At 42.9% G+C, this 142478-nt stretch overlaps 5 protein-coding genes and 1 long non-coding RNA gene across 16 annotated transcripts in view; 3 read left to right on the forward strand and 3 right to left on the reverse strand.

The window, feature by feature from the left end:
• Positions 1-7371: 7371 nt before the first annotated feature.
• On the forward strand, positions 7372-43613 carry ECI2 (enoyl-CoA delta isomerase 2). Of its 5 annotated transcripts, none has more exons than XM_083449569.1 (10): positions 7372-7522; positions 26085-26250; positions 28219-28317; positions 29254-29436; positions 30925-30994; positions 32614-32716; positions 34711-34831; positions 37373-37462; positions 39644-39787; positions 42869-43613. In XM_083449569.1, exons 2-10 carry the CDS (start codon positions 26143-26145, stop codon positions 43019-43021), a joined length of 1071 nt encoding a protein of 356 aa, XP_083305695.1. In that variant the 5' UTR covers positions 7372-7522; positions 26085-26142; the 3' UTR covers positions 43022-43613. The 5 variants fall into 5 exon arrangements, with proteins under 5 accessions (XP_083305695.1, XP_083305696.1, XP_083305694.1 ...); XM_083449570.1 differs by having other exon boundaries at positions 7376-7522; positions 26088-26250; XM_083449568.1 differs by having other exon boundaries at positions 7519-7653; positions 26088-26250.
• Positions 21523-51606, reverse strand: LOC310681610 (testis expressed protein 56-like). 3 transcript variants are annotated; one of them, XM_083449668.1, is made up of 4 exons: positions 51178-51606; positions 47541-47724; positions 41876-41929; positions 21523-21755 (listed from the first exon to the last, which is right to left on the reverse strand). In XM_083449668.1, the coding sequence occupies exons 1-4, from the start codon at positions 51440-51442 to the stop codon at positions 21608-21610; spliced, it is 651 nt and encodes a 216-aa protein (XP_083305794.1). In that variant the 5' UTR covers positions 51443-51606; the 3' UTR covers positions 21523-21607. The 3 variants fall into 3 exon arrangements, with proteins under 3 accessions (XP_083305794.1, XP_083305795.1, XP_083305793.1); XM_083449669.1 differs by lacking the exon at positions 21523-21755 and adding an exon at positions 40560-40584 and having other exon boundaries at positions 51178-51590; XM_083449667.1 differs by lacking the exons at positions 21523-21755; positions 41876-41929 and adding an exon at positions 42830-43447 and having other exon boundaries at positions 51178-51565.
• A 7262-nt stretch (positions 51607-58868) lies between these two features.
• FAM217A (family with sequence similarity 217 member A) lies at positions 58869-72060 on the forward strand. 4 transcript variants are annotated; one of them, XM_083449481.1, is made up of 8 exons: positions 58869-59015; positions 59304-59571; positions 63891-63987; positions 66696-66777; positions 66860-66885; positions 69026-69094; positions 69213-69292; positions 70506-72060. In XM_083449481.1, exons 1-8 carry the CDS (start codon positions 58946-58948, stop codon positions 71683-71685), a joined length of 1872 nt encoding a protein of 623 aa, XP_083305607.1. In that variant the 5' UTR covers positions 58869-58945; the 3' UTR covers positions 71686-72060. The 4 variants fall into 4 exon arrangements, with proteins under 4 accessions (XP_083305607.1, XP_083305608.1, XP_083305609.1 ...); XM_083449483.1 differs by lacking the exons at positions 58869-59015; positions 59304-59571 and adding an exon at positions 60294-60772; XM_083449482.1 differs by lacking the exons at positions 66696-66777; positions 66860-66885.
• A 3506-nt stretch (positions 72061-75566) lies between these two features.
• Positions 75567-102567, reverse strand: PRP4K (pre-mRNA processing factor kinase PRP4K). The gene is made up of 19 exons (XM_083449322.1): positions 102348-102567; positions 95852-97045; positions 94858-95029; positions 94115-94266; positions 92765-92846; positions 91439-91649; positions 90129-90202; positions 89401-89491; positions 87730-87877; positions 86514-86651; positions 84688-84841; positions 83035-83149; positions 82093-82244; positions 81250-81336; positions 79919-80144; positions 79330-79464; positions 78161-78797; positions 77337-77382; positions 75567-76453 (listed from the first exon to the last, which is right to left on the reverse strand). Exons 1-15 carry the CDS (start codon positions 102461-102463, stop codon positions 79941-79943), a joined length of 3090 nt encoding a protein of 1029 aa, XP_083305448.1. The 5' UTR covers positions 102464-102567; the 3' UTR covers positions 75567-76453; positions 77337-77382; positions 78161-78797; positions 79330-79464; positions 79919-79940.
• Positions 102568-104016: 1449 nt separating this feature from the next.
• LOC310681578 (uncharacterized protein) lies at positions 104017-112716 on the forward strand. 2 transcript variants are annotated; one of them, XM_083449574.1, is made up of 5 exons: positions 104017-104307; positions 106080-106157; positions 106988-107555; positions 109377-109457; positions 110111-112716. In XM_083449574.1, the coding sequence occupies exons 2-5, from the start codon at positions 106101-106103 to the stop codon at positions 110554-110556; spliced, it is 1152 nt and encodes a 383-aa protein (XP_083305700.1). In that variant the 5' UTR covers positions 104017-104307; positions 106080-106100; the 3' UTR covers positions 110557-112716. The 2 variants fall into 2 exon arrangements, with proteins under 2 accessions (XP_083305700.1, XP_083305701.1); XM_083449575.1 differs by lacking the exon at positions 106080-106157 and having other exon boundaries at positions 104044-104307; positions 110111-112004.
• A 19949-nt stretch (positions 112717-132665) lies between these two features.
• Positions 132666-142478, reverse strand: part of LOC310681747 — a 15302-nt gene continuing 5489 nt past the window's right edge. Inside the window, exons 3-4 of the long non-coding RNA XR_014513578.1 lie at positions 136446-136511; positions 132666-132881 (exon numbers count right to left, since the gene is read on the reverse strand). This is a non-coding gene — a long non-coding RNA (uncharacterized lncRNA). The remainder of the gene's footprint in view (positions 132882-136445; positions 136512-142478) is intronic.

The following is a 142478-nucleotide window of genomic DNA, read 5'->3' on the forward strand; positions in this document are numbered from 1 at the left end:
CTATGTTAATTAACACCTGTGGTGGAAGAGAAAGCCTTGGTTTCTCTCAACAAATAGGATGAAAACTTGCCAATAAATTCTAGTTCAGCAATTTCACACTGGAGCCTTTTTTGCTGAAGAACTGCAGCTTTCAGATCAATAGCAGAATTTTCTGGTAGATGGAAATGTTATCTCATTGGCGCTCTTTTCTTTAAGGTTCCACAAGATTCTTGATTTTGATGCTACCTCCTGGAGCAGAAGTGTTCAGACTGTGGACCCATGAGCTCCACACAACTGGCATAATAGAAGCCAACTTCTAGGGGCTGAGGGATCTTTGCCCCCCAATAAAATATTTGAGGGGGCCCCCCTCCAAGTTGATAGGCATTGTCACTCAAATGGTGTATGTGCGCTACATCATGTGATTATGTGGGGAGGGGCTTACCCCCATATTTTGTTCAAGTTGGCACCCAATGGCATACCCTCCAACATTTCTCCAATAAAAATAGGAATGTCCTATTCTATAATAATAATAATAATAATAATAATAATAATAATAATAATAATGCCACTATTTCTACCTCACCCATCTGACTCGGTTGCCCCCCAACCACTCTGGGCATTTTCAAATGTATATAAAAACATAATAAAACATTAAACATTGAAAAACTTCCAATTTCTCCAATGAAAATAGGGACGTCCAAACGAAAAGCAGAGCATTCCAGGATCAAATCAGAAACTGGGATGGCTTCTGTAAATCCAGGACTGTCCCTAGTAGGAACACTTGGAGGAGCTGCAAGTGGTATGTGGAAAGGTTGCAGAAGAGTTGAGAACAGCTGTACTTAGCACTTTATTTGGGTTTTTTTCCTAATGAGGGAGATTGAGGCCACTTTGACCAGGACTGGATTACTGAACAGGTTAACAAGACCTTGACCCAAGGTTCCATGATATGGCACTGGTTTTGCTTATGGTGTCAATCCCGAAGATTTTTATTTTTTTTAAAAAAACTAAAATAGGACTTAATTACAAGGACAAGTTTGGTTTGATTAAGTTGTGCACAGAGACTCCTCAGCAATTTTCAAGTGGGGAGAGAATTGTACTGGGTGTGACCAGCATCTTGTACTGGTTCTATCTGTTCCAACAGGGCTTGCTTGGGGTAATATCCCAGTTGAATTTATAGTGGGTTGTTTGCCCTTATGTGACAAGAGCCCCCAAATGTGCAGATAACAATAAGGCATCCTTCATTTTGAGCAACTAATTGTTGTCTATTTCATCCCCACCCCAGTCTCTAGGCCCTCTCCCAGCAGTTAATAAGAAGTGTGGAAAAGGAAAAACTGCATGCAGTCAATTCACGAGAGTGTGACCAGCTTGTGGAAAGATGCTTTTCAGACAAGTGCATGAATGCTGTAACAAGCTTCTTCCAGAAGAAGTCAAAATTATAATCTTGACCGGGAGGAAAAGGGATTTTTATTGCCCCTGTGGAATTTGCCTTTGCGTTTATGTTCTGTATGTATTTTTAGTCTCTCTGACACCAGCGCTAAGTAAGGGATGATGTATCATACGGTGTAATGCATGTGACAGGATGACCCGGTGATGCATTTTCCTCCAAGCAGCCTCGTTGGGCTGGTCCCCGGTCCCCTAGTGCCAATCAAGATCCTTCTGCAATGCTGAATCCCTGTAAGAGACAAGTGCTATTCCTCATGAATACAGCCTGACAGTGTATATATTATGTATTAGCTACACTGAGTTCATGCGTGTCAGGCTTAAAATTGATTGCCATACTGCATCAGCTCCTTGCTGGCTTGTTTCTTGGCTGCTTTAAGATCAGAATATTTCTGTTTCTGGATATGTTAAATGTACATATGTGTACAGAGGCATACCCAGGGTCCCTTGTGACCTTGGCAAGGAGCTGCCTGCATTCGATCTCACCACGACGGTGCTGCTTCATTGCCACACAATATATGGCATACATCCCATAGTCTGATAGGTGATTCTTGTGCCCTGGGCGGGTGTGTGTGTGTGTGTGTGTGTGTGTTTCACCAACCTCTATGTATGTGTACACAATTGCCTGTAAATGCACACATTTGTACTGATGCCTGACATAAAGTAATAATAAGGTAATTTGGAGATGCACCAGTGAAGGAAAATTAATGACAGTCTTATCCTTGTCCAGCTAGCATAATTCAAGGATGGGACTGCCTTGTTAGTGAGCATATAAGCATGATCTTGTCAGTGTTCACTGGTAAACATTTCCTGTAAAAAACAACAACAACAACAACAAACAAAAGTACTGGGAAAGCAACATCATGCAGAATAATGAAAATGTACTTTGAATGTGTGCAATGACTCCCCGTTGTGAAAACCCAACTATTCTTGCTGTGCTCCTTAGGATGCAATTGTAAAGTGCACAGTATACCACTGACTTATTCTTTTTAGACTATTGAAGCTTTGTAATAAATATATATATAGGCAACCATTTTGTGCAAGAACAAAATAAATGACAGGTCTAAAGGAAGATCTTAACAAAGGTTGCGTGTTTTCCTTTTCATACTTCCACAGAATTGCAGTGCAAGCACATCATACGTTTAAAGCACTCTCATTCCATGGTTTCCTCCCCCAAAGGATCCCAAAGAGATTTTCCTTGTTTGCACTCTGGCAACAGAATGAAAGTTACTTTATTACAAAGTCTATGCAGTGGAAGAAATTTCTGTGCAACTCATCGTTTTATAAAGGCTCAATTAATGTGATTTTATATTTTCAAACATCCCGTAGAACAGAGGTCATGCTACTGTTTTCCTGTGAAATTCTGCCCTTTGCAGTGTGCTTAACAACATCATCAGCGTTGCACTGAATTTTTGTGGTGTATGTTTTAGATTCCTTTCTCTTACCACCCTGAAATTTGTGGAGATATCAAGAGTTTGCCAAAAACGAAAGAACAAAAATCACAAACAGGGGGGGGGGGGGGGAGAACTCAACCACATCTTCAGCAATTGATCCAGCTAATTCCAATTACCTGGCTCCCTATAGTTTAGTTTTAAACTGTACACCTTAAATCGAATGCATGCCTACTCATAAATAAGTCCCATTAAGTTCAATGAAGTCACTTCTGGATAAGTGACTTCAGTTTCAGCCACCTAGTAATCTGTGCCAGAAATCATAACCCCCAAATGAATTGTTCACCTTTCTTAACTTTGGAGCAAGGCAAAGCAGGTAAATGTGGCTACAGATTTTTCAACACCATAAACTGGGGTGACTAAGTAGGATCTGTAGCTCCTGCAACAAAAAAGAATTTTGGTACCTGAGAAGGTCCTGGGAGGCAACAGAGAGGTGGAACAATGGGATGGGGAAGACCAAAGACTTTCATTGAGACTGGGGTAGAACCCACCAGTTTTTGAAGGTGTGTAGATGCAGCACAGCATAAGTGTGTGTGGTTTTTTTCCTTTTAATGATGGGAGTTGTAGTCCATTGACGAACTACAGATCACAACAGCCCTGACTCCTGATGTGATCACCTGCACTCCACAAATGAAAATTATGGAGTTTTTGCAGTATATAAAAGATGCCAAGGGAAAACAGAGGAAGGCACAACTGGATGACAACATTGTGTGGATATGCTCCAAAAAGTAGTGAAAGGAGCACAGGTATTCCATACTAAAAGTGCAAGCACCCTTATCCCACAGTGTTCAGTGGGGTTTCTTCCCTTGATAGTACATTTACAATTGCGCAATAAGCTAGTTCTACATACTAAGGGAAAGAGCTGGTGTTCTCTTTTTATGGAGCCATCTGTTAAAAGCTGAAAGTGGGATACAAATTAAATAAAGAAATAAAACAGGATAAAAGACCCAATGCCATTTGTAAATGCACAACTGGCAAGTAAAATTCTAGACGTGAAATCTGATGGTGTCTTTGAATTCTGCAATATGCTGTTACAGGAGAAATAACAGAAAATGCATTTTGCAGTTGTAGTACATATGAAGTGCTACTCTCAACATGCAGACAATTCAAGCAAGTGAGGCTAGGATTTTAATCTATGTAAAGTGCTGTTTTTTCCTCTAGGGATACAGAGCTCCCCCTCCCCACCTCTGTTGTTGTTAATAAGTAGGTCATTCCTATATTTTTAGACAGGAGAGTAAACTAACTGTTTGAACTCTTCCATCTGAGGGTGAAAAACATTGATTATTACACTTCTATGCAGCACAAAAGCACCTGTAGTGTTTACTCTGACCCATCAAATATTTATCATTGTTCCTGAGAGGCTATTTCAATTGCGAAGAAGGCAATGCTCTTTTTAAAAAAACAACACAAAACTTGTTATCTCTATGGGAAGTGGAGAGATATGGAGCACACAACTCTAAAAGCTTAGAAGAACAAATCATACTGGCCAGCTAATGTAGCTATAGAATTCTGATTCAGATATTCAAAAGGGAAAACCATAGGAGGAGCAAGTTAGCTGTTTAAGAAGCAGACCAAGGACAGCTCTATGAATACTATGCAACTAGCTAGGTGTTGCATATAGAAAGTATTATTCTGATGGACAGTGGCTGGGGAGGGATTTTTACTGCCTTACTTTTGTGTTGCAGCAGAGGCTGAACTGCCTAAGGTCAGGTGTACCTTTTCCTTAAAACACAACAACTCTACTGCTTTGAGAATAGCACTGAATTTCCCCTCACTGACGGAATGGAAGCCATTAGTGTCTGCATAACCCAGGGGTAGGCAACCTAAGGCCCGGGGGCCGGATGCAGCCCAATCGCCTTCTCCCATGGACGGTCCGGGAATCAGCATGTTTTTACATGAGTAGAATGTGTGCTTTTATTTAAAATGCATCTCTGGGATATTTGTGGGGCATAGGAATTCATTCATTCCCACCCCAAAAATATAGTCCAGCCACCCCTCATTGTCTGAGGGACGGTGGAGCGGCCCATGGCTGAAAAAGGTTGCTGACCCCTGGCTTAACCTATTTTGTAATTTAGTTAAATAATAAAATGCTAGATAAAAGAAAAGGAGAATTCCATGGGTGCCCCTAGAATAGATCCAAGTTTGGGGCAAGTACTCTTTGGAGAGAGTACCCTAAGCAGAGATTTAAAATCACAAAACATGTTTTACTTTGCTTTGTTTTACTTTGCTTTGTTAGACCTTGCTTTTCTACATCGCTTCTAAAGTTCCCCACTCTTCCCTTAGCATAGAAATAGACCACATATTTGTTAAGTTAAAAATGGTTTGCTTACAAACTCTTCAAAGGTCAGCAAGAAAAGACAGGCGGCATAACTTAGGTTCCAAAAATGGCCAATGTTTCTAAATTATTTGTACAGAAACACAAAAGAATGGCATGTTAAAGCCCAGCGGTCTAAGCTTGGAGCGTCCAGTGGAAGAACGAAACAGTGCAAACTCCACAGACGTAGATGTCCTTCAGTGCTACTTTCCAGCTTTTTCATGGTGGTGTAGTTTTGATAACTACAATGAGATTCTTGTGGGGGGGGGGGAGGTAGACACAAACATAGGACGCCGCCTTTTACTGAGTCAGACCATTGGTCCATCGCGCTCAGCATTGTCTACAGTACACTGACTGGCAGCAGCTCTCCAAGGTTTCAGACGAGGTCCTTTGCCAGCCCTACCAGCAGATGCTGAGTACTGAAACTGGGACCATCTGCAGGTAAAGCAGAAGCTCTACAAATGAACTGCAGCCTTTCTCCAATATGGATTTTGGAACTTTTCACAACCAATTCCCTGCCCTGCAGAACACCCTCCCATCAGATGTCAATGAAATAAACAACTATCTGACTTTTAGAAGACATCTGAAGGCAACCCTGTATGGGGAAAATTTTAATGTCTAATGTTTTACAATTTTTTTATGTGCTGTAAGCCTCCAGGAGTGGCTGGGGAAATCCAGCCAGATTGGCAGGGAATAATAATAATAATAATAATAATAATAATAATAATATTTTTAAAAAACAGTGTTTCTGTGCGCTCTGGTTTCCATTACAGTGTTCCGTTTTGCCACAAGCAGTTTAGTCATGCTGGACACGACCTGTGGACAAACGCTGGCTCCCTCAGCCTGAAAAGCGAGATGAGCGCCACAACCCCAGTCGCCTTTGACTGGACTTCACCGTCCAGGGGTCCTTTCCTTTTTACCTATCAGTGCTTTCGCCCCCTAAAAAATTGTGTTTAGGGGTACTTTCATTTTCCTACTCATATTGAAATACTGCCCCTCGATGGGGACAAATTTAGATTCACAAAATGTTTAGGGGTATGCATACCCCTGCTTCCCCCAAGAAAAAAAGCACTAATTATTATTGTTGGGGGGCAGGCAAATCCTGCCCTGTATAATTGGCCACATGATGTGGCACACACTCACTATTTGAAAGGTGATGCCAAGCAGCCTTTTTGGGGGGGGGGGTGAGGGGGTGGGAAGCACCCCTGAAATATTTTATTGAGGAGGAGGGCAAAGGAAAGGAGTTGGCTCCTCCTATGACTGTTTGGGATCAGGGCCGGAGTTAGGTTTGATGAGGCCCCAAGCTACTGAAGGTAATGTGACCAGCTGTCCTTTGTCAACAACAAATTGTTGCTGTTTTTGGTGTTGAATACATGCTATATGGTAATTTATGGACCTAATAGGTATCTAAAAGGGACGTGGGTAGTGCTGTGGGTTAAACCACAGAGCCTAGGACTTGCCGATCAGAAAGTCGGCGGTTCGAATCCCCGCAACGGGGTGAGCTCCCGTTGCTTGGTCCCTGCTCCTGCCAACCTAGCAGTTTGAAAGCACATCAAAGTGCAAGTAGATAAATAGGTACCACTCTGGCAGGAAGGTAAACAGTGTTTCCGTGCACTGCTCTGGTTTGCCAGAAGCGGCTTAGTCATGCTGGCCACATGACCTGGAAGCTGTACGCCGGCTCCCGTGGCCAATAAAGCGATATGAGCGCCACAACCCCAGAGTCAGTCACGACTGGACCTAATGGTCAGGGGTCCCTTTACCTTTATAGGTATCTAAAGCCATTTGCACATAACAAAATATGTTTTTTTAAAAAAGAAATTGTTGGACTTATATTTTGGAAATGTACATCCATTTTTTTCCACCTTTAAATTTTTTGGGGGCTCCCAAGAGAGTGGGGCCCTAAGCTATAGTTTATTTAGCTTATACTGTACATAAACCCGGCACTGTTTGGGATATATAAATGTAATAATAATAATGATGCTGATAATGATGTAATAATAAATAAAACCAGCCCGGCTACAGAACCTGTGGGAAACTTGCCCCACTACTTTGTTTTTGTTTGTTTGCTTATTTGTTTCTAATAAACCAGCGTGGCAGCATTTTCCCTCGCAACCCTCGACGCTTCCTTCTCTCCGGGGAAAGTCGCGCCACCGCGCGGCCAGGCCTCCTGCGCCCGCCTTCCCCCTGCGCGGCTCCTCCCTGGATGATCCTCTGCGCGGCGGCGGCTCCTCCTCCCCGCCTCGGCCCGGCCCGGCCTGCTTCGTGGGCCGAGCGAGCCTCCCTGAAGTGAGGCGGGGGTGGGAGAACCGGTTTCCTCTGCGCTCTCTCATTGGCCAAGGTAGGAGCTCTCTCGCTTCCTCTCCTCCCCGGCTCTTTTCCCTCCCGAGCGATGCTCAGCGGCGCTGCCGCCCTCCAGCGCCTGACGCGGGGCCTGCTGCTTTGCCCTCGCCGCCCGCTCCGCGGGGTTAGGTGAGAGCGGCTCGTCCCGGGCGGTGGGGCGGAGGGGCGCGAGTGTGTCTGGTTGGGTTTCCAAGTCTACCTTCCCTGCCAGGCCAACCCGGTGAAACGCCGCCTTTGCAGGGCGAGAACCACAGGCGTGCCCTGGTTTCGAGTCCTTGCGACATCCCGCCAACCTGCTGGCGAAGCTGGGCGGAGGGAGAGCTGCCCTAGTAGGCCCTCATCTAGCTCCGTGTTGCCTGCACTGGCTGGCAGAGGCTCTCCAGACGTTTCCTGATATTTATATGCGCGCTGGAAGCCGCCCAGAGTGGCTGGAATGGACGGGGTAGAAGTAATAATAATAATAATAATACTAATAATAATTCAGACTAGGGTCTCCCTCGCAGCTCTCCGCTGGAGAGACTGGGGATTGAACCTAGAACCTTGTGGACGCAAGGAAATGCAACAAGTCTGTCAAAGCGTGGTGATGCCAGGGATCAAGTGCGTCTAGAAATAAGGGACAGCCTGTGGTGTGGAAGTCCTGCTTTTTTATTTTTTTATTTATTATTATTATTATTATTATTATTATTATATTTATGCTTTTCAGGTTAATACATATCACTGATTTTACAAATCATTTTAACATTGCAAAAACTTGACTTCCTTCCCCCTCTTTCTGCGGTTCCTTAAATTTTTAATATCTTCTGTGTATCCAAATTAACTTAACTTGCTCATTTATTCATCTGCTTTAAATATACACTCTTGTTGTTTAGTTGTTTAGTCGTGTCCAACTCTTCGTGACCCCATGGACCAGAGCACACCAGGCACTCCTGTCTTCCACTGCCTCCCACAGTTTGGTCAAACTCATGTCGTAGCTTCGAGAACACTGCCCAACCATCTCGTCCTCTGTTGTCCCCTTCTCCTTGTGCCCTCCATCTTTCCCAACATCAGGGTCTTTTCCAGGGAGTCTTCTCTTCTCACGAGGTGGCCAAAGTATTGGAGCCTCAGCTTCAGGATCTGTTCTTCCAGGGAGCACTCAGGGCTGATTTCTTTCAGAATGGATAGGTCTGAGCTTCTTGCAGTCCATGGGACTCTCAAGAGTCTCCTTTCAGCACCATAATTCAAAAGCATCAATTCTTCAGCGATCAGCCTTCTTTACGGTCCAGCTCTCACTTCTGTACATCACTACTGGAAAAACCATAGCTTTAACTATATGGACCTTTGTTGGCAAGGTCATGTCTCTGCTTTTTAAGATGCTGTCTAGGTTTGTCATCACTTTTCTCCCAAGAAGCAGGGGTCTTTTAATTTCATGACTTCTGTCACCATCTGCACTGATCATGGAGCCCAGGAAAGTAAAATCTCTCACTGCCTCCATTTCTTCCCCTTCTATTTGCCAGGAGGTGATGGGCCCAGTGGCCATGGTCTTAGTTTTTTTGATCTTGAGCTTCAGACCATATTTTGTGCTCTCCTCATTCACCCTCATTAGAGGTTCTTTAATTCCTCCTCACTTTCTGCCATCAAAGTTGTGTCATCTTCATATCTGAGGTTGTTGATACTTCTTCCAGCAATCTTAATTCCGGCTTGGGATTCATCCAGCCCAGCCCTTCGCATGATGAATTCTGCATATAAATTAAATAAGCAGGGAGACAATTGTTTTATAAGAGTGGAATACCTGCTTTAAGCCCGGATGGAAGAGGGGCTCCCTGTGATACCTAGCATGGGGGGGGGGCAGTGTGTAGGACCCCAGTGGGGCCCACTGCCCACAACTGCCTTGCACCCTCCTTTTTTAAAAAAGTGCCTGGGTCCATTATAATTTCCTCAGATGCCCCGGAACGTTGAAGGCAGCAATGTGCTCTTGCTCATGCTGTGCTCCCTGGTTTCCTACAGGTATCCTGTTGGCTGCTGTGAGAACAGGATCCGGATTAGATGGGCTGCTGGCCTCATCCAGGGGCAAAAGTAGGCTTTATTTCACCCTGGTCAAAGACCCAGTTTGGTACCCATCCACCCCATGCACATTTGTGGACACACACGCACAGGCACCCCTCTGGAGGCTTCATCTGAGTCCAAACAAAAATGGCCGCACACCCCTCCTGTAGCTCCAACTCTTCCTCATCCAGCAGGTTCTTCTTACGTTCTTACGTAATAAGTGCCGAGTGTGGTTTATTCCCATTAAGTAACTCCCAGGCTTTAAGTTGGGAGCCATAGAGCAAGCAGAAGCAATTGGGGAGTTGTTCTGCTTCTGTTTGTTTCAAATCCCTATACGACATGAGAGGCCTCTCCACTCTTCAGGGTTTCTTGCGAATTGCTGAGATGGGATTTGTGTGCTTGCTGAGCATCCTGCCCAGGTCAGGGCGACCTAGTGATCACATTTCAGAGGTCTGATGGTTGCTGGGATACTTTGCAGATTAAAAATTCTACAGGTGTTGTCAGCGATAACAAAAAGTGAATGCCTCTGATTTGGCTCCTGTGCAAAACGTTTCGCCTAGCAAGTTTTAATTTGAGGAACTGCTATGTTCAGCTTGATATATTCCCCTCAGTGCTATAGGGCTTACTGTGTGTGTTTGATAGCTGCCTGTTAAGTATTATTTGTAATGTAAGTAGTGGTGTGAAGTGCAACTCCCTTATCCCATATGTCCTTACTATTTTCATTTTATGTTCCTCAGTTTTTAAAAGTAGCCTTTGGAGAATATCTGTTGCTTCCTGTATGACAGTGGTCCTATTTATTCCTATTTAAAAAGAGTTGAATGGCAGCATCACAGTATGGTTATGTCCATACCTGATGCTGTCTAGTGTGTGGATGGGATATCATTGCCAGTGAAAAACACCTGCAGGACTTTAGCACAACACATAGTTGTTGTTTTTTCTATTTAAATGAATATGTCTGCCCTCTCCTTTTTCTGATGCTTAAATCAATTTAACATCACACAAAAAATATTATAATACAAAGAATAAAACAGTTCAAATATGCAACATGGAATCCTTTTAAAAACAACAACTGCAGAGATCACGAGTAAAAGTAACCGCTGCAGGCAAAAGCCTGATGGAGTGAAAATATATTTACCATGTTTTTAATGTGCAATTGCCAAGTGGTTTACATAATTGCACAGAGGTTTTTGCAAGAGCAACTGCAAAAAAACACAACACACACCCTACTAATAATAATATGGTTGAATAAGTCTATGGGTGTCTATTTTTTATTGTTTTAAAATTTCATATTCTGTTCCATGTAACTGTTTTTTAGATGTTTTATTATGTTATATATACCTTGAGGTATATATGTGGAAGGCGATTAATAAATAGGAATTAATTAATTAATAAACAACAACAACAACAAGTAAGCTGGTAAGCGAATGGGGTAGCAAGTAATGTTTCAGAGGAGCACCCATTACTCCTAAGACTAGAGCAGGATATTCTCCAAAATCTTGGAAATTCACGTCATCATTGACTTGCATATAGGAGCTTGACTTTGAAGAAAGCTATCTGCAACAGGGTATGATATTTGGGGGGTGGGGGGTGCAGGCAAAAAACACAAGTCCACTGTTAATTTTTCAAAAAATAACCTGCATGGCAGCTTAGCAGAAGTGTGAGTCTGTAATAGATTAGCCTGGGATTAAACGGTATGTGCTTCCCTAACCTTAGTAGTAGAATATCCATGTGTAGCTTGAATGTTTGTTGGAATGTGAGCCAGTGGAGATGAGCCTACATTAGGGTATCAACTGATTTCCATGGGTGGACCAACACTTTTCTGGGGCTTTAATTCCAGCATTTCTTATCGTAATATATTGTTATCTTATCAATGCAAATAAGGAATTTTAGGATGCTTCAGCTACACCCGCTTTCTTTCATGATTAGCTCGTGTTTTTCACGACTTGCTGTGTTGTTTTCCATAGCTGTAAACTTCACCCAGCAAGTAGTATAGAGAACCCTGCTGTTTACGTGATTAGTTACTCCGAGATGAAAGAGAGGTGAATCATTCATGAGCAGCTGAATCTTGCCAGGAAATGATGATTCCCCTGCAAAACTCACTTCAACTTCTGATTGACTTCTTTACTGCGCAAAAAATAATAATCAAAAATCAAAATCAGATTCAGAAAGCAATTCAGATTGTTGCATGTGGTAGAGTAATATGGGATAGTATGAACATGTAAGAGGGAAGGATGCTGCAGATGTAAATTTAGCACCAGTTCAGTCCGCATTAAATATAACACATTTTCAGGACTATTAAGCGGTATGTGTTGGGCTGCTACTATTTCTTTATCATTTGTTGTTAATGGGTTTACACTGTGTTTTTATAACCCAGCAAAGCAGTGTACAGCAAATCAAAAACAAAACAGCATAAACACATTAAAATCAACAGTAAAGCATAATAAAAAACACATTAAACAAGCAACACCATTAGGAAATTTTAAAGGCCAGAAGAAAATATGTGACTTGGCACATTTTCTAAAAGCAGAGATAGATGCAGTGGTTCTCAAACCTTTTTCTCTGAGCCACACTTTCAGAATAAAAATTTGCTCGTGCCACACTGATTTTTTTAATTGACAACAAATACATTGGTGGGAAAAAGAAGCAACTCCTGGCAGTGCTTGATTTATAACATAGAACACAATTCCTTTATAATATCATGAGACATCCAGAAAGTATAAAATAATGCAGCTACATAAAAGCATGAATTCCTCCCAAAATTTAATTACAAACAAGCCTCTTGCATTAATTACCTTAAATATGTATACAAACTCAGTGAGAGGTATGAGCTTGCTTTTGCCGGGTAATCTCATTTATAGTAGGTCTAATTTGAGACAAACTCTCAACTCCTCATCAACACAGAGAATTATTTCTCTTTTCTGATCTTTCACATTTGTTGAAGTTGAAAATCCCATGGAGAACTGTAGAAGAATAGCCAATGCTATTCTCCAGCACTCTGTTTGAGTAGTGATTTTGGATCACAACTAGGATTGTCCTCAGTATCACTTGATGCTCTTGCTCTCGTTTTGTAAAGATTTCTATCCATATTCTGCAAAATATAAATATACAAATTATACTATACTATTCTATTCTATACTACACTGAAATGTTTAAATCAGGGTTTCCCAATCTGTTTTTGGACTACAACTCCCATCCCTAGCAGGACCAGTGGTCAGGGATGATAGGAATTGTAGTCTCAAAACATCTGGAGGGCCGAGGTTGAGGAAGCCTGCAATAAGGTGAGCACATTGAAAATGCACCACTGGAGCCAATCCATTGCCTTTGTGTTTTCACCATGCCACCTTTCCCACCGTCTCTTCCCTCCTAGTAAGCACCTCCACCACCATCCACTGCCAGCTTTCACTAATCATAGTTAAGATTAAACACAGTTTAGTGTTCAGATGACACGCTAAACTGTTGTTGATCTTAAATGGAAGTGAAATCTTCCAGTCTCCTCTTGGCCATTACAGATGGGAGGGAGGTGTGTTGGGTCGATGACGCGGCTCTTGCTCTCATTTTGTAAAGATATCTATCCATATTCTGCAAAATAAACAAATAAAAAACCCATACTATTCTATACTACACTGAAATGTTTAAATCAGGGTCTCCCAACTTTGGGTCTCCAGCTGTTTTTGGACTACAACTCCCATCCCTAGCAGGACCAGTGGTCAGGGATGATGGGAATTGTAGTCCAGAAACAGCTGGTTTAAATGTTTATTTGATTGTCCTTGAATCTTCCTGCCACACTTGCCATTCTCCCTTGCCACACCAGTGTGGCACGCCACACCCTTTGAGAACCACTGCGCTGTTTCACAGTTGGAGTGACAGGAGAGAACAGCCCTCCTCAGGTGGTGGCATCCTCAAAAGAGCCTCTTCTGTAGATCTTAGTAACTGGACAGGTTGCATCATATTTCTAAGGCAACCCGAGCCTTTGACCTATCACCCTCTAGCTCCTCAATGTCTTCTAGAAACCAAGTCACAGATTCCTTGTAGTAACATCATGCATTTTCCGTGATTGTAGTCTTTTGACTAATTTCAAAGTTATTTTAAGCTACGGATTCAGGGCTTAATTACGGCAAGGAGACCTACAGATGTTTCAGAAAAATAAGTAATTGTAGGGTTCAGTGTTCCAAATCACAATGCGCAAACAGGTTTTTAGCATATAATTTATTTTTAAGCTTTAACAAAGAGGGAAAAGAAGAAAAATTATAGACTTGAGGTCATGGAGCACACAGCCTTAGAATTACCCATTTCTCCCTGCCAAGAACTTGAGGCTGGCATTGAGCAAGAACCTGTTTGTGCACTACCGCTGTAAAAGCTGCTTAAGCTGACACATTTACTGCACATGTTCACAAACATGTATCAGTGCAAACAGTAAAAGGAAGGTTGGGGGAAATCTTCAATCTGCACAAGTGTGTGTAGCAGTAGCCCAATAACCACCATCCCCTGTCTTTAAACTGAAAACAGGGTATACTTAGGGGTTGGTCAAACTGGCCCCCACCAAGAGTGCAGGCCCAGGGTGAGTGAGCAAAAATTGCACCTCTGCTTGGCACCCCAGGCCAGTTACAAGGCTTTCCTGTGGCGGTGGAGGGCGTGTGTGCACATGTGTGCAAGTAGACAGCCAGGCTTTTCCCCAATCCAGATGGCTGTAGCCACAGGAGGCAGGCACTGGCCAGGGCATGTGAATCCACTCTCTCTCCCTCTCCTTCCAGGTTTGGTCAGATGCCATGGCTGTAGTAGCCAAGTGTCTTGGACTGGCCAGATGCAGAGGGATGGTGGGAGGCACTAGCTAGGGAACCCCCCAAGAGGAGAAGGCTCAGAGCCAGGGGACTGATGGTGGGATGACGATGAGTGGTCAGAGGCAGACATGGGTGTAGCCAGGATTTTTGTTAGGCGGGGGCAGCCAAAGCTGTTGAGCCTCCATCCTGCACTGATGTGACGTGAAGTAGGTGCTGATTTCCTGCAAGATCTCATCAAAGTCTTGCAAGATGTCAAGTAGGGCAAAATTATCTCATGAGATAGTAGTAGTAGTAGTAGTAGTAGTAATAGTAATAATAATAATAATAATAATAATAATAATAATTTATTCATACTCTGCCCATCTGGCTGAGTTTCCCCAGCCACTCTGAGCGGCTTCCAATCGAATGTTAAAAACAGTACAGTGTTTTTACAGTACAGTGTACCTCTGCTTACGTACTTAATTCGTTCCGGAGGTCTGTTCTTAACCTGAAACTGTTCTTAATCTGAAGCACCACTTTAGCTAATGGGGCCTCTTGCTGCTGCTGTGCTGCCGGAGCACGATTTCTGTTCTCATCCTGAAGCAAAGTTCTTAACCTGAGGTACTATTTCTGGGTTAGTGGAGTCCGTAACCTGAAGCGAATGTAACCCGAGGTACCACTGTACAGCATTAAATATTAAAAACTTCCCTAAACAGGGCTGCCTTCAGATGTCTTTTCAAGATAAGATAGCTACTTATTTCCTTCACATCTGAAGGGAGGGCTTTCCACAGGGCGGGCGCCACTATCGAGAAGGCCCTCTGTCTGGTTCCCTGTAACCTCACTTCTCGTAATGAGGGAACTGCCAGAAGGCCCTCGGCGCTGGATCTCAGTGTACGGGCTGAACGATGGGGGTGGAGATGCTCCTTCAGGGATACAGGACCAAGGCTGTTTAGGGCTTTAAAGGTCAGCACCAACACTTGTGAGTGAGATCTTTCGAGCGCTGTCAGGGATCCTGAACTTACAGCTGTCAGTTCTCTGAAGGAAGTCCAGCAAGGACCCACTGCCCAGGTGGGGCCCGCTAGCTCGGGGAGGAGGTGTGTCATTCCTCAGGTGGAGCAGACTCAGGACAAGGGAGGGTCACATGCCTCGTTGAGCCCAGAAGGTATAAAAGGAAAGCCGTCTTGGCCAGGCCTGTGTCCTGGCCCCAACCTGCCAGGCCACCGGCTTGGCTGGGGGTTGCTGAGCTGTTTGCATGGGGCTGCTGCCGGGCTTGGCCCACCTGTCTGCCAGCTGCAGCCAACAGTGGTGGGCAATATGCCCAGGCAGGAGCTGCCTTTGCCCAAGGGCGGGGAGGAACCTAGTGACTACAGTGGCAAAGTCTACATTGACCACGCCACCAAAACCACCAGCTGGGTTGGCCCGCAGGACAGGTGAGGAAGGATGGCCAGGAGGAGAAGCGAGGCGGCTGAACTCCCTTGGGCCAGGAGACTTGGGCGAAGCTTGTGGCTTCAGATGGCTCCATCTTGCCCCTCTTCCAGTTACGCTCAGCGGCACGCAAAGACGGGGAGCAGGGATGTGGTTGTGAGAGAGTGAGAAGAAAAGGAATCTGACAGACAATGAGGGACGTGAGAATTGGGGCAGCAAGTGTCAATTTGGGCCAGGGCTCAGCTGTTTTCAGTGCCTGGTCTGCACTCTGGGAGATGCAAAACTAGTAGAGTATCTGGGCATGTGCAGAGTGCCTTTCCCTTGGCCCTTAACCAACTATAGATTTTGTGCACACACAGTGGGGAGCGTTGGCCCCTGCCCACTGGAGAATAGCATTTCCCCCCCTGGGGGAGGCGCAGATACAGCTCCTTGCAAAGGGGGCGCAAGGAACCCTAGGTACGCCTTTGACTGGAAAGGCCACTTTTAGAGAATCCTTTGCCTGTTACTTCTCTGGTTCGAATCACCTCCTTCTGAAGCAGCTTCTCCCGTTAATGAAGAGCCATCAAGCTACCATTGCACATAACAGATAGTTTGGCCTTAAGCCATTCCAAATTTAAATGTGAGCTAAAATTAACTAGTATGTGGTGTTCCCGCATACTTTCCTGTTCCCAGTAACTATCCCCTCTTGCCTACCTTCCTAACTGTAGAGAATCGCGAAAGCTGTTTTCTAGCCTTCTAAAATAGCAATGAGAGACACAAACCCATTGATCTAATCATGAATATCTGCCCTCCCTGACTGAGCTAATTGGAAGGTTCTGCTGTAGGGACCGTAGTAGCCGTGTTGCACTGAACTGCTTGAAGGTTGAACTAATGAGTTTAGTGCTCATTTAGAATGTGGCACATGCAATCCATCTAGGAGGAACAACGTTTCCAATGCTAAATGTAGCACTAAGAGCTCAGTGTGAATACAGATAAAGTGGCGTGCAACGTCTTTTGCAAAGTGAAGGAATGCTTTAAGAACGATTTTTTGCAAAGAAGATGTACTGCATGATTCATGAGCTCTCTAATGCTGGGTTTTGGGTGGTCATTTATTCCATGGGAGAATATTCAGGACTGTAGACTACTACTCAGATCCTAAATGTTTGTAGTAGTCACATCTCCTTAGAATTCCACTATAGGGTAATTTCATAGTTACTTCATACTTTTGTGCAACAATTAAAGAGTTCTGTCTTTTGAACATCATTGGTGATGCTGCAAGGGTTAGGATCTGCCCATAAGACCGTGTACAGGTTCATAGTGGAATTTTGAGAGCAGCCAGATGCAAAAGTTATGTAGAAGAGGGAATTTCAGCAGGTATAACTTGCTTGACAGGGGCACCTGGCCACCCTAGTGACAATGCGCTCAGTTTGCTTGAGGTGCTCGTGCGACAGAGAATTATTGATCTCAAATGTATCAGAAAAGCATTGTCCTTTCAGTACTGCACACAGCTGGAGATACAGTGGTATCTCGGGTTACATACACTTCAGGTTACATACGCTTCAGGTTACAGACTCCGCTAACCCAGAAATAGTACCTCGGGTTAAGAACCTTGCTTCAGGATGAGAACAGAAATCGTGCTCCGACGGCGTGGCGGCAGCAGGAGGCCCCATTAGCTAAAGTGGTGCTTCAGCTTAAGAACAGTTTCAGGTTAAGAACGGACCTCCGGAATGAATTATGTTCTTAACCCGAGGTACCACTGTAATGGCACTAAAAGTGTTGGGCTTCAACCGGTGGATAGTGATCCATGGGTGAATTGCACCATAGAATGGCCGCCATTTATTTTCTGTGTTGGCATGCGCTCTGTGTGATTGAGGCAGCCTGGGCTGCATAACGACAACATGCCCTGCATGCATCCCCTGTGGCATGCACACATGATGTTAGCACACCCCACACCGTGTGCATGCTGATGTGCCCCCCCCCCCATTCAGCACCCCTGTTTGTTGGTTTGGTCTCTTTAAAACAAAAAACAGAAGGCGGGAAGGATCAGGTGCAAAGGATGCCATTTGAACTCTTGGTATGTGACAGTGATAAAGAGGTGCACCCAATGCAACCCCCATGCAGCTGTTAAGGGGAACAGCTTGTGGTTCTAATATTTGTACAGTAGAGGTGATTGCATCAGGTACAGATTTCATTAGCCTTGCACGGCAAGCTAAACCTGCTGAAATCCCTTCTTTAGTACAAAGGTGAAGGAGCTCTGCAGAAGATGGACATACACTTGTAAGTAAGCTAAATTCAGTCCCCAGTGCCCAAACTGCAATCAGGGTTGAACATTAATGATTTAAAAGGCAGGAGGTCCAATTGAGTTCAGTGCAGGTCTGTAGGTCTCTGCTTGCTTGTTCTCCCCCTGCCCCTTTCTAGGGTCTGAGGGACAGCTGTGCTGCTTCTGTTTTGCCTCTTCCCCTCTCAGTTGGTTGGTCTGTGCGTGTCTCAGAGTCTGTCTTTTTGGGTCCTCTTCCCTTTTTATCTCCTGGAGCCACTGTCAACAATTTGTGACTACGTACACAGAGAAATCTGCATTAAATGCTGGCAATTTTTCATGAAAATTCTTATTTAATTGAGAATTAGTTGGCTTAATTAGTTGGCTTAATTAGTTGGCCTCAGCGCCTAGGGCTTGCCGATCGAAAGGTCGGCGGTTCGAATCCCCGCAGCGGGGTGCGCTCCCGTTGCTGGGTCCCAGCGCCTGCCAACCTAGCAGTTCGAAAGCACCCCTGGGAGCAAGTAGATAAATAGGGACCGCGTACTAGCGGGAAGGTAAACGGCGTTTCCGTGTGCGGCTCTGGCTTGCCAGAGCAGTGATGTCACGCTGGCCACGTGACCCGGAAGTGTCTCCGGACAGCGCTGGCCCCCGGCCTCTTGAGTGAGATGGGCGCACAACCCTAGAGTCTGTCAAGACTGGCCCATACGGGCAGGGGTACCTTTACCTTTTACCTGGCTTAATTTATGATTGGAAAAACGAGAATGAGAGACTTAATTGGCAGATAACTCCATCCTTACACTCGGGTAACTGAATAGCAGGGATGGGGCTTCCAAATGTTGTTAGACTACAGCATCCATCATGGTGGTTTTTTAAAGTGGCATATAATAGTTCCAAAATAAAGAGCCATTGGCAGTGCTGCTTGGGGCTGATGGGTTTTAAAGTCCGACAACATCTGGACGGTCCCAGGTTTCCTCTCCCTGGTGAGTAGAATTGCAATCTTTGTAAGATCTAACAACTTAAGTGGGCATTTAGATGTATTTGAGAAACAAGGTAAAGGATGTTATCATTTTCTGCCATGACCCTGAAATGACAGTTTTAAGTTTCTAGCTGTATGGAAGTTACAAACCTAAGGAATGTGAAGGAAAATGTAGAATATGTAATCGGCATAAGTTGTGGTGATTTTTAGATGTGAAAATGTACAAGAATGCCTTCTGAGCTGCTGTGTGGACATCCTGTTCCTTTGGTTCTACAAGATTGCCTTATTTGTAAGATTGGGGAACTCAAACCACCTTGCAATTTGAAAATCCTTCCCACGCTTTTGGAATGGGACAGAAGAAAGTACGTGTAAATCTCCACTCTGGGTTAATGGAAAGTGCAGAAGAAACCTGCTTTTAAAATGGATTTGAGAACGATCATGCTCTTGATTGTAAAAAAAAAAAACTTTTATTAAAAAACAAACCCCTACTGCGAATCAATGGTTTTGAGTGCCTTTCAGGGACTTTGGATCTATTCTATAAACAGGGAGCTGTATAGTCTTCAAGTAAATAACTCACAAATGGTTCTATTGAACTGAGTTAGCCTGCTTCGGGTCTTGTGACTTGAAGACGGCAGTTTTACGAGAGCTCATCTTGAAGACGGTAGCAGTGGGTGATCCGAGAATACAATTGCTAGGGGGGAAACTAATGGACCATGTAGTGTTATACTAGAACTAGCAGGTAAATGGGGTCTTTACTGCTTCATTTGTTAGAGCTGAAAGAGTTTCTTAAGGATTAGATTTGTTGGGGGAATTGAGCCGTTTGTTTTCAATGGGAATCCAAAATTGCTCTTTCAAGAGCACTAAGCATCTGTTTTGTCAATATTTGGGGCTGTAAGAGTGAAACTTATGTACCTCACTTGAAAATGCAGGGTTCACAACCACCATTTACTCTTACGCCATGTAGTTTCTGTGCTAATGATTTTCAGACTTCCTGTCCTCAGGGAGCCCTTTGCACGAGAACATTTCTGCCTCAGAACTTTTTGTCTCTGTTGGTGATTCTGGGGAATGTCACAGAATGCACACACAGGCTACTTTCAAGAGCTGTTTAACTCCATTTTAGTTAACGGTGTCTGTGGCAGGAGGGTTATTTGTCCAGTTCCTAGCACACTTCGCAGTGAAGGTTGTCAGTCAGCTGTTATCTTACTAAGTCAGAACAATAAAACCACGTCTTGTCAGGGAACCAATACAGTGGTACCTCAGGTTAAGTACTTAATTTGTTCCGGAGGTCCGTACTTAACCTGAAACTGTTCTTAACCTGAAGCACCACTTTAGCTAATGGGGCCTCCTGTCGTCACCGCACCGCTGGAGCACGATTTCTGTTCTCATCCTGAAGCAAAGTTCTTAACCTGAAGCACTATTTCTGGGTTAGCGGAGTCTGTAACCTGAAGCATATGTAACCTGAAGCGTATGTAACCTGAGGTACCACTGTACTTGGGATCTGAAAAACCAGGAAACCTCCAAGTTCTGTCCTGGCTCCACTCCCAGATTGCCAAGTTCTTTACAAACCCTTCCTGTCCTGGTGGTGGCTCCTGTATCCTTCAAAGAGACCGTATTTTTAAAAAAATAAGAAGTTGGCAAATTAATTTGTAATTTTCAAGCCTGTGTGGTGAAGTGCCTAGAATGCCAGGCATCAGAGACCACAGTTCAAATGCCCAATGGGCTTGAAACTCACTGACCTTGGGCCAGTCATCAACAGTCAACCTGATCCTAGAATTGTAGAGTTGGAAGGGACCTGAGGGTCATCTAGTCCAACCCCCTGCAATGCAGGAATCTTGGCTAAAGCATCCATGACAAGATGGCCATCTGCTGCTTAAAACCCTCTGGAGAGGCCACCACCTCTTGAGACTGCTGAACAGTTCATACTGTCTACCTCACAAGGTTGTTGCTAAGATAATATTGAGAGTGGGAGAACCGTATATGCTGCCTTGAGCTCCTTAGGAGGAAAGTTGGGATGTTGTTGTTTAGTCATTTAGTTGTGTCTGACTTCTCGTGACCCCATGGACCAGAGCACGCCAAGCACTCCTGTCTTCCACTGCCTCCTGCAGTTTGGTCAAACTCATGTTGGTAGCTTCGAGAATACTGTCCAACCATATCGTCCTCTGTCGTCCCCTTCTCCCTGTGGCCTCCATCTTTCCCAACATCAGGGTCTTTTCCAGGGAGCCTTCTCTTCTCATGAGGTGGCCAAAGTGCTGGAGCCTCAGCTTCAGGATCTGTCCTTCCTGTGAGCACTCAGGGCTGATTTCCTTGAGAACGGATAAATTTGATCTTCTTGCAGTCCATGGGACTCTCAAGAGTCTCCTCCAGCACCATAATTCAAAAGCATCAATTCTTCGGCAATCAGCCTTCTTTATGGTCCAGCTCTCACAAAGTTGGGATACAAATGTAATAAATAAGTAACTTCAATTTCGCAAGTTAAAAAAAGAACCTGAATCTGAAATGCCTTTCCTTGTTTTAATTTACCAGTTGGCTTCAGCTAGGGGTGATTAAAGGTTTATGCTTTCTCATTCTTACTCTCACTAAATACTAATTATCCCTCAGACTCTTTGTAGTCATTGCATCCTCTTAAATTAAAATAGTTTAGACAGATGTAGTGGACGAGAAAGGTAATTAGAAGAGGATGCGGGGAGAGGGGAGACGGCGTCCAAGGTTCTGGAAGCAAATATAAGAAATCTTGTACTTTGCCTTTTTCCCTCTCCGAGGGCAGGACTGCTGCTGAAGAGAAGGTGCGTGCCAGAACTCGTTATTTCTATGCTTCCTAATTGCAGAGAGAGAGAGAGAAATAGCCAAAACAAGATGACAGTATACCAACTAATTGATTATTAAAGTATTATCTTTTTAATATAAAAGCCTTCCCTAACAAAAGCTTGACACTGTGGAACTCAGGCCTGAGGAAAGATCATTAAAAGGATAAAAGAGAATCTGCTTTTCTGCTTCAGAATATATTGACAAGATTGTCTGGCGGGCATGCTATTCATTTGATAGGATTATCCGTAATAGGATTATGAACCATGAGATCTAGCTGTGAATTTATCCTGGAAAAAGAAGAACAAGAAGTGTTCCCCTTCCTGAAAAAGATGATCTGCTGAAATTATGCTTTGCAGCCAAATGCGCCAAGGGAATGGTCACACAAACCTTTCACTTGTTTATTTTTCGTTCACACTCCTACATAGGTTTGCATTCATGAACACCAGCTTCAAAAGAAGTGGGAAACTCTAACTGTTGCTTGAAATATTGATCATGCACAATGAAATTAGGTGCAGAGATGGGTATTTCCTGTCTTTGTAAGGCAACAAGTCCATTGCAATGCAACACCCACTTTTGTCTCATAAGGATTTCCTGCAAGAGGAAGAAGGGTTGTTGGTTGTCATCCGTCTGCCTCGGGAGACAATGGAAGAATGCACTTTTTGGGAAGAAAGATATGTACATGCCTTGTATCTCCCCCACTTGGACCAGCTGCCTAGCTGATACTTTGGGGTGGCGCACAGAAAGTTGTAATCTGAACTCACTGTCCCTGTTGGAAGAGCTTTGAGAAGGTTCTGTGAAGGTACCTATGGACCCCAGAGGACAGGATCACACTTCAAAACGACCTTGACAGATTAGAGAACTGGGCCAAAACAAACAAGATGAATTTTAACAGGGAGAAATGTAAAGTATTGCACTTGGGCAAAAAAAATGAGAGGCACAAATACAAGATGGGTGACACCTGGCTTGAGAGCAGTACATGTGAAAAGGATCTAGGAGTCTTGGTTGACAACAAACTTGACATGAGCCAACAGTGTGACGCGGCAGCTAAAAAAGCCAATGCAATTCTGGGCTGCATCAATAGGAGTATAGCATCTAGATCAAGGGAAGTAATAGTGCCACTGTATTCTGCTCTGGTCAGACCTCACCTGGAGTACCGTGTCCAGTTCTGGGCACCACAGTTCAAGAAGGACACTGACAAACTGGAACGTGTCCAGAGGAGGGCAACCAAAATGGTCAAAGGCCTGGAAACGATGCCTTATGAGGAACGGCTAAGGGAGCTGGGCATGTTTAGCCTGGAGAAGAGGAGGTTAAGGGGTGATATGATAGCCATGTTCAAATATATAAAAGGATGCCACATAGAGGAGGGAGAAAGGTTGTTTTCTGCTGCTCCAGAGAAGCGGACACGGAGCAATGGATCCAAACTACAAGAAAGAAGATTCCACCTAAACATTAGGAAGAACTTCCTGACAGTAAGAGCTGTTTGACAGTGGAATTTGCTGCCAAGGAGTGTGGTGGAGTCTCCTTTTTTGGAGGTCTTTAAGCAGAGGCTTGACAACCATATGTCAGGAGTGCTCTGATGGTGTTTCCTGCTTGGCAGGGGGTTGGACTCGATGGCCCTTGTGGTCTCTTCCAACTCTTTGATTCTATGATTCTATGACCTTTCTGCTCTCCTTGCATGAACTTAGATCATCTCCTTCCAGGAGCAGAGGACATCTCTTCACACTGCTCCACAAGTTCCAGCCATCTGCTGGAGAGAGATTGTGGGTAAAGGGAGCATAACCGGCTGCATCCTGTTTTGTTCATTGCACATAACATCATACCACGATAGTCCTCTAGATTTTGTAGTATAACTTTCCTGATTGGATCACTTCCAGCTAGCATTACCCAATAATTTTTCTGCTGTAAGCTCTGTGCAGAATTGTGATTGATTTTTCCACACTTCATGGGCAGCGGGTAATAGTGATTTGTTAACGTTTACATCCTGTGATGTTCTGTCTACATTGGTGGGCATATCATAGCTGTGTAGGTGGGAAAGGGATACCATTTCAAAATAAGGTTTTATTATAAGCTATTGTAAGTTTAAGTTAAGTCTGCTGCAACTGGATTTCTTATGGGCAGTGCCAGTCCTGAATGTGTTGGATTTGTGACCATTATGCTCATTTGCCTTCAGTAAAGCTCTGCTCGAGGTAATTTCCCTCTGGTCTATTTTTTGGGAATCCTGCAGCATGTTTTAAGTTTTTACTCTGCTAACTATACACTGGAGTTCTCCTCTGGTTCCATATTGAGTAGACTTCCATGACATGTCCCGCCATACACCCCATTCAAGCCACCTCTCGCAAAAACTGTTGTGTGATTCAGTGTGGGAAGCTTGGAAAGTTTGTTACTCGCTAGACCAGTGGTGTCCAAACTTTTTTCAAAGAGCGCCAGATTTGATGAAGTGAAGGGCCATGAGGGCCGACCAAAGTTGATGACCTTTTTTTAGGATTGAAGTTTTTGACATTTTTTATGATTTTACCCCAAAGTTGTTTTAGGATTGAGGTGGTTGAGCTTTTTTTAGGGTTGAAGTTTTTAAAAGGATTTTACCCCAGGAAATAAACTGCCACAGGGGCCGGATTAAACCGACTGTCTGGCCGGATTAAGCCCCCGAAACGAACTTTGGACATTCCTGCACTAGACCATGCTTGACTATCGTGTGCAAAGCTTTTGGAAAGTCCCATTAAACTGCTCAACATTGCCCTGTGTGACTTGGCACAGTTGCTTAAGAGAACAGTCAGCTTTGCTGCAGAGCATAGGCTGCAATCTTAAAACACATTTACCAGGGAGTAAGCGTCGTTGAAAATTGAGTGAACGTGCATAGGTTTGCCTTTGTAGTGCTTTTTTTTTTTAATGACACCCTAGCTGTATAGGATCTTAGGCTATGTCGATGATAAATTCTGTAAGCAGGGACTCGCTATCATGCACATAATTACACTCTCTTGCAATTTCCCAGCAGTTTCCCCAGCTAAGCAATCACTCCTGCTGTGCAGTTTTTTTTTGAAAGCTCTTTGTATTGGATTAAGGCCTTTAGTAGCCTTTTAGAAAATTGCTTTGATTCTGCCTGGCATCGTGGAAGGTCAATAGTCTCTTGATAAGACTATATCCCCCTTGGGGAATGGGGATAGCGGGTTTTTTGTGTGTTAAATGTTCTCTTCAGGGAGAGGTCACCATCCTGCTGTTAGGTCCCTGGTAGAAGTGCCTTCTAAAAACCAAGGATGTCTTTATTTATTAATTAGGGATTAACTGCCAAATAGAAGCTTGTTGTGTTATATGGAGATAAACCGAATTATTTTAAAGCCATTACAAGAGTGCCTAATGAGGTAAATAAGGCTAACTGCCCAGAATTATAATGAAGTGGCCTGAGAGCCAGGATAATAAAGAACACGTGTCTGTGATATAGTTGAAATGGGGAATGCTTTTAATCTTGCCAAGAATACAATTTTCAGAACGCGGGTTTTTTGGTTTTTTAAGGTTTCACTTGCTACTAATCGATGCACCTCTATAGTTCTGACATTCTCCATGCATCCATTTTGGAAAGATTTCGATGGTACAGAGATTCTTGGCGTTCTTGCTGTAGTATTTAGAAGGCTAAATGCTGAACAGAAATACTTAAAGCAATGGTGTCTCCCCTGCTTCCCTCACCTGATTCAGTCAGTGTTTTAATCCAAATTACCAGCAAATACACCATTGCAATTTGCTGACGAGACAGGGCTCAGCGCAGAAGCAACCTAGGCACATGAGTCAAGGATTGGGAACCCCTAGAGCTCTAGATGATGTCAGATTCCAACTCCCATCAACCCCAACCAGTGTGGACCAGTGGTCATGGATAGTGGGGATTCTTGGAGGCCACAGATTCCTTGTGTGTGAAATGTGAGCGGGGCCGGGTAGGAGGAAGAAGAACCCTTGTCTTCTCTCTCGTTTTCATTCACTGGCCTGAAAGCAAAACACAAACTCCAGCTGGACTTCTTATTTTTGGGAGGGGTCTGTATGGAATTCCTACTTGAACGACATCCCTTTCATATATGTTTTGCTCCTTTTTGCTAGCGTCCCAACAAAATCCACGAGTTAATGTTTACACAGAAGATTGGCTTACATACCGGTAATCTTGTCCAAAGGTTAATTGGACCGCAGGTTTCGCCATGATTTTCCACGCAGCCTTTTTTGTACTTATTAACTGGTCTTGTATTTGAAGGCTTTTGAACACTTGACGAGTAAGTAACTTAAGTGTTGATTTTACGATCCACTGAAGATTTGAATGCAAGAACTGAATTGATTTTATTTCCTTTCTCTCTCCCCGCCCCAGCAGTCCAGTGTATGGCCTTCATTTCCCTGCGCTACAATTACACACTACTAAATCTACCATGAAGTTCAGCCAGGAAGACTTTGAAAAGGCCAGAGAGCAGCTGAAGCTTTTGAAGACGGATCCTGGCAACCAAGTCAAACTGAATATTTATGCATTGTTTAAACAGGTAGCTCTATCCGTTTTCAGTCTGTAAAATGAAAATAGCTGCATTGGAGAAATGTTTGTTGGAACAGTTTGGCTAAGCCAGTCTGCAGTTTCAACCAAAGGGTTGCTTTAAAATGCACAGTCCATTGCACAAAGTGTGCTTTTCTTTTAAAAACTGCTAGTTTATCAAGCTGAAGCAAGCTTTTCCTAGCTGCTCTCTTGAGTTTTTCTTAAACCCCGTTTGTACTTCTGGACTCTACAAGCATATGTAACAAGAGAACTCATTCATTTGGTGCTGCTTCCTCGCACAGGAAAAGTCCCACAGATGTTGGAAATGATAGTATATTAATGTGTTAGTTGTATATATTTAGTTATGGGGGATGAGTCTCTGGAATCCTTACTGTGAACCCCTGTTGACGTTTTTGGATCTGGTCCTTCTCTGCTTACCTCATGTTATGAGGCAGAGTAATTCAGCAGCCAGGGAGAGAGGCCTTTCTTGCACTTTCCCCATGAACTCCCTGTGGAAGTCACAACTATCTCCATTTTGGCCTTTCAAAGGACTGTGAGACCTGCATATATTTCATTTGACTTTTAAGAGGCTTTGATGAGGCTGTGCTCTGAACTGCATGGAAGAACAGAGAAATCTTATTGCAGTAGTGGGTGTATCAAGTGGAATTAAGACTCCAGAAATTTGTTGCATGCCTTTTGTTGATTTCATCAGAATGTTTAGTATAGGGTGTATTTGATTTAAATCAAATTGATTTAAATCACCAGTCAGTAAGACTTGATTTAAATCTTTCTTTCTTTTTACAGAAAGACTCCTTCTTGCTGGTATAATCTTAATATTTAAAACTGAAGGTTTCATTTTTGGAATAATAAATTTTCAGAGTAGTTTTTGCAGTTATATCAATAATTACTGATTTGGTTATGCTATTAGAAATACATTGACAGATAATTATGAAATTATAGTGAGGTTTAATCAGTTAACTGTTTATATTTGGACAGCTTTTCTGCTGTACATTATTGGACGGAAAAATAATCATTAGTAACAATTTAAACTATTTGTTTAACTAAAACAATAACATTATAGCACATGTATGCATGTTTGTTATCTAGTGTGGTTAAACAATTAAAAAAAACCCAAAACTTAGACTGAGTTTTAGCACACATGAGAAACTTAAAACAAATCCTTATTTCCTGATGAATAGCCTTTGGACTATAATGTAACTATAAGAGGAAACTATCTTTAGAATCATTTTTCCTCCAAAAGCATTTTATTTTAAAAATCCAATGTAAGTCAAAAAAACCATTTAAATAAAAAAAAATGATTTTTTAAATAAAAATAATAATTGGTTTTTATCCACCCTGGACATCTTAAAATGCAGACTGCTTTTCATAATAATTTTGAAACTTACTTGCTATTCAAGTATTTATTAGCAGAGTATATAACGACCACATTTGCGTGTAGCACTACACTATGGTGTGGTACTGTGTGGGCCTGTCCGAGCCCAAATAAAGCATCGAGTTCACATGCCCTCTCCCTTCTGCTTCTCCTGCGTGGCTAAGAGAAGGACATTGGGAGAGCTCAGTTTCACTTTAAAATATTCCCTTGCTTAATCTTAGATTCAAACCAGGGAGCAACAAACTCTGGTAAGTTTCATAACAAGCCAGCTTCAAACCACGGGTTATGAAGCTGGCCTGTGAAACATATCCAAAATTGTTTTGAACCAGGATCCCCTGGTTGGTTTGCAACAGTAAGTTGAGATTTATTAAAAAAATAAAATGAAACTGCTGGAATCATTGACCTGGCTGCATGGGAGTAAGGGAGCACATCAGTCCAACGTTTTGCTTATGCTCAGTCTGGCTAGATTTAGCATTATGAGTGAGCCAACCCATTGAATCCATGTGGGTGATTCTGTCCTTTTCCATTGGCTAATCAGTGTAAACTTACTCAAATGGTTAGATTTTTCTTTCTTTCTTATTCACATAGGCTACTGAGGGCCCCTGCAAAGCTCCCAAACCAGGGATGCTAGACTTTGTCAAAAAGGCCAAATGGGATGCATGGCAATCACTTGGCAATTTGCCACAGGTGAGTAGTATGCTACGAAGGGCAAATTTATTTTATTCGGCCTTTGTTTTATTTGTAAACCATCTTTCAAAATTAAAAGTTCTTCCCAGGGCAGTTCACATAATATATATCAAATAGGGTCGTGCACTGTCCACCTATCTGCCCCACTCCAGGGAACATCCCGGGCAAAATCAGTTTTGGGTGGGGCTACTGTTTTATTAGGGATTTTCGTGGGAGAAGAATGAAATCCTGTGTCTCCTTCCTACCTCCCTCTCATCTGAAAGCAGGAGGGTTCAATCCTGTGGGGTGCTGCTTCTTGCCTGCACCTTCCCTGTGGAGAGCATGCTGGTGAAGCCTCTCCAGGCTTCCAAGGTAGACTGAACGCACCTTGAACGGCACCTTGTTTTAGAGGGGGAGAACAAGGGGAAAAAATTCTCCCCCTCTCTGCGCAGTGCCTCCTGCCGCTTCGCTGAAGGGGCGCTGGACAGAGAGGGGGAGATTTTTTTTTTCTTGTTTTCCCCCTCTAAAACAAAGTGCGTCCTATGGTCGGGTGCGTCCTATAGAGCGAAAAATCCGGTAATTATTATTTGCTGATGTTTTGAGAGTTAATTTTATTGTGTGCTATTATGTTCTAATAGATTTTTGAATATTTAACTTGATATAATTTGTTATATTTTAAAGTTAAGTTTTATTATGACTTTCTGTATTATTATAAGGTGCGGGTTCCTCATTGTATATTTTGTTGCTTGTAGACTGCCTTGTGTTTAGCAATAAAGAAAGGTGGTACAAAAATTAAAAGTGAAATGGAACTAAGTATCTCATTAAAAAAATTACTTTGAAGCCAGAATCCTTTACCTTGGTGCTATTTGCACTGTATTCACGATTTTGTATCTGGACCCTAGCTATATGTAATCCGTCACCTGTTTTATTATACTTGGAGTGGGCTTCTCGTTCCAGGACAGCGCAAGACAGAAATACATTGAACTTGTATCCAGTTTGGTGGCTGCAGAATCTTCTCAGGTTGAAGCGACTCCTCCTGGCAGCAAGGCTGCCTATGAAACACTAGAGGTTTCTACTAAAGACAACATCACAAAGATTGTGTTAAACCGCCCCAAGGTGAAAAATGCTATCAGTAAAAAGGTAAGCTGGTTCATCGCACAGGTCACAAATCATTGGCTAACAGAGAAAGTGAGATGGAAATTTTAAAAAAGAGAAAGATCCAGCAGAACTTTTAAGAACTGAAAAGTAGAGGACAGATTACCATCCCTTGTACTACCTGCTGCACTATCAATTTTATGTTTTCTTCCCTCCACCTTTTGCTCTCACTTTTTTCTTTCTGGGTGGTCTCTGTAATCTTTCTCTCATATATATATATATAAGATATATAAGAAATTATATATAAGAAATAAAATACAATGAAACAATGTACAAATTGACTTTTGTTTGTATACGTTAATAATGTGCAATCCTCTTGAGAAGGCTTCTCTAAAATAAAGGGTCTTCAGTAAGCCTCAAAATTAATTTCCATGGGAAGGGCAGTAGCTGGTATATGGGAGGTAGGGATGGGGGAGAAATTCATTTTTGGCACATTAGAGGCAAACCTCCCTAATTTCTAAAACGAAACGGAAACACAGCCATCCTCTGAATTTTGCAATGTAGTTCGCCCACCAAGTAATGTGTACAAAAATTAGGGTATACTAAGGTAAAATAAATAGAACGCGGGTGGCACTGTGGGTTAAACCACAGAGCCTAGGACTTGCCGATCAGAAGGTCGGCGGTTCGAATCCCCGCAACTGGGTAAGCTCCCGTTGCTCGGTCCCTGCTCCTGCCCACCTAGCAGTTCAAAAGCACGTCAAAGTGCAAGTAGATAAATAGGTACCGCTCCGGTGGGAAGGTAAACGGCATTTCTGTGCGCTGCTCTGGTTCACCAGAAGCGGCTTAGTCATGCTGGCCACATGACCTGGACACTGTACACCGGCTCCCTTGGCCAATAAAGCGAGATGAGTGCCGCAACCCCAGAGTCGGCCACGACTGGACCTAATGGTCAGGGGTCCCTTTACCTTTAGGGTAAAATAAACTGTGTGTTTGCTCACCTCTATACAAATCACTGGCTGATGGTGGTAGGGAAATGCATTTAAAACATTTGGATGGCTTCTCTGCTCATCCACACACTCACATCTCTTGGTCCTTCCTTTCATATAAGCAAAATGTTAAGCATGTATATATTTGCAGGATTAAAACAAAAAAGAGCACAATCCAGTGGGCTGCCTGATTAGGGGCTTCCCATTCTTATTAGTTATGAATACTCTGCATGCCCAGGGCAATTCTTTTTGCAAGATGAGAGAAAAAAAGGAGTTCCTGTATTGTCCAGGCTCTGGATTCAGCCGAGACTATGCAGATGTAGTAGAATCTTAGGCAGCCTTCCCAAACCCGGTGCTCCACCCAAATGTTTTTAACTGCAATTTCCATCCCTGACCATTGGGCATGCTTGCTGGAGCTGATGGGAGCAGGAGCCTAAGATGATTATCTTGAGAAAGGCTGGTCTTAGATCCAGCTAGCTACCCCCAAATTTCTCGAACTTCCTGTAACATCAAATGGTACTTGTTCTTCCTTTCTCATTCTGTGCAGATGTACGATGAAATTGTTGAAGCACTTGAGGAAGCAGCAAAAGATGACTCTGTAATTACGGTTTTCACAGGTACTACCCTTTCCTGTATTCTCTATCAAGTTTGTTTTTCTTTCAAAATCCCAGTATGCAAATAATAATAATAATAAACAATTTATTTATAACCCGCCCACCTGACTGGGTTTCTCCAGCCACTCTGGGCGGCTCCCAACACGATAAAACATCAAACATAAAAAATTCCCCTAAACAGGGCTATCTTCAGAATTCTTCTAAAAGTCAGATAGCTGTTTATTTCCTTGACATCTGATGTGAGGGCGTTCCACGGGGCGGGCGCCACTACAAAGAAGGCTCTCTGCCTGGTCCTTTTCCTTGTGTGCTGTGCCTACAGAGAACACAAAGGAACTGGTGGAAATCTGAAGGTGACAAAGTGCACCAGAAGGAATGAGACGAAGCAGTGAATCCCCAGTAGCAGGAAGGGCAAGCAAGTGGTGCAGGTCCCCTTGCCCAACTCATCCAAATGTGTATGGTAAAACACACACACGCCAGTTTCTATCCTCCAAATCGTGTCTTCTCATGACCTTTTCAATGTATGAGATGGGGGATATGGTTTTCATATGGCTTAATTGAAGTGTGTGCGCTCCCAAAGAGGAAATCCTGGTGATTTTTCTCCTCCTCGGTGGCTTGTTGAGCTGAGTTATGTTGAGCTAAGCTGTGGTTTCGCTTCATGTGTCCTTGGAACCCAGGCTCAAGATTAGCTCCTCCAGACAAACCCTGAGCTGTAGCCTAGATAGCTCAGTTGGTTAGAGCGTGGCGCTGGTAACACCAAGGTTGCAGGTTCAATCTCCATTTGGGACAGCTGCATAGCCCTGTATTGCAGGGGTTTGGACTAGATGATCCTCAGGGTCCCTTCCAACTCTTCGAGTCTATGATTCTTTGAAACGATAGGGCTAAACTTGGTTGCAGGTTGTGGTTAGTCTGGAGAGAGTTTGGGGCTCAGCGAGACTGCAGCAAAACCGCCAAGGGGAAGCAAAGCAGCCGGGTTCTCCTCTCTAGTAGCCCACACACTTGCACTGTCATCATTTGATTTTTCTTTCTTCTGTACCTGTATAAAACCACATTTGCTCTACAGACGATAGCGTTGTCAAGGAGGGAATCCTAAAAACACCCAGCTCTGATCCAGCAGAAGGGGAGTGAGGTGATTACCACCAATTTCCCCTTCCCCTTACAGGTCTCAGTGTCCCCTCCCCAGCTCCCCAGAGCAGTTTTTCTGGAGGGAGGGGAGGAGAATTGGCGAAAATGTGCTCTGCTCCATTTACCAGCAGAAGCCTCCAATAGATGGGAGCCCCATTATTTTCAGAGACCCTACAATCAAGTAGAAACACTGCAACCGGAAGGTTCTTAATTGGTTAAATACTTGTTAAGCTTTTGAGCCAGTTTGAAGTAACTGAGAGCTCAATTCAGACGAAGATGGAATTTTAATGTTCTATTGACTTTCCTGGAGTAGTTAAACATGCGTTCACTATCTTCCATTTGAAATCAGAGAGGCATAAAAAAATCCTAAATGTTTTATTGTGCCCATAACAAGCTAAATACTTAAATAGAGAATGTTCATTCATAAACATCGTCTGGCTATTTTCCATTTGAGTTTATTTCACCAGCTCAGAAGTCCTGATGTGTGTGCTTGTTTACAGGTAGTGGAGATTACTATTGTAGTGGAAATGACCTGAACAACTTTACTAACCTCCCAGCAAATGGATTAGAGGAGATGGCAAAGAATTCTGCAGAAATGCTCAAGTATGACTTGTTTTGCATTGTGTTGAAATGCATACCAGACATGCAGAATGTGTGGTGGGAGAGGGACACCGCATTTTAACACATTTTGAAAAAAGAGAAAACTGAAATGTGTAGCCTGATCTGGTTTACTTAGAAGCAAATCCCTCTTGAGTTCAGTGGGGTTGCCCCTAAGTAAGCGTGCAAAGGATTGCACCTTTTGATAAATTCTCGGCATTAGAAGCAGTGGCTTTTTTCACAGGAGCTCAACTGATGTGTGTATTTTGTGTGGAATAGAAATTGTGCAGCCCAAGAAAACGCAAGTTATGGGAGAGTTCGTATCTATTCCCTTTGTAAGTTAACAAGTGGAAGGTTTTTGTCTTACACATTATGAATAACAGTGCAGTTGAGAAGGACCTGATAAATCTATGTAAAAACATTTATAAACATACTGAACCTGTATTACTTACCTATGATTATTTCCATATCCAATTTGAAAATTAATGCATGTATAATATATAAATTTAATAAAATACATAAATTTTAAGACTAGTTGGCAATTTCAAGTAGAACAACTAAATTAAACAAAGGATCCTATAGAATTCAGCTAAAATCATTGATGGTGTTCTTGAATTTTGTTTCTTTAGAGCCTCCCAAATGTTGCATTTTGGGGGAAGCTGGTCACAGAGATTAGCACCATCACAGGTGACAGGGTATAGTGCTGGATCCTAAATTATGCCTTCTTTCTGTATTTGTAATGGAGACTGAGCAAATTGTGTTGAAGGCTTTTGTTATAACTAGTTGATGAGGGCCCATTTCATTGCTGTGAATGGATGGAAGGATGCTTCCTTAATTAGTTTGCAGGGCTAGTATATGAAAGCTCTGTTTGCTGTCATTTGAGAGAAACACACCCATCCTGTACAGACCTTTAAAAGATCAGCCTGACTCTGGAAGGTTTTGACTTGGACTGCCAGCTAAAACCAAGCAAAACCCCCTACATCAAGAAGTATCTCTTATATGAGGTACTTCCTGTTTGCCCTGTTATCAGGCATTGACCCCAATATCTAGAAGCACCCTGAAAGCAATGTGAACCTCTGGCATTCATTATAGCTGCAGTATTGGAGAATGCAAACCTCCCATTAAAGTACTTAATTGCTCTGGTGCAGTCAGTTTTGAGTTCACAGATGCTAGCTTTGCACTGACCAAGAGGGTACAATACTTCCCACTTCTCTGTCTTCACTATACTGTGGAATCTTTCAAGTTCAAGAGACTGACATTATCTGCTTTCATTTATGTGCCACTTACACACCGCCTTGTCATGGTTTTACAGCCCAATGTGTCTGCTGTACTTTGAAATAATGATGTCAAACAAAGGAAAAAACCCTGAAGAAATTAACCCTCCTTTCCCAGGTCCCTTTAGAGAGGGTCTGGAAAGTGGGTGCATCATTATCGTGATTCACTGTGAGGGATCGCAGCATGATGAAAATCAATCATTGGGAGGAGAAGTGGTTTTGCCTTTAGGCTGCAAGTAAACACAGTGGCGCTGTGGGTTAAACCACAGAGCCTAGGACTTGCTGATCAGAAGGTCGGTGGTTCGAATCCCTGCAACGGGGTGAGCTCCTATTGCTCGGTCTCTGCTCCTGCCAACCTAGCACTTTGAAAGCACGGCAAAGTGCAAGTAGATAAATAGGTATCGCTCTGGCGGGAAGGTAAACGGCGTTTCTGTGCACTGCTCTGGTTCGCCAGAAGCGGCTTAGTCATGCTGGCCACATGACCGGGAAGCTGTACGCCGGCTCCCTCAGCCAATAAAGCGAGATGAGCGCTGCAACCCCAGAGTCGGCCACGACTGGACCTAATGGTCAGGGGTCCCTTTACCTTTACCTAAAACACAAAATGGCTGAGATGTATCGTTGGGCAATAGCTGACATGTGTGTTGTGATGTGGGGAAATTGCTGACACTGTGTGGAAGACTGTTCCACTATCTACAGCCATTATATTCTGTTCCTTTTTCTTTCTAGAGACTTTGTAGACCATTTTATTGATTTTCCTAAGCCATTAATCGCTGTGGTGAATGGGCCAGCTGTGGGTATTGCCGTAACTCTCCTTGGGCTGTTTGACGTGGTGTATGCTACTGACAGGGTAAGTTTTCTGCATGAATGTCTGACACACCCCCCCCCCACTCCCAATCCAGTATTGGGCTCTCATAGAAATTGAAGTTATTTAAAGTAAAAAATTCTTTATTCAGTTTGTGCACTGAGTTTCCTTCCAAATGGAGACTTGAGACAGCTGACAGCATCATAAAATGTATGACTCAGTATAAATAAGGGAAATACAAAGAGTCTTTCCCCTTCACATCAGTAAAAAAATGTGTTGGCTCAGCTTTCCTACCTGTTGCTATGAGCTGTGACCATTTAGAAATACTGCCTGAAAGAGGCTTCCAGAACTTGCTGCCCTCCCTGAGTTCATCTGAACGTCAGTAGCTAAGATGGCTCTGAGCTGGCATCTTGCTCTTCCTGTGCTCCTTTTGGCCTGCAAGAACAGCCAACTTTGCACAGCCTTCTCCCAGCTGGACTGCAAGTTGGAATTTGGCAGAGAGAGCAAAGCTTCCCTGGTTCTCTTTGCCCTTATTTTCTCCTGGCATCTCAGTTTCAGATGGGACATGAGCTGCGGGTAGAAAATGTGGTGTGCAGTGTTTTCCTAGGTTGGTCCAATTAGAAATGCAGAATTATAGTGCCTCTGCACTGATACTCTGTCTAGTTATCCCCGCTTGGACTACTGCCATGCGCTCTACGTGGGGCTACCTTTGAAGGTGACCTGGAAACTACGACTAATCCAGAATGCGACAGCTAGACTGGTGACCGCTGTGACCATATAACACTGGTCCTGAAAGACCTACATTGGCTCCCAGTACGTTTCCGAGCACAATTCAAAGTGTTGGTGCTGACCTTGAAAGCCCTAAACGGTCTCAGCCCAAGTATACGTGAAGGAGCGTCTCCATCCCCATCATTCTGCCCAGACACTGAGGTCCAGCACTGAGGGCCTTCTGGCGGTTCCCTCCCTGCAAGGTTACAGGGAATCAGGCAGAGGGCCTTCTCGGTAGTGGCGCCAGCACTGTGGAACGCCCTCATTTCAGATGTCAAGGAAATAAACAACTATCTGACTTTTAGAAGACATCTGAAGGCAGCCCTGTTTAGGGAAATTTTTAATGTTTGATTTTTGTGTGTGTGTGTTTTTAATATTCTGTTAAGGGTTAAACCACAGATTAAGGGTTAAACCAATTATTATTATTAACATCCTATGTACTGTGTCCTGGAATGCGGGTGGCGCTGTGGGTTAAACCACAGAGCCTAGGACTTGCCGATCAGAAGGTCAGCAGTTCGAATCCCCGCAATGGGTTGAGCTCCCGTTGCTCGGTCCCTGCTCCTGCCAACCTAACAGTTCGAAAGCACGTCAAGTGCAAGTAGATACGTCAAGTGCAAGGTACCGCTCTGGTGGGAAGGTAAACGGTGTTTCTGTGTGCTACTCTGGTTCGCCAGAAGCGGCTTAGTCATGCTGGCCACATGGCCCGGAAGCTGTACGCCGGCTCCCTCAGCCAGTAAAGCGAGATGAGCACCGCAACCCCAGAGTCGGCCACGACTGGACTTAGTGCTCAGGGGTCCCTTTACCTTTAATATTCTGTTGGGAGCTGCCCAGAGTGGCCGGGGAAACCCAGTCAGATGGTTAGTGTGTGTGTGTGTGTGTGTGTGTGTGTGTGTGTGATGATGATGATGATTATGGCTCCCTCTCTCATTCTTTTCTCTGTTCCATTATGTTTGAGAGCATACAATGCTTTCTATCCAAGTAAGCTATCGGATGTATAAACATCATTACTGTGGATGATTCAGGTCCAGAACATGCATTGTCGCTGACTGTGTCTGTCCCCTGTCATTTATACAAAGAACTGTGAACTTCAGCATGACAAGCACATGTCCAAAGCCACTTGTGGTCTCGTTCTGGATGACAGCTGTAATTGGGTCACTGATAAATTGTCTCAAGTCAAAGGCAGGCTTCATTGTTCCTTCTGCATAGCACGCAAACCATGGAAAGCTTGACTTTTGTAGCTAGGGCTGCACATATTATTATCTAACCACGTATAGAAACCCTCATGCAATTTAAAAGGGATATTGACAAGTTGAAATGTGTGCAGAGGAGGGCAACCAAGATGACCAAGGGTCTGGGAGCCAAAGTTTGATGAGGGAGTTGAGTATGTTTAGCCTGGAAAATAGGAGGCTGAGAGCAGATATGATAGCCATCATCAAATATCTCAAGGGCTGTCACATGGAAGAGGGGGCAAGCTTGCTTTCTCCTGCTCTGGAGGCTAAGACCTGAACCAGTGGCTTCAAGTTACAAGAAAGGAGATTCCGACTAAACATCAACAAGATCTTTCTACAGTAAGAACTGTTTGACAGCGGAATGGACTCCCATAGGAGGTTGTGGACTCTTTCCTTGGAGATGTTTAAGCAGAGGGTGCATGGCAATTTGTCACGGACGCTTTACTTGAAATTCCTGCATTGCTGGGGATTGGACCCCTTCCAACTCTGCAATTCTGTTATTCAAATTCAGGATTTAAAAGGACAGCTAGATATTGTATGCTATTTGAAAGTGACAGCATTCTAAAGCAAGAGTCTTTTTCCTTCACAGGCGACATTTCACACCCCCTTTAGCAAGCTGGGCCAGAGTCCAGAAGGATGTTCCTCATACACGTTTCCAAAAATTATGGGTGCATCCAAGGTAAGAGAGATACATTTTTGTCTTTTTGAGGGTTGTTTTGAGAGAAGTGCCTCTTGCGCTTCGCTCAGGTAGCCAATGAGCCCTATTCTAGGAGTTAAACAACTTGTGCGGGGGCTGAAAAGCCACACACGCTGTCGCCACCAGCCTCATCTCTGGGGATGAGCACACTTGCAAGCCTCCTGCACCCCTTCCCACTGAACACACAAAGGTTAGGAATAGAGGTGACCGGAGGACAAGACCTGCCAAGGAAAACAAAGAACTTATTTATGTATGCTACAACAGCGGCAAGAGTCTTGATATCACAAGGATGGAAGAATGAGGAAACCCCGACAAAAGAACAGTGGCAAGAGAAATGGATGAGCTACAGTGGTACCTCAGGTTAAGTACTTAATTCGTTCCGGAGGTCCGTTCTTAACCTGAAACTGTTCTTAACCTGAAGTACTACTTTAGCTGATGGGGCCTCCTGCTGCTGCTGCGCCGCCGGAGCACGATTTCCATTCTCATCCTGAAGCAAAGTTCTTAACCTGAGGTACTGTTTCTGGGTTAGCTGAGTCTGTAACCTGAAGCCTATGTAACCCGAGGTACCACTGTATGCAGAACTGGCAAAACTGACATGCAAATTGCGAGATAAGGACAACTGTGACTTTAAAGAAGAATGGGAACTTTTTACAAATTATTTAAAAAGACAACAAAATGAACTGGACTCCTTGGCAGGTTTTGAATAAACATACACAAATTTATTGAGGGTTAATACAGTGGATAGATAATATAAGGATGTATACAATTTTACAATATGCAGAGAACAATGTGAGTTGAGAAATCAGAGAGAGGAGCTGAGGGAAGTCTTGGGGGGAGGGAGGGAGGGTTTGTTGGGGAGGTGGGAGGGGGGAAAAGGAAAATAATCAAGATGATTTGTTTTGATAATTTGTTATGTTAAAATTGTTAATAATTTTTTAAAAAAAGAAATAGAGGTGACCGGGACATTGCATACCCCCCTGTGGCCTTTCCATGATTTGTTTAACTCTAGTTTTAATAATGCTTTTTGCAGGTTGCTCCCCAGCAAATTCCTTCGCTCACAGCTGCTCCTGGAGCAGCTGAAAGAGAGTTTTTCAACAGTCTCCCTTGGGAGGTTGAGGAGTTGCCTTCCTTGGAAGTTTTTAAGCAGAGGTTGGATGGCCATCTGTCGTGGATGCTTTAGCTGAGATTCCTGCATTGCAGGGGGCTGGACTAGATGACCCTTGGGGTCCCTTCCAACTCTATGATTCTATGAAAAATAATAGTAGTGCCAGACCATTGATCATGCTAGCCCAGAATTGATTGGCAGCAGCTGACCAGAGAGCCTCAGGTGAGCTCTTTCCCTTTCAGGATGAGTTATTCCCATCACCCGAATGCCTCCGTTTAGGAACATTTCAGCTGCTGAATGCCAAAAACCTGGAAGTAAACGCTCCAGTTTTCGGATGTTTTTCGCAAGCCAAACATCCGACACGGCTTCTGCTTGAGTGCAGGAAGCTCCGGCAACCAATCGGAAGCCACGCCTCGGTTGTCAAACATTTTGGAAGCCGAACGAGCTTCCGGAATGGTTTACATTCGACAATCAAGGTTTAACTGTATTACTGGAGGTGGCAGGGACTGAGCTTGGGATCCAATGCATGTACTCTAAAGGTAAAGGTAAAGGGACCCCTGACCATTAGGTCCAGTCGTGGCCGACTCTGGGATTGCGGCACTCATCTCGCTTTATTGGCCGAGGGAGCCGGCGTACAGCTTCCGGGTCATGTGGCCAGCATGACTAAGCCGCTTCTGGCGAACCAGAGCAGCGCACGGAAACAGCATTTACCTTCCTGCCAGAGTGATCCCTATTTATCAACTTGCACTTTGACATGCTTTCGAACTGCTAGGTTGGCAGGAGCAGGGACAGAGTAACAGGAGCTTACCCTATTGCGGGGATTCGAACTGCTGACCTTCTGATCGGCAAGTCCTAGGCTCTGTGGTTTAACCCACAGCGCCACCCGCGTCCCCCTGCATGTACTCTACCAGTGCGCTATTGTCCCCGCTCCATGTGTTTAACAAAGCACAAAGGTTAACAGACGGCAACGAAAGAACAAGCTGGGACTGACAGTTTTGCTTCTGTTTGCCACTAGCATTTTGCCCAAGTAATCGTTTTCTTGTTTTCCTTTCTTTCAGGCCACTGAGATGTTGCTTTTCAACAAGAAGCTGACCGCAGCGGAAGCCTATTCGCAAGGGCTTGTCACGGAGGTTTTCCCTGACCAGGTTTTCCAGAAGGAAGTGTGGGCACGGCTGAAAGCTTACGCAAGCCTTCCCAAAAATGTTAGTATTTTTAAAAAATTAAAACGCTTATTTTCCAGGCTCTAATCATACGGGTTTGCTCATCTTCGTTCTAACACATTCCACAACCACAGGAGAGCTACCGTTCCCAGAACCTTTGGCTCTAAAGTAGTTCCATTGTTCATTTCTTAGGTTTTGGCTGCATGGATGCCAACATAGCTTGCTTCTGGAGCCTGACTGTATTGCATGCATAACTCCACTAGCGATTTCCGTTCTCCAGGTGCCAGTTCTTGTGTAGCTAACATGGTGCTATCTGTGCACAAGAGGATGGTATTGGGGTGTGTGCTTGGGTGAACCCCAACTTTTGCAGGAATTATAAACAAAAGCTTTAGGGAGGAACCCCAAAACATCAGCAGTTTCAGAATGCTGAGTGGCTATTTGCGGCAAGGATGGGCATCCGGGAAGGAGGAATTTGAATGGAATATCCTGAAATAAGCATGGCTGGTTGAAGGACTGAACAGGAAATCGCTCCACACTGTAACATATTGTTGCAGGTCCTGCTTGTAGATAAACTATTCTTAAGCTCATGGTAGTGAGCAAATCATGCTTTGAGGTTAGTATTGTTTCTGTTTTAAACAGGGAAATTGAGACTGAGCAAATAATGGCTTTTCTGCTGTTGCCTCTGCTCTGCCTTTTTATTTACATGCATCTGCAAAACAGCTGTTGGAAATGCACAAAAGAGTTTTTTTGAGGCCAGCCGATGTACAGCTTTGATATTTAATTCAGGTAGTTTTCCAACCTACCACATAGGACTTTCATAGACCCAACATTACTCTGTCCTGAAATGTGGGAAATAATAATGAAAGGCGGGCTATAAATCTTTTAATAAATAAGTTATAAATAACTTGCAATGTAATTTGACCTTGACCTCCTCAAGGCTATGCATGTGGCAAAAGATTTATGTTGCTCCAAAGAAATATTTATTCAGGAAAATAACAGCATAAATCTACTCATATTAAGGGAGTAGGAAGGAAAAAAGGATTTCAGCTAACACTTGGACTTTGATCTAAATATTAAAATATAATAAGCATATTAAATTTTTTACAAAAAAACTATATTCTGAGAAAACTTGCCCATAAAATCCTGAAACATCTCTAAAGGCCTGCTAATGTTTTACAGTGATGTAAAAAAATAATATTCACATGGCTGTTTTGAGTGTTTGGTTTTGTGTTTGTTGTTTTCTGGCTCTTTTGGCCTTTTATTGATAATTTTTGGGGGGTGTATGGGGCCTGTTCTTTCAAACACATGTCTATCTTTGACCTTTTCAAATCCTTTGTGAGGTTTTTTTGTGGGTCTTCTATCAGGCAGTGGCGATACAACAGTAATTATTAAACTCTGGCTTTCATCTGTCAGTTTCACCTGCTTTTCTATGATCTATTGATTGGCTACATCACTTAAAAAACTTTAGTGGTCATTAACATCTTTCTCTTGTCACAGAGGGCAATTTTTATAGCCTTATTGATTTGGTTTTCTAATTCATATGGTTAAAATCCTCTCAAAATGTGAAAGTATGAATTACACAATATTGCACTTCAGTGTGAAATGCATGTGCTTAGTTCATCTGGGAATTATGTGCTCAGAATAAAAGAATCGGATCAGGGAAAAATAGCCTGAACGTGTCTTATTTCCCACTTTTCTTTTTTAAAAAAAATTCCCTTAAGCCATATTATTTTCTCTCTGCTTTGGGAGTTCTAGAATAAAAATATATACAGTAACAGCAACTTCAAAATGGCCCATTTATAGCAGAGTCAGTTTTAACAAGTATTGATGTAAGCTCTGATTTTGGACATTATCCTGGTTTGCATATTTCTCTGTCTCCAACCAATCCAGACACCACCAGACACTGACAGATCTGTTTGACTCCAACTAATAGTACCATCTATGAAGTTCTTCTTCCATCTGTTTGTAGATTCAGGGTATTGGTTTCTTACTGAGGATACCATTGACACTAAATGCCGTTCGGCAGTTTAACTCCGGTGAGCTTTCTGTACTGTGCAAAATCTGCAGGACCGCCCAGTGGAAATTATTACAAGCAGAACAGCATGGCAAGATCAGCATTATCAACCTTACCTGCTTTTCATCTTGCATATGCTAACAAAGACACTCATGGTGGTAGTCTTGGTCCTGCTTAAACAGAAGAGAATTTCCTGTGCCATTTTTTTCATGCTGCACTATAATCTGCTTAAAGCACAAACTTTTTTTTTTAATTATACTTTTCAGGTTTATACATTTCACTAATTTTACAATCATTTTAACATTTCAAAACTTGACGTCCTCCCCCCTCTTTCTGCGGTTCCTTACATTTCTTTTTAATACCTTCTGCATATCCAGATTAACTTAGTTTGCTCATTTATTCATCTAATTTAAATATATACTCTTATTGAACAGCAGGTTATTACAATAATCTTGCTAATGTTATTACCTGTTTACGGTTTATGTGTAAATATTCAATAAACCATTTCCATTCTCGTGTGCAAACTTTTTGCTACATTATGCCTGCAGCCTTAGGTTAGAACCTCAGCAAAGATGTGATTCTAACAAAGGTTTGCCGGGTGACCTTAACTTGGAGGCACTGGGAGGGAAGCAATCAACCCTTTTTACATTGGTACCTCGGGTTAAGAACTTAATTCGTTCTGGAGGTTTGTTCTTAACCTGAAACTGTTCTTAACCTAAAGCACCACTTTAGCTAATGGGGCCTCCTGCTGCCGCTGTGCCGCCACCGCGCAATTTCTGTTCTCATCCTGAAGCAAAGTTCTTAATCCGAGGTACTATTTCTGGGTTTGCGGAGTCTGTAACCTGAAGCGAATGTAACCTGAAGCGTATGTAACCCGAGGTACCACTGTATACACTAGCTTCTTTCAGGGGAAAGCTGCTGTTGGGTAGAGAGAAATATAGGAGCCCCCTTCACACTAATCCATTGTACCCTGCACCCATCCTAACCCCCAACCCCCAAATTTGTATTACCAGCTAGATTTGGGATTTTACACCTTATAGAAATGTCACTTGGAATTGCACATTCCACACTTAACGATGGAATTTTTATGTATTTATTTCTCTCTCCAGAGTTTGGCAGTCTCCAAGCAGTTGATGCGAAGCATGGAAAAGGAGAAGCTCCATGACGTTAACTCCCAAGAGTGTGAATGTCTCAAGGAGAGATGGCTGTCCGATGAGTGCATGAACGCCATAATGAGCTTCTTTCAGAAGTCCAAGCTCTGATCTCTTGCCAACTGCGCAGAAAGAAATGTCTGTAGAATAGTTCCGTTCCTCTTACCAGAAGACTTAAATTTCATTCAATGAATCCTTTGAATACATATCCATGTTGTGCCTTAACAGGGACGAGCGTAATCCCTTTAACATGCAGGTGGCACCTTCGCTCCTAACATTGTCAAGCTTCTCATTTTTGGGAATTTCCGTCTTTTGTATTTGGACATGAATTTGTGGTGCCAGAAACATCGTATTCCTCCCTCTGGGCACTCAGGTGGGAAAGCGCTCACTGCTTTGCATGCGGAGCGGATTTCTTTGAACACGACGATGACTGTTTGTCTTCCGAAAGGGGTCACTGATTCAATGTCCCCAAACTTTTTAAGCTCTTGAATAACTGACTGTCTGTCATAGTGGGCCGACATGCTATTTGGTGTCCATCTATTGCGAAGCGGGGGGAGAACGTAGCATTTGCGTTAGCGGAAAATTTGAATTAAAGCATTTACTTACAAGTACTTTGGAACCTTATAACAGTTCTGTGCGTTTTGCTATGTTATGTGACACTCGCTCAGTGTCGTGGGTTAATACAGTCCTTTTGCAAACCGCAGCAGGCATTTGTGTCCATCTTTGGTCTTTAAATTTAATTCCAGGGCAAATAGAAACATCTCTCACTGTAAAGTTGGGAAAATAAGGCTTTGGGTGTTTTAAACAATAAAGCCAATGGGAAATGTGTGTGTGTAAGTGGGGGGGAGGGAGGGAGGGAGACGGAGGAGAAGGGAAAGAGGGAAAAGGTTTAGGTGAAGAGTTTCATTCGGTAAACACTCCTGGTGTACATTGCAGGAGTTGCAACGTGTTCAGCAGATAATTAGGGCCAAGATGATGAAGACTGGCTTTTATTTTGCAGTTGGGTGGGGGGAAAACCTAGCATAGGGATAAGCAAAACCATTTTTCTGCTCACACACCTGCCATACTACATACGACACAACAGAGAATAATCCAAGTCGGCGTTTCTCCAGCAGTTTTTGGACAACAGTTCCCATCATCCCTGACCACTGGTCCTGCTAGCTAGGGATGATGGGAGTTGTACTCCAGAAACAGCTGGCAACCCAAGTTTAGGAAACCCTGATACAAGCGGAAGGCACAATTGGATTGGCTTAGAACTGGGATGGGAGAATCTGTGGTCCTCCAGATGTTGCCGGACTACAGCTCCAATCATCCCTGACATTTGCCATTCTGCCTGGGGCTGATGGGAGTTTACCCACATCTCTTAGTGTAGCAGGCTTCCCCCCACCCCTTGGCTTAGAACAGATGCTTAGATCCACATGTGCTGTTAGCCATTCCATTGGATACAACGCCCCACTCATAAAACTACACTTCAGTTGAGACCAATTGTTCTTTTTGTGTAACGAGAAAAAAAATACCCTAGAGTGTGGTAGCTGGGATATTATTTTGTTCCACAACTTTCAGTGTTTTGACAAGTATAAATTGCACACGGTGTTCTGCTCCAGAGAGAACATTGCATAAGAAAGTGTGACCTGATTTTTTCCTGGCCATTTGTTTTAACTTTTCATATTTTGGAGTCTCAAATTTTCACAGGTAGAGATACTTTTCAGAGTTTTATCAAAAGGCATTTTAACTATCTGCCAGGCAAGTACCTTCAGTGGCTGAATGTATAAGTTTTCCATACCCTGTGACTGGGCCAAATCCTAAATTTATAGCAGAAGAACATAAGAGACAGTAAGGTCCCTTCAGGAACAAGAGCATCTACTACAGAAATAACCCAAATATTAGAAGCAAGCCAGAATAAGCTGAGTTCCTGATTCTTATTTCTTGGTTGGGAGGAAGCAGAGGAGAATATGCTAATAGCATTCTCCCCTGATTCTTTGAAAGGTGGTGTGAAAACAATGGATAAAACACATTTTTTCTGTAAGAAAGGATTATTGTGGCAGATTGCCAAGTTTTTACTGACCCTGTTCATGTGCCTTTTACAGCAGCTTGATACACAAATAAAGATAAGTGAACAAGTAAAGCTTTTTCTGGTGTAGAGACAAGGTGAAACTTTTCCTAAATATTTTCATAACTGGAAATGCTCTGCTTGTCAAATTTCTGCGAGTTTAAGGTGCTAGTAGGAGCAGAACCAGTAACAAGACCAATATGGGGCAAAAAAATGAATGGGTTTGTAATGTGAAAAGACGAAAAATAAGTAGGTGCTTCTCTCTGTCTCTGTCGCTTTCGTTAAATGAACAAAACAGATAGTGGTATCAGTGAAGAAGAATCTCTGACTTTTTTTGTCTGTGGGCTCAGGAAGAGAGGTCATGTTGATCCTGCCAACATCCCAAAGCACACACAGAGGGAAATGAAGCACTTGGGCCACAACTTCAGCTCTCAATTTCCCAAAGGTGTTACGATTCCTTCCCTGAAATATGTGGCCATCATCAGATTGGCTGGATTTAGCAACCTGTCACTCAAAGCCACCTGGGCACAAGAGGCCTTAAATATCAGTAGGGTCCCCGTAACAGTTGTCCCTCTTGAGCCCCTCATCTGGCGATGATGCCAGAAGCTGCCAGTGCCCGAGGCAACTATTGAGAGTTAGGTGTGTTCTGTTATGTGTTGCCTAGTGCAATACCTTTTGATCTGCACGCATGCGATTTCTTCTCCTTTCCCTATTGTATGTGCTCCTTAGAATAAGCTGCTCAATTGGATTTATGGGTCGCATTGGTTTTGGGACACACTCAAGGGCTGGAAGCCCTCTCTTGTTTGGACAATGCTACTAGTTGTTAAAGGGACGTGGGTGGCGCCGTGGGTTAAACCACTGAGCCTTGGGCTTGCCGATCAGAAGGTCGGCAGTTCGAATCCCCGCAACAGAGTGAGCTCCCGTTGCACGGTCCCTGCTCCTGCCAACCTAGCAGTGTGAAAGCACGTCAAAGTGCAAGTAGATAAATAGGTACCGCTCCGGCGGGAAGATAAACAACGTTTCCGTGCGCTGCTCTGGTTCTCCAGAAGCGGCTTAGTCATGCTGGGCACATGACCCAGAAGCTGTCTGCGGACAAACGCTGGCTCCCTCGGCCAATAAAGCGAGATGAGTGCCCCAACCCCAGAGTCATCCGCGACTGGACCTAATGGTCAGGGGTCCCTTTACCCTTTATTAGTTGTTAAATTGCCTGGGGGAGCAGGAGGAGAGAGAGGCTGAAGTTGTACAAGAGATTTGGAATTCCGCTGGCTGTTCCTCCTCCTCCCAGGGCAACCACCATACGGCAGTGGGAATCCAACCCCCCTTGCCCTCAGTGACACATATGCCGGAGGCAACGTTGAGATAAAAACGGATCAGGGCAACTACTGCTATGGGCCTGTCCTTCAGGGATGGCACTGGAGCATGTGACACCATCTGCCACAAACCCTAGTTTATGATTGTGGCACCACCCACCACAAACCCTAGCTTATTTTTCTTACTTATTTCTAGCTGGAGAACAAGCTGCAGATAGAGAAGCTGGTCAAGAAGGGAATGGGGCTAGATTAGACTCCCTTACTCTTTCCTTGCTAAATAGCTGATCAGCCGTCTCGTCTTTTTTAAAAAGGGTTTGTGCTTCCCATTGCATTAGTGCAACAGTGTTCATTTTCAGGTGCGACCCTACTGACATGCAAATGCTTGGAGAAATTCCTTGTCTTTATGTCCCAACCATTAAAAAATCGGAACTCCATCGCCTTGTTGCGTATGTCTTCCAGACAGTTAAAGCCATAAACACCTCTTGGTATACTGATAGATGTTATGTGTTTATAAACCCTTTATTAACATAGCCTTTGGTCACTGGAGAAGAAGCAAAATGAGAATGAACTGTGTCCATATAGCAAAATAATCCTGGAATAACTTCATTGTTCTGTTCCAAGGCGGAAGCGGGCAGTGGTGATACAGGTCCAGTATACCTGAAGGAGCGTCTCCACCCCCATCATTCTACCCGGACACTGAGGTCCAGCACCAAGGGCCTTCTGGCGGTTCCCTCACTGCAAGAAGCCAAGTTACAGGGAACCAGGCAGAGGGCCTTCTCGGTAGTGGCACCCGCCCTGTGGAACAGCCTCCCACCAGATGTCAAAGAGAACAACAACTACCAGACTTTTAGAAGACATCTGAAGGCAGCCCTGTTTAGGGAAGCTTTTAATGTTTGATGTATCACAATATTTTAATATTCTTTTGGAAGCCGCCCAGAGTGGCTGGGGAAACCCAGCCAGATGGGCGGGGTATAAATAATATATTATTATTATTATTATTATTATTATTATTATTATTATTATTATTATCATTTTCCATTGCAGTCTCGGCATCAGGAGATCTGGTGGCAGGGAACCCTTTCTGTTTATGCAATGTGATGGGCTTTCTAGCTAGAAACTGAGTGTGCACCTATATTATTAGAGATTTGGGGTGGGGAACATTTCCCCCACAAAAAGAAAGTAGAGGATACAAGTATCCCTAAACAAAAAAGAAGTTATACAATAGATGCATTCAAAAAGAAAAAAGAAACACTTTTGTATAATATCCTACCTTGCAATTATGGTTGCCAGTGGAGCATCATGTCTGTACACCCCAAAGGCTTTATGTTCCTTGGCAATCTTGTTGGAAAGATATCTTTTTGTTAGGGGCATGTGATCTGGCTCTGGTGAACAGTATGCTCCTTGCAGTAGGTCGCTAGCTGTTTCGAACGTGTCAAAGTAGGAGACCTTGTAACCTGAAGAGGGAGGGGTGGAAAACAAGAATGGTTTATTGCTTTAAATATACAGTATTAGAATGGGGTTTGTTGCATTTTTATTTTATTTTATTGTACTTCTCCTGTTGCTGTAGCTTTAACAGCAACTAACTTCATCTGATCAGGGAGAATGGTCTCTGAACCCCCAGACCTTCCAGCAGATTACATGGTGTTGGGAGATACCAGAGGTTGATCTTCTGGTCCAGCAGTTTATCTTCCATCCAGCTCCTGACTGGCAACAGTGGATGTAGACATTGAATAGAAGGACCTCTTTGCAGAAGTTCATTTTGATCATTTTGGCTTCCCATAGATTGTCCCCATGCAAGATTTATCAAATGACAGAGGTAGCCTTCCAACGATAGTGCGGGCAGAAGAAGGTCTCCCATACATCCTTGCCTCCCTACAGATCAGACTGGATATAGGGCTAGCTCCCGAAATACTCGGGCACAACCATCTTTGTCATTAGTTGCAACAGTGCACTAGCCAGCCGTTCCATAATCAGATATTTCTTCAGGAGCACCATGTTCCTGGCACTCCCCAATTATCCACAGGTCTGTGCTGGAGGACTTTAACATCCACGCTGGGGCTCCCTTGTCAGGAGTGGCTCAGGATTTCATGACAACCATGGGTCTGTCCCAAGTAATTTTTGACCCTACCCACGCTGCAGGGCACACTCTGGACTTGGTTTTCCTCACTGGCTTGGACAGTGGTGGTCTTAAGAGTGGAGGAACTTTCTACAGTTCTTTTGTCATGGTCAGATCACACTACCTGGTGGGGTTTACACTTGCTAGAACTCAGAGCCTCTGCAGTGGTGGCGGACCGATTAAGATGATCCACTCCAGGAGACTGAGGGATCCAGATTGCTTCCTGATTGCTCATGGGGAGTTTTCTGTTGCCTCGGCAGGTGATTCTGTTGAAGCCCTAGTGGCTCTCTGGAATGGAGAAATGACTTGGCCCTTCAGATGTTTTGGGACTACAACTCCCATCATCCCTAGCTAACAGGACCAGTGGTCGGGGTGATGGGAATTGTAGTTCTAAAAACATCTGGAGGGCCAAGTTTGGCTATGCCTGACTGTGACTATGGACACTATCTCTCCTGAGCATCCCCTCCCATGAAGTGGTTCCTGGTTCTGTGGGGAACTGATGACAATGAAACACATGAGACAGCAACTAAAGTGATGTTGGTGGAAAACCTAGGAGTCTGGCCAAATACAGGCCAGAGTCTCTTTGAATACCCATTCCATGGCAGTGTAGGCAGTGAAAACATCTTCCTTTCTCTGCCTCCATTGCATCAGCAAGGAGCTGTCCAGCGGAGCTGTTTCAAGTGGTCAGGGGTCTTTTACACTCTGGCCCACATTAGGAGAATTTAGACTAGGCTTCTTCAACCTCGGCCCTCCAGATATTTTTTAGCCTACAACTCCCATGATCCCTAGCTAGCAGGACCAGTGGTCAGGAAAGATGGGAATTGTAGTCTCAAAACATCTGGAGGGCCAAGGTTGAGGAAGCCTGATTTAGACTACTCAACTGCCCACTGTGAACAATTTGCTCAGCACTGTGCTTGCAAAATTGAATGGATCTGTACTGACTTGGACGCTATAGCTGATAGCCTGCATTTGACCCTTCCTTGTGGCCCACAAAGCAGATGATGAATTAAAATGAAACTGTTTTCCACCTCGTTCATGGGGTTCTTTTGTCTTTCATTGCACAATTGCGCTGAACTGTGGCAGTAGGTTTATGCAGGCTTACTGCTTTGCAGTAAAATTCTGTTTCATTGTAAGTTGTCATTAAATTGTATGGTTTCTGTATTTTTAAACTGTTTTAAATTTTAAAGAGCACCTATTATAAATGTGAAAGAATCATTTAGCACTGTTATTGGGTAAAATGACTTACAGTTGAATCTTATGGAAATTTACCCAAAAATAAGCCTTATTGATTTCAGTGGCGCTTACTCCCAGGGAAGTATATATAGGACTGGAAGCAAATATAGACCATTGTCTTAGGGCAGCAAAATGCTTATAATGATGTGATAGTAGAATCATAGAATCATAGAGTTGGAAGAGACCACCGGGGCCATCGAGTCCAACCCCCTGCCAAGCAGGAAACACCATCAGAGCACTCCTGACATATGGCTGTCAAGCCTCTGCTTAAAGACCTCCAAAGAAGGAGACTCCACCACACTCCTTGGCAGCAAATTCCACTGTCGAACAGCTCTTACTGTCAGGAAGTTCTTCCTAATGTTTAGGTGGAATCTTCTTTCTTGTAGTTTGGATCCATTGCTCCGTATCCGCTTCTCTGGAGCAGCAGAAAACAACCTTTCTCCCTCCTCTATGTGGCATCCTTTTATATATTTGAACATGGCTATCATATCACCCCTTAACCTCCTCTTCTCCAGGCTAAACATGCCCAGTTCCCTTAGCCGTTCCTCCTAAGGCATCGTTTCCAGGCCTTTGATCATTTTGGTTGCCCTCTTCTGGACACGTTCCAGTTTGTCAGTGTCCTTCTTGAACTGTGGTGCCCAGAACTGGACACAGTACTCCAGGTGAGGTCTGACCAGAACAGAATACAGGGCAAGTACTTTTAGAGGTGGTGCATATTTTATATTGGGGAGGGATGGGAAGGCAATATATCTTTTAACTTAACAAATATCATAATGGGGAAGGAATTATTATGGCAAGCTACCATGAACTTTGTTTAAATCAAAGCTGCACAGCTTGAATGCTTCTTGCTATTTGTTTTTCTGTCCAGAAATATGTGAGATTTCGTTTTCAATCTCTTTTCATCCCCCCCCCTTCTGTATTTTACCTCTTAAAATCTCCAGCAAATTAAACATGCCTGTCTCCCAAAATAATGAATTGATTTTTTTCCAGATGGACAGTGTTGAAGTTTTCTTTATCTAGGGAGGATTAATTTTATTGAAATACAATCCTTTCTTTATCCCACTTCAGACGCTTCTTTATTCTTCTGCAAAGTACTATTAAAGCCATTTCTGGCCTTCATTATCCTCTGCCTTGTGAAAGAGCAGACACACCGTTTCAGGCTGCAGCTGCTAAGAAATTGTGACTCAAGGCGTTCATTTTCTGAACCAGCCACATAATTGCCATATTAATATGTGAAAATGTGGTTTAATAATATTTGCCTGTGGCATGCATCCCCTTCAACCTAAAGGTCTCGTATTTAGGTAATAAATATTATTTAGTTCCTACCAGCACAGCTGTACCTTTCCTGTCCAAAGGCTATTTAAACACTGTCAATCTCTGTTCCCATTTTAGTAATACTGACAGTTATATATCTCCAAGTTTTCATTTCAGTAAATATTTTCATATTCCTCTTCTTTAAACCCACTCCTTAACCTTTTCCCTTAAAAACAGCCTGGCGTGCAGACATTAGGACCAGCAACTCTTATTTCCAGTGATGCCAAATATAGTCTGCACGTACTTTTTTCCTGGTCTTCATAAGCACACCGAAGAAGAAGCTCTCTCAGAGGGTCTTGCAAGTTGCCACAAAGTGCGGAAAGCTTTTGGAACACCTGACATATGTCTTCCTCCTTATCGCAGCTGCTTAATTTCTGATAAATGACCAGGGGTGGCAAGTTCAGCTTAGATCTTGTCACCCACCTGGTGCCTGAACTGAAGATTCTCTTGCTTGCTTTCTGGTTCGTGGGGAGTGGCGGAAAGTTCGGAAGAGAGGTCTTCACAGGCATATTTATTCCTCTTTTCTTGTTCAAAAAGGTTTGTTAGGAATGTAGCTACCACCCAGTGGAGCACAGCAAACATGTTTGTTTCTCTTTCTGTGCCAGAGGCTTTTTCCAGCCCTTGCTATGAATTCCAGACATCACAAGAGCAATGTGACATCACAAACAGAAGGACGGGGAGGAGTTGGGTGGAAGAAACTATATTGTAGGAACATGCTCAATGTAGCTATTATTATTATTATTAAATATATATACCGTCCTATACCCACAGGTCTCAGGGCCATTCACAGAATAAAATAAAAACTACCGTATTTTTCCGTGTATAAGACTTGTTGTTTTTTTACCAAAAATTAGGTTTAAAATTGGGGTTTGTCTTAGACACAGGTAGTGCTGAGGGGTGTTTTCTTGGGGGCGTCTTATAGACGAAAAAATACGGTATATAACCACAAAATACATAATCAAAATAAAAACAACAACAACCCTATAACACTCCCCCCCCCCAAAAAAACCCTCACATTTTAAAAGGGCATAGGATGTCAATCAAATTAACCAAAGGCCTGGTTCTTAAAAAGAAACGTTTTTGCCTGGCGCCTAAAGTTGTATAATGAAGGCCCCAAGTGAACTTCCTTGGGGAGAGCATTCTACAGAAGGGGAGCCACTGCAGAGAAGGCCCTGTTCTTGTGTTGCCACCCTCTGGACCTCTCAAGGAGGCGGCACACGAAGAAGGGCCTCAGAAGATGAACTCAGGGTCCGGGTAGGTTCCTATGGAAAGAGGTGGTCCTTGAGGTATTATGGTCCTGAGCCGTTTTAAGGATTTATAGGTCAAAACCAGCTACCATTCCCCCCACCCCATAATTGCTGTCAGCCAAATTTTGCTTTAGCTAGACAGAACAGTTGTTGTTAAACAAAATTTATATAATGGTTGGTTATAAGGAAATCTCTAAGCGGTGGCCGAACCACGCCTTAACATTCAACACACATTTAAAGCACATCCCAAAGAATCCCGAGCACTATAATTTGTTAAGGGCACTGGGAATTGTAGTTCCGAAATGGAGAAACTACGGTTCCAGGGATTTGGGGTGGGGAGTCATGCGGTTTAAATGTGCAGTGAATATGCTTTAAATGCATGGTGTGCATCTGCCAATAGATGGATCCCCTACTCCTGTTCTAGAAGCATGGCTGTGTTGGGACAGCTTTGGTCATAAACTTTAAATGTGATCTTTCTTCTGTCATGTTTTCTGGGCCAATGTTCTTGCCATATTTCATTTCATTTCACTTTTGTCTTTCACTGTCCTGGTGCTTTTTCCCCCTCATGCTTTTTAAAATTATTATTAAATTTTACATATATAAACAGAAAGACAAGAATTCACAATAAGCCCAACCAAAACATAGCCACCCCTCACCACAATTCACCTAATATGAAAGGCATGAAGTAAAGAAGCTAGTTTGAGAAGGGATTATCTCCAGTGAAATGGACTCATGGCATTCTTCCAACCTCTAGCAGCCACTATCCCCAGTGCTGTTAGTAAATATCCAGTTAAGTGTTCATACAATAAATATTGATTATCTCCATCAAATATACTTAGCAAAGCTGTTTCTGGGGTCTCTCTCTGTGTGTGTCTGAGTGTTTACAGGCTTTCCCAGAATTTTAGCAACGTCCTGAAAAACTTCTGTCCAAAATCTTGCCACCCTATTGCAATCCCACTCCACATGTGTTAAAAGGTAAAGGGACCCCTAACCATTAGGTCCAGTTGTGGCAGACTCTGGGGTTGCGGCGCTCATCTCGCTTTATTAGCCGAGGGAGCCGGTGTGCATCTGCCAGCATGACTAAGCCGCTTCTGGCGAACCAGAGCAGCGCACGGAAACACCGTTCACTTTCCCGCCGGAGCGGTACCTATTTATCTACTTGCATTGTGTGCTTTCGAACTGCTATGTGGGCAGGAGCAAGGACCGAGCAACGGGAGCTTACCCCATCGCGGGATTCGAACCGCCAACCTTCTGATCGGCAAGCCCTAGGCTCTGTGGTTTAACCCACAGTGCCACCCGTGAGCTATTAAATCCTGCATCTTCCCTGCCCCCCCCCAGTAGGTGAGACTTACCCATTCTTGCAATTTTCACCAGTGTTAGGTACCATTTTTGTACTATTTTCAAAAGCATTTCTTTTAGCCAAAGTGGTTTTGTAAGGCAATTTACCCCACATAGGAACTGAACATTCATCTGAGATTCCCATCTGGCTTCCAATCTAATTCCCACAACCGTTTAAAGGTATTTTAAAATCCTGTGTCCAGTTTATCTAACAGACTGCGCAAAGTAGATCTTAACCCCTTCTCTTGTTCACCTAGATTGAGACATAACGTTTTCAAATGGTGTGAAATCCCTAGTGCCTTGTTGAAGAATATGCCTTAGTCAGATAAATTTTCTGACTTTTGCTACCACATCAGTCCAGTCAGCATCCCTGGGAATTGGTTTAGCATTTATATAAAAGTCTTGAGGCTTGTCCAAATGGTTTTCTTTTATTGTTACGGTATGTTCTTTGAATAGAATTGTGATGTTCATATATCAGGAATAACAGGGAGATTACTCAATATTAAGGTTTCCGTTCTATGCTTCCTTGCCTTCAAAATTGTTTTCAGTGTATTGTCCTGCCCTTTTAAACTACTGTCAATTTCTTTTTTGATTAGTTGACTGCGTTGTGGGTTGGATTGTTGTAATAAAGAATGCACTGTCTGTACCCATTGTCTGTCTCTTGAGTGATTAATACAGGATAGCAGATGCCAAAGTTGGTAAGCTTCATAGAATAATTTCAATAAGAGAATTCCCCAATCTCCATTCTTCAGTTTTCTATACCTTAGAACCTTGGAGGTCTATGACCTTCTACAGGAAAATACAAAAGTTCCCAGTCTAGCTTGCCAGAATTTGAAATACTGGTAGGAATTTCTGTGGGAAAAACTTTTAAAAGGTTAGGTTTGCTTAGGCGCAACTATCATTTTTGTCAGGGCAATTCTATCAGACAGGGAGAAGAAAATCAAGCAGTTCCAACATGACAGGTCTTTCAAACCATTTGCCCACACTTGGCCATAGCTGGTTATAAACTATTTGTTAGTGTTCCTAGTAACATATACTCCAAAGTATTTAAAAGTGGTGTGTACCAATGGGGCACCTAGCACCTAGACACTTTCAGTTGGTCTTATGACTGTAACTTAACAAATCAAATCAACTGTCCAGAGTGCAGTCTTGTCCAGTTTTGTTGAATGGGTTTCAGCTGATGTGGCTGAAGGATATGGACAAGGTGTCTAGTCAGGTCTGTGCAACCACCAGTGTCAAAGTAATGATTCTTCAACATCAGCTTCATTGGACTCGTCATGTTCCGATGCCTGATTATTGTCTTCCAAAGCAACTACTCTATTCCGAACTTAAAAATGGAAAGTGTAATGCTGGTGGTCAACAAAAGAGGTTTAAAGACTCTCTCAAGGCAAATCTTTAAAAATGTAGTATAAACACCAACAACTGGGAAACACTGGCCTGTGAGCACTCCAACTGGAGAACAGCCTTTACCAAAGATAACATGAACTTTGAAAGGGTGAAAGGGAGAAACATGCTAAGAGGAAGGCACATTTGGCAAACCCTCAGCACGATCAACTCTCATCTGGAAACCTATGTCCCCACTGTGGAAGAATGTGTGGATCCAGAATTGGCCTCCACAGTCACTTACGGACTCACTGTCAAAACTGTGTTTATGGAAGACAATCTTACTTGGCTACAAGTGATCGCCAAAGAAGAAGAAAAGGACCCAAGTCCCTTTTGGCTCATAAGAGCTGGCAGGGAAGGAGGGACTACTGGTTAGTGGTTAATTCTTTTCCAAGAGGTGGTAACACCACTTCCGAAGAAGCCTACCCCTAACCCAGAAGGTCTTAACAACTTTAGACTAGTAGCAAGTATCTCCTTCATGGGCAATAGACTTGAGCAGCTGGTGACCAAGGCACTTTTGGATGAAACTGATATACTGGATCCACTACATTTGGGGTTGAGGCACTGATTGGACACAGAAATAGCTTTGGATGCTCTGTACATCGGGGGGGGGGGGGAATGCTGTGTTTCTCTGTTGATTCTCCTTAATCACTCGGCAGCTTTCAATGCCACCAGCTATCACATTTTGGGAGGGTGAGTTGGAGGCACTGCTTTTCAGTACTTCTGTTCCTGCTTGAATGGTCACCTATGGAAGATGGTGCTTGGGGGAGGTTGTTCCAACATGGAATTTCACAGGGGTCAGCCAGTCAGTTGTAAACTTATCTAGAAACTCTCCTGTGTTGGGTGATTAACAAACGAAAGAAATACTTGCCTTCATTTGTTTCTCATTCCTACATACACACTTCCTTGTCTTGAACTGCAATCTTTGGTTTATATTGGCACAACAAATGGATGCCGTGTGAATGTGCGTTCCCCTCAAAGAAAGCTGGGGAGAAACCTTATGCTCAGATAGAACCTGTTCCGGGAAACTGACCAAGTTTAGCTTCAGTATTATATGAAATAAGTCATAGTAGGTCTAGCTAAATGGACGTGGCTATGCGATAGCACAAATCCAGCAGGTTACTTATACACAAAGAAATCTGATAATGGAGATGAAGGTGAGACAATAAATAGCCAGAGACTTCTGTCCAGTGCACTCATAGGAAGGTCTGTTTGATGAGGCAAGTCTTTTTCTGTGAGAAAGTTGGAAATGGAGTGATTAACAGAGCAATGGGTGATAATACATGATGCCTGTGTCACTTCCTTATTTAAAATAGAAAACTTGCAGGACATAGATAATTTGAAAACTGGGGCAAACATTCCTTTTCCTTCCTTTTATAAGCTAGTATAAGACAATGGTTTCCTTCAATGGGAAAATCATAATCTTTTTTGGATTATTAATCGTGAAGGACAGCCCCAGTGGAAAAATAAAGTAGAGCAAAGCTTTAAGTATGTGAAAATGGGGCTTTCATGTGTAACTTTTATTTCATGAGTAATATTAGGAGTGATCGCTGTAATAGTAACAGAAAGTATAATATCTTGGGTCAAATCCATTAACAGTTCATAAAACACTCTAACATTTTAAATCATTACCTTTATTACTTGGAACAATTCCAGGTCATCCAATCTTCATTTTTGTGTGTAGAAGTAGCTCAAAAATCCAAGTACAAAGTAGTTTTTAACAATCTAGGGATTATTATAATTTTGAGACATGTAGATGCTGTTTCACATCCAAAGAACTGATTATAGCACTGCTGCTTGCAAGTAACTCCCATTGCATAAATATATTTAAGCCTAATCCTGACATCAGTTTATGAGAAGTTGCTGCAAGAGAAATAAATGGGCTTTATGAGTACAGGGAATACTGAAATCAATCCTACATTGTACATGTATGTTTTTTGCCTAACTGGGGTACTGAAGGGGACTGGGGATTGGGGAAATGCTAGATCACACTAAAAATATATTACTGGTTATATGGCATATACATCTCTTGGATAAGTTTGTTTTTCTGATCTTAAGAAACTAAACTTTGCAGCTTTTTACTGGCTCTGCTCCTGTGCATTTAACTGCAGACTGGCACATAAAAGTTTAATAGGCAATGCTTTTCCAGGCACAAAGATGGGAAGTGATGAGCTTCACCTACTTCTTTTTAAAGATGCAGAAGTAGGATCAGTAAAAATGTTAACAGCCCAATATGAAAGAGGCTTGCTGTAATTAATACCCAACCATGTTCTATTCATTCAGGGACACCATAAAGCAATGTAGAACACAATCATTTTCAGGAATATAGCCACTTAGTACCATTACCATGGTGAAATCATCTGTACCACTTGGTTATTAAGCACTAGGTAACTGGCAGGTGAATGTGAAAACCGACTCCATTGAAGATCACTGTGACCTGAACTAATGCGAGGTGTGAAAGCTCTCAGTCCAGTGTATTATCTATGGTGCCTCATTTATATATTAAAGTCATTGTGGGGAGGTTCTATTCATTAAAGATCATAAAATTGTAGAGTTGGAAGGGACCTGAGGGTTATCTAGTTCAACCCTAAAGCAACCATGGCTTGAAAACCTCCAAGGAAGGAGAATCTGCCTCCTCTCAGAGGAGTCCGTTTCACTGTTGAACAGATCTTACATTCAGAAAGCTTTTCCTGATGTTTAGTTGGAATCTCCTTGCTTGTAACTTGAAGCTCTTGATGTGGTAGGGTGTCTCATTTTTCGGAGTGAAACTTAATTTTTTCCAAATTTCTGGTATCATCTGCAAATCTGATGGACATCCCCTCAATGCCTTCATCCAAGTTGTTTATAAAGATGTTGAACAAAAACGGGCCCAGGACAGAACCCTGTGACATTCCACTTGTTGTTGTTTTCCAGGATGATGAAGAACCATTCGTAAACACTCGTTGGGTTTGGTCAGTCAACCACACACAAATCCACCTAAGAGTAACGTCATCCAGCCCACAATTTACAAGTTTCTCTGCAATAATATCGTGGGGGACTTTGACAAAAGCCTTACTGAAATCAATGTACACTACTGTACACTACATTCCCAGTGTTCCCCTGGTCCAGCAAGCTTGTAACTCTATCAAAAAAAGAAATGAGATTCACCTGGCATGACTTGTTTCTGAGAAACCAGTGCTGGGTCTTGGTAATCACAGAATCATTTTGTAAGTGCTTACAAACTGTTTACTTACCTGTTCTAGGACCTTTCCTGGTATCAATGTCAAGCTGACTTGTTGATAGTTACCTGAGTCTTCTCCCCGCCCCCTTTTGAAGATGGGGACATTTGCTTGCCTCCAGGCCACAGGGACCTCACCTTTTCTACACGAATTATCAAAGAACATAGGCAGAGGCTCTAAGATTACATCTGCAAGCTGCTTTAGTTCCCTTGCGCCCTGGAGATGATGAAACATACAAACAAGCCTTTGCTTAGTGGAAAACTGGGCAACTTTTACCAGGGCTGCCCAAACATTTTTCAAAGAGGGCCAGATTTGATGAAGTGAACATGCGTGAGGGTTGACCTTTTTTTACCATTTTACCCCAAAGTTGTTGAGCTTTTTAAAGGATTTGACACCAATACATAAACTGCCACAGGCCCGTGTTAGGCCCCCAAAATGGACTTTGGACATGTCTGGCTTAACCTAAAGCGGGATGCTTTTCACCAAAGCTTTCATCAGTTGCAAAAAGTTGTTCCATCCCGTCATTTAGCGCAGAAGCAGCTGAAGATGGGAGCAAGTGTGTTCAGCCATTCAGGATGAGAACAGAAAGCATTCTTCTCACTCTGAATTGGTTTCATGACATCTTCATATAGCCAAATCTGATATGTGATGATATTGTGACATCATCATACTGGCCATGTGACCCTCATTGTTATCTTCCAGTTCAGATCATCCTCCTTGGGCTACTTTTTTAATTTGCGAGGGGAAATGGGTTGGGGGAAAGGAAAGAATCACAGAACGCTGCACAAGATGTAGCTGGAGTGTGAGTCACAATGCCCTGCAATTGATGACACATGAAAATTCCGAAACGCTAAGCTCTGTCAAAGGGCTCATAGAGAAGTACCTAGATCAAAACCGTGAGTTCACTGAATTGAGACAGCAAAGTAGCTTTTCTAGCAATGCTCAGTTTTATCATATTTCCACAGTCTCGGCTTTGGTTTCTTCTCATTTCCAAGCTATGAGAAAAGAATTGTTTTTAAGTGAACGTTTTTACACTTCGCTACAAATATGAGCCACAATGTGGTAGGAAATGAGCATGCATACCGTAGGGTTTTTAATGACAGTATTTCCTATAGTTAAACATAAGGATAACTAGCTAAACTGACTTCAAAATACAATTTTGTTTTTGAATGCTGTTTTCCTAGTCACTGCTGTTCTAGCTATGACATTAAAGCAACAAACACTTTATCTACCAAAAACAAACGTTGCATTCCCTTCAACAACTGGAAACTCCGCTTGTAATAAAATTAAGTGGAACTCCAATGAAAAGGTTTTCAGCTGTGTGCAAAGAAGAAACATAGAATGCGGGCTACCCGTGCCACATGTTTTTAACCCAGGTTTTTATTCTCGGAGAAAACAATACAGTAAAGCTCACATTGAAGAGGATCTGCACTGTTCTGGTAATACTATCATGTAAGTTTCCATATACTGAAAAGGCTTTAATGTGTGGGTCTTTAGAACTAAAATATGGTAGAGTGTTTCTGTGGCATTATTTCCTGAATTGAACAAAGGAAACAAAACAGCAACACTTGTTTTGGCCATGCTTAAGGCTAAGCTGCGCCTGCTGCAGTACATCTTTTGATTGGCTCTTCCAGTTTTCTTTCCGACTCCAATCCTACGTAAACTAACCTGGAAGTAAGCCCCTACTGACCTCAGTATCACTTAGTTCTATTAACGCCTCCTCACAATCTGCTGCTATTTATCCCTCGGGGTCAAGAGAAAATGTTAATCTCCTTCCATGAACCTGGGCCTCAATTGTATTTGCATCACACATACACCATCTCTTTCCATGCACCTCAGCCTCATCTGTATTTGCATCAACTGTATTTGCTAAACCGCTATCAAAGTTTTGCATGGGATCCGAGTGCAGGTTTGCAGCCGCCAAGTCGCTCGGTCCTAACTTCTTGGCGACTCAAGCGCGTGCTCACTTTTGCATGCATGCAAGAAACTGCTAAAGTAAAACAGAAGGCGGGCAAAAGCTGCTTTAAAAAAAAAAACACAACACGAATGCAGCCATCCCGCCTTACCCGATGTAGATTTTCCCGCCCCCCTAGAGGAAAGATGCTTTCCTCTGACAATTTAGGCTGAAGGAGGCGACCATTTCCCTTTGCACATAACTGCGGCCTTGCGAATAGGCGGAGAGGCAGGGAATGCAGCCTGGTTCTTCTGGACGCCCTTGCATCCCCGCAGTTGGGTTTGCAGAAACTGCAGTCCAAACAAACGCGAAGGGCAGCGACGCCGAGATGCCAGAAATGCAAAAGGGGCCGGCGCAGAGAAGGAGGGGCAGGAGAGGATAATTCGGGGGGCTGAAGGAGACCCCCACCCACACAAAAAAATGCAACGCTGGATATGAGGCAGCATGAGGTTGGCCGCTGCCCGGAGTAGGGCCAGCAAGGCGCCGCCTCGAGCCTGAGGAGGAAGGACCCCCCCCCGCCCGTTCCCATGGCGACTGCTTTCCTGTAACGCGCGCCGGGGCCCGAAGGAGGAACGCGAAGGCCTTGCCTGGCTTCGAGGCCATGCACCACTCTATGGAGGCTGGTGGGGGAGAGCCCGCTTCTTCTTCTCCTGCTGCTGCTGCCTCGGAGACGAGCGGGAGTTTCGGGGGCTTGCCTGGGTATGGGGGGGACCAAAAGGATGGCAGGGACGGGGAGGCCCCGACGCCAAGGAAGCGGCGCGCCACTTGCCTCCCCAAGGGGAGATGCTGCGGCATCAAGGTCGCGCTTAAAACACTCGCCTTTCTTGCGCTCCTCTCCTTCTCCCTCAGTCAGTAGGTCCTGCAGGAGGGCAAGGGAGCCTGTTTTTCTCAGCTCCATTTCTATACCCTCCAGTATTTCTCCCATGGAAATAGAAATGTCCCCTCCAACATTTCTCCAATAAAAATAGGGACGTCCTATTCCATACCCTCCAGCATTTCTCCAATGAAAACAGGGACATCCTATTCCATACCCTCCAGCATTTCTACAATGAAAATAGGGAAGTCTTATTCCATACCCTCCAACATTTCTCCAGTGAAAATAGAGACATTCCCTCCAACATTTCTCCAATGAAAATAGGGGCATCATACCTTCCAACCTTTCTCCAGTGAAAATAGGGATGTCCTATACCCTCCAATATTTCTCCGATGAAAATAGGGACATCCAAAGGAAAAGTGGGACATTCCCGGCTCAAATCAGAAATGGGGACGGCTTCTGTAAATCTGGGACTGTCACTGGAAAATCGGGACACTTGGAAAAGGTCTGCATTCCCCCTCCAGATTGGAACGGGGTTCAAAAAACCCCATCTCTGGACATTCTCCCCTCAAGTGAGGGTTAAAACCAGTTTGGCATTTCCCAGGTCGCTTGGTTTTCATTTTGTTCTTGCCCACGGTGGGAACTGTGGCTAATCCCGTCTCCCTGCCATGTGTATAAATGTGACAGGAGATGTGGGGAACATACATTTGTTGCAAAGGGATTAAGTGATGGAAAGAAAGGAAAGAAAATTGCATTGATTAGGGTGCATGTCTGATGCAAAATTGCCTTCCACCCACTTTCCGCCTTGTTAGAAATGTGGCTGCATAGGTAACAAATAGCAAGGCACAGCCAAAGCATTATGAATGGCAATGTGCATTGCTGTTTAGCACTTCTTCATTTCTCATTTCCCCTTTCATTCTTTTCCCAGCCTAAGTAATACCTGCAAATTAATGAGCCCCTGTTGTTTCCCCGGCACTCTAGTGCTTCACACTTCTTTTTTTCCTGATTAAGGCAATGTATAAAAGGTAAAGGGATCCCTGACCATTAGGTCGAGTCATGGCCGACTCTGGGGTTGCGGCGCTCATCTCGCTTTATTGGCTGAGGGAGCCGGTGTACAGCTTCCGGGTCATGTGGCCACCATGACTAAGCCGCTTCTGGCGAACCAGAGCAGCGCACGGAAATGCCATTTACCTTCCCGCCGGAGTGATACCTATTTATCTACTTGCACTTTGACGTGCTTTCAAACTGCTAGGTTGGCAGGAGCAGGGACCGAGCAACGGGAGCTCGCCCCGTCACGGGGATTTGAACTGCTGACCTTCTGATCAGCAAGTCCTAGGCTCTGTGGTTTAACCCACAGCGCCACCCGCATCCCATAAAGCAATGTATACACCCCAGTTTATTCTGCAACCAATGTGTTCCCAATGCAGTTTTGGGAAGTGGTGTATGCACAGGTGTTCGCCACCATATATATCCTATTGTTTCTTGTGAAGTACTGCATTCTGATACATTCCCTCTCAAACCAGCTTTAATCTGAATCGAGAAAAAAACAATTTAGCTGCACTTTAAGCCGGTAATGAGTACACAGCCTCAGTCCCTTTTCCCACCGCTCATATACAGCATCTCTTTTCCTGATTTTGCCTAACATATCTGCTTCTTCTGATTTTTATTCCTATTGCACACTTCATGTCTCTTTCCTTCTGCTCTTCTTATCAAATCACTCCGGATCTAGGTCCTTCTAGACAACCTATTTGCGTTGATGTCATAAGATTAAAGCACCTCTTTCCAAATAAAAGAATATTGTTTTTTCTAGTCCCTCAGACAATGGGAATGTCATTGTGCATGTGTCACCTATTGGATAGTGCCTATGAAACCGCTAGGAGTCACAGCAAAAGTCATCCTGCTCTGTCAATATGCTTTGGCTTTTTTAAAATAAATGCTAATTTTAATTTAATTTAATTGCTTTATTCATTTCAGTTCCTAAATGTGTGCGTTCAGTGCCCCATGAGAGTCACTGCTCAGCCCATGTTTTACTTTTCTTTTTTATTAGTAAACACTGTGAGCCAGACCTTGCCTCTCCCCAAAGGAATGCTCCTATTTTTCAAACTTTTTTTTTTAAAAAAAACACACACCAATGTAATCTGTTGGAGAAGGACTCTCTCTGCTGCCCTGAATCAAAGCATTTTGATTTGTTAAAAAAGAAAAGAAGTAATGACTTTCACCTGTTACTGTGTTAGCTGGAGTTGGAACAAACCTTACTCTAAGAGCGTGGGGTGGGGGGAGAAAGCAGGATCCTATATGACCTTTCACCCTTCCTTACTCTGTCATCTGTCACTGACTGCTCCTTTGTAGTACAGTGGTGCCCCGCAAGACGAATGCCTCGCAAGACGGAAAACCTGCTAGACGAAAGAGTTTTCTGTTTTGGAGGTGCTTCGCAGGACGAATTTCTCTATGGGCTTGCTTCGCAAGACGAAAATGTCTTGCGATTCCTGGGGGTTTTTTTCGCTCCCCACCCCCTTTTTCTAAGGCACTAAGCTGCTAATAGCCTTTTAGCAGCTAATCCGCTAATCCCTTAAGCCTTTAATAGCCGCTAAACCGCTAACAGCGCTAATCCGCTAATCCGCTAATGGGCTTGCTTCACAAGACGAAAAAATCGCTAGACGAAGAGACTCACGGAACGGATTCTTTTCGTCTTGCGAGGCACCACTGTATATCCTTCTGCCAATCCCAGTTTTCTTATACCCATAAACCTACCCAGATGAATATTAGCTTGTTTCCTGGTGGACAGTTCACAACTATACCACAAGCATGGATATTTCTTCTTTCCATGACACTGTAACTCCATGGTGGTCTTTTTTATTTTGACTTCGGCAATCCTAACCCTAGCACAGAATATGACTTGGTTGTGCCTTTTGTCACCATGTTTGGTCATTAGGGAGATCCTCTTTTCTGCCTAGCCCATCTTGATTTCTTTATCTTTTTGTTTCATTCCTAATCTGCATCTAGGTTGGTCAGGGGAAGCAAGAACAACAAGTCTGCTAGCTTAGTGGGAAAAGAAGACTTTATACCTGGCATTTATGGGAACAGCACCTTCTCTCGCCAGGTACACTAAACTTTTAGTCACAGAGACAGCTTTAAAACCATGTTTCTTCTGCACATCCAGTCTTGTGACCAAGTAGGTATGAATTTGTCACATTAATAATATAATACATTCTTATCCCTATATTTAAGGTGAGTAGTTCAGTTCAGTTACAAGGAAAAGCCATACAAATGTGGAATAAAAACAACAAAAGCATTCCAAGGATATGTACAAGTTAACAAAAAATGGGAAGTAACTAACAAAATGCTGTCCTGTAAGTATTTTTGTGCTTGGTCAAAAACTCAGAATGGCAGCTTGAGACTTAACTTAAAAAATAAATAAATCTTGCACTGATGGTAAAAAGGGTTCTAGTCAAACCAAACCAAGAGCCAAATAAACGAGGCCCAGATTACAAGTCTCAGGTGTCTCAAAGATGCAGAACTGATAATTGGAAAGTCTGACTAACCTTTTTTTTTCATTTGTAAGAATAATTAGAATTTTCATGAATGTATTTGCTTATTGGTTCAAAGTGGCTGCAGACGTGGAAAGCTCTCAGAGCTCCTCCCCTCTTGGAGTGGAATATATGCTAGTTTGACATCATATTTGTTCTTTTGTAAAGAATTATTAGATGGTGTGGGGAAGGAGTGGGGGTGAATATTACAACATTCTTACATCTAGTCTTCTAAATGTGGAGAAGGTGTGTGGTGCTGTGCAGCTATGCTTCTTGGTGGCAACATGCAAAATATGTCATTCCGTGCCAGTCCTTCTTGGAACACCCGGCTTACAGAGATAAGCACAGATACAAAACTAGACATGTGTATTTTAAGGCTAGCCTCTTGAGCATGTGTAAGGCTAGCCTCTTGAGCATGAGAGTAGGTATTTTCCTTTCCCTGTAACATTTCCTGTGTAGACAGTTTTATCCAGTGGACAAATTATAGTGGTGGTTGAATGAAAGCCACAAGCTCCCGCAATACCAATTTTATCCAGATGATGTCAACCAGAAAAGAAGTTCTAGAAGCCTGCATCCCCCCGCCCCTTACAATTCTCTGAATCCCACGAGTGGAAACCTTATGGTCAGTCTTGACCTCCATTCTGATCTCAGTGGGGGAATGACAAAATCAACTTTCCTTTTCCAGCTGTTGTTTTGGCTGTAAGAATTGGGTTTCAAGGGCATAAAAACTGAAAATCCCAGTGTGCTTACAGAACCTCACACATAGCCCTTTAGATCATGAGCTTTGTGAAAACATTTGATATACAGGCAGCCCTCCCGTATGTGTGCGTTCAAAATGTGCTTGACCGTGTATATGTGCATTGCGCCAAACCCGGAAGTGACCCGGAAATGTCATAAAGACGCCACTGAAACGCCACTAAAAGGGCGGAATAGGGTGTTTGCAGGCTTTTTCAATGGGCTTCATTTATACGTAATTTCACCAACGCACGTGGTACCTCAGAATGTAATGCCCATGTAAAACAGGGGGGTGCCTGTACAGTGTATTGTTGTAACACCCCCCAATGTTTATGGTTGCATTGTTTTGAACTGCTTTTCGATCGCTCTCTCAGTTTCCTTCCTCCTTGCAGAGAAATATTTGAGGTCAATTTGGGAGGCTTGTATACTTATGTATGTGTTTGCCTTGTACATTTATGAATGTTTATATTTATATTTGGGACCTTAGAATTCTTATAGCATGGTGTTTCTTTGTTGGAGTTTACTGGGTAATAAAACCCAGTTAGGTTCATCCATGCATATCTTAAGCAGAAGGAGCAGGATTTTGTTTGCCTGTTCAGCAAGCCTGCATAAAAATAAGCCTTATTGGGGCTTTCATCAGTGTAAACCTGTATATGATTTCACTTTAACAACAGATACAATAACAAATGTTTATTACTGTTGTTTGGATGTAAGGATTTATATGTTTTATCCTAACTACAATTCTCAACCAGTTCCCACTCTGTTTAAAACATAAGCTTAAAATGTGATAGAGTTACAGATCACCTTAATCTCCATGAGCGGTGCAAGCTTCCAGGCATGCTTTACTCACCAGGGTCTGTGTTTCCTTGGGAAAATGAGGTGTAGCGGAGACTGTAGTGTCTTTATGATACATGGTTTATTTACACATATATGCAACTTAAGTCTACCATGGAGAGATCTCCAGCATTATAATCCAATCACTTCTGCCATAGTCATAGCATTAGATTCAAAACAGACATCAATATCTTCTTTTTTATTTTTTACTCTCTGTCCAGCCCACTGCTTAACTCCTAACTGCCATTCTAAACTCTAACCCACTGCTCTAAACCCTTGGCTTTTATCTCCTGAGGTAGGGAGGAAGCCAATATGTGCTTTTCATACTTAGCCCCTTTGATACTTCATAATTGTTTGTTCCCCCCACTCCCGGGCTATCATCTCAAGGAAGCTTGACTGACTTAATTAGCACCTAACTCATGTCAATTTCCTAGGATTCAGGTGGGGTCTCAATTTAAGACATCTGTCTGACGTATGCTAATTACAGGCTTATCAGTGGGTCCACCCCACCTCTTAAACTACACCCTAATACACACTTGGGTCTACCTTAAATACACATGAGTCTGGCTATTTCTCCGGTTCTAACATCCCAACCTTAATTAAATTCTAGCACTATCTAGAATTCCGGATGCCTTGCACCCACAGATTCATATGCAACATATATTTCACTTTCTTCATATGTGCAGTTAGTGAAACATAAATGTCATTACAGAAACCACACTTCTGTAATTTGGAATCTGATTTTTCTGCTGAAAAGAAATTTCATTCATCAGAAGAGAAGATTGCTAGAGAAGGTGAGCAAGTGCAAATATTCTATAAGCTGAGAAATTATAAAACAACTTTTGTAAGCAAAACTCAACTCTTGGTCTTTTACAGGTGTTCTTACAGGTGCGTTTTATAAGGTAAGAACAAAATAAACATCAATCCTTTAAGAATAATTTTTAAAGAAGCCTATGCTTTCTTGTCATGATTCTTATTTCAAAGGAACTTTCGTATGCATTATTCAGGTGTGAGTCTTGAAGGATTTTTCCAATTCCTTCACAAACAGAACTGAGGTTTTAGCTGTCTGCCATACAGCTCAATCAATGCATATTTATTTTGGGACTTTCTACCTGACATTGTACATAGGATTGCATCGTTAGTGAAGTTGTGTGAATACCTTGGCAGATATACAGTGCACTTCATATGTTTATCTAAGGCTGCTTCTATTTGGAGAACATGGCAGGGATGTTCATCATCAACATCGCCATTTTTTTATGCTGCCATTAAAAAAAACCACATGCTTGAAGCATCTTTCAACAAAGAAAACAGGTAAACATCTCAGAAATCAACAATCACAGAGAACAATTTCATAATAAAATAATTTTAAAAGGCAAGCAGATATAACAGCAAAAAAACCCCCTAACATTTTCATGCAATAGCATTCCATTAACAACATTTCACTTCCTGACCATATAAAAAATAACAAGGGAGCTTGACAGTTTCACCTTTGTACCAGACATTTCACCATAACATTTCTCACAGTCCATCTCCTGCAGCATCTTCTTCCAAGGCTTCCAAAGGCAGGAGATGGGGAAGCTGGAGACACCTCTCCCATGATGTTGTTTCAGCACACTCAGCAACACAGCCACAATGGACTTCTAGCCCGTTCTTCTGCTTCACACTGCAAATGCGGAATTGGAGCTGTTCACAACAAAAGCCAACAAGCGATTTCAGCAATGGCGGTTGTGCCAAACCCCACACGACTTTGTCGCTTGTTTTTCCAGTTTTGCATGCTGCACTTTTAATATAGCAAGAACCACAATACATACGGCAGCTTTTTGAATGCAGTGCAGTTACGATCTCAGGATTTTTCACTGGTAGATTGCGCTGTTGCAATGACTGTCTCATTATGTTCATAAGAAATACAATCGTATAGTGCAGCCTTCTTCAAGCTTGGGTCCACAGATGTTGGATTACAATTCCCATTATCCCTGACTATCAGCTAAATTGCTTGGGTTTGATGGGAGCTGTAGTCCAACAACGTGTAGGAACCCAAGATTGAAGAATTCTGCTGTAGTGTATAAAGATGAAATCACTGCATCCACTGGTTGCTAAGGATGACTGCTAAGGATGATTCAGCAAGTCAACCATGACTGTGTTTCTATCATATTTTTATTGCTAGTTGTTGACTATTTTATATTCATCTGAGCCTTTTAATTGTGTTTTGAATCTAGACTGTTTCATACCTTCTCTCTTGCAATTATTTCCCCATCTTTTATTGATTCTTGTTGATTTTAATACTGTAATGTTGTTGATTTTAATAATGGCGTATTGTATTATTACCATTATTTTGCTTGTTTCTTTGGAAGCTACCCAGGGAATATTTATTGATGGGCAGCTGTATAAATTCAGTATGCACAGATAATCAATTAAAGCAAACATTCAAACATATATGCTGCTAACAGTCATTTAAAAACAAAACTTGTTAAAAACAAAACAAGCCCCTGTTGGTGCAAGTGTTGATAGTTATTAGCTCTGCGTCTTTGAGACACCTGGACAACTGAATGCTGCCGTCTTAAGCTTTATTTTGCTTTCATTTTAGACGTGATCATTTGGCTCAGACTCTAGCAGGGTCTATCCTAGGCCTCAGGTGGTTGAAAACATTTCAGATTATCTGAATTTGTAGCATAAATAGAGGTAAAAGACTAGATGGACATTTATTGCACATACGGCCAGAAAGGAGCCATGTATGAGCAGCAAAGAGGAAGCACAGATTTCAAGCTATGTTGCTACTGTATATTGCAACATAGCTTGAAATCTGTGGTTCCTCTTTGCTGCTCATACATGGCTCCTTTCTGGCTGTATGTGGCTCAAGTCTACCAAGCCAGCTTGTCTTATTCAGTTCTAGAATCACACACAAATCCTTCAGTAAACCTCTTTAGGATTTCTACAGTCCAACAGGTGGGTCTGCGGTTACTTTTAGGATTAAAACACGAAGCATGATTATTTAGAAATGATGTTCTGCCTTACAAATATTGAAGTGTCTCTGCTCTTTTACAGGACCATTATAATGCTGCAATGGAACAGCTGGCAGCTCTTAGCTTGTCCAAAAATACTAGGACATCCCAGGTAGTATTCGTTTGCCAAAATGTTTTAACAATCCAGTTTACTTACTTTTGAATTTCCAGTGTCTGTTCTGAATTGCATACCAATAGCATTTTGTTTTTAAATGTTCTGCTTATTTCAGCTCAGCCCAAATAGCTGCAGACAAGCACCGTATCATTCCTGGAGCTATATACATAATCAAGGCAACAAGGCAGTGAGCAGGTAAAGAAACGTATTCTTAGCTTTTTAAATGAAACTGAACAGAACAGGCCAACATAAGCAGATAGCCACGTCTTCATTTATCAAAAGGAATTGTCAACAGCTTTAGGGTGTCTGTGCACCAGCACTCCTCTGTTGCAGTTCTTTGTTACTTTGATTTGCCTCCTGTTGTATGGTGTCTTGATGCTGCTGTTCTGTGCATGAAGGGGCACGCTCGGGTGCACAGAGCAGCGCCCACCCCCTGCAGCCGGAAGCTTGCAATGTTTGGGATGTAATGGAGTTGTGGTACAATTGGATACATGTCTGCTCAAGTAAGTCATGTTGATATAGCTTGCTTCCAGCTAAATAGGTATCAGCTGCAATCCCATATGCTTATTATGGGGGCCCCTCCTGCAGAATGGAGGCAGAGGTTTGGACACTCCTGATCCAAATTGAAGACGACCACAACCATCTTTTGAAAAAGACAATGGGAGCATATTGCTTGTGTACTGTGTACTGGACAAGCTACTGTGGTTATATGTTATGCTTGTACAGTGGTACCTCGGGTTAAGTACTTAATTCGTTCTGGAGGTCTGTTCTTAACCTGAAACTGTTCTTAACCTGAAGCACCACTTTAGCTAATGGGGCCTCCTGCTTCTGCTGCGCCGCCGGAGCACAATTTCTGTTCTCATCCTGAAGCAAAGTTCTTAACCCAAGGTACTATTTCTGGGTTAGCGGAGTATGTAACCTGAAGCGTATGTAACCCGAGGTACCACTGTATTTACATGAAAACCAATATAAATTATTTGGGGGGGAAACAATGGGAGCACTAAGACCTAATTTGTTCCCAAATGGTGCTTAAAAGTTAAAATTTGGCTTCATTTCCCCTGTGGTAACAGACATTGATAGACTAATCCTCTGTGGATTTATCTCATCTCTTTTTAAAGTATCCTATGCTAGTAGCTTCTACGGCTTCCATTTGCAAGGGACTGCATATAACAGTTATGGGCTGCTTGAAGTACCTTATTGTTTGTCTAGAGCCTTCTTTTGGTCTGTCTGCTTTTGAGTGTTAATTTGCTGAAAACATTAAAGACCTGCTTCAGGGTGCATATCAAGGCACTTTGGCTTCAAATATATTTATTTTTCTATCCAAGATGAGTGATGCTGTTGGCTCTATAAATTGTCCACTAGAGGGGTAATGTGATACCATTTCCATATTCTCTCTTTTCCCCCTCAGAGACTTCCATAGACGTTTGGGGGAAATGCCGTCGAGCTCCAGTGATGTTCCTATAAACTTCATCCACACTAGTAATCCTCTGGTACAGTCTTTTATAAAGAGATGCCACACAGTTTCTTATCTCGAAACCCAGAAAGCAGCTTTGGAGAACTGCAATAGAAATGGAGATGGGGATTTTTTAAAAAACGAAGCCATTGCTTCTGCTGCTTATCCTGCTACAGATGGTAGTAGTGATGACATGCTTTCTGTAATCAGATCGAGTTTGAAAAGAGGAAATGGCAGTGTAGAGGACAAGCCTTCAATAGAAAAAGAGATGTCTGAAAATGAGAAAAGAAATAAAGAGTTGCTGAAATATTTAAGAAACGTGAATGTTAACCTAAAACCGGATCCTATAGAAGTCAAGGAAGAAGTTTCCTCTTCATCTGAGAGTGATACATTTTCATACCCTGATTTTCTTCCCCCGCCTTACAATACCTGGGATTTACAAAAAATGTCCGCATCAAAATTGGATGAATGGAAATCATCCTTTAATCCACCTCTCGAGGAATCACTTTGCAAGCTAATTTCTCGGCTGGTGGAAATGGAGAAGCTACAACACTTGACGATATTAAAAGAAAGGACAAGAGAGACTGTTTCCCCCACTATGGCGGTTAACAACCGCACCAGTTTTTCAAAAGATGCACACCAGTTTAAGCAACTGAAGCAATCCGATAGTTCGTGTCCTCAGGCAGGTTTTGATGGAGATCTTCACCATTTTGGCTGCTGCATGCAAGAATTGGACATGCCAAAATGCACTTGCCAGCGCTGTCATAGCAAGTGGAATTCTGGAGCATCGTCCCCTGCACGGCCGTCCACAAAGCCCTGCCGAGCATCGTGCAGTAGGTGCAACAAGTGCGCCAAAGCTCCAGTAATCTTAGACTCAAGAAATGTACCCGCACGGAGAGCTCTGTCCTGCTCTGGAAGCTCAGCAAAAATTCGATCCGCTGTCAAAACAACTTCAACAAAGTTGCTTTTACCCAGTGCAGCTGTAGCTTACTCCTTACCTGACAGCGAAAGTTCAAAATGGAAGCAGCCAAGGACAAAACGAAAACCTTGTAGAAAAAATGGAGCGTTAACGAGTAAACTAAAATCCATGCCTGTTATTTCAAAAGAAAAATGCTCGCCTGCTGACCAGCAATGATCTGTTGAACTAAGTCATCAGGCATTCATTAGTATTCGAGCAAAAGGATTGAGCAATGGTGATTTGGAAAGCTGTATCCAGTTTTTAATCTGTGTTATATGAAAATATCAGATTTTATTTTTTCCGGGAGAACATTTTCATGTCATGTAAGATTTTAAAAGAAATGGATAGCAAAAAAGGATTCCTACCTTTCTATCATATAGTAATAATTGTAATCACAGTATTCTTTATCTTTTAAAAAAATTAATGTTAAGATGGTTTTTTTATATAAAAAAGTTTAAATTGAATAGGCAAATAAAGTGCAGTCCTTGTGCTATTGGTGTGATTCTAAACTGTAAAAGATAAATGAGGAATTAAACATGCATTGATAATTGGATTCAGAGGATTACTCTAGTTTTATATTGATAAGCTAAAACCATAACTTCCATGCTCAGAGGCAATACACTTCTGATCAGATACTAAGGGGAAATCAACGTAATTTGGTTATAGCCAAATTGGTTGGAGATGTAATATCATACTAGATTAAAAGATCATACTAGATTAAAAGACCTAGATATTTGGTCTGGATTTTTGTGTGTACTAGTAATAAATTTGTATTTGGAAATTTGCCAGAATGGAAAGGAAACCACTGCAGATTATTTTTTTGCAACAGTATAATTTAGACATTTAACAGGTAGTCCTGTGGGCTCCTTGTTGATGATAGAACAGTGCAGCTCTTCCCCTTTGCCTGCAGAGTGAGATCCATCACTGGAGGCCCATTGATTTTGACCACAGAATCCCCCTCTGCTGTCAATGTGTCTACAACACAAGGGAGAACAAAAGGGGTGTGCTGGTGCAGATTGAGGGAGGCCGTGGATCTGTAGGCTCCCAAGTTAAATATTTCCAAACTAGGAGGAAAATTATTCCAATGAGAGGGAAATTGAAGGGGGGTGGGGAGAGGAGCACTGGTGTTTAGAGTAGGGGGAAACGTCCTTCCTCAGCTTTTGCCTTGACTGGTGTTAAGTCAACAGGCTTTGGACATGGCAGTTCCTCTGCCAGAGATGCTTCTCCACTGTGGTCGGCATGCTCTGCATATAGGTTATTCTCGGTAAATCCACTGTGTTATAAATTGTTTAAACTGCTTTTTAAATCCTGACTTTCAAAAGGTGGTTGTGGTGACAGAAACACAGTATGGAATTATTGTTTACTAGATTGTGACTTTTTGGGTGGAAAATAGATTTCGAGTTGGATCAAAACAAGGTAAAAGTGGAACTCTGCTTGTGCAGTGGTGTTTGCTAGATTTCTCCCCCACCCCCACTACAGCCCCCCTTCCCTCAAAAGCTGCTCTTGAGGGTTGATTTCTGGTGCAAACCACACATGGCAGGCACTTCCATCAACCACCACCACCACCACCTCCAGGTGATTGCTCAAATATTTGGCTGTGGACATCCGTTCATGCAATAGCCTATGCTGTCTACCAACAAGGGTCTCAGTACCAAGGGCTCAGTTCAGAATGCAGGATGGATGAGGCTTATAGTCTTGTTATAAGACTCTAAGTGCAGAGCTATACCAGTGTTGAGCAACAAACATCTTCTATGGTCAATTTGCATTACCGACAGTACATTTTGGAGAAATCAAAGTTGCTCAGTACTGAAGGCCACAAAAAGACCCTTGGCACCCTTTATCAGTTGCTTTGAATTACAGAGCAGTGCTTTTTAAAAAAAAGCTTCAAAATGAAAGCTATTAAAATCTAATCTACCTGAAGATTTCCTGGGGCATGTTTCATTACCGTAATTGAAATGAGTGGAGTATATGATGTGCTCCTACTTACATGGAACTTTGTGCTGAGCACAGACTCCCAATGTCCTTGATATAAGGAGTGGCAGTGGGATCTCATTTTAGGCTCCCATGTCCCACTATGATGAAAAAGGCATAGGTTCATTTCTTCAGTGGCCAGCGAGATGTAAACTTGTCCTTCAGTTGTACCACTTCAGGCTGCAGCTTGGGCTTATAGTGATTGAAAGCTCTTTCGTACAAAAATAATTTCCTGGACCAAGCAAGCCAGATTCAGAGAGGCTAGACTAAAACCAGTCTCCTGTCATCTACCCACTACCCCCATGCGACCTGAGAGGTTGCTAATACTTTCATTAGTACAAGTATACATACTGCAACCTACAGGGAAACCTGTAGCTCTCCCACGGTTGTTGGATTACAACTTCCCATTGTTCCCGACCATTGAGTGTGCTGGCAGGAGCTGATTTTGGACTTTCAGGCAGCTGAAGTCCAAAATATAAAAAGCCACAGGCTCCACCACTCCTGGTGTAAAAGAAAGTGATGCTATATTTGAATTGAAGTTATCCAACCACATTTTTATCAAGTATAAAATAATGAAATATTTAACTTTCAGTCTGATGACTTGCAGTTGCATTTAAAACAGAGACATTCTCTGGTTTTGTATTTGGGCATGGGGAAGCATGTTAAAATGGAACATGCAAATCCACTCTTTTCCTAGCAAATGAATTCAAACCAGATGAGTAAGATTAAAGAAAGGGAACCCTTACTTTAGCTTAAAAATGAGAAGGAACAACATGGTATGCTTCAAGTAGTGGATGACATTTATTTAGCAAAACATAATCACATGTAAGAGAAATACAAATACTGAATACAAAGCATGTTTGTTTCATTCATGTTTTAGGAGAGTGAATCACAAGCAAGCAGAAAACAAAGCAATCATATGCTGCTGTTGCTCTAAATGTAAAACTGACTACACGAGTTTGAAAAAAACTTTAAAGCAGTTATTATTTCATCCTCTACTTATAGTATGTTTCTATTGAAGAATACCAGAAGTGTGATGTTCACTCAAATACAAGACTTTTAGCACTTTAAAAACTTAAGAGATTTATTGTGATACAGGCTTCTGAGGACTAGAGACCATTATCAGATGCATTAAGTGTTATCATCAATTGGCACATACACAAGTAGGTCTAGGGAGAAAATGTGGGAGTTCTGAACCATTTTCTATTAATTCAGTCTGTGAAGAGGTTTACATTTTTTGTATATTTAGATAAACTTGCAATACTGTTGTGTTCTCAAGACAGCATTTTCTCTAAACCCTTCTAAACAGTAATGTGTGCTCTCCTTTCATGTAAACTGACTGGGTTGTACAGTGGTGCCTCGCAAGACGAAAAGAATCCGTTCCGCGAGTCTCTTCGTCTTGCGGTTTTTTCGTCTTGCGAAGCAACCCTATTAGCGGATTAGCGCTATTAGCAGTTTAAGGGCTATTAATGGCTATTAAAGGCTTAAGGGATTAGCGGATTAGCTGCTAAAAGGCTATTAACAGCTTAGCGCTTTAGAAAAAGGGGTTGGGGAGCGGAAAAACCCCTCAAAAATCGCAAGACATTTTCGTCTTGCAAAGCAAGCCCATAGAGAAATTCGTCCTGCGAAGCACCTTTGAAAACGGAAAACCCTTTCGTCTTGCGGGTTTTCCGTCTTGAGAGGCATTCGTCTTGCGGGGCACCACTGTATCTGTGGTGCGACCATGAGGCATGATCACCCAATGGATATTTCTCTTCCACCCCACTCCCGCCTATATATATATATATATATATTCCTGTACCTGCCAAAAAGCTTGCCATAATGTCAGGTAGCATCTACTGAACATTGTGGACTGTTGAATGAAGGTGCAATAGAAAGAGGGGAGGAAATAAAATAGCATACTGGCACAAGAGTCCTCTTCCTGATTTTGAGCCCCCACCCCTGACCTTTCGAAAGCCTTTGGGGGGGGGTTTAGGGGAGAAATGGGAAGGAAAATATCCATCTGTGTGTACTTACACAATACTGGATAAAAGCCCGTAAATTTTAACACTGCTTGATTGTAAAGAAAACAACAACCCTCAAAGCCGTAGCTTATATAGTTTTCATTTTATTAGTAATTTCAAATTAATGTGTCAAATGCATTCACAAGAAGGAATTACTTAATGGCAGCAAAATATTGACAGTTACAATAAAGAAAAGCAGAAGTGAAAGAATAACTTTAGGTTAACAATGTTCATCAATGTTAGTTTGTGATAAAACACATTATCACAGAGATCAAGCTGTGCTTATCCACAATCTGAACTAAAATGAATGCATCTAAGAATCTGACAATGCCCAGGTATCATGGAGTTTTCTTAGATTGGGCTTGGGGAACCTGTGGCCCTTCAGATGTTGCTGGCACTATAGCTCCCATCATCCTGACCTCTCAACATGCTGGTTGGAGCTTATGGAAGTTGAGAGTCCAAATCTGGAAGACCACAGGTTCCCCACCTGTCTTAGATAAACTTGCAGAGCCTTCCTGTTAACTCAGTGTTGTGGCTAGTGACAAAGCTTACTCCTTGCTTGTGTTAACAACTCACTTCAGTTGTATGGTGAATGTAGTGTGGTTTTGGGCAAATCAATCATCTGGTGTTCATTCTTTGAACCACCAGACTAATACAATAGGTAGATCATACTGACTACATGGTTAGAAACACATCTTAGGAATGCGTTGTTGCATTGTTATTTAATATTCAATAGAACTCGGCATAAGCAAACCCACAAAAACTTTAATGAGCTTGTTATTCATCAAACGTCAAAAATGAATGGTAAAAATAGTTATCTTAAACCAATGCTTCACTTTTTGATGCACAAGTTCATTACTGTTTGTCAATCTCACAAAGATATCAGCCTTCTGTATTTTCATAGTCTGATCTGCCTCCTGAGCAAACTTCAATCCATGCAAATGTTTCTCAGAAATTTTCTGCCACTTACCCTACACAGGAAGGGAAACACATGATTAGCAAAGGTAGAAATCAGTATCAGATATATCAAAGTCATTTCAAAATAACCTTGTGTGTCATAGCAACCTACACTGCAGCACAAGGATAAATAGAACTAGAAGAAATTTTTAAAATACATTTTCAAACTGATGCAATTGATACAGTAAATATACTGTAAAATGCAGTATATTTAATTCTTACTTGACTGACCTGTGGCTTAAGTATATCCTCATTTTTCAGTTTGTTTGTTTTTTAAGCTTAGTCTAGTTTCCGTCAGAAAGCCACTCCACTTAAAAGTCTAAACTGGATTGCTGGATCCTATGATCTCCCACTACAATGTGAACTGAGTTCTAAATAAACTGGTCTACACCTCCAGAATCTCTGCTGGCTCTTCAGGCCATCCTCTGCAAAAGGTCTGACCTCTTCTTAACACTTTGAGACATCCAAAGTAAGATTGCCAAAGCATATATAATGCATGCCCCGGGATAAATGAATGTTGCAGTATGCTGATACCTGCTTGCAAAAATTTAAATAGTATGTCTGTGAGCTTATCACTACGGCTCCTTTGGCAGGAAGGGTGGAATAAAAATGTAATAAATAAAATTTACCATCAAATGTGCTTGACTCTTGCCTATAGTATTATAATAAAATGTTTATTTAACCATGCCTATCTCAAGTTTATCACAACAAAATCACATCACCCAAAAGATGAAACAGACACATTTTACATAAAAACACCACAACGGTACTATGCTAAGAACTGCCAGAATGGCAAAAGTGTAAATGAAGTCTATATATATCTCAGTGCTGTGAACAGGAAAAAAAAACTAGACATAACTAAATGAATGTTTTTCATATCTTTTATAGAACAGAAACCTTTGTTCATGTCTTCTGGTTTCCATCATCTTCATTTGAGCGGCACCTATAACACAAAGAACAAGTAAACAAGCAACTTTGTTTTTCTTAGGAACTGTTTACAAATCCTGTTGCCATAAGGTTGGCGGTAGCTGCTACAGGAGTTGACATGACCAACTCTTTTCATTACTTGTAAACGGGGGGCAAGGAACAATGGTGGAGGCAATAGAATTTTACGACAATCTGGGTCAGAATGCCACCTGGCGTGCAAGATAGCCTGGAGGTGTCGCCAAAGCAGTGTGCGCCACACTGCTCCGTGCAAATAACTATCAAGTAATCTACTTCTTCATTTCAGTGAGAGTGAAAGCTGCATTCTGTCTCCTGCACAAACAAGAAGTATTTTAAGTAAGCTGACAGAGAAACAGATTTGCTACTTTTAAAGTAATTTTAACTGGAGAAGGAAAAGGGTAGAGGGGTCAAGACAGGCAGGTTAACATCACTTGCCTCCTTTGCAGTGTGCTATTTTAACATGGGAAGGGGGGGGATAGATCCTTTGGCAAGCAGCGTGACTGATTGTACTAAATGCGCACAACTGGATGCAATTATCTGCCTAAATGGATTTTCAAAAATCCTATTTACAGAATTTCATGATTTGGGGTGTTTTTGTACACCTGTGCAACATACATGAAATACATACAAATAAGATAATACGTGGATTGGTTTTTTAATGCAAGAAATCGGATTGGTAAACGTTAATCCACTGAGTTTGGTACCTTCATGTTGAACAAGGAGCTATTGTTTAAGTTGTTGCTAAATGTTTATCTACACATGCTGTCAGAAATAACCTTGTTAGGAAGGTGAAGTTGGTGTCTCAGCAAACCAGACCCCCTGGAGTAGGCGTTGAGTGGCCTGTGACTTGCTTTCCTTGTCTCTCTCAGCACCATCAAAAAGGAAAAGTAAGAAAAACAGCACAAACATTAGTTAAAACCTGATTCAAATCCAACAACCTACAGGAATAAATTTACAATGAAAGTAGATAGTATCTGTAGGGTGCAGGGGGTAGTATCTAAACTGAAATGTGGATAATTAAGAATCTAATCTCTCTTTCAATGGGCCACATCTTTTATTAACTGCTTTACTTAACGGTCTATCAAAAACGAAAGATTCCTCTGATGCGATTACCTGAGTCGGCAACACTGGAGACAAAATCTTTTAAAAATGGCTACCAATGCCTTGTTCACAAAAGACTTTATTATCTAATGATGCATACTGAAAACATACAGAAATCTGCATGGTCCACTTTACATGCAGCAGAACAATCTTCACTTTACAATAAGTGAATGTCAACTGTTTTATGCAAGAGACAACACTTTAAAGTCACATTTCTTAAAGAAAGCTTCATTTACAAAAGAAATAAAAGGTAAAGAAGCAATTACCGCTTTTAAAAAGCAGCTGCTTTGTTCAAGAGTGGAAGGTTTATGCCTGTATTGAAAGACAACATGATCACAAATAATGAAAACAATGAACAAATGAAAAACACCTTTAGCATAAAGCAGTACACTTTCAAATGACATACAAGTAGCTAAAAAATCTTTATTATGGTGTTCTCTATCTGGCCATGAAATAAGGACTTTTCGAATTGGAGCTCCGCATTTGTCGTTAGGAAATGAAAACTTCTCTAAGTATTGGCTCTATGCCATAGTGAACTGCATTTAACAAAATGTATAAAGTCTATATATATAGCAAGTTGATTTTTTAAAAGTGAAAGTAATAAACAGTACACTGAAGGCGCTCTCTCCATCAAGTGCACACTCCCCAATTTTTCTTTTCTTTGAATGTGATGATCAAACAGAAGCTGGAATTATGCCACAGTTGTAATGCCAGAAAACAAAAAAACAAGATCATTTATAAAAACATGCAGGGAATTCTGCTACAAAGCTATTGACCCTCATTTGCCAGTTGCTCCAGTACAATTAACATCTTAAACGTCAGTGATGTTGATGGTTTAGCTTACCTTCAGTGTACTGAAAGTTGTACGCAACCTGCTTTAAAAGAGGAGACCATCCCTGCGGGCAGGCTCAAGAAGGAATAGACCCCCTTCGGCACTGACTACACCAAGGGCATGCTGCTGTGGCCTGCACGCACACACCTAGGAAAATGCAATATAAACAGCATTTATGCTGGCCATTTGTCAGAGACCAAAATGAAGCCAAATCTGCTAAAAACCAAAATCAACCACCCAGTCTTACTGATATTTTAAGAGATGCTTTGTTGCATTTAGTTAGGGTGAGAGAGAGGGAGCATATGTGTGTGTGTGTGTTTTTATATATATATATTATATATATATGTTTGGGAACTGCAGCCATATACGCTAGCGTTGTATTTCTGTGCAGTCTTGGCAATAAAACAGTTCTACAGTGAAAAAATCTTCACGTGAGAGACAAACAGATTTACTCTAACATTTCTAAAAGAAATATCCGCCTTGGTGTTAATTCAAATATATCATTCTTCCTCAACTTTGCAGGGTAATTATTTATATGCTATATGTACATTTATAAATTGCTGTGAAATTGCATCAGTCTTTGTATATTAACTAGTCAAACCCTTTGAACATCTTCGCTGGATTTAAATTTTCTCCTGGATGAAGGCATGCTGTAGAGCCTGGTTGATACTAATCCGTTTAGCTGGGTCTAACATGAGGATCTGATCCAACAAGTCCTTCAGCTGGTGAACCTTTTTGCGCTGATCTTCAGGGAGGCGTTGGCACCCAATTAAATCTGCCAGCAGGTCCTTTGTTGGATTAATGGTGCTCATGACAGTTACTTTTTCCTACAAAGATAAGGGCATCCAGCGCTTAATATCTGAGGCAACAATAAAGCCATAAAATAGTATATGGACATTCCAATTTATGGTGGTACTTTGCTATTTTAAATGGGGCATATTACATTCAACAGCTAAATGGAGTTTCTTGTTTTACGGACTGCAGAAGGCTGGATCATGCTAGGTGAAAAGTGCTAGCATTTTCATGGAAATGGAGAAAAAACTAGTAACTTTAATCGGATTCCAAGTAAACATCTTTGATTGCACCCTAGTTCAGCCGCCTTCCCACCCAGCTAAAAGCTGATTATTACTGCGCTGTGAAAATCTTTTCTCTGAAGTCCTTCACAGCACCCAATCACTATTCCGTGTGATCACAGCCAAGGTGAGGAGAGCTACACCTCTTAGCTATGCCTGTGAACAGCACTGTAAATGGGTGAGCATCCATCACTTGCTGCACTTCCTTGAGCTTCTCTTTCCCTACTCCCCACCTTCCTCAACCACCACTAACTTATGCCCCTCTCGTGCCAAATCAACGCTGCAGAACTGAGGCTGAAAGCAAAGCTACTCAGTGCACGGACTCAACAGTTCACTATTTAACATCAATGCAATCACAACAATTTTTGTCCCCTATCTCACCTTAACAAGGTAGATCTTTCAGACTAGAAGAGAAAATTGGGGTTCACCTTGGGGAAATAAAGGGAATGTACCCTCCAGATAGGAGCTTTCTGTGTATTCTGTACTGCGTGGACTGCTTTCTCTAAACTAAATAAGGATGAAAGTATTTCAACCTTCACTGTAAATCTGCAACTAGTGAATAGTTTGGGTATTCCGCTGAACCAATTCAGCTGCTATTGTATAAAATCTTCATGTATTTGTTCATGTGGTTCTCTATGCTAATAAGTTTGCTGCCAATTTGAAGAATATGCTGTATATGGTTACTGATCTCTCCCAAGCTTGGTGTATGTCAATGAGTTTTAAAACAAGCCCTTCATACAAAAAGTTGCAAAATTTATATAACAACCATATTCACCAAATTCTAATTTAAACCTACAAAAAAGGCATGAGAAATTTCCTAACAGAACATCGCATTTTACTTAGTGTAGTTCAGACTTACCCTTTCTGTTACTTTATCTACCTCTATGTACATAAAGTTGAGATTTTGATCGAAGTGTTGATCTTTGAAGACTCCTTTTCGGATCATCTGAAAATAGATAGCAAATTGAAAGTCTTAAAAAGTCCACAAGTATAAAATATGAAAGCAATAATCTCAAGGAGACAGGCTTATTTCAACCATGTAGGCAAACTGGAAAATTAACTGCACTTTATTTTACACAGATCTCAGAAGCTTAGGGCGTATGAAATCTTCAACTGATAAAAAGGTAGCATCTTAAAATAGGCCTCTACACATTTAACTCCAGAAAACTAAGACAAGCCTACATCAAAAGCCTCACGTTACTTCCAGAAAACATCAAGGGTCATTACGTTCTATTTCTTCAGATCACTGCAGAGAGAGAGAAAAATCTACAATAAAAAATGAGATGTCTTTTTCATTTGCATCAACGATAGACTGTTGTATCCCATACTCTCAGCGTGTGAGTGGAATGCATTTGTGCTCATACAAGAAGACTACATCTTCCTATCTTCCCACCTGCAGCCCTCTGCATATCCTCCAAGTCTTCTCTAGAGGGTGGCATAAAGGGAGCTGCAGTGGGGAGGAAAGAAAGGTGAAAAACTGTTCTGCAAGCAGCAGTGCTCTCATGCAATGGTGAGTTCCACCCACAGTTACTGGGAAGTTCCACTAGAATTAAGTTTTAATAGCATATTGGCCCCTTTCAGAAAGAATATCCGCAGGCTGTAAACCATAGTTTAGGGGCAGGGTGAACAAGTTGGGATGTTACAAGATTCCTACAAAAATTCTAGAATGTTATTCATCTTTACAAGCAATTTATTTCTTTACCTTGTTTGGCATCTTTCCTTTGAGGTCCATAGCAAGTTTCAACATATGATTGTTGGTTTTCCCAGGAAACAATATTTTTCCTGTGTAAAGTTCATATAATGTACAGCCTACAGACCACATATCTATACCGTAGTCATAGATTTTGCCTATAACTGAAGGAGAACAGTTGTAAAATTAAAACCATTAATCGTACAAAATGACACACTCAAGTAAAGGTCACTCACTTTTCTAGGATCAGCCAGCCACAAAAAGAACAGAATAAATGAGTTGCAGTATCTATGATATTTCTCCAGTGCCACTCGGCTCGTAAAAATGGGTATACTATTAAAACATCATTGCCATCATATCCTTTTCTAAACTTCAAAATTCATCCATCAGTGATGCTCCACACCAGCCTTAATTTCTTTCAGATCAAGAGTGTCAGATGGGAGGTGAAAAGAGATTGGGTGAAAAGGTGGGTGAAAAAGTTTGTAGAACAGAGATTTTATGGTGTAGCAGCAGATAATACAGTACAATATACTACAGAAGCTTCCGTGCCCAGTCTGATCATCTGTTATGCAGAGGGAAAAGAATGTCAGAGGGAAGAGTGTGGCTTAGGCAAGGAGATGGGGAGATAGTATCAACTAGGGAACCTTGAAAAAGGAGGAGTGGCAAAAGACATTGGTGAAGGAGGGAGGAGGGGACCCAGTAAGGGAAGACTTGATAAACCAAAAGCCAAGGAAACTTGTAGATGGAGTTTGTTCTCCTTCTCACAGTAGCCTGCCATACACCCATGCTAGTTGGTTGATTGATAACTATTAAAATCTAAGGCTGCATCAAGAAATTTTGCCATGTATAAAATTCAATTTTTGCGGTCCTTCTTCATAAATATGCAAGTTAAAATCAACATTAACTGCAGAATTCGAATGTAAACAAGAATATCTCAAGAGTAGATTAACTTACTAATTTCAGGAGCACGATAAAATCGGCTGACGAGATACGGTGTGATGTCATTATCCGCAACATGTGAAGCCGACCCGAAATCGCAGAGTTTTAGAATAGTTTTAGATTCATTCACCTTAAAAAAAGCAACAAGAATTGTACTTAATGGAGAAAGTAACAAATGACACTGATTATGCAAACTAACCACAAACCTTTAAGAAGTTCAACATATGTATTTAGCACATATTAATACTGATTTTATTTAAAAGCAGGATAGAGTTCAAAAGCAAGGTGAATCTGAACACTGTGTGCTGTGAACCAATGGAAAGTGCTGTGACTTCATGCTCTGCTATGGGCTTCCTGGAAGGATCTGATAGGGCCGCTGGAAACAATAGGATGCTGTGACTAAATAGCCCCACGGTCTGATCCAAAAGCTTAATTTTGTTCTTGGCATCTTTTAAAAATTATATATGTCAAAAAAACCACAACTGTCTGAAAGAATGTGTAACTTCTAGAGATGCCATATTTTAAAAGGAATTTACTCTGCAGTTAATACTGACATCTGTTGAGAAAAACTGGAATTTATTCACCTGATAGTCATGAAGAAGAAACATCTGAAATGAATTTGTACTTCACCTGACAGAGTTTGCACTTGAATTATTTTGCCCAGCATCCAATCTATGTTTTGTGGTTGTCAACGGCAATCTATTCCAATAAAGATTCTATATAGCTAACTTCCCAGCAGCCCATACCCAAATGTTTTCAAAAACTGTTCGGTACAATGTTTGCACAGAGTGGGTTACTGTCCTTATTCCATGCATCCTTGTAACTGTATGCATAACTAAAATGTTCCTTCTTATGCAAAAAATAATAATAATGCTGGAACTGTCAGGGGGTTGGAGTTAAGTGTGCCTACTGATACAAAGGCAGTTATGTCAGTGATGCATTTTCTGTGGAATGCTAATTTATCATGTAGGTGCATAGGCAGGTTATGAGAATAATTCTAAATTATACATTAAAATGCTAGCTAGCGTATTACAATTAGCATTGACCAAATATTAGAATTCAAATGTTGCCAGTAAACTACTGAAACTTAAAATGACAAGTAGACTGCTCCTACAATAATAATAACAACAACAACATTATTATTTATACCCTGCCCATTTGGCCAGGTTTCCCCAGCCACTCTACAAGTAATGTGAAGGCTGTTTCAGAGTGTGGTTGCGGCACTAGCAACGAATTTCTCTGTGTAATGGGAGCAATCCATACGGTGAGACAGCTCTATATGTTACAGTTGATCTAGGGTGGGTCACTCCACAGGGATGGTTCGCCATAAAGACCAGTCCTAAGCGACGGCACATCTTTAGTTTGGAATGCAAGCTTGATTAAATTTGCTCTTATTTGTTATATTACTATACTAAGTTGGGTTGGATCTTATTCATAGAAATTGCTTCTTCCCCTTGGGGGAGGACTTGGGGGACACTAGGGAAGGTAGCCATGATCAGGCAGTTGGGGAGAAATCAACCAGTCACTGATATTTTTCAGCATAAAATCCATGAGAGAGAGAGAGAGAGAATATGAATTAAATCTCATAGAAATTGACACAATGTAAACAGGGTATTGTATTTTCTTTTCCCCAAACTATCTGCAGGGTTGTAACAAAATATTACTTACTAAAATATTGTCTGGTTTGATATCAGCATGCAAGATGTTGCATCTTTTAAGAAGTTTTAATGCTAGGAACAGCTGCTGACTATATGACCGTACTGCCTTTATATGGAGGCCAACATCTTTTCCATACTTCTTCAGCACCTCTCGTAAGTTCATACTAAATTGAAAAGAGACACACAACAGATGGGGATAGTAGAAGGTGGAAGAAACATAATGTCAAACACATTAAAAATAGTAATACATAGTAATTCAATGTACAGGAAGTTTATAGAAGTCAATCTGTAATAACATTGTTTAAACAACATTAACTTTATTTATTATTTGTAAAACTATTTTTGTAACACCGTATCGTATAAATGTATCACAGATAACAATATAAATCTTGAAAGATTTTTTTATACCCCACCATTTCAGCCCATAACTTACTTGTAATGGACCACTGAAAAGGGTGTACTGTACTTAGCGACAGCATTTGTTAGAAAATCTGTTAGCTGAACATCAGGCGGCAGATTGCGAGTTGCAAATCATTGTGCACATGGAACAACTCAAATGTGTGCAGTGGAACTTCCGACTTCTCCTTCCTCTCCCCTTGCACACCCCCAGATCTGCGCTGCAGGGATCCCCAACTCTTCAGAGCAGATTTGGGGGTTGTGAGGAAGGGAAAGTGGGGTGTGTGTGTGTGTGTGCTCCATTGCACTCGTGGAAGTTGTTCCAGGCATGCAATGATTTAGTTGCAAATAACTGAGAAAACTTACATGTATTTATAACTGAATAGAGCTATTTCTTAGCACCTTCAGAGATTGATTTTCTAACACACACATGAAGTAACAGGACAGAACCTTGATTTCCAGAACAAAAATGACCCACCCTACATGAAAAGAATGCTTCTGTTTTGGCTCCGGAATTAAAAGATCGCTAACGTCTTCCATCAGAAAACACTGCCACTACTTTTAACTCTCCTAATTCCATGTACACATGGAATTAAAATTAATCCGTATGTGTATAAACAATTTTTTAGCTTATGTTTTAATGAATAAATTGTCAGTTTGCATTTTTTAGTACAGAAAGTATTGATCTGATGTGTAGAGATCTTTCCTGTTCTGCTTCTTAGCTCAAGAAGTTTCAAGCAGCTTCTCTGTTTGAAAGGTTTCTGTTGTTTGGGTTATACCTTCTGGGAAGCTGAATATAGCAAATTTAAACAGGTTCTGTTATTCTTTCTGTCAAGGTCATGCGGACTATTATAGTCAGGCCAGGAGGATCCTGGGTTGCTCACTTTCTGTCTCTTTGTTCTGTTTCTGCATGCTATAGTGTTAAGGTTTAGCCTTATTATACTTGTAAATTTTCTTGTAAGCGCTGCAACTGGATTTTTATGGACTGTGCCAATCCTGAATGAATTGGATTTGTGACCATTATGCTCATTTGCCTTCAGCAGCAAGTCAAGCTCTGCTGGATAAAGTACAATTGCCTCTGGTCTATTTTTTGGGAACTCTGCTATGTGTTTAAGTTTTTTCCTCCCCAGAAGAAGCTGAGGCGACATAAATATTGTTCTGTGGCTTTTCAATTTTAATGCCAGGATAATTCTATAGTTTTGGAACCTTCTCCTTTTGACACTATTCTGCTTTAATAGTAACCGTCTCTGATGGAACGAATTGCAACTTGACGTGTCAGGTCATTCTGCTTATTTCTTTTTCAAATATCCTATTCCAGAATACCCTGTTATATATATGCTGAGGAAGAACTACTTCTGAAACTTTCAAACAAGGTTTAGTTTAAGGAGATGAATAGGACAATAAGATAAACAGTCTAAACAGCATTATTTTAAACCTTACCTGAGTGGTTCAAATACTAAACAAAGGTGCTGCTTATGATAAAAATGCCGGAACAATCGCAGGCAATGGAACTTGTCATCAGGATCTGCATCATTGAGTTTTTTCAAGAATTCCAATTCTTTTAAACCAGTTTTTTGCCTGAAAATAAATCCATTTATTATAATATACATCACAAAAACACCATTTAAAATTCAGAGGTTTAAATGATATAAAGAAATATATAAAGAAGCAACAGCAACAATATTACAACTACAAGGATCAATGTAATCAGAATTTAAGGGTTGCCACTACCAGAAGAAATATAATGCTCTCTGGAGACTAGGCAGACAAGGCAGCCATAAGGATAAGAGCAGAAGGACCTTATCTGATATGAGAAACTTCTGGTTTGCAACTGTGACTGAATGCATGCAAGACTGAAGCTTGCAAAGATTAGGCAAGAAGAGAGAGAACATCCTGTTATAGGAACTTTGGGGAAGGAGAAGGTAATATGGGCTATTATAATCCCTAGAACAGGCATATAAGCAAACTCAGCCCTTCAGATGTTTTGGGACTACAATTCCCATCATCCCTGACCACTGGTCCTGTTAACTAGGGATCATGGGAGTTGTAGGCCAAAAAAACATCTGGAGGGCCGAGTTTGCCTGTGCCTGCCCTAGAATATTGTTCTTCAATCTAGGTCCCCAGACGTTGTTGGACTACAACACCCACCCCGACAACCTCCTTAGGCAATGGCCAAGGATGATGGAAGTTGTAGTCCAACATCTGGGGACCCAATGCTGAAGAACACAGTCCTAGAATGTAACGGTTAATTCAGTGGAACAGCTTAAATGTCTCTTCAAATCTGCTCCAGAGGGTTGGAGTAGTTTTTGAAGAACAAAGGAGGTGGCATGGGGGCTGGAGAAAGGAGTGGAGGGAGACTGTCAAGTATCACCTCCATTTCTGTTCTGCGGACAGAAGGCTTCACTAGATTAATAAACCGTCTTCCAGCAGATGAACACCAACTCTTTACAGTTAGTCGCTCAACTACTGAAACCAGCAGCTACAGGCTAGTAGTTTACAAATAACAGGATTCTATATATTTACAAAACATGCTACATAACAGTCTTCCTGAATATTGTATAAATCTTCAGTTGCTGCTCATGCATCTCTGCAAAACTTTTAGGGCCACTACTGTTTTTGTTCATTTTATCTTGAGATGTAATTGTTTTTTACTTACATAAGTTCATTGTTCCTAATGATTTTGACAGCCACTTCTTGGTTTGCTCTTGCCATATCTCTGGCCCTCACCACATTACTGAAAACTCCTTGGCCAGTGTACCCATATACATTGTAGCGTTTATCTAGAACTTCACCTATGTTAACACCTGAGGAAAAGAAAGAAGATGTTGTTAAATGCATTTTCAGTGCCAATCTATCAATCAATCAAGGAGGATATACCTGTACAGAAATGCATATAGGGTGCAGTCATAATAGCAATTTCCATTAAGGGTCACTGCCTGCTTTAACATAACTCCTCTGTCTTTGTTCTGGATAGAAATGCAAATATTGTGTTTGAATGAGAAATCCTCCCAACTGGATAAGACAGAACATGTTGATAACTAGCTTGCTTCTTACCTCCTACAGTGAAGGGATGGTGGAGCCCCAGACTCACTCCTGATCTCAAGTCAGTTAGAACCTGAGTAACACCTAAATAGGTTTTCTATTAATACATAATGCTACTCCGTGACTTCTTCCCACTCAGTTTAATGATGCCATATTTGGGAAAAGAGGAAGGATACAAAGTATTTCCTCCCAAAATACCCACGTTACAATTTATGATCCAAAGAACCATGCACCCCATTTTGAGATTTTCAATGAGCAGTCAACACAGAATCCCTGAAGTACCATGAGAGTTTAAAGAACATGAGGATTTAGCAAGGTAACTCTTTAAAGGAGAACAATGGAAGATACTATGTACAGGCAAATTTGAAAACTACAACATGCCTGTTTGAACTCAATTGTCAAAGGGCATACCAGCTGCAGGAAATCACAAGTGGGGATAACACTGTTGCACTAAAATTCTGCTTGTGGGTTTCCCATTAGCCATCTGGCCAGTCAATGTGAGAACAGGATGCTGAAGTTTGTGGGTCTTTGGTTCAATCCAGCAGGGCATTTCTTATGCTCTTGAAAGAACATTTGTGCAAAATACCCCAACATCATTTTAAATATGTAAAAGTAAGAGTGTGATTGGTCTCCACCTTCTGTGTGAACCATTGCCAGGAATTCTTTGTCACAGCAGGGAAGAGCTGGAAGGTTCACACTTTTTACACAAATGTGTCCTCTTTATCCCCAAGCAATGCAAACAGGGTGACTGGTGAAAACCAAGCTAGGGTGCCTATTGGCACCAGAGTAAAGCCAGCTTTCTGGCCAATTAGTTCCAACTTCTCAAGTTCTCTATGCCTCACCCAAATCAAGTACCAAAGACATTTATTTTCAGGGATTTTGAACAATATTAACTTGTTTTCCCACATGAGAAAACTAAGAGAGAACCCATTTTCCTGTGGATTTTTTGTAGTTGTTTATGCAATATTCCTGAAGGAGATTCAGTGAAGTGTTTGCATTCTGAGTCCAGTTTGGCACATAAAGCTGGAACTTATTTTCCGAGCCATTATTCTGGTTTCCATTGAATGGCGAATGTTGATGGTTGCTTCCAGAGAAAAACTGGGAAAATGTAAGCTAGAGTTGTGGACTATATATTTATTCACTCACACGTTTTCTTTGATGTTCTAAATGTGGGAGATAGCCCTGCAACATTAAAATGTCATTTTGCTGGCCTTTAAACAGGATTCCTTTAATCTGCAGTTGTGCTCAGTTGATAATATATATGAGATGTACCAATCATACTTACGATAATACCCCTCTGCATCTGTCCAGTTATCCCTGAGATTGGGGTTTTCTTTGAAGTCTTTTCCAATGCCAGCAGCCCTAAGGCGTGCACTCTGAAATAAAGTAAATCTCATTTAGCTTTTTCCTTCATATTCGCCTATGAAACTACACGAACTGTTTTATCTATTTACTGGTTGCCCAATTACATAGTTTCCTAGACAGCTCACAAAAAGTCTTTAGAAGGCCCAATATCAAAGGGCAAAGACACTCTGTACTTCAAAGAACATACAAAACATCAATGCTAGGCATCTCTCATTAAAGCTGATGAGTGTTTATCTTACTATTTGGGCTATTTGAATTCTGCTGTGTAATTCTGGTATTATCCCTAATGCAACTGCAACAATGAAAATGGTCAAATAATCATTTTCTAGAGTTAATGGTTTAAATGATTCAGGGCGAAACCCAACATTGAATGAGGAGACCTTTATTCACACAATGAGAGTTCCCTTCCTCCCCCCTCCTCTTAAATCTGCTTTGGGGGTATTAACCTCTAGGTACATAGTGGGCTGCAGTGGGGAGGAAAGGAAGATGAACTTCTGTTGTGGAGATGGAAGTCCATTCTGCTCGCTCACAGACACCATTGGATAAAAAACCTGGGAATTAATCCAGTGGTCTTTTAGAAGTTTTTATATATGTTCTTTAGCAAAAGAGAGCAGCACTTCAAAAAGCATTTATACAAAAAATACCTACATCAAAATATGCAGCAAACATATCATCTGATTCTGTGAACATGTCAGGAGCTGTAATTTTCTTCTGAGACGAACCTTAAAAGAATTCACATTCATGAAAGCAATGAGAAAGAATACAAGATAGCCTTAACATTTCAACAGATCATTCCATTAATATCCTGCTCTCAGAATCTTCTGGACAGAAGAGCAACGTGCAACACAATTAAAATACAGGCAGCCCTTCGTTTATGTGTGCTTAATGTGTGTGCGACGGGGTATACGTGCAGAAGTGACCTGGAAACATTGTAAAGATGTCACTGAAATATCACTAAAATGGCAGAACAGGGGTGCGGCAGGGTATTTGCAGGCTTTCTCAACAGGTTTCAATTATACACGATTTCACCAATGTGTGCGGTGCCTCGGAACGTAACCCCTGTGTAAACAGGGAGCTGTGTAAAACTGAGGGGACTAGGTCTGCCTCCCAAAATTCTTTTCTCTCCTGCCTCTGTCACGTGAAGAGGGATACTACTCACCTCATTTGGTTCATCATCAACTGCCTTAAATTAAAACAATCCCAACTACACAACTTACAGTGCAAGAAAAAAATAGGGTAAAACTCTATGTATCTAAAGATCTGGGACTTGCCGATCAGAAGGTCGGTGGCTCGAATCCCTGCGACGGGGTGAGCTCCCATTGTTTGGTCCCTGCTCCTGCCCACCTAGCAGTTCGAAAGCACGTCAAAGTGCAAGTAGATAAATAGGTACTGCTTTGGCAGGAAGGTAAACGGCATTTCCGTGCGCTGGTCTGGTTTGCCAGAAGCGGCTTAGTCATGCTGGCCACATGACCATGTCTGTGGACAAATGCTGGCTCCCTCGGCCTATAGAGCGAGATGAGCACCACAACCCCAGAGTCATCCGTGTCTGGACCTAACTGTCAGGGGTACCTTTACCTTTTACTCTAAGCATGTCTAAGTCTGGGTCCAACCACTTACATTTTATTGGGATCTGGGTATGTGTAAGAAAGCCATATTACATTGCGCTGAGAACTGCACAAAAACGTTTCTGAATTTTGACTGTGTGTTCAGTCAGCCTGATAAAGTGAGAGGCATGTCCTTGTTTTCTGGTGACTCAGCATACCAAGTCCGGAAGCGACCCCAGGCATAATTTAACTTAGCTTTCTATAAGTGAGCAAACTTGTACAATATTTCATGATATTCTAAAATTAAGGAGACAGTCTCTTACTCATGGCTGCCATATCAAATGTATCTCACTTTTGATTTTACTTGTTGCAGATCTTCTTTCAGAACACATTTTACAGGAATTTGATTCTTACCATTATTTTGCTCAACAGCCATGAGGTTGTGCTTAGCCTTCACTGAGGCTTCAAAAGTGTCCACATTTTCCCGTTCATACTCTTTAACATCAGCAGCTACCCGCTCTAGAATGTCATCAGGTGAGTTTGAGCGACTGCGAGTACTGCTCTGAGGACTGCTTGGTTCAGATGGCATAGACATGTTGCTATCTTCAGTTAGGTACTTGTATTTCTGTAAAAAGAAAGCTTACATTACTTAAGCCACTGAAAAAATGTACATTTTGTGGGGATATAAATGCAGGTGGCGCTGTGGGTTAAACCACAGAGCCTAGGACTTGCCGATCAGAAGGTCGGCGGTTCGAATCCCCACGACGGGGTGAGCTCCCATTGCTCGGTCCCTGCTCCTGCTAACCTAGCAGTTTAAAAGCACATCAAAGTGCAAGTAGATAAATAGGTACTGCTCCGGTGGGAAGGTAAACGGCGTTTCCGTGCGCTGCTCTGGTGTGCCAGAAGCGGCTTAGTCATGCTGGCCACATGACCCGGAAGCTGTCTGCGGACAAACACCGGCTCCCTCGGCCAGTAAAGCAAGATGAGCGCTGCAACCCCAGTCGGCCACGACTGGACCTAATGGTCAGGGGTCCCTTTACTTTTTTAAACCAAATAAATCTTTTTGCTTTATTCCAGCACCGTGGAAGCAGTTGTTCACTTGAAAGAGAGGCATTTCCCACACACTTCATTTTATTGCAGAACTCTACTGCATTATGGATAGCGCAGTTGGTAGAGCATGAGACTCTTAATCTCAGGGTCATGAGTTCAAGTCATGTTTGGCAAAAGATTCCTGCATTGCGGGGGGTTGGACTAGATGACCCCCGTGGTACCTTCCAACTCCACAGTTCTATATTATTTGATCTCAGATTTTTTCCTAAGGGTCCTTGAAGAGAGCAGGAAAGGCTTTCTTGGGCAGACAGACTTATTAAGGCAACACTGGATCCAACTCTTCATTTCTAAGCCAAAGGAAACATAATAGATATGTCTGTGGGTGTTTGCCCAGGGTTACTAGGGTGCTACCACATACACCAGTTAGAGCATGCCACTTAGCATGCTGCAGAATGTGATGACTTGGCATTTATTGTGTGCACTCTTTGTTCAATGCACTCTTTTCCCTTTGCAGTACCTAGACATGAGGGAATTTGTGGCAGCTAATTATAACAGAAAGTTGAATGGATAGTCCTTGTAACTATGGCTACTTGAATGCCTGACCACACTCTATGGAAACAGTATGGACGATCAGCTTTCACAAAATTACAGTCTGGTTTGGAGGGGTGGTAGTACAGCACTATCACATACCTGAACAATTGCTTGCCTCTGTAACCTTCTCTGCTCTATCAAAGCTTCCTCATCTTCTTCTTCAACGTCAAAGTCTTCAAGGCTATTAAAAATGATGATTGACATATCCTTCAGTCCACTTAATGATGCAATAATTTATACTCAAATACCCTGAAAACAATACTCAAAGACCTGGATCCTAAAATGTTAATTTAAATAACTTCACATTACAGACTGACAGGAAAAAACCCAAAGTTTTATTATAATTGACCATTATTTATAAGCTTTATAAGTATTAGATATTAGCTGTTGTAATTCATTCAAACTAATTTAATACACTATGGAGGAGTTATTATGGTTAATGGTTGTATTTTTAATTTGACCAACATTGCTCTTTGTTGTATTTATGTTCTCCTTGTAGTGTACTTGACTGCATTTGATGCTATTGATTGGTATTAACAGTCCTAGAATAAATGTACGTAAATATTAAGATATTGGGGAAATTTTGACTATTGAGATTATTGCATAAACATTGTACCAGTCCCTTTTCATATATGAGCCACAGATTAACCAATCTATTTGCCTTTATTATAATTATGGATGGCAAGTAAGTATAATGACAGGCGTATATTCACATATACTTCTTTTTAAGTCTTCATTTTCGTGGAGATTAAGTATGTGCATTTTTACTTCACTGTGCCCAAGTATCGTCTGGTCAAAAACAAATACAAACTATATGGTTGAGACTAGGAATACATATTTGTATTGGATCCTATCCAACAGTGTGACTTGGCAAGGCCTCCATCAGCAGAACAGGGAGGGAAACATTTTTTTGTCTCATTTCCCATCACCACTGCAAACCCCCCCCCCCCCCACTGACAACACTCTAAAATTCTCTAGAGCAGTTTTAGGGAGACTGTAAGCAACTATGGGGAGAGAAGTTGCTGAAAATGGGCCTTATTATCAACAGGGTAGAACTGTTGGATATAACCTACAAACCTGATTGCTTATAACTAAAGGTTCCTGTAGCAGAGCCTCAGTCAATATGAGATCAAATATTAATCAACTGGCAATCATTCCCAAGGTATCCTAACATCTGGCAATGGAGCCCTGTCAAACTGAACAGAACGACAGTAACAGGTTCACCAGGCATGGGTCAGCATTTAGCCAATAAGTTAAAATAACAAGAAGAATGTGGCACATTAGGTAGACGATCAGCTAGCTACAGCATTGAACTCACTATTAATATTCAAGATTGCCCTCCATGTTGAAAATACTTCTAATTTAAGAAAAAGAAGACATTTCCTCTATCTACACACAGAAAAATCTGGTAGTAGATCACAATATGAAACATTAAAATTCAGTTCTTACTTTTCATCTGATGAGGATTCTTGCTCAACCTTCATCCCTTCAGAAAGGCTTCCTTTAAATTTGTCTTCTATTTTGCTCCTGCTCCTCCGCCTATGGCCACCCCGTGACCTAGATCTCCTCCTAAGACGAGATCGACTCCGTCGACCCCTATCCCAGAAAATGTGGAATTAAAAGAAAAAAGAATCCATGTGACAAAGTATCTCTTATATTTATATACTTTCTTGAAGCATTTTAAGGTTCAAATCTGTTCCATTCAAAAGGGAAAAAAAATTACTTAGGATGAGGCAAGGTTTGTTCTTCACTTCCTCTCATGTTTAGATATTAATAAACCTTGCATGTTGGTTTGGAATTCAAAGTTAGGCCAGCACTGGTTTCCTCTCTGGTTGGCAGAGGGAGCAAGGCGGCCACAATTTGAGTAGCATGCTCCTAGGAGTGTTAGGGAATTGGCAAAATGTATAGGGCTGAGTCCTACAGAATTACCCCATTACTGCAAGGACTTCTGCCTCTGCAATCTGACTTCCTCTTCCCTCGAGCCCCCACTCAAATATGTTCTGGGGGTTCCCTTACCTCTCCGCCAAGCAGAGGAAGTACCATTGAGCAGGCAGAAGTCTTTGTGCTAATGGAACAACTTTGTTGATAACGACCCATGATGGTGGTGGTAGGGCATTTTTTAAAAAAGAACTATTCTCGGTTAACGTACAAAATTAATTTCTACTTATTTTTACAGTATAGTAGAATATATACCTTCTCCGAGGAGATCTACTCCTCCTTCTTGGAGATCGGCTACGTCGAAGAACTGACCGAGATCTTCGTCGAATAGGAGACCTGGATCTTCTTCTGGATGGGGACCACCTAGGTGGGCTGACATCTTTTGATCGCTCACGTCTAGAAAGGATATCATCCCTAGTTCGTGTTCTTGAAGTTAGAAGAAATATTGTAAAAATATATACAAAAATAGGCCTGATTCTCTTTAAAAAAACATTTTTAAACTCACTGTAAAGTTGTCTTTATAGCATGTCACAGACTGAGTAGAAATATATATAAGCAAGAATGACATAAAAGGTCCCCTATAATTAAAGCATATATAGACATACTATAGCAAAACTGCTGAAATGCTAGCAAATCAAGTTTCATATTCACACCAAATCCTCATGTGATGCTTTTATTGCCTGCAACAGTCTGCCTTTCCAAACATACCTATGCTAGTTATTTGTAGCTTGAAAAATACCTCTTCCAAGTTACAAAGTGTTCTCTGCTTTGATGTTTCCACTTCCAAAGAAACAATATCAGTGGCGACTGACAAGTCTAGCTCAGCGTACTGTTTTATTATTAAACACTTAAAACCGCAAAAGTTACTATGCTATTATTTTTGATATTTTGTTAAATAAATCAAAGGTCTTCCACAAATTTCTATAACACATACCAGGGGAAATTGGATCCAGCTGGCTGAGTAGACCCAGAATTGGCCCACCCTCTATGGGCCACTTTGACTGGTGGGCAGAACCACCTACTTGTCAGATATGTGACATCATATGGCACCAGGTCATTCAAGTTTATTTGCCACAGCTGGAAAGGAAGAATCGGGAGCTCACTTATAGTGTTCTCCCATTTCTCCCTTTGCAAATGGCATCTCGGTTTCACCAGTTCAGCACCTCTCATGTGTTAGGGGATGGACAGGTGGGCACATTTTTAAAAAATTAAAACCACTTGATTCTTAATTTTCTTCATTAAAATTACCTTGGAGAAGAAAAACGCCTCCTTTCTGATTCTCTTCTTTTTCTTTCTACAGATCTACTCTTTGCTCTCCTAGGAGACAGATTTCGAGAGGGCGATTTACTCTGCTTAGATCTGCGATCATTAAGGAGAGGTGATCTGCTGCGTCTTGGCTTATCTCGTAGTTTTGGAGACAAACTTCTTCCTTTAGGGCTGCGGCCAGGTCTTCTACCAGGAGACCTGTTTTCTTTCCCTGATGATGCATCTTTAGAAGGAGATTTGGTGGGCTTCTTCTCTTTTTCAGCTTCCAATCTCCTGGATTTTCGATCTTTAGACCTTGATCGTCTATCTTTGGATTTGCTTCTTTGTTCTACTGGAGATTTTGATTTTTTGCCACGATCTCTGTTTTTACTTTCATTAACAGCTGGAGATTTTTTATGATCTCTAGACTTCATCTTATCTTCTGCTTTAGTCTTATCTTCTGGAGACTTTGACTTCCTATTTTTCTCCTGAGAGCGCCTTCTAAGAGTTGGAGACTTTGACTTTCCTACTTGGTCTTGAGACTTTATTTTTTTAGAGGGGCTTTTTGATTTTCTCCTCTCTTTTGATTTACTTCTTGTTGCTTTCTCTTTTATTCCATCAACTCCTGACTTGCTTTTCTTTTTATCAGATCTGTGCCGAGTCCGTTCTTTTGATCTGCTCTTACTCCGTTTCTTTGAACTTGTTTTATTGTCTACAATCTCTGGTTTCCCTTTAACGTTTGATGACTTAGTTGCAGATCTAGTCCCATTTCTCACCTTATCATTGATTTCTCCCTCCTCTTCAGAACCTGACTCATAACCTTGCAATATTAATCCCATCCCAGACTGAACTTTTCCTTCCATTAGCTCATTTTCAAGTTCAGCTTTAAGCAATGCTCTTTGTTTCTCTAAGTCTTCTAAAGGAGCTAAGAAATCAATTTTAGTTCTTTTTGCTGGACCATCTTCTCTGTCAGAGGCATCAGTAATCTCCTTTCGTTTATGTTTCTTATGTTTGTGCCTATGTTTATGTTTTTTGTCCTTATCTTCTTCTGAAGAATGTTTATGTTTCTTATGTTTACCTCGGTGTTTGTGCTTCTTTTTTTTATGCCGGCTGTGTTTAATTTGTGGTTGCTCTCCTTCTGAAATATCCCCATTTTCTTCATTTGCACTTCTCTCAGAAATATCAGCATCATCAATTCTGTAAATATGTTTAAATAGAATAAATCAGAGATCAAATGAAATATTATGGTTTGCAGCCAGAGATCTGACCAAATTTTCTGAGATCTTTCCTTTCCCTCTCAGTCCTGTGGCACAGCTTACCCCACATAGGGCAGTCTCCCAATCCTTAGGAAAGTCTTTGGAGGGGGAGAATTTAGGGGGGCAGCTAGGCAGACAAGAGAGCAAGAAATTTGCCCCATAACTCTTAATCTGCATTCAAGCAAAATATATCAGAAGTATGTCTGTGCCAGTAACCATCAAGGATCCCTCCTACAAGTAAACTGTAATTACCCAATAACAACACAGCACAAATACACTAGTGCAGGAAAATAAAATGGCAAAATCACTACCTAGGCAGGTTCATTTTTTACTTCTACTTGTGAATTAGATGGCAGTCAAAGTATATTTTTATACATTGATCCATTATTGCCCCATTTATTTTCAGATTTACTTTCAGGCACAATTAGTTTAAACAGTCATGTTCATCATCCTTGCCAAAGAAAGGACCCCCCCCCCAATAACTAGAAAAAGAAGCTACAGACCATTTATTATAGCTATTCTTCTATGGTTCCTGATAAGCTAACTTATGATGAATCAATCAAGATAATATTTTTATTCAAACAAATAGAGCATAAGGGACCAAGCACAAAACATGTTCAATTGCACAACTAAGGATTAGACTTAGAGTTTAGATGAAATTAAGAATATAAGAACTAAATATAATTAAATAACAAACATCACTAAAATTCATACATACTGTTCATACATAAGATGCTCAAATACCAGTGTATAAATATTAGACCATGGTTCGCCAACCCAGTGCCCATGACAGCCTTCATTGGCACACCTGGCATGGGCCCCAGACTCAATTTCATTTTTTAAAAACCAAATCTCTAGCCCTCCTAGCAAGAAAAATGCACAGGTACCCTTATAGGCAATTTCTGCTAAATAAGCCAGCCTAGCTGCTTCTACCTGTTAAGTGTTTTTAGCCAAGGAGTAAAATTAGAGGTGTGCCTATGATTGCTAAGTAGTTGTTTGGACACCAGGCTACAGGAATCCCTGGGGTCCTAAAGAGCACCTGCTTTCCCCTCCCCTTCCGTGCATTTTCCCGCTTTATTTTTTTTCTTGTCCCTGGAAGATGTCATTTACCCTTCCTTTCTGCCTCACAACCAGGATGCATCTTGCCTGTGGTAGGTTTGTATTAGATCTGGGAGTTATTTCCTGCAAATACTACTGTATACGTATGGGTGTGTGTTACAGAATTCTCCCTCCCTTCCAAAGGCAAATGTTAAAAATTTGCAAAAGAGGGGGAGACATGTCTTCTTGTGTTCAGAGGATAAAGACTAGGCACCAAGATTCCCCTGTAACGTTAACTGACTGTACAATGGTAAAAGTCTATTCAAAACTACGTCTCTTTGTTTCTAATGGGGCTTACTCCCAGATAAGCAGGTACAAGATGACAACCTAGGCTTTGATTTACAGTTGGAATGGGTGAAAGCAGGATTCTTGTGCCTTTTAACAGCTGTATCTCCACAATCAAGACCAGCAGGACATAGCTGATTTCCCATGGTAGGAGTGAAGTTCTTGGGGTGGGGGAGCTGCAATAACTGTTCTCTAATTTTGTGTTGTGCCATGCCCTCCCAGCAGCCATGTTGCTATGCCCTCTCTATGGCAGACATTTTGTGACCTGCGCCCACAGCACTCTCTCAAAATTTGAAATGTGGCCATTGATCCAAAAAGGCTGTTGAACTAGGTATCAGACTAAATTGCTTCAGAATTTTACAAATCAAATTAGCATATTGACTCTGCTTAGAACACAACACAAAATGAGATATGTGTGGGGTTATCGCCAACGCCAGTCATAACTAATTTGAGTGTCTTAAGTCCGCTGACTTCAGTGGGTCTACTCTGAGTATGACTAGTTGGATATAATCCATTGTCTCCAAAATATAAAGCCAGAACTGTGAGTAAAACACACTGTCATGAATGTAATATCCCTGAGCATGATACCAAGCACAGATCCAGGAATCTGTTGCCCACCTACTATTCAAGAGGAACAAAAGATGAAAATATATGTGTGAACTTATGGATTGTGCAATTATTATGTGCCTTATGGCCAATAAGTGTATTTAAACAAAATGAAAATTAGAGTATTGTCTTCCCCTTGTTATTTTTCTTATTTTAAGATGTAGGAAATAATTGTGTGACAATCACTTTGGAAAACAGTCTAGCGACTTCTATTACTTCAGTGATTTTTAGACAACTGGGAGGAAAGCCAGCACAGTACTGTGGCATAAAGGTAGTTGAATACATCACCATCTTCACTACTGTACCTTTCAATACGGTATATTTATGCCCTCAACCTAACTGAAGTTGTAGACAGTGAATAAAGAGTCCCCTCCCCATGGACTGCTGACATAAACGGGCAATCTGACCTTGTCCATATGCTTATCAATTGCGAAAACAGTGAAGAAAAAGAAAACAAGTTCTAGCAAGAAAAACAAGTTTTATTAAAACCTTCTCAAAGAATTTGTGTTTCATCCTGTAACTGGTGTTGATTTTTACCAAATCATCTGCAGCATGAAGCAAGCTCTGACGCATGAAAGTTGTAGTGAAAACTAGCAAAAATTGCACGGATTAGGAGCCCCAGTGCTTGTTCTGGCTGAAGCAGAAACAGTGGAGAGAGGGTAACATGCCCCTTTACTGCATTAGCTCCCAAGCTGACACAGCAAAGAGGCCCAGATTGAGCCTGTTGCTATCATGCGATGGCAGCAGTATCCACACTGGATCCAGCAGATCCTGTGCCGGTCCCATTTGCTGGAGGGAGGAAGTGGGCTGCTGGGTGCCACTGACAGTACTCTCCACCAGTCCACTGTTTGGGTGGGCACACCCTGACTGTGGGACTTTCCTGCTGGAAGTCAGCAGACACCATCCCATCTAAATGCACAGATCTGGATTGCCCTGTTAGCTTAATAAGTGGAACTACAGTTTTCAAATTCTACATGGGTCATCCAACCACAAAATGTTTACAGCTAATAACTAACCAGCAAGTCACCCTCGATTGGAAATTGAGTTTTACAAGTTTATTGTGTGTGTATGATTTGATTTTACAAGTTTATTGTGTGTGTATGATTTGAGACGCGGGTGGCACTGTGGGTTAAACCTCAGCGCCTAGGACTTGCTGATCGCATGGTCGGCGGTTCGAATCCCCGTGGCGGGGTACACTCCCATCGTTTGGTCCCAGCGCCTGCCAACCTAGCAGTTCGAAAGCACCCCCGGGTGCAAGTAGATAAATAGGACCGCTTACCAGCGGGAAGGTAAACAGCGTTCCGTGTGCTGCGCTGGCTCGCCAGATGCAGCTTGTCACGCTAGCCACGTGACCCGGAAGTGTCTGCGGACAGCGCTGGCTCCCGGCCTATAGAGTGAGATGAGCGCACTACCCTAGAGTCTGTCAAGACTGGCCCGTACGGGCAGGGGTACCTTGTTTAGGGATTGCCTCATAAAAAGGAAGTTACTAATCTAATAACCCATGGATACCATAGCTGTAAAAAAAAGTGTATTCTGGTGAACAGCCAGAAATTGTGCTTTCAACAGCTCACAACATGAGCTTATTGCCCAAATTTCTTGCATACTGATCCTATTCATGTTCACTAATCAATTAGTCCCTGCAAGTTTGATTACATTTACTCTGAAATTGATGAGCACAAAATGCCCATCAAATTTCCCCCAAAGACATCTGAGAAATGCTAGACTAAATAAGTTAGGTGGCAGAGCTTTGGTAAAGGCTGATTTCTACATGCACACCTATGTAAAAAATGCATGATCAAGCTGATATCCTACCAGAGTTCTTACTTTAGTTTGTACTTTGGTATGTGACTATCTATACTGTTATGTTCCTAAAATTACATAAACAGGACAATACATTGTAATCTTTCATAACTCTGGCAATTCCATCCTCATGAAATATGGGATGCAAGGTTCTTTATTACAGAAATACAAATATGTCTTTAAAATAATTTAAATAATTCATTTTTATGCCAGTCTTTTGATTTTAACTGGCTTGGCTCCTGACCATAGCTTTAGACTACAAGCATTGTAACAGCTGTTAATCCAGAAATGTCACTGGAGTGGGAGCAGCTTTAACAAATACAATGTAAACGTCATGTGGTTTATAAATTAAACACTATCACTTATTTGCCTGTAAGGAGTTACTAAGACACAAAAAGCTAAGCATGCATGTGTGATAGACCCATATGGCATTTAGACTATGCCACAACTTTATTTATAAGCAACTGTATCACTCAGATTGCATCGGAAGAAATGGGTAGACCTCTATTTGAGATGAAGCACACCGGAGAAACAAAGTCAGTGATGTGGAAATTAAAAACCAGTAAAATACCATAGAAATCTGTTAGTGAAATACTTGGCAGCACGGATGGCAAAGGAAAAACAGTGCAGCATGTCTATGAGCAACCACCCTGATATATTCGGGTGGAGGGCGGTATACAAATTCAATCATCAATCCAACAACAACAATCCCACTAGGGCTAGCAACTTTGCCCAGGCTCGTCAGACATTTCCCCAGCCACGTCGAGAGTCCAAAATGGAACAGAGTTAACTCTCAAAATAAGCATGAGTAGGACTCTCTCTCTCCCCCTCCCATAATCTCGCAAGTTAACTTGTGCGGAGGAAAGAAAAAAATCCCGAAAACTACCCTTTTTTTTTTTAATATGGTGCTGCTCTCGCCTTTGCGCACGTTCTTTCTTTTTAAACAAAGAAAGCGTAATGCGAGAGGCTACTTGCCAACCGCCCTCTCCCCCGCCGCAGGAGAGGCTTAACGGCATTTAATTTCCAGCAAACCTTTCGGGGGTTCCACCCCCAGGGAAGGAAAGCTCGCGCGGGGGCTGAGCCTTGAGGGCCCGGCGCTGGGACTCCCTTCCGGGTGGGGGCGGCAACTCCGGCGAGACTCAAAGGTAGGCCTTCGGGGCCCGAGCAGGCGCTGGGAAAGGGCCGGGTGGCGGCGAGGGAAAAGCCGGCTCCGTGCCTCCCCGCTCGAGGTTAAGGGCGGGCTCCGAAGAAGCTCGTCCCGCTCCGGCCTCAGACGCCAGGCTCGGCCAGGGCCTCCTCGCGACCGTTATAACGGCTCAACGGCGCGTTCTCCCTCCCTCCTTCCCTCGCCCACCCGACTTTCTCCCTCACAGGTACCGGAACTAAACCGCGTGCTTTAATATTAGATATATATATCTATATCTAAATCTTATGGTTTTTCTTCATCTTCTTACCCGCGCCCCCGCAGCCCCGACTCCACTATCGTCGCCGCCGCCATTTTGAACTTCCGAACTCCTCGACTTCCACCGCCGCCGCCGCCGAAAGCTGAAGCGATTGAGACGTCGCGCATGCGTGCCGGCAGCGTAAGCCGAGCCGAAATAGTAATACAGTAATAATAAAAAAACTCCGCACACCTCGCTGGTCGCTTCGGCAGAAACCGGAAATGAGGTAAACGTCACGAGCCCGGAAGTTGGTAACATAACTTCCTCCAGCAGCTTGTTACGAGCAGGGAGTTTTGCTCGCGGGAGATATAGCTCCATACTTCCGGTTCTCATTTGCCTGTAGCTTATGCGCGAAGCGGCCCAGCGCAGCGTTACCATAGAGATCGGAGGGCGAATCGGGTTCCAGTTCCGCTGGACAGCCCCGCATATGGCGGCGTCCAAATGGGAACAGAAAGTGAGGGGTGTAACTCTTTCCCGTTTCTATGATTCTCGAGGCTGAGCGTGGGCGGATGGGAGAGGAAGAATGGAATGTTCCGCTTTTAGGGAGCGTCTCTAAAAAGTCAGCCGCCGGGCGCAGGAGTAGAACACCCTTGATTTGTTGATGCATATAGGCCTTCCCAGGGATGCTGGAGAAAAGGCAATGGTACAAACGAAGACTGCTATCCTTAAGCCAGTTACTTGAGAGTCGGTTGCATTTAGCTTACTTATACTCAGAGTAGATTCTTTTTGAAATGAATGCGCCTGAGTGGCATAGGTCCCTGAATTTCAGAGTTAGCCATCAACTTCAGTAAATCTACTCTGAGTAAAGATGAGTTGACGACTACTTCTGGGTGGACAGAGAGTGCGGGGATGCGGTCATTAGGGCCCGATCCTATACTGTTATCTCATGTGACGAAGTCCCCGCACGGGACCATATATATACATGTTCTCAAGGCACCCTGCAACAAAGAATTAAAATGAATTTATGATATGTAATAAAACATTAAAAGCGGTGTGAAAAATATTCATGAAAATGAGTTTAAACCAGAACAGATTAAGAGAGCTGGAAAAATTGGCTGGTGCCAAAACGGCATCAGGGCGCAGGTGCCTGGGCAATTTTCTAGGGGGAAGCGCTGCTACTTGGTACCCCTCGGAATAAAATCTTAAGGTGCGCATGGAGATAATAAATCTCTCGGGTGCCCGGGTCTCAAGCCATGAAAAGACCGACTCGAAAAGTGGAAAGGCGTTTCTTTGAATCCTTCGACCTCCCACCATGGGTCCCATTGTCAACATTTTCACCTGCACATTATTATTACCTAATCCATATTTTACATCTTTCCATGTTATCTATTGTAACCGTTACATTACAAGTGTTACTAAAATCCTGCTAATGTTTTCACCTGCTTACAGTGGTCTCCTAAATAAATTGTAAATTTCCCCCATTCTTTCTTGAATTTGTTGTCTTCTTGGTTCCTGAGCTTTCCGGTCAGTTTTGCCATTTCGGTATATATTCCATCAGTTGAACAAAGAAATCCCTACATATGGTTATGTATTTGTTAATGTGATAACTTTTTACAATAAAAACTATTGCAAAAGAAAAGAAAAGTGGAAAGGTGTAGTTGCTTTCAAGTGTAACAGGGATGAAGGAAACCATCCCGCAGTCCTGCTCCGAGGCCATTTGCACATGCTCCCTTAGCGCTTTGGTAGGAGGGATCTTGGGTATCTGCAAGGCAGCCTTGGCTTGGGAAGTTGGTGAGAGAAGCAGGGAAGGGCTTGGAGGAGCGGAAGCAGATCGGGACCAAGGGAAGCCATCCTGGTTTAGCTCCCCTGCGGAGGGGAGCAGAGGGGGAGGTCCTGCCTGTCTCCCCTCGCCTAAGCTTGCGTGCGCAAGGTTTTCTGTCGCGTGGCGGCGGCGGATGATTTCGCAGGGGCGCAAGGACCCGAAGTTCTCGCTGATGGATCTGCGCAAAACTTTTACCCATGGGTAACAAAGGTAGATTTCTTTGATGGCCGACCCTGAGCATGAAAACCGGAGGAGGGGGTTTGCTGGGCTCCTTCCTGGAAGACAAAAGCACAGCCGCTCCGTAATACTGTATATTCCCTTGCGCGCGCGTTACTTTGCGCATACTTCCCTCTTCGGTTTATAAATCGTTGCTTCTGCCCCTAGTAAAGAGGAGCCGGTGCATATTTACCTCGCTTTATTTCACTCTATGATTTGCTCCCCCAGTCCCGTGCACTTGAATCTAGAGGGGATTCGACCCGTATTACGTTAAATGAGTGCAGCATCTTCGATGTGTTCTGCATTTTAAGAAGCGTTGCAAAAAAATGGTTGGCCTAAATAGTACGAGATCCCTGTATCCCTCCCTGTGCAGGTTTGTGTTAACTTGATGTTTGGAGTTAAAGATGCTGTGGTTTTGCTGGGTTTGTTTGTGAGCATTCACTTAAGATCAGTGCTATATAGAGCTTAATGTCTTTCCCGAAGTTAGCGCTTCCGTTACAGGAAACACTCATTTTTCAAGCAATAAATTGCAGGAAAACGCAGTTAATACAGGAAGAGCTTTGCTGGATCAGACCAAAGCCCCATCTAGTCTAGCGTCCTCTATTTGCTCAGTAGCCAAGGGGAGCAGGCCACGGGTGTCACTTCTTGCATGGCCTCTCACAATTGGTGTCACTGCTATGTACATGGAGTGGCAGAGTGGCAGGGAGGCCAGCACTGCCCAGGCAGCCCAGTGAAGTCAACTTACACCAACATCCTCCCTCCCTTACCTCTCTCCCTCTTGGTAAGCCACAGTGATGGCAATGGTGGGAGGCCAGGGAATTGCTCCTGGGAAAGCCCAAATCGCAGCATGAGCGCAACAACCTGTTCCCCACTCGGGCTCACCAGCAATTACTATTCAGAGACATGCCACCTCCGGTACACAGCCATTGTGGTCGGTCGCTAATGAAATCCTTGTCCTCCATGAATTTGTTTAACCACCTTTTGAAACCATCCCAGTCGATGGCCACCGCTGCCTTGTTTTAACAGTGTGTTGTGTGAACACACTACCCTTGGGCTGCAGGACTAAACAAATGCATCTTTAAGCACCAAACTTTGAAATTCTGTTTCGAATTTCATTCCATAGGAACATTTGGACTTGTAAGTCAAGTAGGGATGGGTGCTATCTGGTTTTGCAACATCGCGATATATCTATATATCACAATGTTCGAAATCAGGATGGAGCTATGTAGAGGCGTTGGCTGGCTTCAGGTTTCCCCCACATTGTTATTTTTTGCATATCGTGCGCACACACCCACACACCATGACTTAAGATACATTGCCAGGTCAAAAATTATGAAACCGATATCACAATATGGCCTTCGAACCGGTTTTGGATGATCACTGGTAGATCACCCAGTCCTAAAGTAAATATCTTCAAGATGAGGGTTGTGTTGGAGGGAGGAAAGAAAAATGACCCAGGACAAAAATAAAATGTGGCTACTTGCTACAGTGGCCATATTCTGCCTCCATGGTCAGAGGTATTATGCTTCTGAATACCAGTTGCTGGAAACTGCAGGACAAAATATCACTGTTGTGTTCACGTCCAGCTTGTGGGCTTCCCATGGGTATGTGGACGGTCCCTGTGAAAACAGGGAGCTGGAGTAGATGAGCTGTTGGTCTGATCCCGTTGGGCTGTTCTTCTGTTCTAATAAAAGTAGAATTTCTTTTTGTGTTTCTTTGTACTGACCACAGTTTTGATCATTGATCTGATTGTTTTGAACTCCCAGGAATCCGGAGCAAATTCACCAATGATTGAAAAACAAAACAACAACAACCCAATAACTAATAAGACCGAAAGACAGTTTGTAAGTAGACTTTCAATTTTTGAATGTGTGGATCTTTCCTCACCATTCATATTTCAACTTGGCACATTATTAACATCATACACGTTCATCATAGCCTTTCAAACATACTTGTATTTTCTATAAAAAAATTAACCCACAATTTGCAAACTGCAATAGAGTAATGGATAATTCAGTTTAAGTTTATTTAATGGGGGAACGGGGTTTTAACTGGGGTGTGTGTGTTTTAAATTGTTTTAAAATGTTATATGTTAATTTAGATTTTTGTATTTGTGGAGTGGGAGATTGTTTAGGGGCTTTGGTTGGGGAATGTACTTTTTATTAGTTTGCATACATTAGCATTGCTAATTGTTTTAATTGTGCTTTTATATTATAACTTTGTGTTGTGAACCACCCTGAGACCTACGGGTAAGGGGCGGCATACAAATTTATTTTAAGAATAGGAATAGCAATAAGAATAGGAATAATAAGAGCAATAATTTAATGTAAAGCATAAAAATGGCTGTGGCTCCGATCTGGTGGAACGCTCTGTCACAAGAGACTAGGGCCCTGCAGGACTTGACATCTTTCCGCAGGGCCTGCAAGACACAGCTGTTCCACCAGGCCTTTGGTCAGGGCACAGCCTGACTCCCTCCTTTGGCAATCTTCACAGAACTCTAGCCCAATGGTTGCTATCAATTTGATTTGAATTAATTTTATAATGAAATGATTTTAGAATGTTGTACTATTTTATTGTTGTTAGCCGCCCTGAGCCTGGCTTCGGCTGGGGAGGGCGGGATATAAATAAATGTTGTTGTTGTTGTTTTGTTGTTATTATTATAATATTTTTATAGGTTGTTAATTTCAACACCATGAGCCGCCGTGGAAACAACTGGGCCTACACCGAGGTCATCGACCTCCTGGATATATGGGGAGAGCAGAAAATCCAGAAGCTGCTTCAGAGCAGCTACAGAAATATGGACACCTTCCAAGTCATTGCAAGCGAGATGGCCAAGCGGGGACACGAACGCACTGCGCAGGAATGCCGGACCAAGACTAAAACAATGCGGAGGGATTACAAAAAGGCCAAGGACAACCCCTCTTCGCTGGGCGGGCGCATGACGTGTCCTTTCTACGAGCAGCTCGATAGGATATTGGCCGGCGATTCTGGCTTCCAGCCCCCAAGGAGGCTACCGCACGCTGCTCTGCCGGAGGAGTCGTCGGGGGATACCAATTCCCCGTGTCCCCTGGCGGAAGGAGCCGCGCCCGTGGTGCCAGAGGACTATAGCGAGAGTCCGGATCAGTTTTCCCCATGCAGACAGATCGCTGTGGAGATCTCCGATTCCGCCACGCCCAGTCCCATGTTCTACATGACGAGGGCGGTCTCCGCGAAGCCTCCAAGCATGTCTTGGCCAGCAGCAAGTAAGATCTCTGCTTTGTGCCCGGGAGAAACTTGTAGCAATGATAATTTTATTCTTCAGTGGGTGCAGAATGCTGCAGCGAGGCTCCTCACGGGGTCTCTGCCATGGGAGCATATTCACCCAGTGCTTTTCCAGCTGCACTGGCTCCCGGTGGAGTACAGGGTCAGATTTAAGGTGCTGCTTTTGACCTTTAAAGCCCTTCACGGCCTAGGACCCTTGTACCTATGGGACCGCCTCTCCCGGTATGCCCCACGGAGAGCCTCAAGGTCCATAAATAACAACACCCTAGTGGTCCCGGGCCCTAAGGAAGTTAGATTGGCTTCAACCAGAGTCAGGGCCTTTTCAACTCTGGCTCCGGCCTGGTGGAATGCTCTGCCTCATGAGACCAGGGCCCTTCGGGATCTGATTTCTTTCCACAGGGCCTGTAAGACAGAGTTGTTCCACCTGGCCTTTGGCTTGGAATCAGTTTGATTCCCTCCCCCTCTTTCTTTTTCCTTTCTCCTCCTATGAAGAAATTGCACCCTAATGTTTTAATGTTGTATCTTAATCTTTTAAATTGTATTTTAATCAACTTGTTTTTATTATTGGTTGTTAGCCGCCCTGAGCCCGGTCTTGGCTGGGGAGGGCAGGGTATAAATAAAAATTCTTCGTCTCCTCCTCCTCCTCCTCCTCCTCCTCCTCCTCCTCCTTCTTCTTCTTTATACACCGCCCAGGCTGACTGACTGGGTTTCCCCAGCCACTCTGGGCGGCTCCCAACAAAATAATAAAAATGCAGTAAAACGTCAAGCCTTAAAAACTTCCCTGAACAGATGTGGCCTTCAGATGTTGCACCTTGTGAGATTCAGTGCATTGGTCCGCCTGTGCTGTGGCTGTGTTTATTTATTATGTTTTCTTACAGTTGCGTCCTGTCTTCCTTCCATCATGGAACCCAAGGGGCAGGTGGTGCTCAAACGGTCTCCCATCCAAGCACTGAACAGACAAGCTTGGTTTCAGCAATGGGGTGGAGGAGAGGGCCATCCATGGCGCCAAGCCATGATGTCTATGGTCCACCTCCAAAGTTGGAGGCAGCAATGCTTCTGAATAGTAGGCCGTTCTTATGTGGCCTGTTCCTTCAGGCCATTCCCTGGGAGTATGCTGCTGCTTCTAGTTCAGGACAGTGCCTGTGTACTTATGCTATTCTAAGCTTCTCATAGGTATTTGCTTGTCTAATGTGAGAACGAAATGCTGGACCAGATGGGTCTTTGGTCTGATCTAGGACTGGGCAATATATTGATATACCATCCAAAACCGGTATCATGATATTGGTTTCATCATTTTTGACCTGGCAATATATTGCGAATCGTGATGTGTATGTGTGTGTGGCGTGTGTACTATGCAAAAATCACAATGTGGGGAAAACCGTGAAGCCAGCCAATGCCTCCATCCTGATTTCAGGCATTGTGATATATAGTGGTACCTCAGTTTTCGAACGTCTCTGTTAACAAACATTTCAGTTTTCGAACACCGTGAGCCCGGAAGTAAATGCTTCTGTTTTTGAATGCGCCTCGGAAGCCAAACATGAAACGCTGCTTCCGTATTGAGTTTTCTGTTTTGAGGCTTCCGTTTTGAGTTTTCGGCTTTTGAATGTTTTGGAACTCGAACGGTCTTCTGGAACAGATTATGTTTGAAAACCGAGGTACCACTGTATAGGTATATTGCAATGTTTAACTGGTGATATATCACAATATTGAAAACCAGATATTGCCCAGCCCTAGCTTGACCAGCAGGCTTCTTCATATGTATAAAACATATTAAATCACACATCTTTTTTCGTTCCCGCTAGAAGCTGATCATCCGGCTCCATCCCTCTCCTCTATGTTCCTCAGTAACCCTGGCAGCTCATCAACCAAAGGTTCAAGAATGGGTAAATACGAAATGATAACATGACGAGATAAAAAAAAAAAGTTTAAAATGAGTATATAAAAAAACCCCAAAGTGTTTCTGTTCGGTACTATAGGGACAGAAATCCTCCCCCCCCCCCCCAATGTTAAAGTTGTTTATGTATTTAGCAACAGCAGCTAGGATTCTATATGTCCCAAACAAGGAAGAATGGATAAGTAAGATAATAGACTATGCAGAACTGGCAAAATTAAGATAATCTAATTATGAGTGTTTTACACAAGAATGGATGCCTTTTGCAGACTATTTAAAGAAATATTATATTATGATGAACTCGCAAGCAAGATTTGAGCTATGAGCAACAGAGGTAATTAGATTATAATATTGTGGTTACGATTTAATAGACGATCGGGTACAGCAGAAGGGAAGAATCAACAACTCCATGGAAAAATAAGAGAAAAGATGAAGTTGTGTTTTGATTGTATACGTTAAAAATGTTGAAACTTAATAAAACATAACTGCGGGGTGGGGAATGGGAAAATACATCACTGAACTCATTTTGTTAGTACGGTATTTAACCTACCCAGAGTCCTTTTGCATCACATTGCAATGTGCACTCTCCTTTTTAATATATGGCTGTGTGTGTGTTTGTGTTTGTGTGTGCCTGTCTATCTCCAGATGCAACGGTGGCCCCTTCGTCAGCTCTGCTGCCCAACTGCCCGACTCTGTCTTCCGAAGGGCGGCTGACCAGAGTCCGAAAGCGCCAAAGAAAAACCAGGAACGACTTGGTCATGGAATTGTCGCGAATAGCAGACAGGAGGGTACAGACCGCAACTGACAGAATCCTGTCTTCCTTGAACCGGTATGCCACCGCAGACCTCCAGGACCGAGAGAGGGACCGGGCCGACACGGCGCAAATCATTGCCATCATGCATCGCCAGACAGAACTGCTAGAATCGCTGGTGCAGATGCAGTCTGTCGAGCAGACGCCGGTGTCCCCTGCACCCTCGTGGCACCCTCGGCCACGCTCCGCCATCTCTCCCCCCTCCCGTTCGGGTGTCCCCAGGAGGACACTGGTGCCCCGGGTGAACCACAGGCGGAGACCACAGAAGTACAGCCCGTAACTGTACTACTGAGGAAGAGGGTTTCCTAGTTAAAGTTGCTGGGTGCTACTGGGACAATATATTGAGAGCCTACACCCAAAGGCATTTGTATTAACGGCTGGAGTTTCTAATGCTTAGAATAGGACATAAACAGTGAGGCCTAATATATGCTACTGAAGCCTCAGTCGTGTACCCGTTCTCCTGAAAACGAGCCCCCTTGAACTCAATGGGACTTACTTTTGAGTAGTTATGCCTAGCGTTGTACTCTTAAGTGTTTGGATTTAGATGCTCCGGAAGACTGTTTTGTAGCATATGTTCCAAAGACACCAAGATTAATTATCTGGTTCCTTATTGGCCCTGTGGGTTAGACAATTAGGTGCTAAAAATCTTAATGGGTCCTCACCTAATTATGTTGATGGCCAATGCCACCACCCTTCCACATCTTCCTTTTTAAAAATTTTGTATTCCATGAAACGTCATTTAAGTTTTAAACTCCTTTCCCCCTGTTTTAATTAAAAACACCCTGTTATCGTCTGGGAGGAGGCATAAACATGCAATGATTGGAGTGAGATCAACAGTGGTTCTTCCAGTGGTGCAACAATAAAGCTTGCTAGCACATTTGCAAAGCTAAGCAGGGTCCGTTATGGTTTCAAATCGGATGGGGGACCATGTGTTGAGATTCTTGCATTGCAGAGAGTTGGACTAGATGACCCTCAGGATCCCTTCCAATTCTACAATTCTGTGCTTCCCTCTTGTGCTACTTGGTTTCTTTGTCCTCTTTTGATAGGTGGGTCCAGCTTTCTTCTATGCAAACAGGATAAAGAGGATGGGCATATACTATGGACATAATACATGAAATAGTGTGTCATGTAGGGTGGGAACATAATATAAATTAATATCAAACATTTATTTAACGCTAACCATAAGCTAGTTGAAGTATAGACCAGAACAGTAATGCAGTCCTTAAACATAGGGTTTTGGACACCTCCGTGCATCAGCTTGCCATGGCTAAGGCTTGGTCCTTTTCTGCTGAATAGGAAGTGGAAAGAAAAGACACCCATGTCATCCCCCTTCCTCCTAAATCATCGCTTTTGTAATACATAGAAGTCAGAACATTTCCTTTCCTGGCTGAAAGCATGACATCCACTGCACAGCTATGGCCTGGCCTCCGTGGTCCATCTGTGGTGTGGGGAGGTGAAGCATGTCTTGATGTCACTGGTAGATACAGGCTTTGAAAACCATGGTGCAGACCTAGCCCTCGGATGTTTATGTTGGGTAGGTGAGATGGGTGTTGCAAGGAGAAGTTACAGATGGATTTAAAAACGGGGCTGAGAAGGTGGAAGGTGGAAGGACTTCATCAGTGGAAGGGAGGGCGAGGCGTGCATTCGACCTGGAGAGCAGCAGGACACGGAAGATGCTATGCAGACTGATTTCAGATGAGCTCGCATAGGTGAATGAGGATAAAAACGAGATACGAGATATTTTTCTAGGTGCCGGAACTGGCCATGAACGTTTCCCTTCTTCTCTTATAATGCCAATGGTGCCCACATAAGAGATGGGAGACTTTCCGGCTGAAAAAAATGCCATGGTGTAATAACTAAAAGCTAAGTGTTGGTTGTCGAGATCAACAGGGATTCAGTACGACAATGTAAGGGGAGGGTGATGTGATCAGAAGAAGGGAAGCAAGAGTGCTGTTTGGTTGCTTCTGGACAGCATCTCTGCTCGGTGGTGGCACTGCAAAGGAAGTAAGGGAGCAAAGTATCTCACAGGAGAGGTACCATCTAGTGAGAGAGGGGGTGGCTCTCTTAATCATCCCCGGCTTTTGTTTTTGTAACCTGTGCCAGTTCCTCTGGCTTGCTGGACTAGCAGCAATAAACTGGGATTGGCGCAACTCCCATCTTGGTTGCTGACACTCAGCGCATCGCATGAGCAGGCCTGCCGCTCTATAATCGCTGCAGGAAGTAACCGTGTAGGACAAAGGTGCATGGCTTAGTGGCATGCAGCGAATACAGCGAAGGCTTATAGATACCCTAAGTAATGATCTTCAGGATCTATACGAAATGATACAGTTGGAACATGGAAGCTACAGTGCATGAGTGGCTTTAAAACTTACTTCCAGGGATCTTTCAGTTAGGAAAAAAACAACAGTGGGCAGTTTTTACTGGAAGATAACTTCCTCACTGCTGTGGTGTAGTGGTTAAGAGCGGTAGTCTTGTAATCTGGGAAACCGGGTTCGAGTCTCCGCTCCTCCACATGCAGCTGCTGGGTGACCTTGGGCCAGTCACACTTCTTTGAAGTCTCTCAGCCCCACTCACCTCACAGAGTGTTTGTTGTGGGGGAGGAAGGGAAAGGAGAATGTTAGCCGCTTTGAGACTCCTTAAAGGGAGTGAAAGGCGGGATATCAAATCCAAACTCTTCTTCTTCTTCTTCTTCTTCTTCTTCTTCTTCTTCTTCTTCTTCTTCTTCTTCTTCTTCTTCTTCCTCTTCTTTTTTATCTCTGCCGCCATTTGCAGACACCGAAGATTATTTGGGTATGTGCTAGGGCAGAGCTTTCCAAAATTTTCATGTTGGTGGAACACTTTTTAGACATGCATCATTTCACGACACAGTAATTCAGTTTTACTAGCAAACTGGAGGTTAAACTAACCCCTTTTGAACCCCGGGACGACAACAGGGAGTATTCGTGCGACACACCTACACACTGCAGTCAACACACTAATGGGTCACGACACACAGTTTGGAAAGCTTTGTGCTAGGGAATATCCTTGGATCACATGGGGCAGCGGAGATATCCTACAGGACTAACTTTAGCCCTAATTGGGGCTGCTTAAGCCCGATAGCAGGTGTGGGGAAACCTTGGCCCTCCAGATGTTTCTGAACTTCAACTCCCATGGTCCCTGGCCTTTGTCTGTGATTGCTAGGGCTGATGGGAGTTGTAGTTCAGTAACATCTGGTGGGCTGAAAGTTCCCCACTTCTGCCATACAGCAGATACATAAAGGCACGCAATACCTATAACTTCTTGAAAGAGTGGCAACCCAGTTGAGAGTGGTAGCCAGTTTTGACTTGTTGGATAGAATTAACAGGTGAATTAGTGGGCTTAAGCAGTTGTGGAGAGGCCATGCCACAGACCTTTGGAGAATGGGGGGCAAATTATTTTTGTCTACAAAAAAGCAATTGATGAGAATTGTGCGTACCATGGATTTGATAGGTGTGCTCGGTCCCTTGTTTCAGCAAGATGGCAGGCAAGGGTTGTGTCGAGAAATACAAGGGATATCCTAGGTTACAATGGTATTTTAGCTTTCTTTTGTAATGGCTTGCTTGTATTATAAACCCTGCTTCATAAAAACTTTGTTTCAAATCAAATTTGCCTCCCTCTCTCTTTCTGCATGATGTGTTCTCAGCAGGCTGCATGCTCATTGGATGTGGTTTAAGGAGGGTTAAGTACTTTGACCTGCTTCAGGCAAGGGATGCAAGGCGAATCAAGGGAGGGATAATGGTGAGGGACGCGGGTGGCGCTGTGAGGGACAGAACATTTGCCTTGCATGCAGAAAGTCCCAAGTCTATGAGACCCTGCAAGTCAGTATAGACAATACCAAGCTAATTGAACAAGCTAATGGGTGGGACGCGGGTGGCGCTGTGGGTTAAACCACAGCCTAGGACTTGCCGATCAGAAGGTCAGCGGTTCGAATCCCCGCAACGGGGTGAGCTCCTGTTGCTCGGTCCCTGCTCCTGCCAACCTAGCAGTTCGAAAGCACGTCAAAGTGCAAGTAGATAAATGGGTACCTCTCTGACGGGAAGGTAAATGGTGTTTCCATGCGCTGCTCTGGTTCGCCAGAAGTGGCTTAGTCATGCTGATCACATGGCTGGAAACTGTACGCCGGCTCCCTTGGCCAATAAAGCGAGATGAGTGCCGCAACCCCAGAGTCGGCCACGACTGGACTTAATGGTCAGGGGTCCCTTTACCTTTAATGGTAGGGAAGACAACCCAGCTTGGATCTACACGAGATCTACAACCACACTGGTGTGATGAGTCTGCTTAGGTACAGAACTCTGCCCAGAGGAGGCCAAACGGAGCAACACTAATCTGTCGCCTCATACCTGACCAGTACGCTTCCGAGCACAGTTCAAAATGTTGCTGCTGACCTGTAAAGTCCTAAATGGCCTCGGCCCAGTATACCCAGTCTCCACCCCCATCATTCAGCCCGGACACTGAGGTCCCGCTCTGAGGGCCTTCTGGCGGTTCCCACACTGCAAGAAGTGAGGTTGCAGGGAACCAGGCAGAGAGCCTTCTTGGTAGCGGTGCCCGTTAGATGTCAAGGAAATAAACAGCTATCTGACTTTTAGAAGAAATCTGAAGGCAGCCTTGTTTAGTGAACTTTTTAATGTTTGATGTTTTATCATGTTTTTAATATTCTGCTGGGAGCTGCTCAGAGTGGCTGGGAAAACCCAGTCAGATGGGTGGGGTATGAATTATGGTTAACACAATTCAGAAACATTCAGGCATATTTACTATTTGTACTGGGGAGTTAAGTGTAGTGGTGGAAGGGAAGGCACAAAGGTTTCAAGGTTAGATGATATGCCATCTTCGCCGAGCATTTGTCCCCATTCATTTGCAGAGACAGGGCAACTCATCCTGATTTGCTTTCAGGTTGTTTATATGTTTTCCTGTTAGTCAGTCATCTCACACTTGGGGCCTCTACTCCCCGCAGCTTCCCCCAGCCGGTGGGTTGTCAGACCCTCTAGGTTCGTCTCCCCTCTGTGTAGCTAAATTCATGGAGACTCGTTAAGTTGTGGCCTGATTAAACCCAACATGTTAACAAGTGTTCCAAAGGGCGTGTGATTTACCAGGGACAGGTACCAGAAAACAGGCAGTTGGGACACTTAAGCAGCGAGTGTTAGCTTAGTGCAGAAGTGGGGTTCTGTTGTGGGGTGCATTTTGGGGGGTGGGGGGGTGTCTCTGTGTGTGTGTCCCTGCAAGCTAGTAGTGCGCTGGGCCAGAGGCAAAAATAGGCAGAGCACTCTGTCACCTCCCCTCTTCTGTGCCACTACCATCTATTGCTAACTTTCCAGTCTGTTCCCCCATTTGCCCCCTCCCTTGCCACTAGCCCGAAAGGTCGAAGGTTACACTTTGCCTAACCCCTGGATGAAAAGCTTTGTGGATGAAAAACTGCATGGGAGTGCATCTGAGCACCTCTGAGGTTCCAGAAGGAAAGAAGGAATATCTGCTCGAGCCGCCTTGCCAACATTATTTTGCAGTTTCCTTAACCATTTTAGCCCCGTCGCTAGCCCCAAAGCAGCAGCTTGAGATTCAAGGTTCTGCAAAGGAAACATTTCATGCTTACGCTCAGATAACTCCAACACAGTTTTGATCGTGCTTTGCTGCTTTTAAGGACCCACAAACAAAAAAATCAGAACGGCATGTAATTCTCTGAAGCAGAGGTTTTCAACCAGTGTGCCATGGCACCCTGGGGTGCCTTGAATGATGGACAGGGATGCTTTGGGCAACACTGGCCTCTGTTCCTCTTCCTTCCCTCCCTCCTCTTATGCCCTCTCACATCTCTGCCTTCCCCAAGGAGAGGAGGCTGAGGGAACACTCCACAAGGGTGTTCATAAAAGGGTGAGTGGCTGCCAGCTTGGCAGACAAGGGGTAACATAACTGGGCTCCTGAGCCCCACAGAGGTAGTTGGTCAAGGGAGCCATGGACTCAAAAAGGTTGAAAACCTGTGCTCTAAAGTCTGGAAGAGTTTTTGGTAACATTCACTGACTTCCACTCTCCTCCAGAAGGGGGCAGCAAAAGGCAAGTGCCTCTCTAATCTTTATTTAATACTCTTCCCAGTACTGGATTTGCGTATATGACAAACAAGCTATAGTTTAGGGCCCCACTCTCTTGCGGCCCCCAAATTTTTTAAAATAGAAACAACAACTGGATGTACATTTCCAAAATATAAGATAAAAAACAAGTAAAATAAAACCTACATACAGCAACAGTGTTTTGTGTTGTGTATGCTCCCATGATGTAAGTAATGGGCCCCGCCTGCTAGCCTGCTCCCTAAAATATCACTGGTTTGCTCATTTCTATATCAATTACTTTGATAAGATACATATTTTGTTATGTGCAAGTGGCTTTAGATACCTATTAGGTCCATAAATTACCATATAGCATATAAAGGTAAAGGGACCCCTGACCATTAGGTCCAGTCGCGGATGACTCTGGGGTTGCGGTGCTCATCTCGCATGACTAAGCCACTTTTGGCGAACCAGAGCAGCGCACGGAAACGCCGTTTATCTTCCTGCTGGAGCAGTACCTATTTATCTACTTGCACTTCGACGTGCTTTCGAACTGCTAGGTTGGCAGGTGCAGGGACCGAACAACGGGAGCTCTCCCCGTCGCTGGGATTCGAACCACCAACCTTCTGATCGGCAAGTCCTAGGTTCTGTGGTTTAACCCACAGTGCCACCCGCGTCCCTTATATATAGCATATATTCAACACAAAAACAGCGACAATTTGTTGTTGACAAAGGACAGCTGGACATATAAAGGGCCCCATTACCTATCACTTCAATTATGAACACACAGAGCTACCTTATACTGAACCTGGCTGATAGTCTGTCTAGCTCAGGGGTCAGCAAACTTTTTCAGCAGGGGGCCGGTCCACTGTCCCTCAGACCTTGTTGGGGGGAACTATATTTTTTGGGGGGGAAATGATGCAAGAGCACCACGAGCCCCGGTGGCTGCTTACCTGTGTCTTCTGAGCAGCAGCAGCTGGCAGCAGCAGCGGCGGAGGGACGATGAGTGGCGTGCAAAAGGGCTCCAGAGAGAGGCTGCTTAAAATGGTGGCAGCTCGAGTGGCACCAACAAAGCCCAGCCCCCATCCTCCTCTAGGCAGGGCAGGGAGAAGCCAGGAGGAGGGAGGGACGCCGTGTGAGGGAGAGGGAGGCAGAGGGGAAAAACACACACGCTGGCGATCCATGCAGTGATTCCCGGACCGTCCGAAGGCTGGATCCAGAAGGCACTTGGGCCTGATCTGGCCCCCGGACCTTAGTTTGCCTACCCATGGTCTAGCTGTCTACACAAACTGGCAGCAGCTTAGAGGGGATTAAATTTGGGGTCTTCTGTGTGTGCTCTGCCACACAGTCCTTCCCTTGCAAATATGATGATTACTTTAGAGTGATGTAACGAGATCAAAATGAAGAACGTTTGCATAGTTTTCTATGTGTCATGTTCAAAACAAATGCTGTGTAGGATGCAATAAACACAAGTTTCACATAATCTTTACAATTTGGAGGGAAGCAATCAAGCTGAGCAGTAGCATCTACATCCCAAGTAAAATTATCCTTAGTCCTAAAGAACTTCAGTATTTTTCCTGGGGGCCACGAATGTCTGGGACCACCACTTATTATTACTTCAACTATCATGAGAAACTGCAGGAGTTTCTGGGGAATAATCTCTTACATCAAACATATTACAGAAGAAATCAATTTAAACTGGATATTGCAGCGTGATCAGGAAAAATCAGTGATATTTGCCCTGAAATTTTGTGTAGCTATCTCAGAGCTATAAGGGGTGGTGTGTGTGTGTGGGGGGAATGTCTCCCCATTAAAGCTAAAATCCTCACTTGGCCCAAGAGATTACCTTTTCCTCACCCAGCAGTACAATATTATCACCTGGTCTGGTGCAGGCTAAATGATCTCTGCTTTCCAAATAACTGAATTACTGTCCCACTGAAGACATTGAAAACACATTGGCTTGTAGAAAGATATAGGACCCAACCCCCCTTCCTGTCCTCAATAGCTTCACCTCAATTAATATTCCTGCAACAAGGAAGGAAACTCACACAAGAGTCCCTACTTCCAGTAGTTTTCAAGGGCTCTCTTCATCCGGATCCCTCTAGCAATAAAAGAAGATGCCTGGTTGCTCCATAATTTTCAGCACATGTTAAACACATCAGGTTACTCAAGTGTTTTTAAGAGAGCTCTTTTAATCAGTTTAAAGCCTCTTCTAACACTGCAGAGATTTGGAAAACAGTTATTCTGCACTCTTAAATAATACGCCCCAATACAGGAACTGTCTAGCTAAGAATCAGAAGGCATCGTCGCGTGTTTAACTTGTGTGCATTCAGCTTTACATGTGTGGCAATTTTATAAGTAAATAAAATAAAATAAAGAGGGGAGGGTTTCTGGGGGGAATGACTTTGTCAATCCCAGCCGCCATTGAACCCAACGTGTTTTGACTGTACGTGATTCAAGCAAGATTCCCAGCACGTAACCCCAGCAAAAGATGCGGGCTTGCTGTAATGATCTCTGATCTAAAGACTGCCAAGGCAGGTTTCAAGGTTGGCTGAGCTACGAGGGAGGCCTGAGGAGGCGGATTGGAGTTTTCTGCACGTGCACCGAGAGCCGCTGTCACACCACACTAGACTTTGCTGCTAAATCTCTTCATGGGGTGCCCTCAGCGGTAAAGCAAACTCGGCTGCTTGACACATCCGTCCAAAGCTGGTATTTCCTTAACTACACAAAGTAGACTTTTGATTGCAATTGCAGTAGTCAGAGCAGTGACAAGGTCTCCTTTCTGTTCAGCGAACAAGTGCTCATTTACTGCACTTGCGTTGCTGCAGGAGTTGCGAAAGGTATTGTGGAAGCCATCTACAATTTCTCCCCCCGGCAATTCTTTCCGGCTCTAAGCATTCTTTCCAGCATTGTAAGTATTCTTCCCTAAAAACCCATGTGGCTCTGAGAATCCATTATTTTTATTTGTTAATTTATAGCAGTGCATTATAGTGGTTAGTGTGCTGGAGATAAACGAGAGAGACCCAGGTTCGCATTGGCTGTGGAGCTAACTGGGTGACCTTGGCACAATGTCTGCCTTTTGGCCTAGCCTACCTCACAGGGCTGTTGTGAGATGAAAATGGGAGAGGGGAGAACCATGCATCCCGAGTTGCCTGGAGGATAAAAAGAAGAAGAAGAGTTTGGATTTGATATCCCGCTTTATCACTACCCTAAGGAGTCTCAAAGCAGCTAACATTCTCCTTTCCCTTCCTCCCCCCCAACAAACACTCTGTGAGGTGAGTGGGGCTGAGAGACTTCAAAGAAGTGTGACTAGCCCAAGGTCACCCAGCAGCTGCATGTGGAGGAGCGGAGACGCGAACCCAGTTCCCCAGATTATGAGTCTACCTCTCTTAACCACTACACCACACTGGCTACACCACACAGGAACAACCTGACCCCCACCCTGTTTGTAGAAAGAAAGGTTTGTTACTGATTTGTGTGTTCAGACCCAGAGACCTCCCCCCTAAATAAATTCACGAATGACTCAAATTTTAGTTTTGGTTTTTGGCAGAATTTATTGATTACAGAAGGTGAGTGGTTGCATAGGCTCTGGTTCGACTAGCTCCCTGCGCTCTTGCAGGCAGCGCTGACCCAGGGCACCAGCATAGGCCAGCCAAGGGTGAACACCTGGGAAGGTGAAAAGCCGGGTACAGACTCTGTTCACCACCCAGATGCCCCCCTGGACTCAGGTACAGGCACAACCCCCTCTCAGGGGTTGACCAAACCAGTTGAGTCCCTGGATTCCTTTAACGGAATACCCTTCACATAGAGATGGCGATATCGCTCCCCCATCCCTATCACCTGAACCAGTGCCTATCCACTACCTTACAAGTTGTGACGATTTGCTACACATCAGGCGAAACCCAAATGGCAACAGCTAATCAGCCAAGTGGGGAAATTCCTACCATGCCCCTGTCCCAGCGGCAGACGATACACGACGGCATAGCAAGGTCAATCCGCACAAAGCCCTAAAATTAGGGAGAGGTGGGCGGGTGTTCCCAATGCACGAACTGAAAGAGGAAGCTCTGGGTCACGTGCAATAGGTCCCTCGATCTGTTTGGACTGCGTCCCATTGGTCAGATTGAACCCAACATCGAGGCACCTACCAATCGGGTGTTGTGGCATACCAATCAAACCCACCCACAACACAGGAGGTCAGTCTCTAGGTCTCACCGCAACACGTGCCCTCTTTTAGGGAGGACACGATAAAGCAACACAGAAGAATGGATAGCTCAGCTATATATTCCTTCTTTGGACTAGATGATCCTCAGGGTCCCTTCTGACTCTTCAGTTCTATGATTCTGTGATTTTATGTGATATATTGAGGTGCATTAAACTGTTCTGCATCACACAGCTTGTCTTGTTGTCTTTCAAGCCTTCTGCAAGTTAAATCCATTGTTTTTCTTACTCCAGTTCCCGATCTTAATGAAATCATTGTTATATTCCAGTTTCCAAATATTCTACACTGGGACGGTCCAACTTTTCATATCAAGTGGGCTGCAAGAGTACTTTGACATGGAACCCACAGGTTACATGCATATGGCGGTGGGGGGTGGGGTGGCGAGTGAGGCCAAAATTTGACACACTTCTCCCCCCCCCCCCAGCCTTCATGCTGCCTTCCCAAAGCCGATAAACAAGGCACTGGGCTTTGAGAAGGAACATAGGAGGCAACTCCTAGGTGATGGAGGGGCTTCAGCCCCCCCATAAAATATTTGAGGGGACTGAACTGCCCCCCTATCCAAAGTTGGTGACCATTGCCATTAAAATGGTGTGCGTACACCACATCACATGATTGATGGGGCGGGACTTACTTGCCCCCCCCCAAATATTTTATTCAAGTTGGCACCCCTGAGAAGGAAGCACAAAGTTCTGTCAGGTTTCTAGAGCCTTCCCACCTCCTTCCCAAAGCTGGAAAACTGCTACCTGGGCTTTGGGAAGAAGGAAGAAGGACTCAAAACACAGTGCCTGACTTACCCGGCTTTGGGAAGGCAGCATGAGGGCTGTGGTAGGGGGCGTCAAATATTGCTGAGGGCCACCACAAGAGGCATTGAAGGCCTCACGTGGCCCTCAGGCCGTGTGTTGGACCGCCTAGTTCTACACAGTTTAGTTATCCTTTGCTCTTTTTTAGATTACTAGAGAAGGGGTTGCCATTTTGGTGGCTGGTGGGCACATTTCAGATTTTGAGAGGACACCATGGGCATGAGCTCCCCTTAGGTATCAAGGATGGCAAACATGGGGAGCTAGTGGTCTTCTGGATGTTGATGGATTCCAGATCCCAACAGCAAAAGCCAGCCTAGTCAATGGCAATGGATGATGGGAGTTGTAGTCCAACAGCATTTGGAGGGCCACCACTTCCCCACCCCTGAAGTATAGCTGTTAAGTTGCGGGTGAACATATCAGACGACACAGCGATTCTTCAAACAGCTCTTCTTTATTCACAGGCCAGAACAGAACTGAACTGAAGGGTTCAGCCAGCCTGCTTATATAGAGCTCCACTACAACGTAACTGTAACAACTTTCTGTAACTATCCAATCACTGAAAGTCACTTTCAATTCCTTATTTGCATATGTGGACCTGAGTGAAAACTATCTACAGTATCCCCCTGCTGGCCCAGGGTGAGCTTCCTACCCTATCCCATTATATCACATTTAGGGGGCTTAAAATGTTTTCCCAGCGAACTGGCAAACTTCCCCTCCTCCTCACACAGAAAATAGAAAATAGCTGCTTGGGATAAAAGCAATACGTTCTGCGCACTGTGTAGAAAGCTTTCGTTTATTTCCTATTTCTACCCTGTTTTTTTGGACAGGATTCCTGTCTTCATTTTGTGCCTGTCACATTAAAGTTCAATTCCTCACTGCAGGTTCAACTTCCCTCTTCTTCCTAATGCTCTTAGACTCTTTTTTGTTTGCCTGAAGCATTTGTGTACATGGAAGTTACGTCGCCATGGTTATCGCAAGACCTCCCTTCCTGCCAAAAATAAAAAATAAATAAAACTGAGTTAGATTCCTTGACTTTCCACACAAACAGTCTTTGTGTCTATCTTGGCGCTGTGAGTTCTATGAGGCACACATTTAATACTTAAAAAAAAAACCCAACCCACAACCCTAGCAATGTTTAAAGCTAGAAAGAAAACAATAGTAGAAGTAAAATGAGGTGAATGCGCCGTCTATATTAATCACCCTCCTAAACATATGTTATCAGTGCTGTGATACAGAGATGGTGGCACAGTGGGGGAGCTAATTAGCATCCATCACATGAAACCACGGAAACGACATGGGGAGCCCTGAAAATTATAGCTTAGAGGCAAATTGTGTGGATTGACTGCATTGCACCCAGAATTGCTTGTGCAATTATCTGCTTCGGATAATTCATCTTTATTATTGTTATTATTATTAAAGTTAAGTTGCTGTTTTTTGTTTTTAAGATACTTAGGATAGCTCAGGGCGGTCTAGGCACCCCACCGCACTATCCTATACATGGGCATCTATTTAGAAACACAGTGGTACCTCAGGTTACAGATGCTTCAGGTTACAGACGCTTCAGGTTACAGACTCCGCTAACCCAGAAATAGTACCTCAGGTTAAGAACTTTGCTTCAGGATGAGTACAGAAATTGTGCGGTGGCAGCGTGGCGGCAGCAGGAGGCTCCATTAGCCAAAGTGAAACCCCAGGTTAAGAACAGTTTGAGGTTAAGAACGGACCTCCAGAACGAATTAAGTTCTTAACTCGAGGTACCACTGTATGGTAAATAACTTCAGTGGGACTTACTTCCAGGTAAGCGGAGATAGGTAAGCGGACTTCCAAAATATTCTGGAACCAAGGCGCAGCCAATTGGAAGCCGTGATGGATGTTTGGGTTCCAAAAATCATTCGCAAATTGGAACAATCACTTCTGGGTTTGCGGTGTTCAGGAGCCAAAATGTTCGTCTTGCAAGGCGTTCGGGATTCAAGGCACGACTGTATAAAAAAAATAATACAGTGGTACCTCAGGTTACATACGCTTCAGGTTACAGACTCGCTAACCCAGAAATATTACCTCGGGTTAAGAACTGTGCTTCAGGATGAGAACAGAAATCGTGTTCCAGCATTGCGGCGGCAGCAGGAGGCCCCATTAGCTAAAGTGGTGCTTCAGGTTAAGAACAGTTTCAGGTTAAGTACGGACTTCCGGAACGAATTAAGTACTTAACCTGAGGTACCACTGTATATATAAAAGCCCATATTTTTGCATTTCTCTCTCTCTCATTCTCTATTTTGATATGTGCTTTTCTGCATGTCATGATAACCTGGGTTTATGGTCATGCTCCTTCATTCTTTCAATCAATCGGCAATGTTGGCTAGATACAGTTTTGCTTTATCCTTTGCCTTAATTGCTCATGTTGGCTGGGTGGCCAGTAATGTTATTGGCAAAGCTTTCACATTACTTACTGTATTCTCCAGCACCTCACATCGGGAAGGCGTTGCCACTCTTTTGTTCCTTTTGTGGCGTAAGTGCCATGAGTCATTACAAAACACATAAGTTTAGATCCACGCAGAGATGTTTAGAGAGCGTTCAGCTGAGGACAGGACTGAGAAAAGCTGGCTTCCTTTTCATATCTCAGGGTCAGGGACTGGTTGGACAAAGGGGAATAGTGGGAGGCACCAGCCGGGCAACCCACAAGGGAAGAAGACTCAGAGCCTGGGGAGTGATGATGAGTAGTCAGAGAGAGAAGAGGGAAAAGACTGGGAGAAGGAGGTGTCGGGAGTTGAAGAGCCAACAAGGTTTAGTGAGCGGGGAGAGTCTATGGCAGAGAGAAGCCCCAACTCAGAGGCAGAGTGGAGGCAGGCTGCAGAAGAGGGACAGGTGTCTCCCTCTCCTAGTGCGACAAGCTCCCCTCCTCCTTGGTCTCCCAGAACCAGAAGAGGCGTGAAACAGGAGGAGCAGAGACAGACATGTAGGCACAGCCTCAGATCGCTTGAGGGGAAAAGTCTGCAGTTGCTTATATTTTTAAACACATGTAACACAACACATTTATTTGTTCAAATTTATATACTGAATCATAAAAAGAGAATACCAAAATGGTGAACATCAAAAAATGTAATATAGCTTGTATTCCTTTATAGAGAGAACGAACTTACAAAATTTCAGTCAGTGGGGAGTATACAAGCCATACTAACAGCTAACAAGAAAGCAATTCATCTTAAACAATAAATAAGTATTGGGTAAAAACCAACAGTGGCGTAGTGTGGGTTGTCAGCACCCGGGGCAAGGCAAGTAATTTGTGCCCCCTAACCCGTGGATTTGCGCCCCCTAACCCGTGGATTTGCGCCCCCTAACCCTAACCCCCAGATGTTGCGCCCGGTGCGGCCGGCCCCCCCTGCACCCCCCACGCTATGCCACTGAAAACCAATAACCAATAAGAGTCACACCCAGCGCTGACCAGCGGTGGGGAACCTACAGCCCTCCAGATGTTGTTGGGGGGAAGATATTCCCCCCAAAAGGTCAACAACTTTGCCTGGATTTTCACTGTAGGGGACATGACAACTCTAATTGAGGATCCAGTATGGGGGTCTACCAATACAAGTTGTGATCCTGTGCTCCAGTGGCTTCCTTTTTAATCTCCATCTTACCCGAAAGGGTTCTTAATGAATCATCCCTCTAGGGAATAGACAGGGCGAAGCAGAACAATCAAGTACCTTGTGATCCTCGACAGCCTCACTCCTGTCCCTTTAAAATTTATCCTAGCGTTTTGAAATGTTTTAACTCGTAATGCCAATAAAGGTATTTGTATTTGTATTTGATGCAGTGGCCATTATGCATTGCATCATTCCCCCATGGCAGCCATTTTGTGACTGGTGCCCACAGCACTCTCTCAGAATTACAAACTGGATTAGAAAGGTTAGGAAGCCCTATCATGCAATACCTTTGAAATACATGCTATTCCTGGCAAACTTACCAAATAGTACATTTCTACCTATGCAAGCTTAACTTATCTTTTTAAGTGTAGATAGGTAAAGGTACCCCTGACCATTAGGTCCAGTCGTGGCCGACTCTGGGGTTGTGACGCTCATCTCGCTTTATTGGCTGAGGGAGCCGGCATACAGCTTCCGGGTCATGTGGCCAGCATGACTAAGCCGCTTCTGGCGAACCAGAGCAGCGCACGGAAACACCGTTTACCTTCCCGCAGGAGCGGTACCTATTTATCTACTTGCACTTTGACGTGCTTTTGAACTGCTAGGTTGGCAAGAGCTGGGACCGAGCAACGGGAGCTCACCCCGTTGCGGGGATTCGAACCGCTGACCTTCTGATTGGCTAGCCCACCTGTCAAACTTGATAGGACTTTAATTAGAAGTCATGAAACTGGATCCAATGCAGGGGTTTTGAGATTGCACAGTTGTGGGTGGGAGCAACGGGAGCTCACCCCGTCGCTGGATTTGAACCGCTGATCTTCTGATCAGCAAGTCCTAGGCTCTGTGGTTTAACCCACAGCGCCACCCACGTACCTAAGTGTAGATACATACGTAGTTTACTTCAATTGTATGTCTCTTGGATGAAAGTGGGGAGGATGGGAGTGTGAGGAAGTAGATTCCCTTGCAGGTCTACCCTATACATGTTTTCTTGAAATTATGTCCTCCTTTCAATGGAATTACCTCCAAGTAAATGCATGGAGGATTGTGGCTCAAAGCGCTTTTCATTGCAGTTGAATTAGATCTGCAGAGCGCTCCCAAGAGCCAAGCTATCCAGAAAAGCCTGAAGCAACAAGACTACAGGCACACACACGCAACTGGGATGCATTTGCTCAGTGGACCTTTCTCAAGCACATATTTCCTGTGGCTTATGAAATCTAAAAATAATCACCATTCACTTGTGGATTGGATGTTCAATATAAAACCAGCCCCTGTATTTTCCATTCTCATCCCATTTGTTTGATTGATTTATTAAACATTTTATACCACATTTTGTGTGTGTGTGTGTTTTTAAAATGAACAAACTGCTTTACAGCAAATGCAAAACCTATCAACAAGAAGAGAAGATAATATTATCATACTTAAAACCATGGAAGATGAATAACACACCCTCCGACATTTCTCTGATGAAAATAAGGACATCCTATTCCATACCCTCCAACATTTCTCTGATGAAAATAAGGACATCCTATTCCATACCCTCCAACATTTCTCCAATGAAAATAGAGATGTCCCCTTCAACATTTATCCAATTAAACAGGGACATCCTATTCCATACCCTCCAACATTTCTCCAATGAAAATAGAGATGTCCCCTTCAACATTCATCCAATTAAACGGGGACATCCTATTCCATACCCTCCAACATTTCTCCAATGAAAATAGGGATATCTTCTCCAACACTTCTCTGATGAAAATAAGGACATCATATTCCATACCCTCCAACATTTCTTCCATGAAAATAGGGACATCCTATTCCATACTCTCCAACATTTCTCTGATGAAAATAGAGATATCCCCTCCAACACTTCTCTGATGAAAATAAGGACATTGTATTCCATACCCTCCAACATTTCTCCGAAGAAAATAGGACATCCTACCATACCCTCCAACCCTTATTCCCCTCACAGAGTGACAATCCCCAAAGTTCTATGGGAAAATGTTTTGACTGTTAAACCACTCTGAAAATTATAGCTCTGTGAGTGGAATAGGAATCTCCAAACAATTCTCACCGCCCTTAAGAAACCACAGCTTCTGGGCTGCTGCAAGAGATGAAGAAGATTGTGTTGACTTTTGTTCATCTCCCATGTCTTGCAGACTTGGGGGGGGGGGGCATCCCTTCTCTATAATCATTTTACTGCACCCATAGTTGTGAAGCGTCCTTTAAATTCATGGTAGCTGTCAGCTCAGCTAGTTGTGGATGGCATTCTGAAGCTAGTCATCATGGCTCATAGGCCAGAGTGGACCATGCTGTCCTTGCTTTTTTTTACATTTGTCTAGAGTTTGGGTAGAGCTTTGATACCAGGACTGGTATACTGAGCCAACCAGATCTTAGCGAGAGCTGTTGCCCACACTAGGAATGGATTTGTTCTCATCCTTCAGCTGCTGACTCAGTGGATATGTGGCAGCCTGTCTTCCAGTGGCTTCCAGCTTAAGGAGTGGACTGGCAGTTCTTAATGTTATAGGTAATATAAACCAGGCTGGGGAAATGCTATGCCATGTTGAATGATGACATGATAACTTACCATTATATCTATATTTGTATACAGGCAAAGGACAGACCAAAAGCTACACTCAGCCTTAGTGTTTTGACATGCAGCTAAAATAAGGGCTCATTTGACAACTTTTTGATCACACGAGTTTGGATTGTGGCTGTTTTGCCAGCCCTGGCAAGATGACTGGAATGCACTTTCTCCAAATGCCTGCTAAATAAAGAATTGTGCTTTTATGAAATTGCAATGAACTGCTTTCTTTTTTAACTCTTAGAGTAGGACTTACGGTAATTCCCCCCTCCCCCCAAAGGGTCTGGCTATAAAGGCCACATTATATAAAACAGGGGAAAGGGATGTGAGAGGGCATCAGAGGAAGGAGAGAGGGAAGGAAAGAGAGAGAGAGAGAGAGAGAGAGAGAGAGAGAAAGAAAGAAAGAAAGAAAGAAAGAAAGAAAGAAAGAAAGAAAGAAAGAGGCTAGTCATTCAAGGCACCCCAGGGTGCCACGGCACACTGGTTGAAAACCCCTAAATTAAACTAATCAACCTTCCTACTCAAAGCAGGAGGGAGCTCATTTTTGTTTATTAGTTCACCTTACAGAGTTTCTGGTGATATTTTTTTTTAAAAAAAAAGGTTTGAAAGAGAGCATTGAACTTCAATGACACAAAACATTCCTGTTTTGATATCAAAACTTTAACAGTGGGTTAGCATTTCGATTCTATACTTTACAACCAGGGCAACACAGATTTTTTTTATTTAAAAAGTCCAATATTTTCCTTTATATATATCTATGTTCCTCTTTCCTTAAATGGCTTCTGAGAGCTCTTGATTTTTAAAAATGTGTGTGCGTTTATATCTACACAGACATTCACTGCAATTGCTTCCACAAGCTGAAAAAATACGCTTATTTCTCTTGGGGTGATCAATACCTTCAAGACAATTGTGTATTTTTATGGCTAAAAATCAATTATGCAAAGTGTATTAGTACTTATGTAACTTTTATAAATAAGTCTGCTTTGTACATTAAGTGCTAAATGCTTCAGGACCCATTGTATATGCAAATTCAATGTGCATTGAGAGGATAAGGGTTAAACTCATCATTCTTAAGAACAGCAGCAAGATTTCCTAAAGCAGAATGCTGCATTTGGTGATTTTATTTGTGTGTGTGAAAGGTCTGTCCCCTAACAACACCACAGAAGAATCACAGGGTACAAAACTCCTGGAACTGTACTGCTTCCGATTGCAGGCAGATGAATCACATGATGCAAAGACCCCCATTCTAGCCAGGGAAACTTTGCACACCAGAGAGAAGGAAGTCCAGTATCTGTTGTTTGCAAAGGAACCAGATCTCCTTGGTGAACTTGAAATGTTTTGCGATAGGGGAGACCATGTCCACAGGCAGTGCTATTCAGCTCTGATCCAAGAGTTAATAAGCAGCTGGCTTTCGGCTGAGGGAGCGTCTGAGGCAGAGAGAGACTCACAGTGGAAGCCAGAGTGAGATGCCAAAGATTTCAGTCTGTGCTGCGTGGCATGCTTGAAGCAGCAACAATGCTGTCTTTTCCTGGAAACGCACATAGAACAAAGAAAAAGGCTATTCTTTGCAGGACCACAGCTCGTTCTGGAAGTGTTCTTAGCTGTTATTGTTAGATCTGGACCATAACATCATCTGAGCAAATGGAAATGTTTTGCAGTGGTCACCACATCTTGCGGCAACAGATCCTGAGCAACATTGCACAACAGAGGGAAAGGAATCCTCTGTTATGTCTCTCTACTCCCCAAGTGTCATATCCTGTGTGATGGAACTCCTCGCCTCTTTGATTCACTAATAATAATAATAATAATAATAATAATAATAATAATAATAATAATAATTTTTACCCAATCCATCTGGCTGCGTTTCCCTAGCCACTCTGGACAGCTTCCAGCAAAACATTAAAATTCAATGATTTATCAAATATTAAAAGCTTCCTTAAACAGGGCTGCCTTCAGATGTCTTCTAAAAGTCAGATAGTTGTTTATTTCTTTGACATCTGATGGGAGGGTGTTCCACAGGGTGGGTGCCACTACTAAGAAGGCCCTCTGCCTAGTTCCCTCTAACTTCGCTTCTCGCAGTCAGGGAACCACAAGAACGCCCTTGGCGCTGGACCTCAGTGTCCGGGCAGAACGATGGGGGGGTGGAGACGCTCCTTCAGGTATCCTGAGCTGAGGGCTTTCAAGGTAAGCACAAACACTTTGAATTGTGCTCGGAAATGTACTGGGAGCCAATGTAGGTCTTTCAGGAACCGTGTTATGTGGTCTAGTGGCCGCATTCTGGATTAGTTGTAGTTTCTGGGTAACCTTCAAAGGTAGCCCTACATAGAGCGCATTGCAGTAGTCCAAGCGGGAGATAACCAGAACATGAACCACTCTGGTGAGACAGTCCACAGGCAGGTAGGGTCTCAGCCTGTGTACTAGATGGAGCTGGTAGACAGCTGCTCTGGACACAGAATTGACCTGACCTCCATGTACAGCTGTGAGTCCAAAATGACTCCCAGGCTGCGCACCTGGTCCTTCAGAGGCACAGTTACCCCATTCTGGATCAGAGAGTCCATCCCTTGTCCCCCCCAAAACAGTACTTCTGTCTTGTCAGGATTCAACCTCAATCTGTTAGCTGCCATCCATCCTCCAACTCATCATGTGTCTCACCTTTTAAGAGGCGCTCAGGTAACCTAGACTAGCAGGTCCTCACTTGTTTCCCAGTGTCAGCAAAAAGTGTGAAGTTTTTCGCTGCTGCTCATTCCTCCTCCCGGCAAAGGCAGGGGAAATAGCGGGCATTAAATTTAATTCCCTCCTCACAACTCTTAGCTACCACTTTTACAGAAAAGCCTCAGTATGAATTACTGAATTCATTTCTTTAAATAAAAAGAGTCGGACATCTTGACCAAAGCACACCTTAAAAAATAGAAAGAAAGAAGAGCCACACTAGGGAAGAGAGAGAGAGAAATATTTTGTGCAGTCTTCTTATTGAAGCGGAATGAATTTGCCAATAAATTGTTTTCTCTGGCAGACAACAATCCAGAGATACTCAGGATGACTATAAATCCCGCAACCCGACAAGCAACATTTTTGTGGGACGCTGGTGAAGCTAACCAATGGTAAGCTCCAAAAATAAGGAAAAAGCTTTTTCTTAAAAAAGCAAAAAAAGGGCAATACTACTTTTTGAGGCTACTAATAGAAATTCAGTTGCCATACCTTTAGAAGGAGCTCATTTTGTTTAACCTTTATTAGATAGAACATGACCAATCATGCTACACAACAGTATTTTTTCACAACAGGATTTTCTACAACAGCCCTTATTTAGAAGATACAGTGGTACCTTGGTTTTCAAATGTCTCCGTTGATGAACGTTTTAGCTTTTGAACACCAAAAACCTGGAAATAAATGCTTCGGTTTTTGAACACATTTTGGAAGTCAAACATGCCACGTTTTGAGTTTTCCATATTGAGGCTTCCATATTGAGGCTTCTGTTTTGAATTTTCAGGTTTCAGAACTCGAATGGTCTTCCAGAACGGATTACGTTCCAAAACCGAGGTACCACTGTATTGTGACATTATAGCTGACATTGTTTGGTCAGGTAGATCGCTGAATTCCAAAGCCCAGGAAGCTTAGCTTAGCACGTGTCTGATTTCATTTGGTAACTCATTCCAGAAGGCTGGAGCTGCAGCACCAAAAGCCCACTCTCTAAACCAACAGAAATCTTAGCAGAGCCCCACCTTGCTCAGGGATATATGGAGCGAGGCGATCCCTTAGGTAACCTGACCCCAAGTTGTGCTGCCAGAGGCAGCAATGTCTGAATCCAGGCACTTTTTGTGGTGTTTGATCTTCTGTCTGTTTCACACATGCAAACCCACCCTCCTCTCCCCAGCGAGTCCTCAAAAGTCTGATGCAACTGACAAAGGCTGTCTCTGTAAATCAGGCTTCTCCAGACTCACTGCTGCAGCGGCGAGGAAACTTTGTCGCTTCCATCTCTCCTGTTGTTTCTCTTTCTTCAAAATAATGGTGGCAGGAAGGGATAGGGAGGCACTGAAGACAGCTCCCTTCTCTTTCCAAAGGGCTACCTTCGTGGGAATGAGATGACATGCAATCGCTTGGGGGGACTAGATGATGCGCACTCACCTCTGAACAGGCCTAGATCTATCATTATAACATGAATAATAAGAAAAAGAGAATAGGCAGTGCTTCTGGGCTGGATTGCAAATAGCATCCTACAATATCGCCAACCACTCTCCTGCTCCTGAGTGAGGCAACGAGGCTACAGATAGTTCACACTTGAAAGGTTTACTGTGGAAGTTTACTTTTTTATTCAATGTTGAATGTTTTTGTTGATTTTTCTTTAAACATGCAGAAAAATCGCATACCCTCCAAGTGTCCCGATTTTCCGGAAACAGTCCTGCAATGACAGAAGCTGTCCCGGTTTTTTATTTGATCCCGGAATGTCTCCGTTTTCCTCTTTCCTCCCCTCCACATTTCAGAAAACAATTAAAAGTGGTGTGTTTTTGTGTAGGTGCAAAAACCGAGTTCTGTTCATAGTGAAAATAAAATTCTTGCACCAAACTGAGGAAATGGTGAAGCTGGTATACAAAGCCCATCCAGTTTGGTGTAGTGGTTAAGAGCGGTGGACTCATAATCTGGTGAACCGGGTTCGCTTCCCTGCTCTTCCACATGCAGCTGCTGGGTGACCTTGGGCTAGTCACACTTCTCTGAAGTCTCTCAGAGTCTCTCACCTCACAGAGTGTTTGTTATGGGGGAGGAAGGGAAAAGGAGATTGTTAGCCGCTTTGAGACTCCTTAGGGTAGTGATAAAGCGGAATATCAAATCCAAACTCCTCCTCCTCCTCTTCTTCTCATCCTACAATTTTGAAGGAAAATGTCACCAAAGACTAAATTCTTTAATTGCAATGCTTCAGCAGCCAGCAATTTTTAAAGGAAACAAGCAGAGTGTTGATTCCTTTATTGTAAATGGAGCCTTTCACTGTCTACTCGGAAATAAGTCCCACTGTATTCAATGGAGCTTACTTCCACGTAACTGGGTAAAGACTTGCAGCCTTATACTGTAATCCCAAGCATTTTTACTCAGAACAAAGTCCCACTGAGTTCAATAGGATTTCCTCTCTGGTATGTTCCTGATCATTCTCACAGTTTCCTTTCCGTGGCAAAGCAAGTGCTATCCCACACTTTCGAGTGCATTTTCCTGTCACTTTCCTTCTTGCAAAAAGTCTGCTCCTTTAGGGAAGAGGATTTGTTGTGCAAGACTCTACCCGTGCAACCTGAATTTTCTGGTACATGACTGGCATCCCCTCAAAAATGGCAACTATCTGGAAGCACCGTTCCTGTCAAACAAATAAATAAACATGTAAACAAATGCAAAGGGTTGCAAAAGTATGCAAGAAGCTGAGCGATTTCCAACACAGCCAAACAAACAATAGGGATTGAGGTACAAGGCTAGGGGAGGCTAGTTTTGAGCACCGCAACACTGAGAGCCAAAGTGGATCTCTTAGAGCTTTTATTTAAAAAGCCATTAGTTAGAAAAGGAGGCAAAGTAACCATTCATCTGGAAACTGAAAGTAGCCCTCAGGAAAACCAGGAAGAAAAATGTGAGAGGAAGCTGCATGACATCCTCAGCTTGTGATTATGCAGAAATCTTAACTTAGAAAAACCGAGAGGATGAATGGAAGAGACTCAGAAAACCATAGTAAGAGGTACTTCTGCATCAAAAATGTCCCACACCCACTCACCCAAGAAGGACTTTTATTTTGACAGACTTCAAGGCATTTGTAATGGTTTCTGCTCAGAGGGACTAATAACCAAAACCAGAACCAGTCATTTTTGAGAACCCGTTGCTGAAAAACATGCCCAAGCCCTGACATGCAGTCGTTTCGTCATTCTTCCTCTGGGCTTCCCTTGAATAAGCTCTGCTATTTCAACCATAGTTTTGAAAAGCCCAACAATTCAGCATGATTTAGCGCCAGACAGAAATCAGATTAGCAGTGCATCCCCAAGAACAACTTGGGGTGGGAGATGGGAAGGGAGGCAGAGGTGAAATGCAGTAATCTTAGATTCTGGGCTTAATAGTTTTATGATGACACAACCACCTCCTGCCCCCCACTTCAGATGGTAATGTATATTACTTCATGTAGTTCAAAATGTGGTCAGACAGGCCTGCTCACTTCCTTTCCTCCTTACTCATTTTGGGGTTCTGGAGTTCGGCCCTAAAGCCCGACCCTAATAAGAACCATTGGAATGATGTTGGGGGTTGCCAGATGCAAACTGTGCTTTTAATTGGTGTTTTAACTGTTGTTCCATCTTAATGGGCTTGCATTATTGCACATTTTAATTACGGATGTTGTGGTATTTCGATGGAATTGTTCTAGTGTGTGTGTGTTGCAACTGGTTTTATTCCTGTAAACTGCTAAGAAGCAATTTTGGCAATATATACAGTGGTACCTCAGCTTACATACACTTCAGGTTACATACGCTTCCGGTTACAGACACCCCAACCCAGAAATATTACCTCAGGTTAAGAACTTTGCTTCAGGATGAGAACAGAAATCGTGCTCTGGCAGCGCGGCAGCAGCAGGAGGCCCCATTAGCTAAAGTGGTGCTTCAGGTTAAGAACAGTTTCAGGTTAAGTACGTACCTCCGGAATGAATTAAGTACTTAACCTGAGGTACCACTGTATATATAGGGAAGTTTTTAATGTTTGATGTTTTGCTGCGTTTGATGCTTTCATTTGTTGGAAGCCGCTCAGAGTGGCTGGCGCAACCCAGTTAGATAGGTGGCATAATAATAATAATAATAATAATAATAATAATAATAATAATTCAAGGTTTAAGAAGAGGGACTTGTTGCATGAAATGTAAAGCACTTTCATAACATTTTAACAGCCGTGACTTCCCCCTTCCAAGAATCTTGGGAATTGTAGCTTGTTGAAGGTACTTAGAGCTGTTGGGAGACCCCTCACAGAGGTCCCAGCACTCTTAAAAAACTACAGCTCCCACGGTTCTTCGGGGAAAGCCACGGCAGTTAAAGTGTTATGAGAGTGCTTTCAATGTAGATTTGACCAGTACTGGACCTGCTTTGGAGCAAGAGGTTTGTTGCTATCATAAAAGAGCATTAATAAGCTCCGTTCCCCTTGTTTCCTAGGCTAGCAGCATCGATCATTTACACTTTCCTTCCCCTCTGGATTACCGCTTTAGAAGAGCTTCAGAGCCGGCCTGCATTTCCAACCAGGAGCTGTTGGGAGGGACACACTGACTATCTGAGCAGTAAACCTGGAATTCTCAGCAATAACTCGGAATGTCCCTGGAACGTTTAGCCTTGTTCTGAAGCAACGAACGAGAGAGAGAGTTTATTGCAGTATGTACTCCCTTACGAGAGAGAACAAAAACACCACTTCCGCCAGGATCTTCTGTTGTGCAACAAACAGAGAGCCACAAAGGAGCAGAAAGGGGGCCACCTGCAACCTACTGATTCATCGTAAGGTTCGGGGACCCCCACCCACAGATTCCATCAGCTGCAAGGACAAGGAGAGGGGATGCTAAGTTGCAATTTATACAATTTTAATTGAGTCATCCCTGGACCCTGCAACTATTCTTACAGTGATCTGGGAAGTAGGAAGTATTATATTAGAACAGGGGTCAGCAACCTTTTTCAACTGTGGGCTGGTCCACCATCCCTCAGACCATGTGGTGGGTCGGACTATATTTTGAAAAAAAATGTAAATGAATTCCTATGCCCCACAAATAACCCAGAGATGCATTTTAAATAAAAGGACACATTCTACTCATGTAAAAACACGCTGATTCCTGGACCGTCTGCAAGCCAGATTGAGAAGGCCTTAAGTTGCCTACCCCTGGATTAGATATACAAGCAAATCACAGAAACAGCGTCTGGAACTTGAGAGCATTTAGATCACTTTCAGCATATACCAAGGATAATTCCTTAAATAGTATGCACAGATGGTATTGTATGCCTGTACAGTCATATAACATGTTTGAGAAGTTTGGCCTAACATGCTGGAGGGGTTGTGGGTGCAGAAGAGGCACTTACATCCAGCTCGGGTGGGAGTGCAACTTCATTGCTGATTTCTGGACAAATTTACACCAGGAAATATGAAATATGCTGCAAGAAAATGTGTTATTGAGGCCTCAATCAATGTTTTCGAACATCTTTGATGAGGAGGACAACATGGATATCTTACTAAACATCTCAGTAGTCTGCCTCACCACATCACTGGAAAAGTGTGCAGAACTTGACACTTGAGTATAATATCAGTCCCTCTGGAATATTGCCATATTAGGGAAGATAACACACCAACTGAAACTATGTGAGGGTCTGGAGACCCCAGATTTATTTTATATGATTTGGGACTCCTTTTAAAATTATACATCTTGAGAAGCCTTCACTAAGCAGCCATCTACACCAGGCATAGGCAAACTCGACCCTCCAGATGTTTTGGGACTACAACTCCCATCATGCCCAACCACTGGTCCTGTTAGCTAGGGTTGATGGGAGTTGTAGCCCCAAAACATCTGGAGGGCCGAGTTTGCCTATGCCTGATCTACACACTAGTGACAAATTGGGAGGCATTTTGATATGAATTGTTTCAGTAACATCGTTTTTATTCCTATCTCTTTGACAAATATTCCTGTTTGTCAATGACAGGCAGAGTGTTTCTCATTTATTAGCATGTCGCTTGTAGACCTAGCAGAAGAAAGAGAAATTGTGCCTATTGTTCTAGAGACCTCAGTTGTGTACCATGTTCAGTTTGTTAATGTTTATGGATACCTTTTTTAGTTTTTGCTTGATATAAATAAAGAAGAACTAAAACACAAGTTGACAATTTTGAGATGGGGCAGAGGGAGTGGTGTGGGAACATCTTTGAGGGTTCTCACCTTCGCTTCATTCATGCTTTGTTCTTCCTGCCATCTCATAGAAGCATTCTCATAGTTTATCACAGGCTGCATTTGAAAGCATGTCACGTTATTGTTTTGTCGCAAATGTACGGAGAATGTACAGAGAACGTAGTAGAAGAGAAGAATTTCAAGGAAGCTCTGGATTTAATCCGAGCTGGACAGAAATGCTAAGCTACACAGCCCTTCAAAAAATGAGACAGTGAGTCATCTGGAAAGCATTATGGCAAAGTACAGTTTCTATAGAGCTATCTAATGCATACAAATCAAGCCCGTATATAATGTTCAGGCATTCTAATGTAAAGCCAAACCAAATTCCCAGGCTGCTCCCCACCCGCTCCCCACAGCTGGATTGGAAAGTAGTTGGTGGGGGTGGGGCAGGAGGGGGCAAGAAAAGGTCTGCTGAGGTGGCAATTTGCAAATACAGTGGTACCTCGGGTTAAGAACTTAATTCGTTCTAGAGGTCTGTTCTTAACCTGAAACTGTTCTTAACCTGAAGCACCACTTTAGCTAATGGGGCCTCCTGCTGCCGTCGCGCTGCTGGAGCATGATTTCTGTTCTCATCCTGAAGCAAAGTTCTTAACCTGAGGTAATATTTCTGGGTTAGCGGAGTCTGTAACCTGAAGCGTATGTAACCTGAAGTGTATGTAACCCAAGGTACCACTGTAGCCTCTATTTCAACGGGGAGAGGCTTTTATTTTTCACTTTGGTGTGGAGAGGAAGATGAGCTGTACAGCTTCTTAGTCTTTGGCCTCCTTAACACTTGAATTGGGGCTTACAGCCAATGGTATTGTGCTGATGTCACAGTTCCACCACAGCTCAGCATTCATCGAAGGAAACAAACAAAGCTTTATGCCTGTGAGGATATACTTGCAACCCCACAAAGAAAAGCGACAACCCAGAATCCAAAGGGGTTGCTTTTTTTTGTTTTACCCTCAAAACAATATCTCCGTGAGGTAAAGTGTGAGTGACTGCAAAAGATTACCTGCCAAGCTTCACGGTTAAGCCCAATGAAATGCTATGCATTGTGGGATTCCATGGGACTCAGTACAGTGCTACCTCAGGTTACATATGCTTCAGGTTACAGACTCGCTAATCCAGAAATATTACCTCAGGTTAAGAACTTTGCTTCAGGATGAGAACAGAAATCGTGCAGCAGCGGCACAGTGGCAGCAGGAGGCCCCATTAGCTAAAGTGGTGCTTCAGGTTAAGAACAGTTTCAGGTTAAGAATGGACCTCCGGAATGAATTAAGTACTTAACCTGAGGTACCACTGTACCAAGGAAGGAAGCACGGAGCTGCCATTTATTTCTGCATGCAGTAAAGCATCACTCCCCCCCTTCTGCTCAGAACATCTCTGCTCATTCCATTTTTACTTCAAACCATTATTTCAAGCCTATGAAAAGAAACCAGCCAGCCAGAAGAGTAGCCCCAAGCTGAGAGCAAAGGCAGAAGGGAGGAAAGAGGCTGCTGAGACAATCTAGCTGTTCTTGAGGGCACCCTAACAACCCATGTGTCTGCTAATTAAAGGGTTTGTTTACATCTTGAAGACTGCTAATGTATAGAGCTTTGGCTGTTTTTAGCTGTTGGTTCAATCTTGCTACTCAAATCAGTTATCTCACTGTGAGATGTAGAAATAGAAGGCAGAGCTAAAAGACAGGGGGCTTAATTTGTTAAGAGCAGGGAGGTAATGAAAGGCAATCTGTACATGTTCACTGGCCATCTTCTTGATAGCTTCATTAATGGTGCAGGAAATATACTGTTGCGACTTTCGTCAGCCTGGTGCCCTTTAGAAGTTTTGGACTACGACTTCCATCACTCGCACATTGCAAACCTGTTTTACATTTTACATAGCAGACTTGTCGTTGTTGTTGAAATCCTAAGACCCCCTGGCCGGGAAGCCAGGAGGGCAACTAAAATGATCAAGGGTCTGGAAACCAAGCCTTATGAGGAGCGGCTGAGGGAGCTGGGTATGTTTAGCCTGGTAAAGAGGAGACTGAGAGGAGATATGATAGCTATCTTCAAATATCTTTAGGGCCGTCACATGGAAGAAAGGAGATTCCAACTAAACATGAGGGAGAACTTTCGGACAGTAAGAGCTGTTTGATGGTGGAATGGATTCCCTTGGGAGCTTGTGAACTCTCCTTCCTTGGAGGTTTTTAAGCAGAGGTTGGATGGTCATCTGTCATGGACAATCTAGTCGAGATTTCTGCATTGCAAGAGGTTAGACTAGAAAACCCTTGAGGTCCCTTCCAACTCTACAATTCTATGATTCATTCTCAGCCAGTTCCTTTGATAATATATAACAAAACAACACAAAACTGATAGTTAGTGTTGCCACTGTTCCAAGCAGGCATGAAATTAAACCTCAGTAACTAATATTTGCACTTCTGCCTGACATGAGAAAAACGAAAACGAAACCCAGTTACCAGTCGCGTGTAGCATCAAATATCAAAATGTAGGTTGAAATCCAGAGGCAATATAGTGAGAGAGACAGAAATCTATGTTTATTATTAGAAGATTGGATCGTTTGGAATTCAAAAGAATATAAGAATATGAGGCTTCCTTTGTTCCATGGTAGTATAAATGAGACAAGACGCATACATGCTTTAGTTATTCAGCTGCTAAATGTCTTTGTGATTTCAATGGGTCCATGGAGGTTTCAACCATGAGGTTATTGGGGATTAGGAACCACTCCAACCACAAGCCCTCAAGATGGCGGCAGCGGCAGGGTTAGGGAGATTCCTGGGGCCATTGGAAGCTGCACCTCGGTTGTCGAACATTTCAGAAACTGAACGGGATTCTGGAACTGATTACGTTCGACAACCAATAATTGACTGTAGTTCTTTTACAGAACTTTTATACCTAAAATCTGGGCTTCAGGCTGAAAGCACTTAGAAGAAAATACATTTAAGAGCAATACTGTTTCTTATTTGTGTAGTGAATGTAATGCTCTTGAAATTGGACACAGAGGCTGTGATCCTGCACATATTTGTACAATCTAAATCCAGTTGAATTCTATGTTTTTTCAGGAGCCTAGCTGTGTAACGGTTCACAACAAAAGTCTTAAGTTATTAGACAATTATATGAGTGATGCATTTTGTTCCATTTCATGTTAAACTGGCATAAACATGACCTGGATGCTCTTAGCACGTACATGCCTGGCCCTAATGGGAAATGACATGATGAATGATTGCCTACTTATTACTGCAGAAATGCTGGTAATAAATGGAATAGCATGCATTATTATGAAGCATGTTCTGTCTTGCTGCTTCTGTTAATTTGATATGCCAGCCGTAGGATTTCTAATTAATTAGGTATACAGTAGCTTTACATTATCATAAGCATTCTTTGTTTTTATAGTCTCTCTTCTGCACAACAAACCACAGTGTATTTGGTGTACACATATTTTTGCATCTGGTCAAATATGGCATCTGTGCAACTAAGTCTGGATGACAAAGCTGAAGACTGGAATCATAAATGCGAACAGAATCTTGGCTTGTCATTTCCTATCAAGTTGTTGTAGGACAAGAGAAGTGAGGAATACAGGTGACCTCAGTCCCATGTTTGGGATCTGATTGTTTCTAGGGACAGAGCTCTGTGCACTATATGTTGTTGTTGTTTAGTCGTGTTCGACTCTTCATGACCCCATGGACCAGAGCATGCCAGGCACTCCTGTCTTCCACTGCCTCCCGCAGTTTGGTCAAACTCATGCTGGTAGCTTCAAGAACACTGTTCAACCATCTTGTCCTCTGTCGTCCCTTTCTCCTTGTGCCCTCCATCTTTCCCAACATCAGGGGCTTTTCCAGGGAGTCTTCTCTTCTCATGAGGTGCCTAAAGTATTGGAGTCTCAGCCTCAGGATCTGTCCTTCCAGTGAGCACTCAGGGCTGATTTCCTTAAGAATGGATAGGTTTGATCTTCTTGCAGTCTATGGGACTCTCAAGAGTCTCCTCCAGCACCATAATTCAAAAGCATCAATTCTTCTGCGATCAGCCTTCTTTATGGTCCAGCTCTCACTTCCATACATCACTACTGGGAAAAACATAGCTTTAACTATATGGACGTTTCTTGCCAAGGTGATGTCTCTGCTTTTTAAGATGCTGTCTAGGTTTGTCTTGCTTTTCTCCCAAGAAGCAGGCGTCTTTTAATTTTGTGGCTGCTGTCACCATCTGCAGTGATCCTCGAGCCCAAGAAAGTAAAATCTCTCACTGCCTCCATTTCCTCCCCTTCTATTTGCCAGGAGGTGATGGGACCAGTGGCCATGATCTTCATGCACTATATAACACCCCCTATTGTCAGGAGCAGGTCAGCAATAAATCACACGGTATCAGTAAAGTTAACTCTTTATTCAAGGAAACAAGGTCAGGTCTGCTCAGGAGGCCAGGCCTAGTGAACAACTTGCCCCAGTAGATCTTGCCCCTATGAGGCAGTTGTGGGAACTTAAGGCCCCCACCTTCCCACAGTTGCTTAAGTCTCCTCCTTCCCTTGGTGCTTCCCAAGCAATCTGAGACTCTTTCGCCATGTCTGCCGTTGCTCCTCCCTCTTCATACCTTTCCTGGTCTGGGACACCAGCTGGTCACGGCAGGAGGGGGAGATATCCTGGCTTCTTCACCTGACTCATCTCTGCCTCTTGGCCTCCTTCCTGTTCACTGAACCCTGCAGCTTCTGATACCTCCTCCTCCCAAGCTTCCCCCCCAGACCACTCATCATTATCCCACACCAATTCCCTGGCTCTGAGCCTCCTTACCTTGGCGGTTCCCCAGCTGTTGCTTTCTATCACTCCTCTGCATCCAGCCAGTCCATGGCACCAATGCCCCCTAAGCTAGTCTCCTTACCCCAGATGCTGGGGGGAGGGAATGCTGTCTTGCTGTCAGTGCTAAAGTACAATTCAACTGCTGCCAGTCAAGTCAACTTCTGTTTGAAGAATGCGGTCTGGGTGGGTGCACTATTTTGATTTTTGCTTCACACAGTAAAATGTATTTGGCTGCCGCTTATCTTCTTGAAGTGAAAACGGCTGTGATCTCAAATACAGTTCTCAAACTAGCTTTATGGCCCATAATAAACCTGGGTACTATTTTTTGGGCAATATTCATATTTGAGCATAAGGAAAATTGATGAAGTTTCAACATTACATCAAGGCTGAATCCAAGGAGCTCTTCAAATACCATTATAATAATGGTTCAGAGCTACTGGAACATTTCCAGGGGTATCTAATGATGCATTATTTGAGGTCTATGGGGAATTAAAAGTTATACTATGTGTTCTTGATATTTAAGCTATTTTAAAAAGCCAGACATGTAAAAAGAAGAAAATTGAGGGATCAAAATGACTCAGCCGAGCTCCAGATTCTGAAATTGAGTGATCTCCACCCCCTCATTTATCTTTCCAAGCTTATTACCAAGCAGTTAAGTAAGACATTTACTGATCTTTCAGTAAGTCACATTTGTTGATAGCATATGTGATTTCACAAAAGGCAATGCTATCTTATCTTTAATAGCTTACATCAAGCTCATATAATGTGGGTAGACACTAGTGAAGGTCAGACACCAAGCTTCACCTGTCTCATAAATGAGACGTGAAACAAGAACTGATGTCGTTGTGGAAACGACTGTGGTATAATTAGAGGGATGATTGAACGAGACATTCACAAATCAACATATTGAATGCAAAACTCCCATCATATACTGAGATGGTATATAGAGGATGGGATGTTTTGGTGGCATGTCATCATGTTAAGTACAGGTACTTCCAAAGACAAACAATGTTCATGAATCGTTCCTTGAAATCACAGCGTGGTTCCACAGTGTTCGATCCAGCAACATACCATTTAGTACAGCAATGATTTCATAGTGTACAAACATGCCGCTGGCTTAGAGCATAGCCCCTTTTTAACCTCCCTTCTGCTGGCAACTTCCCAGCTGTGTGTTATAAATGCCAAGTCCTTTTCCTGTGCCTTACAAAGGTCCCTCAAGAGCCCCAGGTCACTACTGGTAGGTGAAGCTCACTTTGTGAGAG

This window comes from Podarcis tiliguerta, assembly GCF_965153285.1.
Source record: "Podarcis tiliguerta genome assembly, chromosome: 7".
Taxonomy (NCBI): domain Eukaryota; kingdom Metazoa; phylum Chordata; class Lepidosauria; order Squamata; family Lacertidae; genus Podarcis; species Podarcis tiliguerta.

Bases quoted from the DNA above. Each gene is read 5' to 3' on its own strand.
- ECI2 (XM_083449567.1), top strand. From the start codon at position 7,574: ATGCTCAGCGGCGCTGCCGCCCTCCAGCGCCTGACGCGGGGCCTGCTG. The intron at 28,318-29,253 runs GTGAGTAGTATG...TTCTCGTTCCAG, and splicing joins CACTTGGCAATTTGCCACAG to GACAGCGCAAGACAGAAATA. The intron at 34,832-37,372 runs GTAAGTTTTCTG...TTTCCTTCACAG, and splicing joins TGGTGTATGCTACTGACAGG to GCGACATTTCACACCCCCTT.
- FAM217A (XM_083449481.1), top strand. From the start codon at position 58,946: ATGACACATGAAAATTCCGAAACGCTAAGCTCTGTCAAAGGGCTCATA. The intron at 63,988-66,695 runs GTACACTAAACT...ATGTCATTACAG, and splicing joins ACAGCACCTTCTCTCGCCAG to AAACCACACTTCTGTAATTT. The intron at 69,293-70,505 runs GTAAAGAAACGT...TTTCCCCCTCAG, and splicing joins GGCAACAAGGCAGTGAGCAG to AGACTTCCATAGACGTTTGG.
- PRP4K (XM_083449322.1), bottom strand. From the start codon at position 102,463: ATGCGCGACGTCTCAATCGCTTCAGCTTTCGGCGGCGGCGGCGGTGGA. The intron at 97,046-102,347 runs GTAAGAAGATGA...ACATATTTACAG, and splicing joins TCGGGGCTGCGGGGGCGCGG to AATTGATGATGCTGATATTT. The intron at 94,267-94,857 runs TATATATTCTAC...CACATTTTCTGG, and splicing joins GTAGATCTCCTCGGAGAAGG to GATAGGGGTCGACGGAGTCG.
- LOC310681610 (XM_083449667.1), bottom strand. From the start codon at position 51,442: ATGCCTGTGAAGACCTCTCTTCCGAACTTTCCGCCACTCCCCACGAAC. The intron at 47,725-51,177 runs GTACGTGCAGAC...CTCCCTCTTCAG, and splicing joins TTATGAAGACCAGGAAAAAA to GTTACAAGGTCTCCTACTTT. The intron at 43,448-47,540 runs GTAGGATATTAT...GCTTCGCAATAG, and splicing joins CTGGCAACCATAATTGCAAG to ATGGACACCAAATAGCATGT.
- LOC310681578 (XM_083449574.1), top strand. From the start codon at position 106,101: ATGATTGAAAAACAAAACAACAACAACCCAATAACTAATAAGACCGAA. The intron at 106,158-106,987 runs GTAAGTAGACTT...ATATTTTTATAG, and splicing joins ATAAGACCGAAAGACAGTTT to GTTGTTAATTTCAACACCAT. The intron at 109,458-110,110 runs GTAAATACGAAA...GTCTATCTCCAG, and splicing joins AACCAAAGGTTCAAGAATGG to ATGCAACGGTGGCCCCTTCG.